The 144,179-nt window shown below is 44.9% G+C and overlaps 1 long non-coding RNA gene across 1 annotated transcript; it reads right to left on the bottom strand.

Annotated features, from left to right (window-relative positions):
• Positions 1-141,338: 141,338 nt before the first annotated feature.
• Positions 141,339-142,788, bottom strand: LOC143793839 (uncharacterized). The gene is made up of 3 exons (XR_013220290.1): positions 142,677-142,788; positions 142,401-142,519; positions 141,339-141,425 (listed from the first exon to the last, which is right to left on the bottom strand). It is a non-coding gene; the product is annotated as an uncharacterized LOC143793839 (long non-coding RNA).
• Between the last annotated feature and the right edge of the window lie 1,391 nt (positions 142,789-144,179).

Below are 144,179 nucleotides of genomic sequence, written 5' to 3'. Positions count from 1 at the left end.
TAAAACTAAGATTGACAGGATAATAACACACTATCTGGATAGACATGTCATAGACAAAAAAACTGCCACATTTCTCGCAAATCCTCATCCCATAACACCTGTATTTTATGTGTTGCCAAAAATACATAAATCACTTGTGAACCCTCCGGGTAGACCCATCGTGGCGTCCACGGATTCTATTTTGTCCCTGCTCTCTGTTTTTCTTGAGAAAATTTTGACACCCCTCATCAAGACGACTAAATCCTTTGTTCTAGATACGGGACACTTCATACGAATCATTAAAGGCCTTAGATGTGTAACCCCTACATGTTGGCTAGTTACGTTTGACGTTAATAGCCTTTATACCTCAATTTCACACACCAGAGGTATGGAGGCCACAGAATCCTTACTAGCTGCATCGAACTTACCTGTAGGTTCCATACAGTTTTGTATGGACCTACTTAAGCTCGTCCTATATGAGAATTTCTTTCTCTATGAGGACAGCTTCTGTATTCAGAAACGGGGGACCGCAATGGGTTCGCACGTAGCGCCTGCATATGCAAACGCATTCATGAATGATTTAGAGACCAAACACATCTTCAAGAATGGTCTATTTCTACAACATGCCAAATGCTATCATCGGTATATCGACGATATATTCTGCATCTGGTCTGGTTCCCTTGATTCACTTATGTCTTTTCACGGTTACCTCAATTCGGTTATACCGGAACTCAGTTTTACCATCCAATATAATATGAAGGAGATACCTTTTTTGGACACACTAGTTGTCAAAGATGACACGGGACACCTTTCTCTTGATCTGTATGGTAAACCCACTGACTGTAACAACCTACTCCATTACTCTAGCTGTCACCCTAGAGCCACAAGGAATAGTCTACCGAGGTCTCAGTTTACCAGAGTATCACGCATAGTCACAGACCCTGCAACACGGGACGTCAGACTAGATGTTATGAGTAACAAATTCAAAGAAAGACAATATCCTACCAGACTACTGGATAAAGAGAGGATACGCGCCACTACTTTACCATCTCCTGCCCCGCCTTCCCGGAAAATAGACAGGATACCGTTTGTTCATACATACCATCCGTGCATGCCTAAAGTCTACTCTATCATCAAAAGGCACTGGTCACTCCTCTCTAAAGCATACCCGAGAATTGAGTCGTTCAGTACACCTGCATTAATTTGCACCCGGAGACCAGCTAACATTAGAGATACAGTAGTGAGGGCCGATGTCGGTAGCGCACGTCCGAGTACCACTCAGAGGTTTCTTGGCACACAACGTATGGGCACATTTCCCTGCCTATGTTGTGCGGCATGTTCCAATGTCACCAAGGCGGAGAACATTACTCACCCCAGAACTGGCAAGAGCTGCCCTATCCGCGGTTATTTTACATGCGATTCAAATTTCGTGATCTATGTAGTGAAGTGTCCGTGTGGTCTCCTATACGTAGGGGAGACAACGCAACATGTTCGCGATCGTATAGCAAGCCACAAGTCTACGATTAGATGTCAGAAAAATTGGCTCCCATTACCAGACCACTTCACTAAATCAAGACACACAGTGGCACAATTACGCTTTCAGGTCATTGAACAGATAGCTCGCCCCAGGAGGGGTGGTGATCACATTAGGCTTTTAAAACAGAGGGAGGCTTATTAGATCTATACGCTGGACACCCTGGAACCCAGGGGCCTAAATAGAGAAATAGAGTGGCATCCGTAATGCTCCCGTCTTTCTAATTATTTGTTCTTTTTCCATCTTTCCAGACACGTTGACCTGGATACCGTGTTGGTGAGTCTATTCTGGTCATTTTTACTATTTTTTCCATTTTTTTCATTTTTTTCAATTTTTTTCATTTTTTCCTTTTTATATTTTTCTCTTTCTATTTTTTCTTTTTTTCTTTTTTTCATTTTTTCAAATTTTTCTTCTCTTTATTCATTATTTTATGATTTTATCCAGGATATATTCTTTATATACTTTTTTCATTATTTCCTTATTCCGTTTTTTATTTGCATTTTTCCAATTTATTTTTCTGCATTTAATTTTATTTTTATTTTTATTTACTTATTTTTTCATTCATTTTACATTTTTCCATCTTATTTTCCTTTCACCATCACATGTTTATTTTCCATATTGTTTTTTTTCATTTATTCAGCTTTTTATTTTTATTATTTGCATTTTCACTTTATTTTTTATTTTCTATTTTTTATTCATTTTTAATTTTTATTATTTCTATTTATTTATATACTTTTTATTTTATATCCATGTTTTCCATATATTAACCTCATTTGGTCCAACATAGGTCTCCAGTATATTACCATCCATACAGACTTATTTAGATCCTGCTCTACTTTTTGTGCTTATATTCCTTTAGGACCTATATATTTTGCGCTGGCTGTGTATTTCACTGGCCAGTTGGATTCAGACTACAGGCCACTATAGGACGCTTTTGCATATAATTCTATCACCTAATGTTGCATATATACCGGTGGACCCCTTTTTTTATCTCAATATTTTGACACACTGCATTAATGATCACATAGAGCAAGCAGCGTTTTACCATCATTACATAGGCGCTGCTCTGCACGTTTACTTTAATACATTACCTGGTCTCCCTGGTTACCCTCACGCACGCGCCGTGATTGGACGGCATTGCGCAACATCACTTCCGGTCCCGCGATGGACCACTTCCGGTTAGCGCTTTTTCCGGGAACGTTTATACCACGGCCGGCAGTTCCTATTGCAAACACAGCTAAGCAGGGCGCAGGAGCGCCGCTCTTCACAGACTTGCCAGCAGGTAATAGGATTCATCGCGCAGTTTTTACCATTAACCGCGGTATTTACACGTCCAGGTTACTTAGCATACGTTCATGTCCACAGGCTTAAAGCGTCCAGTACTATCTGGCCATTAGCTGGATTACTCCTACAAACAGTATAGGTATTCATACTACATCAATATGGCTTATTTACGGGTTCAGCATTTCCTTAATTATCACATTATTCCCCACAGCATAACTGCTCAGTGCTTTTCATCCCGGCTGGGATAGTTTCACTTCAGTCCATTACATATCAGTTTCAGGTAAAACTGATGTCTCTTACCTTAATTCGGTGTTACTCTTTGGTGAATTTTGGTGGTTACTTGGTTATTTTCGGTGATGATTCATCTTTTCCCCTTTTTTTACTGGTTTATGTGTCTATCTTTAGCTGGTTTTTCTCTATGGGACTACCTGTTGGGCTCTATGCCATTTGTGTACTTGGCATTGTTTTCTTATGAATTATGTATTATTTGCTGTAATTTGTGTTTTTGTTTTTCGTTTATTCCACAGCGAAGTATGATTAAGAACCCGGTTGGGTTCGAAACGTCATCTGTATACGCTTTATATCTGTATACGCTTTATATGCTATATGATTCTGATATGTATGTACACAAATAAATTGTCACATGACTTTTTTTGCAATATATTCCATCAGTGAGTGCGGTGTATATTTCTGTTACTGTAATTAGGACTTATTGTCCGTTACACCAGCACCTTCTATATACTAGCTGAGTGCAGACTAATTTTCTACAAATCAAAAAATTCATGAACTTTTAAAATTTTACACATTTGGCAAAAAAGTGTCCTATTTTTATAGATTCTCCTGGAATTTCTAGACGGCTGACAACCCTGGTTTCTAAGTATCATTCACGGCATAACTACTATGCTAGCAAACATTGAAGCGACTATGGGACCAAAACATTACATGATCCTCCCTCACTCCGAGAAACTAGTCTGGAATAATGTTTTAACTAGAGAACATTCAGAAAGTTAACAAAAAAGTCCCAGAAAGACACCCTAATTTTTCAGCCTATAAGACACACCGGAAAAAGATTTTTATTAGATGGGGGTCCATCTTATAGTTTGAATTTAAAGTATCTTACCTGGGGGCCTCCAACCTAAAGGGGTATTCTCATCTTGGTCCAACTTACATCAATGAAGCCATATACATATAAGTCCATATCAGCCATTTCAGTAGCTCAAGCTACTATGCTTGTCCTGTTACACTGGATGATAAATGAATTACCATATTTTTCAGACTAAAAGACACACTTTTTTTCCAGAAAATTTGTAAGGAAAATGGGGGGTGCATCTTGTAGTCTGAAGGCAGACCAAATAAAGGCTTACCCGAGGATTGTGGCAGTGGTAGAGCAAGGTTATTTCCTCAGGAAGCCAGCAGCGGCAGAAGCGTGGTGATACTGCCAAAAAATTAGCAAGTTTTAGATGCCAGTTTTCTAGCGTAAACTCTTAAATTAGCCTTTTCAACTTACAAACATTTTGAGGAATAGTTTTAATAACAATTTTTCTATAGAATATAGTTTTTAGAATTGCACCTTTTTTTAAAGCAATATAATGTCAATGATATGGTGGTATTGAATGAAATGTATTAATCTGTAGATTAAAAATTGTTTTACAGCAATCTGTATCATATGCCCCTATTTGCAGATTATAGACTGGTGAAACAGTAGCGTATAGCTTGAAAGCAAAATGTTAATTAAAAGTATATATTTTATAGCTATCAATCGTAACCTAAACTATATCTATGCAGTTTTTACAGTAAAAGAAAGTTAGACAGATGAAAAGCCATTGCGTGACACTTGTTTATTTAAGACTAAAGGTACCTTCACACGAAGCGACGCTGCAGCGATAGCGACAACGATGCCGATCGCTGCAGCATCGCTGTTTGATCGCTGGAGAGCTGTCACACAGACCGCTCTCCAGCGACCAACGATGCCGAGGTCCCCGGGTAACCAGGGTAAACATCGGGTTGCTAAGCGCAGGGCCGCGCTTAGTAACCCGATGTTTACCCTGGTTACCAGCGTAAAAGTAAAAAAAACAAACAGTACATGCTCACCTGCGCGTCCCCCAGCGTCTGCTTCCTGACACTGACTGAGCTCCGGCCCTAACAGCAGAGCGGTGACGTCACCGCTGTGCTTTCATTTTCACTTTAGGGCCGGCGCTCAGTAAGTGTCAGGAAGCAGACGCTGGAGGACGAGCAGGTGAGCATGTACTGTTTGTTTTTTTTACTTTTACGCTGGTAACCAGGATAAACATCGGGTTACTAAGCGCGGCCCTGCGCTTGGTAACCCGATGTTTACCCTGGTTACCAGTGTAAAACATCGCTGGTATCGTTGCTTTAGCTTTCAAACACAACGATACACGGCGATCGGACGACCAAATAAAGTTCTGGACTTTATTCAGCGACCAGCGACATCACAGCAGGATCCTGATCGCTGCTGCGTGTCAAATGAAACGATATCGCTAGCCAGGACGCTGCAACGTCACGGATCGCTAGCGATGTCGTTTCGTGTGAAGGTACCTTAAGAAGGGACATCACTAAACCGTTGAGCCCCAAGGCATATTTTGGACCTGGGCTACACTCCGATCAGCATGTTGTTCCTGTTTACCTACCTCTGTGCTATGATCCGTAATCCTTTAATGCAAGTCAATTACCAGATTGTTTATTTCTCTATTGTTCCTGCACCTCTGCAAGCACAAATCATTTGCCATTAAATTGCTACCAAACAGCTATTAACCATTTGCCTGCTGCTTGTTCCAGATTATCTTTACATTTCCTGTCCCTGTGTGTATTCTCACCTTTTGCTCTGCTTCCTTAGTTCAGTGAGTAATTCACATGCACCCTTGGTAACTTGGTGCTTATTTGGTATGATCCCCCAACAAGGTCCAAGGAAATAAAAACTCCAAAAATTCCAAAGGCACCAGAAAGTAAATGGGATAAAATGTAGCCTTTATTTCATCCTTAAAATTGCATAGAGAAAATACAAAATGAGGTTACAATGCAACGTTTCAGCCCTTACAGGCCTTCATATATATAGATTCCTCTTTAGCAAACTTTGTTTTCAGAAACACCAATTTATAGACTAGCTACATTTTAGTATACAGAGCTACTTAGTAAATTCAAGTATAGTTTTTCCTAGCTAGTAAGTCATGATTGGTGAAAGCTGTGGAAAGTATGGTATCTTGACTGTGGGCATTTAGCATCTTTTCATAGGGAGCTTTGTAAGACTGAAGTGAGCAGGACTAATGATGTCCAATCAGATTCTGCCTAACCTGCTGGTCTCAGCAAGACAAAATGACTATATAATGTATATTAAGGTCTCCAAAATATCCTCCCATCATCAGGTCTTGACCAGTTTGAATTCAAATTCCCCATTATTTTAATCAAGTACATAATCTCCTGTAGGGGAGTTTGGCCCCTAGCCAAGTGTTCATCATGTGTATGGGGAGGTTGAGAGAGATAGCTGTTGACTGGTAATTATCTAAGTTGTAGGCATTTTTAAAGGAATCAAAAAGTACTTTTTCTTCTATACAGGAAAATATTACACCCTTGGGTATGTTTATAACTCTGTTATACTGAGCAGTGTGCTTCAACTGGCAAGCAACCAGCATTTGCAAATAACATTGAGAAATCTGTCACACTGCAAGTGGCACTTGCATAGCATTAATTAAATAGCCATTGTGTGGCATCATTAAAATGTACACTATGTGGAGCTAGTAATCTGGTCAATATGCCATACTATTTAATAAAATGCAAAAGTAACACTGCAAGGATTTAATTAAGAATAGTTTTGGTGGTGTGATCTAAAGTTTCAGGGGCTTTATTAGAAGAGGCTAAAAGGTTAAATGGAAGCGGTCAGCAGGTTTTTTTTCTATGTAATCTGCGGAAAGCATGAAGTAGGTGTTAAAACATTGATTTCAATGATGTGTCCCATGTCAGGCTGTGTGCTGTTGTTTACTTACAATGAAGGTTTTATCACCTGGTGATCAATGCCTGGACTATAGCAGATCCAGTAGCCCATGGAAGGCATTCCAACTCTACCCCCTCCTCTGCTAAGCAGCTCACTGTCTATAGTCTATCTACACACAAAGCAAGGTGTGTGCCAGGGCCGGCTCCAGGTTTTCGTGGGCCCTGGGTGAAACATTTTCAGTGGGCCCCTTTACCACATACCACAATTCATGATGCACAGATATGGCAGAAAAATATAGGAATGCCAAAGATTTCACTTACTCCTTACATTGCATTAGTGATATCAATAGCTTGGAAACCGGACAGTATAGTCCTCCATACAGTATTAAGGGCACCACATAGTGTTCCATACAGAATAATAAGCCATATATATTGCTCCATACAGTGTTATAAGCACCACATTTTGCTCCGTACAGAATAATGAGCCCCACATATTGCTCTATACAGTATTATGGGCACAACATTTTGCTCCATACAGAATAATGAGCCCCATATATTGCTCCATACATAATAATGGACCCCATATAATGTTCCATACAGTATAATAAGCCCCATATTTTGCTCCATACAGTACTATGAGCACCACATTTTGCTCCATACAGTATAATGAGCCCCATATATTGTTCCATACAGTATTATGAGCACCACATAGTGCTCCATACAGAATAATGAGCCCCATATATTGTTCAATACAGAATAATGAGCCCCATATATTTCTCCATGCAGTATTATAGGCACCACATTTTGCTCCATGCAAAATAAGCCCCATACATTGATCCATACAGTATTATGGCACCACATTTTGCTCCATATAGAATAATGAACCCCATATATTGCTCCATACAGAATAATGCACCCCATATAATGCACCATATAGTATAATGAGCCCCATATATTGCTATATAGAGTATTATGGGAACCCCATTTTGCTCCATACAGAATAATGAACCCCATATATTGCTCCATACAGAATAATAGACCCCACATAATGCTCCATACAGTTTAAATAGCCATATATAATGTTCCATATAGTATGAGCCCCATATATTGCTATATACAGTATTATGGGCACCACATTTTGCTCCATACAGAATAATGAGTCCCATATATTACTCCATACAGAATAATGAACCCCATTTAATGCTCCATAGAGTATAATAAGCCCCATGAATTGCTCCATACAGAATAATGAGCAACATATATTGCTCCATACAGTATTATGGGCTCCATATTTTGCTCCATACAAAATAGGCCCCATACATTGATCCATACAGTATTATGGGCACCACATTTTGCTCCATATAGAATAATGAACCCCATATATTGCTCCACACAGAATAATAGACCCCACATAATGCTTCATACAGTATAATGAGCCACATATAATGTTCCATATAGTATAATGAGCCACATATATTGCTCCATACAGAATAATTGACACCATATAATGCTCCATACAGTATAATTAGCTCCATATATTGCTATATACAGTATTATGGGCACCATATTTTGCTCCGTACAGAATAATGAGCCCCACATATTGCTCTATACAGTATTATGGGCACACATTTTGCAATGTTCCATACAGTATAATAAGCCCCATATTTTGCTCCATACAGTACTATGAGCACCACATTTTGCTCCATACAGAATAATGAGCCCCATATATTGTTCAATACAGAATAATGAGCCCCATATATTTCTCCATGCAGTATTATAGGCACCACATTTTGCTCCATGCAAAATAAGCCCCATACATTGATCCATACAGTATTATGGCACCACATTTTGCTCCATATAGAATAATGAACCCCATATATTGCTCCATACAGAATAATGGACCCCATATAATGCACCATATAGTATAATGAGCCCCATATATTGCTATATAGAGTATTATGGGAACCCCATTTTGCTCCATACAGAATAATGAACCCCATATATTGCTCCATACAGAATAATAGACCCCACATAATGCTTCATACAGTATAATGAGCCACATATAATGTTCCATATAGTATAATGAGCCACATATATTGCTCCATACAGAATAATGGACACCATATAATGCTCCATACAGTATAATTAGCCCCATATATTGCTATATACAGTATTATGGGCACCATATTTTGCTCCATTCAGAATAATGAACCCCATATATTGCTCCATACAGAATAATATACCCCACATAATGCTCCATACAGTATAATGAGCCACATATAATGTTCCATATAGTATAATGAGCCACATATATTGCTCCAAACAGTATTATGGGCACCATATATTGCTCCATACAGAATAATGGGCCCCAAATAATGTTCCATACAGAATAATGAGCTCCATTTAACGCTTTATAAAGAATAATGAGACCCCCATATATTGTTTCATACATAATGGGTCCCATATAATGTTCCATACAGTATATGATGGGCTACATTTAATGCTCCAGTATATGATGGGCCCCATATATTGCTCTCTATATATAGGGCTCCATAAAATGCTTCATACAGTACAGGATGGGCCCCATAGAGTATAATAAACCCCATATATATTATGCCCATATAGTATAATAGGTCCCAAATAATGCTCCGCACAGTATATAATGGGCCCCATTTAATGCTACATATATAATGGGACCCATATACTGGTCCATATATAATGGGCCACATTTGATATGCCATATATAATGGGCCCCATATGATGCTTCATATATAATTAGTCCCATATATATGTATAATAGGCCCCATATGATGCTCCATATATAATCTGCCCAATATGATGCTGCAAGGTGAGCCTCATATAATGCTCCATATATAATGGCCCCCATATATGATGCTCCAGTGTACGATGTGCCCATACATGATGCTCCAGTGTATAATGGGCCCCATGTAAGATGCTCCAGGGTATATTGTCCCCCATATATAATGCTCCATATATGATGGACCCATATATTATGCTCCAGTGTATGATGGTCCCCATATATAATGCTCCAAACGTAAAAAAATTAAATGCTCACCTCAAGTTGTTGGCCAATGCTCTGCTCTGGACTCCTCAGCGTCTTTCAGCTCTCTGCACTATGACGTCATTGCGCTCTCTAAACTAAACGTCACAGTCAGGAGACACGGTGGAGTGGGGAGAGGAAAGTATTACAAGTTCTGGGGCCCTGAGCAAGCGGGTGGGGGTCCACTCATGGGTGCCGACACCGGGCCCCCATAGCGCGCCGCTGTCCCCACCTGCTCAGGGCCCCGGCTCTTGCCCGGTTGTGCCAGATATTGATGCCAGCCATGGTAGGTGGAGTTAGCTTTTTCAGCTCTGCTGCAGTGTTAAATGTAAAATCTTTGATTGTCAGAACTCCTGCACCCAGCAAGCTAAGTGATACATCATTGGATTCCGGGTCTCTGCACCTATATTATGCTGCTCCAAGATGAGGTAGCAAAAACCTGGTGACAGATTCCACTTAAAAATGTACATATTAAAGGTATTCTGTGTGCAGTAGGAATAATTTACCTTATTACTGAAGTACTGTTTACTGAAGGATAACTCTTTCAGCCTAATAAGGAACTTATTGGTAAGAGTTAAATCCTACCCCTGATAACCTTGCATATATGGATATGTTTTGACCTATGCAATTACCTTCTCTTTTAAGAATTTATTTCTTTATTTTCAGAGCAAGAGATACAGGGCTTTTTGGTGCAGAATAGCACATGAAATAACAGCGAAAATAGGTCGCAACCATGCCACAGTAAACAGTTGGATAAAAATTCAATTTGTTTTACTTTGAATGACAATGTACAATGAAATGTAAACTATGAAAGGCATTTTAACACTGTATTTTATTAAAAGGGAGAAAGCAAGAACAGTTCAGAAATTATTCACATGCTGTTTCCCATTAATATTTACTGTGTCATTAAAATTTATAAGCAAATACTTTTTTTTGGTAAATCTCCTATACTGCCTTTCACAATCTTTGTTATTCAAGCTGGCTGCCGTTAGCTCTCATCTTACTAAGTACCCAGAAAGATTTGGCTGGAGTCCAGCTCACTTACGCCTAAATGGACACTCAAGCCCTGACAGGCACCCAACTAAACAGAGGCCAATAATTCAATACAGTGCAACTGTATTTCGGCTGCTAGTAAATCCATCAAGCTGTAAATATCATCTGAAGCCAAGGCAAGCTTTTATCTTTCCAATTTTGTGTACGTCTGTGTGAAGCCGAAGATTTCAACGAATCATGTAATTTATTCTGCAGTGCCTCAGATATCATATTGACTTTTTTTTTCTCATCCCATCTGTCAGGGCCAGTCAGTCTTCTGCTTTAGTGCAAGAGCATCACATTACATTTTTCCCCATAGCATGATTAGGCATGGACACAGTTTCTCACATCAACAAATTCTAAGAAAAGGATTACGACATTATTGAAAAAACAAGATGTACAAGCATTCTAACTAGTCTGCTAAATGAGCAAATGCAGTAAAAGCAAAAAAAGCCTGGAATAGCTCTGTGCAGGTTCCCTGCTGCATTGTTTTATGATGCTGAAAACGTGCATTGTTCTTTCCTCCTCGTTTGCATCTCAGCGGGCATGACAGCATATTGAAATGCAGTGTATCTGGATTACTGAACTTCATGCATATGCATAGATTAAGAGCTTGTTTGTTATAGGCTTCTGCATTGTATGATTTTATGTATTTTTGAAAATTCACAGTAGATCAGCCATTGTGTGAAGCATTATCTAGGTTGTTGCTTTTTTTTTCAGGAAGCAATGTTTAAACCAAACCACACAGTGTATTAAATGGAAAACAAAGCAGAAAAAAGGTAGAATTTGTGATGCTCATGTTAGAACAATGTAACCAAGCCTCTTATATAATCTTGAGATACAGAGCTGCTGTAATCAATTAAAAAAGAATAATGGAATACAGTTTGTGATCTTTTTTTTTTTCAAAATGTCGACGCTACATAAATCGTGCTAATATTCATATACTTACAGGGATATTCCAATCTCAAGCATTTAAGGCAATTCCACAGGATATGCCATAAATGTCCAATAAATGAGGTCTACAAGGACATGAGAGTTGGAGGCACATTCACACATCTGTTGTGAATTCTGTTCTTGGGCTCCCTCCGGTGGTTATAAGTGGTAGCACTGCTGTCTGTCCTTCCCAGCAGTTATCAGGTGTGTCCACTCTGGACTGGGCTATTTAGTCTGGCTTCACCCTTTAGTCAGTGCCAGTTGTCCATTGTATTCTGGAGGATTCACATCCCTTCATGGTTTCTCCTGCTTCCTGGTCTTTTCACCAAGATAAGTTCTGCTTGTCTTGCAGCCCACATGTTGTGGGCCTCATTGTTTAGTGCATTTCATGTTTTTTCTTGTCCAGCTTAATCTGTGTAAGGATTTATGCAGTCAAGCTGGAATCTCTGGAGAGGCAGATATACCCTCCATATCTTTAGTTAGATGTGGAGTTTTTTGTATTTTCTGTGGTGGATATTTCCTAGTATTTTAATACTGACTGCATAGTTCTCTGTCCTATCTTTCCTATTTAGCTAGATTGGCCTCCTTTGCTAAATCCTGTTTTCAGCCTGTGTATGTTTTTTCCTCTCCTCTCACAGTCAATATTTGTGGGGGGCTGCCTATCCTTTGGGAATTTTCTCTGAGGCGAGATAGTTTTCCCTTTTCTATCTATAGGGTTAATTAGTCCTACGGCTGTGTCGAGGTGTCTAGGATCAGTAGGTACATCCCATGGCTACTTCTAGTTGCGGTGTTAAGTTCAGGGTCCGCGGTCAGTATAGATACCACCTTCTCCAGAGTACATCCAATGCTACTCCTGGGGCACCAGATCATAACAGTACAACTGGCCTACAATGAGTTAACTGCATCTCAGAAAAAGGGAAAGAAAGTGCTGAGCCATTTTTTTTTCTGTACTCTGTTTTGTTTTTTTTTCCCTCTTTACCTCTGGGTAGTTCAGGAGTTTGGCGCTGACATGGATGTTCAGGGACTTGCTTCTCGTATGGATCAACTTGCTGCTAGAGTACAGGGTATTTCTGATTATATCATTCAGACTCCAGCTTTGGAGCCTAGAATTCCAACTCCTGATCTGTTTTTTGGGGACAGGTCTAAATTTCTGAGCTTTAAAAATAACTGTAAACTGTTTTTTGCTCTGAAGCCCCGTTCCTCTGGTGATCCTATCCAGCAGGTTAAAATTGTCATATCTCTGTTGCGTGGCGACCCCCAGGATTGGGTGTTGTGAATTCGGTTTGTGGGCTCCCCCGGTGGTCTGTTATGGTAGTGTCTCTTATGTGCCTTCCTCCATCTCTGATTACCTGTCGCCACCCTCTTGGGGAGTTTCCTATTTAAGGCTGCTTGGCTGTTAGTCACATGCCGGCCAACAATGTGCTAGTAGCATTCTGTTGCATTCACCTGCCTCAAGTTCCAGTTCAGCTAAGTTGAATTTTGTTTCTTGTTTTGCTATTTTTGTCCAGCTATCTGCAATGTGACTCTTCAGTGCTGGAAGCTCTTGTGGACAGAAAATTACTACTCCAGTGGCATGAGTTGTCACTGGAGTTTAAAGTAATTTCTGGATGGTGTTTTTGAATAGTGATTTTTAGGTCGACCGTGAAGTAACTCTTTCCTGTCCTTCTGCTATCTAGTAAGCGGACCTCACTGTGCTAAATCTGCTGTTCATCCTACGTATGTCATTTCCTCTGAACTCACCGTCAATATCTGTGGGGGCCTACTATCATCTTTTGGGGTTCCTCACTGGAGGTAAGGCAGGCCTGTATATTCCTCTTATAGGGGTAGTTAGATCTCCGGCTGGCGCGTGGTGTCTAGGGCATCGTAGGTACATCCCCCGGCTACTGTAAGTGTTGGGTCAGGTTCAGGTCACGGTCGACCTTAGTTTCCATCACCCGAGAGCTAGTCCGTTTTGCATTTTTTCCCATGGTCATTGGGGTAACCATAACAGTTTGGCCGGCCTATAAAAAATCTATGTGTTAAAATATGCACTAAAGTAGGAAGGAGAAGAAAAGGTTTTTTTTTTTTTTTTTTTCTGTGTTTGAAAGTGCACCTTAGTTTGATCATTTGTATTCCTTGCTTAAACTGCAGTCTTCAGCCTTTTTTTTTCTCCTCTCCTCTTAACCTCTGAATGCTTGGGTTACACCCATCTGAAACATGGATCCACAGAGTTTAGTTGCGGGTTTGAATAACCTTGCGACAAAAGTACAGAACCTACAAGATTTTGTTATACGTGCTCCAATGTCTGAACCTAAGATTCCTCTGCCTGAATACTTTACCGGAGACAGATCCCGGTTTTTGAGTTTCAGAGAAAATTGCAAATTGTTTTTGTCTCTGAGATCTCACTCTGCTGGTGATCAGACTCAACAAGTTAAAATTGTTATCTCTCTACTGCGCGGCGACCCACAAAGTTGGGCATTTGCATTATCGCCAGGGGATCCTGCGTTGTTAAATGTAGATGCGTTTTTTCAGGCTTTGGGGTTGCTTTATGAAGAACCTAATTTAGAGATTTTGGCTGAGAAAGCCTTGATAGCTCTTTCCCAAGGGCAAGATGAAGCTGAGATATACTGCCAGAAATTCCGTAAATGGTCGGTGCTTACTAAATGGAATGAGTGCGCTTTGGCAGCTAATTTCAGAGAAGGTCTCTCTGATGCCGTGAAGGATGTCATGGTGGGGTTCCCTGTGCCTACAGGTCTGAATGATGCCATGAAATTGGCTATCCAGATTGATCGGCGTTTGCGGGAGCGCAAATCTGTGCACCATATGGCGGGGTCTTCTGAGGAAGAATCTGTGCACCATATGGCGGTATCTTCTGAGCAAAAACCTGTGCACCATATGGCGGTGTCTTCTGAGCAAAGACCTGTGCACCATTTGGCGGTGACCTCTGAAAAGGCATTGGAGCATATGCAATGCGATCGTGTTTTGTCTAGAGGCGAACGTCAAAATTACAGGCGCAAAAATGGATTGTGCTTCTACTGTGGAGATCCAGCTCATGTTATATCAGCATGCTCTAAACGTATAAATAAGGTTGATAAAAAGGTTGATAAATCTTTTTCTACAGGTACCTTGCAGTCAAAATTTCTTTTGTCCGTGACATTGATTTGTACCTTATCATCTGTGACTGTGAATGCTTATGTGGATTCTGGCGCCGCTCTGAGTCTCATGGATTGGTCCTTTGCCAAGCGTTGTGGGTTTGATTTGGAGCCGTTGGAAGTTTCTATTCCCCTGAAGGGTATTGATTCTACACCTTTGGCTAGCAATAAACCACAATATTGGACACAAGTGACTATGCGTCTCACCCCAGACCATCAGGAGATTATTCGTTTCCTTGTATTATATAACCTACATGATGTCTTAGTGCTTGGATTACCATGGTTACAGATTCATAATCCCGTCTTGGACTGGAAATCTATGTCTGTGTTGAGCTGGGGATGTCGGGGTATTCATGGGGATGCACCTTTGGTTTCTATTTCTTCATCTACTCCCTCTGAGATCCCAGCATTTCTGTCAGATTTTTATGATGTCTTTCAAGAGCCTAAAGTTGATTCTCTCCCTCCCCACAGAGAGTGTGACTGCGCTATTGAATTGATCCCCGGTAGTAAGTTTCCTAAGGGTCGCTTGTTTAATTTGTCTGTACCTGAACATACTGCTATGCGGGAGTATATCAGAGAATCCTTGGAAAAGGGTCATATTCGCCCCTCGTTGTCTCCACTAGGGGCAGGATTTTTCTTTGTAGGTAAAAAGGATGGTTCATTGAGACCTTGTATCGACTATCGACTTTTGAATAAGATTACAGTTAAATACCAGTACCCGTTACCTTTACTGACTGATCTGTTTGCTCGTATAAAGGGGGCTAAGTGGTTCACTAAGATCGATCTACGTGGTGCGTATAATTTGGTGCGGATTAAGCAGGGGGATGAGTGGAAGACCGCATTTAATACGCCTGAAGGCCATTTTGAGTATTTGGTAATGCCTTTCGGTCTCGCAAATGCCCCTTCCGTTTTTCAGTCCTTTATGCACGATATTTTCCGTGAATATCTGGATAAGTTTATGATTGTGTATTTGGATGATATTCTTGTTTTTTCGGAGGACTGGGAATCTCACGTTCAACAGGTCAGGAGAGTTTTTCAGGTTTTGCGAGCTAATTCTCTTTTTGTAAAGGGCTCAAAGTGTAGTTTTGGAGTTCAGAGAATTTCCTTTTTGGGATATATTTTTTCCCCTTCATCTATGGAGATGGACCCTGTCAAGGTCCAGGCTATTTGTGATTGGATGCAACCTACTTCTTTGAAGAGTCTGCAAAAGTTCTTGGGTTTTGCTAATTTCTATCGCCGATTTATAGCGGGTTTTTCTGCCATTGCTAAACCTTTGACTGATTTGACCAAAAAGGGTGCTGATGTTGCTAATTGGTCCTCTGCGGCTGTGGAGGCCTTTCAAGAGCTTAAGCGCCGCTTTTCTTCCGCTCCTGTGTTGCGCCAACCTGATGTGTTACTTCCGTTCCAGGTTGAGGTGGATGCTTCGGAGATCGGAGCAGGTGCAGTTTTGTCGCAGAAAGATCCTGACTGCTCAGTAATGAGACCATGTGCGTTTTTCTCCCGAAAGTTTTCGCCCGCTGAGCGAAATTATGATGTGGGAAATCGGGAACTTCTGGCCATGAAGTGGGCGTTTGAGGAGTGGCGTCATTGGCTTGAGGGTGCTAGACACCAGGTGGTGGTCCTCACTGACCACAAGAATCTAATTTATCTTGAGTCGGCCAGGCGTCTGAATCCTAGACAGGCGCGCTGGTCGTTGTTTTTCTCCCGATTTAACTTTGTGGTGTCATATCTGCCTGGGTCCAAGAATGTGAGGGCGGATGCCCTCTCTAGGAGTTTTGAGCCTGACTCGCCTGGTGATTCCGAACCTACCGGCATCCTGAAGGATGGGGTGATATTGTCAGCTGTCTCCCCAGACCTGCGGCGTTCTTTGCAGGAGTTTCAGGTGGATAGGCCTGATCGCTGTCCGCCTGGTAGACTGTTTGTCCCTGATGATTGGACCAGTAGAGTTATCTCGGAGGTTCATTCTTCCGCGTTGACAGGTCATCCTGGAATTTTTGGCACCAGGGATTTGGTGTCTAGGTCCTTCTGGTGGCCTTCTTTGTCTCGAGATGTGCGCATGTTTGTGCAGTCTTGTGATGTTTGTGCTCGGACCAAGCCCTGCTGTTCTAGGGCCAGTGGGTTGTTGTTGCCCTTGCCTATTCCTAAGAGGCCTTGGACGCACATCTCTATGGACTTTATTTCTGACCTTCCGGTTTCTCGTAGGATGTCTGTCATCTGGGTGATTTGTGACCGTTTTTCCAAGATGGTTCATTTGGTACCTTTACCCAAATTGCCCTCCTCCTCTGAGTTGGTTCCTCTATTTTTTCAGAATGTGGTGCGTTTGCATGGTATTCCTGAGAATATAGTGTCTGACAGGGGTACTCAGTTTGTGTCTAGATTTTGGCGGACGTTCTGTGCCAGGATGGGTATCGATTTGTCTTTTTCGTCTGCATTCCATCCTCAGACTAATGGCCAGACTGAGCGTACTAATCAGACCTTGGAGACTTACTTGAGGTGTTTTGTGTCCGCTGATCAGGATGATTGGCTTGACTTTTTGCCATTGGCAGAGTTTGCCCTTAACAATCGGGCTAGTTCTGCCACTTTGGTTTCTCCATTTTTTTGTAATTCAGGGTTTCACCCTCGGTTTTCGTCCGGTCAATTGGAGTCTTCGGATTGTCCTGGAGTGGATGCTGTGGTTGATAGGATGCATCAGATTTGGGGACAGGTTGTGGACAATCTGAAGTTGTCCCAGGAGAAGACTCAACAGTTCACTAATCGTCATCGGCGTAGTGGTCCTCGTCTTTGTGTTGGGGACCTGGTGTGGCTGTCTTCTCGATTTGTTCCTATGAAGGTCTCGTCTCCTAAGTTTAAGCCTCGGTTTATCGGCCCTTATAGGATTCTGGAGGTTCTTAATCCTGTGTCCTTTCGTTTGGACCTCCCAGCATCTTTTAATATCCATAATGTTTTCCATCGGTCATTATTGCGGAGGTATGAGGTACCGGTTGTTCCTTCTGCTGATCCACCTGCTCCTGTGTTGGTTGAGGGTGAATTGGAGTATGTGGTGGAAAAGATCTTGGACTCCCGTGTTTCCAGACGGAAACTTCAGTATCTGGTTAAGTGGAAAGGTTATGGCCAGGAGGATAATTCTTGGGTGACAGCATCCGATGTTCATGCTCCCGATTTGGTTCGTGCATTTCATAGTGCTCATCCAGGTCGCCCTGGTGGTTCTGGTGAGGGTTCGGTGCCCCCTCCTTAAGGGGGGGGTACTGTTGTGAATTCGGTTTGTGGGCTCCCCCGGTGGTCTGTTATGGTAGTGTCTCTTATGTGCCTTCCTCCATCTCTGATTACCTGTCGCCACCCTCTTGGGGAGTTTCCTATTTAAGGCTGCTTGGCTGTTAGTCACATGCCGGCCAACAATGTGCTAGTAGCATTCTGTTGCATTCACCTGCCTCAAGTTCCAGTTCAGCTAAGTTGAATTTTGTTTCTTGTTTTGCTATTTTTGTCCAGCTATCTGCAATGTGACTCTTCAGTGCTGGAAGCTCTTGTGGACAGAAAATTACTACTCCAGTGGCATGAGTTGTCACTGGAGTTTAAAGTAATTTCTGGATGGTGTTTTTGAATAGTGATTTTTAGGTCGACCGTGAAGTAACTCTTTCCTGTCCTTCTGCTATCTAGTAAGCGGACCTCACTGTGCTAAATCTGCTGTTCATCCTACGTATGTCATTTCCTCTGAACTCACCGTCAATATCTGTGGGGGCCTACTATCATCTTTTGGGGTTCCTCACTGGAGGTAAGGCAGGCCTGTATATTCCTCTTATAGGGGTAGTTAGATCTCCGGCTGGCGCGTGGTGTCTAGGGCATCGTAGGTACATCCCCCGGCTACTGTAAGTGTTGGGTCAGGTTCAGGTCACGGTCGACCTTAGTTTCCATCACCCGAGAGCTAGTCCGTTTTGCATTTTTTCCCATGGTCATTGGGGTAACCATAACAATTGGGCATTTGCCCTGGAACCTGGAAATCCGGCGTTGCTTAATGTAGACACCTTTTTTCAGGCGCTTGGGTTATTGTATGATGAACCTAACTCTGTAGAGCATGCTGAGAAAACCTTGTTTGCCCTGTGTCAGGGTCAAGAAGCGGCAGAATCATATTGCCAGAAATTTAGAAAATGGTCTGTGTTGACTAAATGGAATGAGGATGCTTTGGCGGCAATTTTCAGAAAGAGTCTTTCTGAATCCGTTAAAGATGTTATGGTGGGGTTCCCCACACCTGCTGGTTTGAGTGATTCTATGTCTCTGGCCATTCAAATTGATCGGCGCTGGCGTGAGCGCAGAGTTGTGCACACTATGGCGTTGTCTTCCGAGCGGAGTCCTGAGCCTATGCAATGTGATAGGATTGTGTCTAGAGCTGAACGACAAGGATTCAGACGTCAGAATGGGTTGTGTTTTTACTGTGGCGATTCTGCTCATGTTATTTCTGATTGCCCTAAGCGTGTCAAGAGAATCACTAGTTCTGTTACCATCAGTACTGTACAGCCTAAATTTCTGTTATCTGTGACCCTGATCTGCTCATTATCGTCATTTTCTGTCATGGCATTTGTGGATTCAGGCGCCGCTTTAAATTTAATGGACTTAGAATTTGCCAGACGTTGTGGGTTTCCCTTACAGCCTTTGCAGATTCCTATCCCTTTGAGGGGTATTGATGCTACACCATTGGCTAAAAATAAACCTCAGTTTTGGACACAGTTAACCATGTGCATGGCGCCAGCCCATCAGGAAGATTGTCGTTTTCTGGTGTTGCATAATCTGCATGATGTTATTGTTCTGGGTTTCCCATGGTTACAGGTGCATAATCCGGTGTTGGATTGGAAATCTATGTCTGTGACTAGTTGGGGTTGTCAGGGGGTTCATGGTGACGTTCCTTTGATGTCAATTACCTCCTCCCCCTCTTCTGAAATTCCTGAGATTTTGTCAGATTTCCAGGATGTATTCAATGAGCCCAAGTCCAGTTCCCTTCCACCGCACAGGGACTGTGATTGTGCTATTGACTTGATTCCAGGCTGTAAGTTCCCTAAGGGCCGACTTTTCAACCTGTCTGTGCCAGAACATTCCGCCATGCGGAGTTATGTTAAGGAGTCTTTGGAGAAGGGGCATATTCAGCCATCTTCTTCTCCATTGGGAGCAGGTTTCTTTTTTGTTGCCAAGAAGGATGGCTCCTTGAGACCCTGTATTGATTATCGCCTCTTGAATAAGATCACGGTCAAATTCCAATACCCTTTGCCCTTTGCTCTCTGATTTGTTTGCCAAGATTAAGGGTGCTAGTTGGTTTACTAAGATTGACCTTCGAGGGGCATATAATCTTGTTCGTATTAAGCAGGGCGACGAATGGAAAACTGCGTTCAATACGCCCGAGGGCCATTTTGAATATCTTGTGATGCCATTCGGACTCTCTAATGCTCCATCTGTGTTTCAGTCCTTCATGCATGATATATTTCGGAATTATCTTGATAAATTCATGATTGTATATTTGGATGATATTTTGATTTTTTCGGATGATTGGGAGTCTCATGTGAAAAAAGTCAGGATGGTATTTCAGATCCTTCGTGATAATGCCTTGTTTGTGAAGGGGTCTAAGTGCCTCTTTGGAGTACAGAAGGTTTCTTTTTTGGGCTTCATTTTTTCTGCCTCATCTATAGAAATGGATTTGGTTAAGGTTCAGGCCATTCATGATTGGATCCAGCCCACATCCATGAAGAACCTTCAGAAATTTTTGGGCTTTGCTAATTTTTATCGCCATTTCATTGCCAACTTCTCCAGTGTGGTTAAACCCCTGACCGATTTGATGAAGAAAGGCGCTGATGTGACGAATTGGTCCTCTGCGGCCGTTTCTGCCTTTCAGGAGCTTAAACGCCGATTTACTTCTGCCCCTGTGTTGCGTCAGCCGGATGTTTCTCTTCCTTTTCAGGTTGAGGTTGACGCTTCTGAGATTGGGGCAGGGGCCGTTTTGTCTCAGAGGAATTCTGATGGTTCCTTGATGAAACCGTGTGCCTTCTTCTCTCGAAAATTTTCACCTGCGGAACGCAATTATGATGTCGGTAATCGTGAGTTGTTGGCTATGAAGTGGGCATTTGAGGAGTGGCGACATTGGCTTGAGGGGGCTAAACATCGTATTGTGGTCTTGACCGATCATAAGAATCTGATTTACCTCGAGTCTGCCAAATGGCTGAATCCTAGACAGGCCCGATGGTCCCTGTTTTTCTCCCATTTTGATTTTGTTGTCTCGTATCTTCCGGGTTCTAAGAATGTTAAGGCTGATGCCCTCTCTAGGAGTTTTTTCCCTGATTCCCCTGGGGTCCTTGAGCCGGTCGGCATTCTGAAGGAGGGGGTGATTCTTTCTGCCATCTCCCCTGATTTACGACGGGTTCTTCAGGAATTTCAGGCTGATAAACCTGACCGCTGTCCAGTGGGGAAACTGTTTGTTCCTGATAGATGGACTAGCAAAGTGATTTCTGAGGTTCACTGTTCTGTGTTGGCTGGCCATCCTGGGATTTTTGGTTCCAGAGATTTGGTTAGTAGGTAATTTTGGTGGCCTTCTTTGTCACGGGATGTGCGCTCTTTTGTGCAGTCCTGTGAGACTTGTGCGCGGGCCAAACCTTGCTGCTCATGCGCCAGTGGGTTGCTTTTGCCTTTGCCGGTCCCTGAGAGGCCTTGGACGCATATTTCTATGGATTTTATTTCAGATCTTCCGGTTTCCCAGAGGATGTCGGTTATCTGGGTGGTTTGTGACCGGTTTTCTAAGATGGTTCATTTGGTACCTTTGCCTAAATTACCTTCCTCTTCTGAGTTGGTTCCATTGTTTTTTCAGCATGTGGTTCGTTTGCATGGCATTCCGGAGAATATTGTGTCCGATAGAGGTTCCCAGTTTGTTTCCAGGTTTTGGCGGGCCTTTTGTGCTAGGCTGGGCATTGATTTGTCTTTTTCTTCCGCATTTCATCCTCAGACAAATGGCCAAACCGAGCGAACTAACCAGACTTTGGAAACTTATTTGAGATGCTTTGTGTCTGCTGATCAATATGATTGGGTGGCTTTCTTGCCATTGGCCGAGTTTGCCCTTAATAATCAGGCTAGTTCTGCTACCTTGGTTTCACCTTTTTTTTGTATTTCTGGGATTCATCCTCGTTTTTCTTCAGGGCAGGTTGAGCCTTCTGATTGTCCTGGGGTGGACTCTGTGGTTGACAGGTTGCAGAAAATTTGGGCTCATGTTGTGGACAATTTGGTCTTGCCTCAGGAGGAGGCTCAGCGTTTTGCTAACCGTCGGCGGCGTGTGGGTTCCCGGCTTCAGGTTGGGGATTTGGTCTGGTTGTCTTCCCGTCATGTTCCTATGAAGGTTTCTTCCCCTAAGTTCAAGCCTCAGTTTATTGGTCCTTATAGGATTTCTGAGATTATCAATCCAGTGTCTTTTCGTTTGGCTCTTCCAGCCTCTTTTTCCATCCACAATGTTTTTCATAGATCTTTGTTGCAGAAATATGTGGTACCCGTCGTTCCCTCTGTTGATCCTCCTGCCCCGGTGTTGATTGATGGGGAGTTGGAGTATGTTGTTGAGAAGATCTTGGATTCTCGTTTTTCATGGCAGAGGCTTCAGTATCTTGTCAAGTGGAAGGGTTATGGCCAGGAGGATAATTCTTGGGTTGTTGCCTATGATGTTCATGCTGACGATTTGGTTCGTGCCTTCCATTTGGCTCGTCCTGATCGGCCTGGGGGCTCTGGTGAGGGTTCGGTGACCCCTCCTCAAGGGGGGGTACTGTTGTGAATTCTGTTCTTGGGCTCCCTCCAGTGGTTATAAGTGGTAGCACTGCTGTCTGTCCTTCACAGCAGTTATCAGGTGTGTCCACTCTGGACTGGGCTATTTAGTCTGGCCTCACCCTTTAGTCAGTGCCAGTTGTCCATTGTATTCTGGAGGATTCACATCCCTTCATGGTTTCTCCTGCTTCCTGGTCTTTTCACCAAGATAAGTTCTGCTTGTTTTGCAGCCCACATGTTGTGGGCCTCATTGTTCAGTGCATTTCATGTTTTTTCTTGTCCAGCTTAATCTGTGTAAGGATTTATGCAGTCAAGCTGGAATCTCTGGAGAGGCAGATATACCCTCCATATCTTTAGTTAGATGTGGAGTTTTTTGTATTTTCTGTGGTGGATATTTCCTAGTATTTTAATACTGACCGCATAGTTCTCTGTCCTATCTTTCCTATTTAGCTAGATTGGCCTCCTTTGCTAAATCCTGTTTTCAGCCTGTGTATGTTTTTTCCTCTCCTCTCACAGTCAATATTTGTGAGGGGCTGCCTATCCTTTGGGAATTTTCTCTGAGGCGAGATAGTTTTCCCTTTTCTATCTATAGGGTTAATTAGTCCTCCGGCTGTGTCGAGGTGTCTAGGATCAGTACGTACATCCCACGGCTACTTCTAGTTGCGGTGTTAAGTTCAGGGTCCGCGGTCAGTATAGATACCACCTTCTCCAGAGTACGTCCAATGCTACTGCTGGGCCACCAGATCATAACACACATCTCTCCAATGATTTGTGTGGGTGTTACTAAAACTACAGAGCAAGAAAGCTTGACATTTATTGAGATGACCATGCAAATCAAAGAATACTGTGTACAGTTTTGGGCACCACATTTTAAAAAAGACATCAACAAACTGGAGCAAGTTCAGAGAAGTGCGATCAGAAAGAGACCGGTCTGCAAACCATGTCCTATGTGGAACGGTTACAGGATTTGGGAATGTTTAGCTTGCAAAAAAGAAGACTAAGAGGAGACTTAATAGCTGTCTACAAATATCTCAAGGGCTGTCACATTGTAGAAGGATCATCTTTATTCTCATTTGCACAAGTGTTATGACCCCAATGGCGAGGGTCTCAGAGGAACGTGGAAGTCTGCAGAATACAAAAATCCAGCTCATAGGGCAGTGGTAACTGGGTTGACCATATATCTACTCCTAACGCCAACACTAGAAGTAGCCGGGGATCATTCCTACGTTGATTCTAGATGACACGCACCAGCCGGAGAATCTAGCTACCCCTAGTAGAGGAAAACAAAGACCTTTCTTGCCTCCAGAGAAGGGGACCCCAAAGCTGGATAGAAGCCCCCCACAAATAATGACGGTGAGGTAAGAGGAAATGACAAACACAGAAATGAACCAGGTTTAGCACAGAGAGGCCCGCTTACTGATAGCAGAAATAAGAAAGGTAACTTATATGGTCAACAAAAACCCTATCAAAATCCACACTGGAAATTCAAGAACCCCCGAACCGTCTAACGGTCCGGGGGGAGAACACCAGCCCCCCTAGAGCTTCCAGCAAAGGTCAGGATATAGTTTTGGAACAAGCTGGACAAAAATACAAAACCAAAACAAATAGCAAAAAGCAAAAGGCAGACTTAGCTGATATAACTGGAACCAGGATCAGTAGACAAGAGCACAGCAGACTAGCTCTGATAACTACGTTGCCAGGCATTGAACTGAAGGTCCAGGGAGCTTATATAGCAACACCCCTAACTAACGACCCAGGTGCGGATAAAATGAATGACAGAAAAACCAGAGTCAAAAAACTAGTAACCACTAGAGGGAGCAAAAAGCAAATTCACAACAGTACCCCCCCCTTAGTGAGGGGTCACCGAACCCTCACCACGACCACCAGGGCGATCAGGATGAGCGGCATGAAAGGCACGAACTAAATCGGCCGCATGAACATCAGAGGCGACCACCCAGGAATTATCCTCCTGACCATAGCCCTTCCACTTGACCAGGTACTGAAGCCTCCGCCTGGAGAGGCGAGAATCCAAGATCTTCTCCACCACGTACTCCAACTCGCCCTCAACCAACACCGGAGCAGGAGGCTCAGCAGAAGGAACTACAGGCACAATGTACCGCCGCAACAAGGACCTATGAAATACATTGTGAATAGCAAACGACACAGGAAGATCCAGACGAAAAGATACAGGATTAAGGATTTCCAATATCTTGTAAGGCCCAATAAAACGAGGTTTAAATTTGGGAGAGGAGACCTTCATAGGAACAAAGCGGGAAGAAAGCCATACCAAATCCCCAACGCGTAGTCGGGGACCCACACCGCGGCGGCGGTTGGCAAAGCGCTGAGCCTTCTCCTGTGACAACTTCAAGTTGTCCACCACATGATTCCAGATCTGCTGCAACCTATCCACCACAGAATCCACCCCAGGACAGTCAGAAGGCTCCACATGACCCGAAGAAAAGCGAGGATGGAAACCAGAGTTGCAGAAAAAAGGTGAAACCAAGGTGGCGGAACTAGCCCGATTATTAAGGGCAAACTCAGCCAACGGCAAGAATGTCACCCAATCGTCCTGATCAGCAGAGACAAAACACCTCAAATAAGCCTCCAAAGTCTGATTGGTTCGCTCCGTCTGTCCATTAGTCTGAGGATGGAAAGCAGACGAAAACGACAAATCAATGCCCATCCTACTACAAAAGGATCGCCAGAACCTGGAAACGAACTGGGATCCTCTGTCAGACACAATATTCTCAGGGATGCCGTGCAAACGAACCACGTTCTGGAAAAACACAGGAACCAGATCGGAAGAGGAAGGCAGCTTAGGCAAAGGAACCAAATGGACCATCTTGGAGAAGCGATCACATATCACCCAGATAACGGACATGCCCTGAGATAGCGGAAGATCAGAAATGAAATCCATGGAGATATGTGTCCAAGGTCTCTTCGGGACAGGCAAGGGCAAGAGCAAACCGCTGGCACGAGAACAGCAAGGCTTAGCTCGAGCACAAGTCCCACAGGACTGCACAAATGACCGCACATCCCTTGACAAGGAAGGCCACCAAAAGGACCTGGCCACCAGATCTCTGGTGCCAAAAATTCCCGGGTGACCTGCCAACACCGAGGAATGAACCTCGGAAATGACTCTGCTGGTCCACTTATCCGGGACAAACAGTCTGTCAGGTAGACAAGACTCAGGCCTATCAGCCTGAAATCTCTGCAACACACGTCGCAGATCCGGAGAAATAGCTGACAAGATAACTCCATCTTTAAGAATACCAACAGGATCAGCGACTCCAGGAGCATCAGGCACAAAGCTCCTAGAAAGAGCATCGGCCTTCACATTCTTTGAACCAGGTAAATACGAGACAACAAAATCAAAGCGGGAGAAAAACAATGACCAGCGGGCCTGTCTCGGATTAAGGCGTTTAGCAGACTCGAGATACATCAGATTTTTGTGATCAGTCAAGACCACCACACGATGCTTAGCACCCTCGAGCCAATGACGCCACTCCTCAAATGCCCATTTCATGGCCAACAACTCCCGATTGCCCACATCATAATTTCGCTCGGCAGGCGAAAACTTCCTAGAGAAAAAGGCACAAGGTTTCATAACAGAGCAACCAGGGCCTCTCTGTGACAAAACGGCCCCTGCCCCAATCTCTGAAGCATCCACCTCAACCTGAAAGGGAAGTGAGACGTCAGGCTGGCACAAAACAGGCGCCGAAGTAAACCGGCGTTTCAACTCCTGGAAAGCCTCCACGGCAGCAGGAGCCCAGTTAGCTACATCGGAGCCCTTCTTGGTCATATCCGTCAAAGGTTTCACAATGCTAGAAAAATTAGCGATAAAACGACGGTAGAAGTTAGCGAAGCCCAAGAACTTCTGAAGACTCTTAACTGACGAGGGCTGAGTCCAATCAAGAATAGCTCGGACCTTGACTGGGTCCATCTCCACAGCAGAAGGGGAAAAAATGAACCCCAAAAAGGGAACCTTCTGTACACCAAAGAGACACTTTGAGCCCTTGACAAACAAAGAATTTTCACGCAAAATTTTAAAGACCAACCTGACCTGCTCCACATGCGAATCCCAATTATCAGAAAAAACCAAAATATCATCCAGATAAACAATCAAAAATTTATCCAGATATTTCCGGAAAATGTCATGCATAAAGGACTGAAAAACTGAAGGCGCATTGGAGAGACCAAAAGGCATCACCAAGTACTCAAAATGACCTTCGGGCGTATTGAATGCGGTTTTCCATTCATCACCTTGCTTAATGCGCACAAGGTTGTACGCACCACGAAGGTCTATCTTGGTGAACCACTTGGCACCCTTAATCCGGGCAAACAAGTCAGACAACAGCGGTAAAGGATACTGAAATTTGACAGTGATCTTATTTAAAAGCCGATAATCAATACAAGGTCTCAAAGATCCGTCCTTTTTTGCCACAAAAAAGAATCCCGCACCAAGAGGGGAAGAAGACGGACGAATATGTCCTTTCTCCAGAGACTCCTTGATATATGAACGCATAGCGGTATGTTCAGGTACCGACAGATTAAACAGTCTTCCCTTAGGAAATTTACTGCCTGGGATCAAATCTATAGCACAGTCACAGTCCCTATGAGGAGGCAGTGCACTGGACTCAGACTCACTGAAGACGTCCTGATAATCAGACAAATACTCCGGAACTTCCGAAGGCGTAGAAGAAGCAATAGACACAGGCAGGGAATCCCCATGAATACCACGACAGCCCCAACTTGAGACTGACATAGCCTTCCAGTCCAGGACTGGATTATGGGTCTGTAACCATGGCAGCCCTAAAACAACCAAATCATGCATTTTATGTAAAACCAGGAAACGTATCACCTCGCGGTGTTCAGGAGTCATGCACATGGTAACCTGTGTCCAATACTGCGGTTTATTTGCAGCCAATGGTGTAGCATCAATACCCCTAAGAGGAATAGGATTTTCTAATGGTTCAAGAGTAAAACCACAGCGCTTAGCAAATGAGAGATCCATGAGACTCAGGGCAGCACCTGAATCTACAAACGCCATGACAGGATAAGATGACAGTGAGCAAATCAAAGTTACAGACAGAATAAATTTAGGTTGCAAATTACCAATGGTGACAGGACTAACAACCTTAGCTATACGTTTAGAGCATGCTGAGATAACATGTGTAGAATCACCACAGTAGTAGCACAAGCCATTCCGGCGTCTATGAATTTTCCGCTCATTTCTAGTCAGGATTCTATCACATTGCATTAAATCAGGTGTCTGTTCAGACAACACCATGAGGGAATTTGCGGTTTTTCTATCACATTGCACCGAATTAGGTGTCTGTTCAGACAACACCATGAGGGAATTTGCGGTTTTGCGCTCCCGCAACCGCCGGTCAATTTGAATAGCCAGTGCCATAGTATCATTCAGACCTGTGGGAATGGGAAAACCCACCATAACATTCTTAATGGCTTCAGAAAGGCCATTTCTAAAATTAGCGGCCAGTGCACACTCGTTCCAATGTGTCAGCACGGACCATTTCCGAAATTTTTGGCAATACACTTCAGCCTCGTCCTGCCCCTGAGACATAGCCAGCAAGGCCTTTTCTGCCTGAATCTCAAGATTGGGTTCCTCATAAAGTAAACCGAGCGCCAGAAAAAACGCATCAAGATCAGCCAATGCCGGATCTCCTGGCGCCAGCGAAAAAGCCCAATCCTGAGGGTCGCCCCGTAAGAACGAAATAACAATTTTTACTTGCTGAGCAGAATCTCCAGATGAACAGGGTCTCAGGGACAAAAACAATTTACAATTATTCACGAAATTCCTAAACTTAAACCTGTCTCCGGAAAACAGTTCAGGAATCGGTATTTTAGGTTCTGACCTAGGATTTCTGATAACATAGTCTTGTATGCCCTGCACACGAGTAGCCAGCTGGTCCACACTTGTAATCAAGGTCTGGACATTCATGTCTGCAGCAAGCATAGCCACTCTGAGGTAAAGGGGAAGAAGAAAAAAAAAAAAACTCAGAATCTTCTTTCTTATAATCCCTCTTCTGCAATGCATTAAACATTTAATACTGGCCTGGCAAACTATTATGACCCCAATGGCGAGGGTCTCAGAGGAACGTGGAAGTCTGCAGAATACAAAAATCCAGCTCATAGGGCAGTGGTAACTGGGTTGACCATATATCTACTCCTAACGCCAACACTAGAAGTAGCCGGGGATCATTCCTACGTTGATTCTAGATGACACGCGCCAGCCGGAGAATCTAGCTACCCCTAGTAGAGGAAAACAAAGACCTTTCTTGCCTCCAGAGAAGGGGACCCCAAAGCTGGATAGAAGCCCCCCACAAATAATGACGGTGAGGTAAGAGGAAATGACAAACACAGAAATGAACCAGGTTTAGCACAGAGAGGCCCGCTTACTGATAGCAGAAATAAGAAAGGTAACTTATATGGTCAACAAAAACCCTATCAAAATCCACACTGGAAATTCAAGAACCCCCGAACCGTCTAACGGTCTGGGGGGAGAACACCAGCCCCCCTAGAGCTTCCAGCAAAGGTCAGGATATAGTTTTGGAACAAGCTGGACAAAAATACAAAACCAAAACAAATAGCAAAAAGCAAAAGGCAGACTTAGCTGATATAACTGGAACCAGGATCAGTAGACAAGAGCACAGCAGACTAGCTCTGATAACTACGTTGCCAGGCATTGAACTGAAGGTCCAGGGAGCTTATATAGCAACACCCCTAACTAACGACCCAGGTGCGGATAAAAGGAATGACAGAAAAACCAGAGTCAAAAAACTAGTAACCACTAGAGGGAGCAAAAAGCAAATTCACAACACACAAGGAAAGACTAGAAACAATCGGATGAAACTGAATGGGAGGAGATACAGATTAGATATTAGAAAAAACTTTTTGACAGTTAGGGTGATCAATGAGTGGAACAGGCTGCCACAAGAAGTGGTGAGTTCTCCTTCCATGGAAGTCTTAAAATAGAGGCTGGACAGACATCTGTCTGGGATGAATTAGCGAATCCTGCTTTGAGCAGGGGGTTGGACCAGATGACACAGGAGGTCCCTTCCAACTCTACCATTCTATGATTCTATGATTCTTAAGACAGATGCACATGAGCTGCCACCTCTCACACTAATAGTAGTGCACTATGTAGGCACAATCTCAAGATTGATGCATATCTCACATTTATTAGACATCTATGGCATGCCAGAAGTGTACATGATAGAAATAACCTGCAAGGACACTGGCTATCATCACTTTTCATGGACAAGCTGTGAGATAGGGGAGTCAAGAAGTCCAGGGTCAAATACCAAGTGTACATCAAAGGCAGAGAGGCAAGATAAAAGAGTAAACAGGTCTGAAGTCAGTAGTCCAAAACAATGTGGATAGAGGCAACCCTTTAATAATATGATTTTTTTTATGTTTGTATGGATGTATGATTATTTTTTAATAGACAAATATTTAAATTCCCAGAGGAGCTTTGAATAGATTTCTGCAGCCAATAGGTGCCACAACAGTTCTGGGTCTATTCTGCTCTGAAAAGACTATTTGTACATTTAAATTTCCAGAGGAGCATTGCATGACCTGTAAGTCTCTTTATCCCGAGGCACTCTCCACAAGGAGAAACTTTTCTCTATGTTTTTTCATGAAATGTTTCTGAAGAAATTCCATTTATGGTAATGTAGGTTCTTACACTGTATTTCTAAAAATAAAAACATTTAGGACTCATGCATTTGATAGAGGTCAATACATGGAGACAATATGGAGCAACTCAAAGACCACGCACTGTGACAGGCTCCATCAAATATATTCATCTACGGAATTAAGGCTTCTTTAGCATGACACATTTTATCTGTTGGATGCACAAAAAGTTTGACATTAAAAAATTACTTCTGTTTAAAGTTGAAGCATGCGGAAGTACTATTGAGAATTCATATATATCTGTGGGATTCTAACAAACTTTTTACTTTGTCCTAAAGGTATGTACACAGGTCTTGCAAGCAGTCCATACATTTCTGTATTATGTAAATCTTTTACAGGAGAATACAATCATAATAGGGTAAGCATTGGATTATGTCATATATATCCACAGTAATAAGGGCCGATAGATTTCTATTATCGCTAATTTACAGGCTCGTACTATATATATTTATTATATGACCATGGTACTTACTTTTTTTCTACAATTTGTCAAAAAATAACTGAATGGACAGATTGCAACCCAAAATCAAGATGCCAAGGCCAGTAGCGTAGCTACTGGGGGCAGAGGGGGCTGTTGCCCCGGGCACTGTCACTTGAAGAGGCCCACCAGGAGTCACTGCCACTTCTTTGATGAGGCAGAACACAACACAGAAGGAGAGCAGTAAAATGCCTGCTCCCCTGCCTGACGGAGATTCTGCTGCTCCAATGCCTAACGGAGATTCTGCATGCTAGCTAGCACAGTGGCCAGTTGCAGAGTCTCTCTCCTGCAGTGTAAAGTGCAGGCTTTAGTGACCTGAGAAGCTTCTGCCAGGTTGAAGTTTTGTGCATGATTGTATTGGCTCACGCACACTGGGTCCTAGTGCCCACCTTGCATTTCACTCAGACACTTCCTGGTCCGGCTTCTCTGCCTGCAAACTTCAGTAAGTGGGAAGGAATTTATGAGATGATTAAATGAATGCATGTCATGGTCACTAGGGGGTGAATGTGACAAGATGGGGGTATTGTGGGGGCTGATGTAGGGAGGGAAGACAGGGCACTGGAGGATGAATGTGAGAAGATGGGGTTATTGTGGGGGAGGGGAGGCACTGCGCTGATGTGACACGCATCGGCACCGGGTAAGAACCGTTACAGTAAGCGTTGTTCCCCTGCATCGTGTGCTCATCCTTCTCCCCTGCTCTGCCTGCAATCAGCGCGAACAGAGGAGAATGATGAGAGTTATATTTAAGTGATAAAATAGACAGCAGGCGGCGGCTGATGGGGCTATTACTCCCATCAGACTAACCCTGCTGCCGCTAATAACAGTGACAGCAGGAGCAGCTGACGGGGGTATTCATCAGCCGCTGCTTGTGCTATAAATAAATAAATGCTAAAAACGGCATGGGTTCCCCTGTATTTTCTATAACCAGCCAGGCAAAACTCACAGCTGAGGGCTGCAACCCTCAGCTGTCAGCTTCAGCAAGGTTGGTTATCAAGAATAGAGGGGTCCCACCTTGTTTTCCCACACTGTTTTTTTAATTATTTAAATAAATAATAAAAAAAACAATGTGGGGTCCCCACATTTTTGACAACCAGCCTTGCTAAATCTCACAGCTGGGGGCTGGTATTCTCAGGCTGGTAAGGGGCCATGGATATTTACCCCCAGCCTTAAAAGTTAACCCCGCAGCTGCCCAGAAAAGGCACATCTATTAGATGCGCAATTTCTGGCACTTTGCCCTGCTTTTCCCACTTGCCCTGTAGCGGTGGCAAGTAGGGTTCATATTTGTGTGGTTGATGTCACCTTTGTATTGTCAGGTGACATCAAAACCATTGCTTAGTAATGGAGAAGCGTCTATAAGACACTTATCCATTACTCATCTTATAGTTGTATGGTAAACAATGACACAGCCAGAATAAAGTTTATCATTAAAAATAAAACAAAACACACTTTTACATTTTTATTTAAAAATAACAAACACAGTTATAATCACCTAACGCCTATTCCACCGAAGCCCTCGCTCTCCTGTAATAAAACAAAAGCAAAACACAACCATATTCCTCACCTGTCGGTTGTTTTGTCCTGCGTCATAATAAATGTCTGGGGTATTAACAGTTTTCAACCTGGACAGTGTCAAGATGCGACCGTCCAGGATGAGAACCTCTGGTGAATGAGCTGCTGTGAGCGCAGCATCAGTGACCAGTGGTGATGTCATAGAGATTACCTATGGTCACTTATGCTGTGTTTCTAGCCCGGCTGAGCTGCGGTGAGATCTGATGAGATCCCCGCTAGCTCATGGAGCAACACCGCAGTGTTTGATTGCAGCATTTCGGGGGGTTAAAGTGTCGGGGGCAGTCTGTGACCGCTCCTGGCACCTTGTGCCGGGTGTCAGCTGTCAGAATCAGCTTACACTCGGTGGCGATCGCCCTCGCACCCCCCTTTTTTTTATTTCACCCTGGAGTGGTGCCTTAAAATCTAAGACCTCTACTCAATGTGAGTATTTGAGAGCCTCTTTCTGGCCTCATTCTCCCCTTGTTCTCGCCTCTTTCTGTCTTTCCTAGACTTACATTGACTGCTTGTGATGTAGCTTCTAACTTCTGGACAGTCAGAATCTGCGCTCACAAGTTTGAGCCGCCGGACTGGAGCGGTGCAAAGTAACAGTGAATACGCCAGAGTATGAGTATATGACTGGGGGCAGAGGACTTGCACTTAAAGCACCATTCCGGCGGTGAAAAAAGCACTGATGGAGTGGTGCTTTAATAATTTAATAATCAGCAATTTATTATTATAAAATTAAGTACAGTTGGAATAAATGTCTGCAGTCACTTTATGTGACTCCAGACTGCCAAATCATGACAGGGAGCGACTGCTGCATGAGCCCCCAATATCACTGGCATTATCAGGTGGTCTTGGACCCCATGTTTGCTATGTACATGTGTCAACTAGAAAGGTTTGGTTTTTCTCAATAGAAGAGAACTGAGAGAAGCCAAAAGAGTCAACACATGGCCACCTGCTCCAATCTGTGATACTGGGGCCATTGTTACTGTACATGGGGGGACTCAGGGGACATTATTAAATGTTAAGTGGGCACTTAAGCATTATTGTTATAGGGGCACTCAGAGTATTGTGATCATCAATGTTGCATATGGGGTATTATTACTTTTTCGGGACAAAATGTGGAGGGCAATAGCACAAGGCATTAATATTTGTAGTTGGAATTATACTATCTAGACAGCACAAAAGTGGCATTATTGCTATGTAAGGAGCACAGTGGTGACAGTAATATGTGCAGCGGTAAGCAGAGCATGGTTATTGTACTGCACAGTAGGTGCAGTAATAGGGACACATATGGCAGCAGCGGCTCAGTATTGGGGTATCAGCAGGGGGAGGAGTTTGTGCAGGTTGGGGATAAATGGGGACGGTGCTGGAAATGTGAGAAGTCAGATATGTTGTTGTAATCTCTGCAGCGTAGTCCTGGCTGGAAGAAGTTGTTTTGTAGTTTTGGGCCAGATGGAAAAGACCGGGAACGTGAATTACTCTATCAGAAAGAACATAAGCAGTAAGTCACTATCAGTAACTGTACTGTGATCTCGTATATGGTCTGCAGGACTGGTATCTACCACTGTATGGTTTCCATTTAGTAATATCAGTGTTTGTTTTTGCATATAGATTTATTTTGAATCCCAGCTCGGTAATCTGCTGATGTTACCCTATTCTCACTGTTAGTGTGCGCCACGCAGCTGTAGTCAGGATTACCTGGTTTGGGTCCCACTCAGATTTTTCACTCCCTCTAAACTGAAACCCTAGCTATGCCTCTGACTAAGGTATAACTGAGCATTAATCAGAGATAGCCCTACTCCACCCAATGATGATAGAAAGAAATCTCATGGTTTGCATTTTTGCTGTTGGCAAGAAGTACAGAGCTTTAATTATAGTTATAAAAGGCACTCCAGAACCCATACTAACACAGAGGCAATTGCATGTGATTAAATAAAATGCCTTATGAAGAAGGTTAATGATATGTAACATGCCCTTTTCTTCCAGCTCTTTATCCCAATTGGAGCACAAGGCAGAGCTTATATTGACTACCTGCTGTGTTTGAGCTGTCGCTTGTCTGCACAAGATGAATCCAACTTAATCCATGTGAATGTCTTGTGAAATCAGTTTATTGATCCTATCCAGTAATGCTTTAGCTAATAGCTTTAAATTATTTTTAATCAGGGACACTGCCTTATGGTTTTTGCAGATGGAGCAGTTTGTTAATTACAAAAGTAAATGCTGACTCAGGGATCATGTGATTGTATTATGAATTTTCATTGTATTTCTTTGTATGGAGCCACAATAGGACTACTGTACCTTTACATGGACTGGATTGAATATACACTCACTGGCCACTTTATTAGGTACACCTGTCCAACTTCTTGTTAACACTTAATTTCTAATCAGCCAATCACATGGCGGCAACTCAGTGCATTTAGGCATGTAGACATGGTCAAGACAATCTCCTGCAGTTCAAACCGAGCATCAGTATGGGGAAGAAAGGTGATTTGAGTGCCTTTGAACGTGGCATGGTTGTTGGTGCCAGAAGGGCTGGTCTGAGTATTTCAGAAACTGCTGATCTACTGGGATTTTCACGCACAACCATCTCTAGGGTTTACAGAGAATGGCCCGAAAAAGAAAAAAAATCCAGTGAGCGGCAGTTCTGTGGGCGGAAATGCCTTGTTGATGCCAGAGGTCAGAGGAGAATGGGCAGACTGGTTCGAGCTGATAGAAAGGCAACAGTGACTCAAATCGCCACCCGTTACAACCAAGGTAGGCCTAAGAGCATCTCTGAACGCACAGTGCGTCGAACTTTGAGGCAGATGGGCTACAGCAGCAGAAGACCACACCAGGTACCACTCCTTTCAGCTAAGAACAGGAAACTGAGGCTACAATTTGCACAAGCTCATCGAAATTGGACAGTAGAAGATTGGAAAAACGTTGCTTGGTCTGATGAGTCTCGATTTCTGCTGCGACATTCGGATGGTAGGGTCAGAATTTGGCGTAAACAACATGAAAGCATGGATCCATCCTGCCTTGTATGGAGCATCTTTGGGATGTGCAGCCGACAAATCTGCGGCAACTGTGTGATGCCATCATGTCAATATGGACCAAAATCTCTGAGGAATGCTTCCAGCACCTTGTTGAATCTATGCCACGAAGAATTGAGGCAGTTCTGAAGGCAAAAGGGGTCCAACCCGTTACTAGCATGGTGTACCTAATAAAGTGGCCGGTGAGTGTAGTTTGTTCATCATTTGTCTAATGTAGAGGTGTGGGGGATCTTGTGCACAAGCTTTAATGAAGTCTTATGGCAATACACAGAGGCTGCATAGTTGAGTACTAAAGGAGCCATGCAGAGTGCATAAAAAAGGGAAAAAATGAATTACCGTCATGAGTGGAGGTAATGATGGCTGTGAATGAAGTACTCCCAAAGCAAAGTTACCAATTATTATACCTGATTTATATCTAACTCTTTAAAGAAGAACTCTCATTATCATTTGTATACTCTTAATATATTATTATTACTATTATTATTTATTATTATAGCGCCATTTATTCCATGGCACTTTACATGTGAGGAGGGGTATACATAATAAAAACAGGTACAATAATCTTGAACAATACAAATCACAACTGGTACAGGAGGAGAGAGGACCCTGCCCGCGAGGACTCACAATCTACAAGGGATGGGTGAGGATACAGTAGGTGAGGATAGAGCTGGTCGTGCAGTGGGTTGGTGGATCGGTGGTTACTGCAGGTTGTAGTCTTGCCGGAAGAGGTAGGTCTTCAAGTTCTTTTTGAAGGTTTCGATGGTAGGTGAGAGTCTGATATGTTGTGGTAGAGAGTTCCAGAGTAGGGGTGATGCGCGAGAGAAATCTTGTATGCGATTGTGGGAAGAGGAGATAAGAGGGGAGTAGAGAAGGAGATCTTGTGAGGATCGGAGGTTGCGTGCAGGAAAGTACCGGGGGATGAGGTCACAGATGTATGGAGGAGGCAGGTTGTGGATGGCTTTGTATGTCATGGTTAGGCTTTTGTACTGGAGTCTCTGGGTAATGGAGAGCCAGTGAAGGGATTGACAGAGGGGAGAGGCCGGGGAATAGCGGGGGGACAGGTGGATTAGTTGGGCAGCTGAGTTTAGAATAGTTTGGAGGGCTGCGAGAGTGTTAGAGGGGAGGCCACAGAGCAGGAGGTTACAGTAGTCGAGGCGGGAGATGATGAGGGCATGGACTAGGGTTTTTGCAGATTCTTGGTTTAGGAATGTACGGATCCGTGAAATATTTTTGAGTTGAAGGCGGCAGGAAGTGGAAAGGACTTGGATATGCGGTTTGAAGGAGAGATCAGTGTCAAGGATTACCCCGAGAAAGCGAGCTTGTGGGACTGGGGAGAGTGGGCAGCCATTTACTGTAATGGATAGGTTCGTTGGGGGAGTCGCATGAGATGGGGGAAATACAATGAATTCTGTTTTGTCCATGTTAAGTTTTAGAAATCTAGCGGAGAAGAAGGATGAAATAGCGGATAGACAATGAGGGATTCTGGTTAGTAGGGTGGTGATATCTGGTCCAGAGATGTAGATCTGTGTGTCATCAGCATAGAAATGATACTGAAAACCGTGAGATCCTATGAGCTGTCCCAGGCCAAAAGTGTAAATGGAGAAGAGCAGGGGCCCTAGAACTGAACCTTGCGGGACTCCGACAGATAGGGGGCGAGGTGAGGAGGTGGTGTGTGAATGGGAGACTCTGAATGTTCGGTCAGTTAGGTAGCAATCATCACATTTTAAAGCACTGTGTACTAACAATTGCTAATTTTGCTTCACATGATTAAAAAAGGACTAACTTAATCCTTCTGAGCTCTATGTAGAAACAGGAAGTCGTCATCACTGCAAACTGCCTGGCAAAGTGGAGGAGTGGAGCAGCTGGGTCAGGACTTGAAGAAGGGGATGACTTATCCAGGTAAAAAAGACTTTCTGTTTCTTCATAGAGCTTAGAAGGATCCCGATAGTCTGTTCTTTATCACGTAATGTCATAAAGCTAATAAAAACAGAAGGACTAACTGGGTAGAAAGGCAAAAAATGAGCAATTGTAGGTACACAGTGATATGTAATATGATGATTGCAATATATTAAGAGGATAAAATCTTTGATGAGAGTGCTTCTTTAACCGACTAAGGACTAGGGGTATTTCTGTTTTTGTGTCTCCGTTTTTTGGTCCCCTTTCCAGAGCCATAACTTTGTTATGTTTATGTCAATATTGCTATGTGAGGGCTTGCTTTTTGCTGGACAAGTTGTAATTTTGCATGACACAATCAGTTTTACCAAATAATGTACTGGAAAACAGGAAAAAAAATCTAAATGCGGCGAAATTGCAACTAAAAGGGCAATTCTACAATTGTTTTTGTTTTTTACCATGTTTACTAAATGCTAAAACTGACCTGGCACTATGATTCCCCAGGCTATTATGAAATTATTTTGAATGTGGCAAATGTGATGTAAATTTTTTTATATATATATATATATATATATATATATATATATATATATATATATATATATACACAGTATATATTTTTAAAAACATTTGTTTACTTTTTACAAGCTCCATTAGTCTCCATGGTAGACTAGAAGCTGCAATCATCAGATCATCAGAATTGCTCACTTGATCTGAGAGCCGACCATGGGGCACTGCTCATAGCTATCTGGCAATGACAACCACAGGGGTCTGCTGCAGACCCCGGGTTGTCATGCCAACCCATTGGCAAACCACGGTCATGTGACATGGGCGCCAGTGGGTGTGGCTTGCGACAAGCTTCGGATGCATGCATTTTAAATGCCACTGTCAGAGATTTACAGTGGAATTTAACATAACAGCCATGGGTGGATCACAATTTTACCTGTGGCTGCATGTGCTGGAAAAGATGCCGGCTTATCACCATAGCCTGAATCAAAAAGGGGGAGGCACCCTATGACGGACACTGCATGTCAATGGGTGTTAAGTGCCTGAGCGTACAGTTTCACTTTATTGCTGTTCTTATATTCTTCAAGATATACAGGGTGGGCCATGTATATGGATACACCTAAATAAATTGGGAATGGTTGGTGATATCAACTTCCTGTTTGTGGCACCTTAGTTTATGGGATGTGGGAAACTTTTCAAGATGGGTGGGGACCATGGCGGCCATTTTGAAGTTGGCCATTTTTTGATCCAACTTTATTTTTTCCAATGGGAAGAGGGTCATGTGACACATCAAACTTATTGAGAATTTCACAAGAAAACAATGGTGTGCTAGGTTTTAACATAACTTTTTTCTTTCATGAGTTATTTACAAGTTTCTCTTTGTTTACAGTCATTGACATGTCGCAGAGGTTAACACATGAGGAGCGGATAGAAATTGTGTTGCTGACTGGTGAACGCAGTACCCGGGTCATTGCAGCAGATTTCAATGCAAGACACCCTACGCAAGAAAACGGTCACCATTCCCATGTTATTTAGGTGTATCCATATAAATGGGCCACCCAGAAAAGTTTGTAGGTTACCTTCCTGTATCATAATAGCTACAAAAAATTTGTGATACTATCGGTTTTACATCTTTGGGCACATCCATTTTTTTTTGTTTAAAAAAAACCCTAAATAAATTTCACAAAAAACACTCCACTTTACAGTTGTGTAGGCCACATTAGCTCATATTAAAGTCTAGTCCACACGTTATAAAGCCCTTATTACTTTTCTGCCTATCTTTATCAGTCTACCAAGATGAAGAAGGCAGGGAGTAAGGCATGTGGCCGTGGGCGTGGAGTTTCTGCAGGGAGAGGACATGGGGAGTCTGTGCCTGCTGCGGGCACCAGTGACTCCGCATCCCCCAGTTTTACTTTGTAGGAGCTCGCCGTACCCCACTGCTGCGGTAGGAACAAATTGAAGCCGTTGTCGGATGGATGGCAGCTAACGCATCAACTTCAGTTAGTGCCACGTCCTCTCATGTCTAGAGCACTGAAGAGCACTCATCTGTCTCTTCACCACCTGCCAAATTGCCCAGGCAGTCAGAGAGCCCTGGACAGGAGCCATCTCTACTTCTTTTCTCTGAATTTCTTGGCCTGGAAAGAGGGGGCCAGCCAAGCAGCATTCGAGAAATTGAAAAAGAGGCAGTATGCAGTGGTGCACAACTGCTTTGTCTCACTGAATCTGAAGAGGCGGGTGGGCCAGTGCCTATGGTCAGCACACCTCAGTACGCATTCGATGATGAGACACAGGTGCCACTTTCTGGTGCATACTGTGCTGCCGAGACTACCCAGGAGTAGCAGTTGTTTGAAGAGGGTAGTGTAGATGATGAGGTCCTTGACTCATCATGGCGTGAGGTACAGGAAGGTGGTGGGAGCAGCTCTGAAGAAGAGATTCCCCCAAACGGCCAAAAAAGGAATGAGAGGGAGGAGGCTGACTGGGTTGCCTGTAGCCTCCACTTCGACACCCATTAGGAGCATGCCTCTTCCAAAACCCAAACGGGTGCTCCCAAGACTTGCAGTGCCTGGTCCTTTTTTGACACAGTTGCAGATGACATTTGCTTTGTCAAATGCAAGCTGTGTATTCAGAAAGTGAAAAGAGGGAAAAGTGTCAGCAACCTGAATACCACAAATATGTGGAAAGATGTGCGGACCAAGCACGTGGTGGAGTTACAAAGACATACTGAAGACCTAGGCCAACCTACAGCGCCACCTACCACTTCTTCAGCTCGTGTTGTAGCCTCTTCCACAAGCTCACACACAGCTGGTTCGGCTTCATCACAGGATCGCCATGGAAGAACCTCTGGCACTGTTGTACAGAGACACAGTGTAATTCCACCCACAGCACCATGTTCCCTGTCATCCTCACACTCCCAGGCCAGACTACAGCCATCGGTAGCACAGGCATGGGAGAAAAGGCGCCCATACTCGGCAAACCACCCCCGAGCACAGGCTCTGAATTCTGGCATTGCAAAACTACTGTCCCTTGAAATGCTCTCATTCAGGCTGGTGGAGACTGACACCTTCTGTAACTTCATGGCATTGGCAGTCTCAAAATACAACGTGCCCAGCCAATTTTATTTCAGCAGGCAAGCCGTCCCTGCCCTGCAAAAGCATGTGGAGGAAAAAATTAAACATGCACTACTAAACGCCATCAGTAGCAAGGTCCACCTGACCACCGATGCGTGGACCAGTAATGATGGACAGGGACGATACCTTTCCCTCAGTGCCCATTGGGTAAATATTGTGGAGCCGGGTACAGATCTTGAGAGTGGCACTGTACATGATCTGCCAACTCCAAGGATTGCAGGAATCCAGTCTGTACACATTGACACCTCCTCATACTCCAGTTCCTCTGAATCAGCGCTGCAGGAGCCGTCACAGTCTACCTCCACATGGGCCCATGAACGCTTACCTGTTACGACCGATATGAGCACAGCTGTGGCCAAACGTCAACAGGCCATTTTGAAATTAATTTCTTTGGGGAATCGAAGCCACACAGTGCAGGAGCTCTGGAATGCCATCAAGCAGCACAGCAACGTGTGGTTTGTGCCAGCAAATCTCCAGCCAGGCATGGTAGTGTGTGACAATGGCCGAAATCTGGTGGTAGCTCTGGGCCTAGGCAACCTCACTCACATACTATGTCTGGCACATGTGCTCAACTTGGTCGTGCAGAGTTTTTGAGGGACTATCCGGATCTTGATGAACTGCTGCACAAGGTCCTCCTAGAGTGCCCTCACTTGCAGGGTTCCAGCATTGCTAGATCGTGCATTGCAGCTCTGCAGCACCGATTCCACCTTCCTAAACATCACATCATATGTGACCTACCCACCAGGTGGAATTCAATGTTACATATGTTGGAGAGGTTGTGTGAGCAGCAGTAATGGAGTACCAGCTGCATCAGGCGCAAACAAGTCGCACTGCGCGCCATTCACACTTCACCACCACTGAGTGGGCCCCTATGATGGACATCTGCCATGTTTTGCGTGCCTTCGATGATTCCACGCAGATGGCAAGTGCAGATGATGCACTAGTCAGCATGACTATCACCCTTATCTGCCTGCTTGAAAAAACACTGCAAGCACTAAGGGAGGAGGTTGTGGAAGAGGTGGAGGATGAGGAGTCACAAATGCCATCTGCTTCTGGACAGTCTGCGCAATGTGGTTCCTCACAAAGGCCTAGGCAGGGGACACTTTGTGAGGAGGATGAGGTGGAGTCAATGGAGGAGGAAGACATCTGTCCAGAGGAGGAAGGTACACAATGCTCTAGTAGTCAGTATGTAGAGCAAGGGTGGGGTGATGCAGGGCAGGCAGAGATGATGCCTCAAGCAGGGGACAGCGTTTCTTGGCCAGTTGGCAGTCAGCAGAACATGGTTGATTTCATGCTGCAGTGCATGACCGCGCATCGCCCACGTTCTCAACACGGCTGATTATTGGGTGTACACCCTCCTAGATCCTCGCTACCGGGACAACTTACAAAGCCTCATAACACCGTTGAACCGAGAGTGTAAAATTCGGGAGTACCAAGACACACTGGTGCATTCCATCATGTTATCCATTCCAACCGAGAGCAGTGCTGCTAGTGCTTAACAAAGCAGCTTAGTGCATCGAGGCAGTGGAGGAAGCTCTGCACATAGAGGGAGCAGAAGCAGCGCCTCAGCACAAGGCAAGACCAGTATGGCCCAAATGTGGCAAAGTTTTGTGTCCCTGCCACAAATGTCTACACCATCACAGACGGTTCCAGTCAGCAGGAGGCAATGTTTCTGTCAGATGGTGACAGACTGCATGTCTTGCTCTTTCAGTGTTCTCCCACACAGCTCTTCCCCCTTCAAGTTTTGGGTCTCTAAGCTGGAAACATGGCCAGAGCTTAGCCAGAATGCATTGGAGGTGCTGGCTTGCCCTGCTGCTCATGTATTATCGGAATGCGTCTTTAGTACCGCAGGTGGTGCACTAACAGACCGTCGCATGCGACTGTCCTCCGATAACGTTGACCGGCTTACTTTTCTGAAAATGAACAAAGCCTGGATCTTGCAGGAATTTGCCAGTCCTCTTCCAGATTAAATAATTGGTTGGCAACAGTATCCAGGTCTCCTGTAGTGTTCATGTTTCTACCGCCTGAACTTTCATCCCTGGGCTCGAACACCGCCAATTGCTGCTTAGAAGTGCCATCTGCAGTCAACACATGCTCCAGTGTTATTGGGGTTCAGTACCGTCAGCTGATCCGCTGCTGTGTGTCCGGCAATTTCTCCTACTCCGTCCACATTCACACTACAACAGATATTAAACTTGCTCCAATTAGGCCTCTGCCTCCACTCTGTTTCTCCTGTAATCCTTGGGCTCCAACACTGCCATTTGTGTTGTGAATTCTGCTTTTGGGCTCCCTCCGGTGGTTGTAGGTGGTAATGCAGTTGCCCCTGAGTTGCAGTCCTGGTCAGGTGTATCTGCTGATTGCAGTTCTGACTGGGGTATTTAGGCGTGCAGGATTCATTAGTCCTTGCCAGTTGTCAATTGTTGTTGGGAGCTGTTGACCTCTGCTTGGTTCCTCCAGCCTTTCTGCCAAATCAGCAAAGATAAGTGTCTGGGTTTTTTTTTTCCTGTGGCACACATGCTATGTGCTTCACAATTCAGTGCTATTCTTTGTGTTTTCTTGTCCAGCTTAGATTGTGTCAGTATTTTCTCAGTCTTGTTGGATTCTCAGTCATTATTCGTGGGGGGCTGCCTATCCTTTGGGGGTCTGCTCTGAGGCAAGGTAGCATTCCTATTTCCATCTATAGGGGTATTTAGTCCTCTGGCTGTGTCGAGGAGTCTAGGGTATGTTAGGCACACCCCACGGCTACTTCTAGTTGCGGTGTTAGTTAAGGAATTGCGGTCAGTACAGGTTCCACCGACTCCATAGAAAGTTTCATGCGGCTCCAAGGTCACCAGATCATAACAGTACAACTGGCCCATAATGAGTTAAATGCATCTCAGAAGAAGGGAAGAAAGGTGTTGAGCCATTTTTTTTCTGTAGTCTGTTTTCTTTTCTTCCCTCTTTATTTATGGGTGGCTGAGGAGTCTTGTGCCAGCATGGATGTTCAGGAATTAGCTTCTCGTGTAGACCAGCTTGCTGCTAGGGTACAGGGTATTTCTGATTATATTGTTCAGACTCCTGCTTTAGAGCCGAAGATTCCTACTCCTGATTTGTTTTTTGGTGATAGGTCCAAATTTTTGGGTTTTAAAAACAATTGTAAACTGTTTTTTGCTCTGAGACCGCGATCCTCTGGTGATTCCATTCAGCAGGTTAAAATTGTCATCTCCCTGCTGCGTGGCGATCCACAGGATTGGGCATTTTCCCTGGAATCTGGGAATCCGGCCTTGTTTAATGTAGATTCCTTTTTTCAGGCTTTAGGATTATTATATGATGAACCGAATTCTGTGGATCAAGCGGAGAAAACCTTGTTGGCCCTGTCTCAGGGTCAAGAGGCGGCAGAATTGTATTGTCAGAAATTTAGAAAATGGTCTGTGTTGACTAAATGGAATGATGATGCTTTGGCGGCAATTTTCAGAAAGGGTTTTTCTGAATGCGTTAATGATGTTATGGTGGGGTTTCCCACGCCTTCCGGTCTGAGTGATTCTATGTCTCTGGCCATTCAGATTGATCGGCGCTTGCGGGAGCGTCAAACTGCACGCTGTGGCGTCGTCCTTAGAGCAAAGTCATTGTGGCGACGCTTCTCATGTCATTTCAGTCTGCCCTAAGCGGACAAAAAGGATCGTTAGTTCATTTACTATCAGTACTGTACAACCTAAATTTCTGTTATCGGTGTCCTTGATCTGCTCATTGTCATCATTTTCTGTCATGGCATTTGTGGATTCAGGCGCCGCCTTGAACTTAATGGATTTTGAGTTTGCCAGGCGTTGTGGTTTTCCCTTGCAGCCTTTGCAGAACCCTATTCCTTTAAGGGGGATTGATGCTACACCTTTGGCTAAAAATAAGCTCCAGTTTTGGACACAGGTGACCATGCACATGGCGCCAGCCCATCAGGAAGATTGTCGATTTCTGGTGTTGCATAATTTGCATGATGTTATCGTGCTGGGTTTCCCGTGGTTGCAGGTACATAATCCTGTGTTGGATTGGAAATCTATGTCTGTGACTAGTTGGGGTTGTCAGGGGGTTCATAATGATGTTCCTTTGATGTCAATCTCCTCTTCTTCCTCTTCTGAAATTCCAGAGTTTTTGTCTGATTTTCAGGATGTATTCGATGAGCCCAAGTCCAGTTCCCTTCCACCGCATAGGGACTGTGATTGTGCGATTGACTTGATTCCAGGCAGTAAGTTTCCTAAGGGCCGACTTTTCAACCTGTCTGTGCCTGAACATACCGCCATGCGGAGTTATGTTAAGGAGTCTTTGGAGAAAGGGCATATTCGGCCATCTTCTTCACCATTGGGAGCAGGTTTTTTTTTTGTTGCTAAGAAGGATGGCTCCTTGAGACCTTGTATTGATTATCGCCTCTTGAATAAAATCATGGTCAAGTTTCAATACCCTTTACCTTTGCTTTCCGATTTGTTTGCTAGGATTAAGGGGGCTAATTGGTTTACGAAGATTGACCTTCAGGGAGCATATAATCTTGTTCGTATTAAGCAGGGTGATGAATGGAAAACTGCGTTTAATACGCCCGAAGGCCATTTTGAATACCTTGTGATGCCATTCGGGCTCACTAACGCTCCATCTGTTTTTCAATCCTTCATGCATGATATCTTCCGGACTTATATTGATAAATTCTTGATTGTATATTTGGACGATATTTTGATTTTTTCCGATGATTGGAAGTCTCATGTGGAACAGGTCAGGATGGTATTTCAGATCCTTCGTGACAATGCCTTGTTTGTGAAGGGGTCTAAGTGTCTCTTTGGGGTGCAGAAGGTTTCTTTTTTGGGCTTTATTTTTTCTCCCTCATCTATGGAGATGGATCCGGTTAAGGTTCAGGCCATTCATGATTGGATTCAACCCACATCCGTGAAGAGCCTTCAGAAATTTTTGGGTTTTGCAAATTTTTATCGCCGTTTCATTGCTAACTTCTCCAGCGTGGTTAAACCCTTGACTGATTTGACGAAAAAAGGCGCTGATGTGGCGAATTGGTCCTCTGCGGCTGTCTCTGCCTTTCAGGAGCTTAAACGCCGATTTACTTCTGCTTCGGTGTTGCGTCAACCAGATGTTTCTCTTCCGTTTCAGGTTGAGATTGATGCTTCTGAGATTGGGGCAGGGGCCGTTTTGTCTCAGAGGGATTCTGTTGGTTCTTTGATGAAACCGTGTGCCTTCTTCTCCCGCAAGTTTTCGCCTGCTGAACGCAATTATGATGTCTGCAATCGGGAGTTGTTGGCTATGAAGTGGGCGTTTGAGGAGTGGCGACATTGGCTTGAGGGAGCTAAGCACTGTATTGTGGTCCTGACCGATCATAAGAATTTGATTTACCTCGAGTCTGCCAAATGGCTGAGTCCTAGACAGGCTCGATGGTCCTTGTTTTTTTCCCGTTTTGATTTCGTGGTTTCGTATCTTCCGGGTTCTAAGAATATTAAGGCTGATGCCCTTTCTAGGAGTTTTTTGCCTGATTCTCCTGAGGTCCTTGAACCGGTCGGCATTCTGAAAGAAGGGGTGGTCCTTTCTGCCATTTCCCCTGATTTACGGCGGGTTCTTCAGGAATTTGAGGCTGATAGACCTGACCGCTGTCCTGTGGGGAAATTGTTTGTTCCTGACAGATGGACTAGTAGAGTGATTTCTGAGGTTTACTGTTCTGTGTTGGCTGGTCATCCTGGTATTTTTGGTACCAGAGATTTGGTTGGTAGGTCCTTTTGGTGGCCTTCGTTGTCATGTGATGTGCGTTCTTTTGTGCAGTCCTGTGGGACTTGTGCGCGGGCCAAGCCTTGTTGTTCCCGTGCTAGTGGGTTACTTTTGCCATTGCCGGTCCCTGAGAGGCCCTGGACGCATATTTCTATGGATTTTATTTCTGATCTTCCGGTTTCCCAGAGGATGTAGGTTATCTGGGTTGTTTGTGACCGGTTTTCTAAGATGGTTCATTTGGTGCCTTTGCCTAAATTGCCTTCCTCTTCAGAGTTGGTTCCATTGTTTTTTCAGCATGTGGTTTGTTTGCATGGTATTCCAGAGAATATTTTGTCCGACAGAGGTTCCCAGTTTGTTTCTAAGTTTTGGCGGGCCTTTTGTGCTAGGCTGGGCATTGATTTGTCTTTTTCTTCTGCATTTCATCCTCAGACAAATGGCCAGACCGAGCGAACTAATCAGACTTTGGAGACTTATTTGAGATGCTTTGTGTCTGCCGATCAGGATGATTGGGTGGCCTTTTTGCCATTGGCCGAGTTTGCCCTTAATAATCGGGCTAGTTCGGCTACTTTGGTTTCGCCTTTTTTTTTAATTTTGGTTTTCATCCTCGTTTTTCTTCTGGGCAGGTTGAGCCTTCTGACTGTCCTGGTGTGGATTCTGTGGTTGACAGGTTGCAGCAGATTTGGGCTCATGTGGTGGACAATTTGGTGTTGCCTCAGGGGGAGGCTCAACGTTTTGCTAACCGTCGTCGGTGTGTTGGTTCCCGGCTTCGGGTTGGGGATTTGGTTTGGTTGTCTTCCCGTCATGTTCCTATGAAGGCCTCTTCCCCTAAGTTTAAGCCTCGGTTTAATGGTCCTTATGGGATTTCTGAGATTATTAATCCGGTGTCTTTTCGATTGGTGCTTCCGGCCTCTTTTGCTATCCATAATGTCTTCCATAGATCTTTATTGCGGAAATATGTGGTGCCCATTGTTCCCTCTGTTGATCCTCCAGCCCCTGTTTTGGTTGATGGGGAGTTGGAGTATGTGGTTGAGAAGATTTTGGATTCTCGTTTTTCGAGGCGGAGGCTTCAGTACCTTGTCAAATGGAAGGGTTATGGCCAGGAGGATAATTCTTGGGTTTCTGCTTCTAATGTCCATGCTGCTGATTTGGTTCATGCATTTCATCTGGCTCGTCCTGATTGGCCTGGGGGCTCTGGTGAGGGTTCGGTGACCCCTCCTCAGGGGGGGGGTACTGTTGTGAATTCTGCTTTTGGGCTCCCTCCGGTGGTTGTAGGTGGTAATGCAGTTGCCCCTGAGTTGCAGTCCTGGTCAGGTGTATCTGCTGATTGCAGTTCTGACTGGGGTATTTAGGTGTGCAGGATTCATTAGTCCTTGCCAGTTGTCAATTGTTGTTGGGAGCTGTTGGACCTCTGCTTGGTTCCTCCTGCCTTTCTGCCAAATCAGCAAAGAAAAGTGTCTGGTTTTTTTTTCCTGTGGCACACATGCTATGTGCTTCACAATTCAGTGCTATTCTTTGTGTATTCTTGTCCAGCTTAGATTGTGTCAGTATTTTCTCAGTCTTGTTGGATTCTCTGGAGTGGCAGATATACATTCCATGTCTTTAGTTAGAATGTGGAACTTTTTGTATTATCTGCTGTGGATATTTTTGGAAGGGTTTTAATACTGACCGCCTAGTAATCTGTCCTATCCTTTCCTATTTAGCTAGAGTGGCCTCTTTTGCTAAATCCTGTTTTCTACCTGCGTGTGTCTATTCTTCTCCTACTCACAGTCATTATTCGTGGGGGGCTGCCTATCCTTTGGGGGTCTGCTCTGAGGCAAGGTAGCATTCCTATTTCCATCTATAGGGGTATTTAGTCCTCCGGCTGTGTCGAGGTGTCTAGGGTATGTTAGGCACACCTCACGGCTACTTCTAGTTGCAGTGTTAGTTCAGGAATTGCGGTCAGTACAGGTTCCACCGACTCCAGAGAAAGTTTCATGCGGCTCCAAGGTCACCAGATCATAACACATTTGCTGCTCAGAAGTGCCGTCTGCACAGTCAACACTTGCTCCAGTGTTATTGGGGTTCAGTACCATCAGCTGATCCGCTGCTGTGTGTCCGGCAATTTCTCCTGCTCCATCCACATTCACACTACTACAGATATTAAACTTGCTCCAATTAGGCCTCTGCCTCCACTCTGTTTCTAGTATTTACCCTGGGCTCCAACACCGCCAGTTGCTGCTCAGAAGTGCCATCTGCACAGTCAACACATGCTCCAGTGTTATAGGGGATCAGTAACATCAGCTGATCCCCGACTGTGTGTCCTGCAATTTCTCCTGCTCCATCCTCACTCACACTACTACAGATATTAAATTTGCTCCAATAAGGCTTCTGGCTACACTCTGTTTCTAGCATTGACCCTGGGCTCCAGCACTGCCAGTTGCTGTTTAGAAGTGCCATCTGCACAGTCAACACTTGCTCCTGTGTTATTAGGGTTCAGTAATGTCTGCTGATCCCCTGCTCTGTGTCCAGCAATATCTCCTGCTCCATCCACATTCACACTGCTACAGATAATAAACTTGCTCCAATTAGGCCTCTTGCTACACTCTGTTTCTAGCATTGACCCTATGCTCCAATACTGCCAGTTGCTGCTCAGAAGTTCCGTCTGCACAGTCAACACATGCTCCACTGTCATTGGGGTTAAGTAATGTCAGCTGATCCCCTGCTGTGTATCGGGCAATTTCTCCTGCTCCATCCACACTCACACTACTACAGATTTTAAAATTGCTCCAAATAGGCATCTGCCTCCACTCTGTTTCTAGTATTTACCCTGGGCTCCAACACCGCCAGTTGCTGCTCAGAAGTGCCGTCTGCACAGTCAACACATGCTCCAGTGTATTGGGGTTCAGTAACGTCAGCTGATCCCCTGCTGTGTATCCAGCAATTTCTCCTGCTCCATCCACACTCACACTACTACAGAAATTAAACTTGCTCCAATTAGGCCTCTGGCTACACTCTGCTTCTAGCATTGACCCTGGGCTCCAACACTGCCAGTTGCTGCTCAGAAATGCCATCTGCACAGTCAACACTTGCTCCTGTGTTATTGGGGTTCAGTAACATCAGCTGATCCCCTGCTGTGTGTCCAGCAATTTCTCCTGCTCAGTCCACACTCACATTACTACAGATATTAAACTTGCTCCAAGTAGGCCTCTGGCTACACTCTGTTTCTCCTGTAATCCCTTTGCTCCAACACCGCCAGTTTCTGCTCAGAAGTGCCATCTGCACAGTCAACACTTGCTCCTGTGTTATTGGGGTTCACTAACGTCAGCTGATCCCCTGCTGTGTGTCTGGCAATTTTGCCTGCTCTGTCCACATTCACACTACTACACATTTTAAACTTACTCCAATTAGGCTTCTGGCTGCACTCTGTTTCTAGCATTGACCCTGGGCTCCAACACTGCCAGCTGCTGCTCAGAAGTGCTGTCTGCACAGTCAACACTTGCTCCTGTGTTATTGGGGTTCAGTAACGTCAGCTGATCCCCTGCTGTGTGTCCGGCAATTTCTCCTGCTCCGTCCACATTCACACTACTACAGATTTTAAACTTGCTCCAATTAGGCCTCTGCCTCCACTCTGTTTCTAGTATTTACCCTGGGCTCCAACACCGCTAGTTGCTGCTCAGAAGTGTCGTCTGCATAGTCAACACATGCTCCTGTGTTACTGGGGTTCGGTAACGTCAGGTGATCCCCTGCTGTGTTTCCGGCAATTTCTCCTGCTCCGTCCACATTCACACTACTACAGATATTGAACTTACTCCAATTAAGCCTCTGGCTACACTCTGTTTCTAGCATTGACCCTTGGCTCAAACACTGCCAGTTGCTGCTCAGAAGTGCCGTCTGCACAGTCAACACATGCTCCAGTGTTATTGGGGTTCAGTAACGTCAGCTGATCCCCTGCTGTGTATAGGGCAATTTCTCCTGCTCCGGCCACACTCACACTACTACTGATTTTAAACTTCCTCCAATTAGGCCTCTGGCTCCACTCTGTTTTTAGTATTTACCCTGGGTTCCAGCACCACCAGCTGTATCCCAGCAGTGTCTTTGGCACGGGTACTCCCTACTGCCCAGCCTGGTTCCAGCACGCCAGCTGTTTCCGGGTAGTGTCAACATCACTTTGCCTCCATCCAATACGTTGTCCTGCCGGGTTGCGGTCGGGTTAGCCGACTCTATGGTGCCTGCAGTTTAGGTGCTTCCTATGTGGGCTGCGGGATCTGGCAATGAAGGCTGGTTCCATAGTGCCAATAGGACAAGCTCCCCCTGTAGGACTGTGGGTTTCGGTAACTCCGGCAGGCTCGCGGTCTTGCAACTTTTCTTTTCATGTGGACCTTCTGCTGCCTATCTGAGTTCCAGCACCATTAGCTGGTTCTTTGGAAGTCAATCTTGAATAGGACTCCCTGGGTTCCAGTATCATCAGCTGGTTCCAGGCAGAGCCTTTGGCTTAGGTGCCTCCTTCTCAGTATCCGAGTTCCACCAACGTCTGGTGGTCCTTGGTAGTGCTTTCTGGCATGGGTACCTCCTGCTTAGTAACCAGGTTACAGTACCATCAGCTGGTCCTCAGTAGTTCCATTGGCTCTTCTACCTTCTGCTACCCATCCGGGTTCCAGTACCGTCAGCTTGTTCTTGGCAGTGTCTTTGGCTCTTGTACCTTCTGCTACCCATCCGGGTTCCAGTACCGTCAGCTGGTTCTCGGCAGTGTCTTTGGCACAGGTACTCCCTCCTGCCCAGCCTGGTTCCAGCATGCCTGCTGCTTCCAGGTAGTGTCAACGTCACTTTGCCTCCAATATGTTGTCCTGTCGGGTTGCGGTCGGGTTAGCCGACTCTATGGTGCCTGCAGTTTAGGTGCTTCCTATGTGGGCTGCGGTTTAGGTGCCTCCTTCTTGGTATCCGAGTTCCACCAATGTCTGATGGTCCTTGGTAGTGCTTTCTGGCACTGGTACCTCCTGCTTAGTAACCGGGTTCCAGTACCATCAGCTGGTCCTCGGTAGTTTCAATGGCTTTTGTACCTTCTGCTACCCATCTGGGTTCCAGTACCATCAGCTGGTTTTCGGCAGTTCCTCAGCCTTCTTATACCTTCTGCTATATTTCCAAGTTCAAGCTTTTTGAAATGGTTTTTGGTAATCACTCTGGATCTCCCTGACGACAACCCTAAAGATGACGACCCTGAAGACCACCCCGAAGAAGACGACGACCCCGGAGACGACGACCCCGGAGACGACGACCCTGGAGATGATGACCCTGAAGACCACCCCGAAGAAGACGACAACCCGGAGACGACGACCCCAGAGATGACGACCCTGTAGATGATGACCCTGAATACCACCCCGAAGAAGATGACGACCCCGGAGACGATGACCCCGGAGATGACGACCCTGGAGACGACGACCCTGAAGACCACCCCGAAGAAAACGATGACCCCGGAGACGATGACCCTGGAGACGACAACCCTGAAGACCACCCCAAAGAAGACCAAGAAGATGACCCTGAAGAAGATAACCAAAAGGACAAAGAACAAGAAGGAAACCACCAAGATACAGAAGAACAAGAGACAGAAGACCAAGAAGCAGAATAACAAGAAGATGCAGAACAAAAAGCAGAAGAACATTAAGCATAAGACTAAAAATCAGAGCAAAAGATATTATCTAAATTATAAGCAGAAGAAGACTAAGCAGTGTATGGGGGTGAGTCCGTTCCTGCTCGTGCCCCTCGAAAAAACCTGCTGCTGCAGGCAAAACTGAACTCGGACAAATCCTGTCGTAAATCTTTTGTGACAGGCAGAAAGGAAGGTGTAATCTTTAAACTTTTAGAGATAACAACTACAGGAATGCCTGTCACAAATAAGAATATGATGAAGAAGAAGAATACGAAGAAGATGAAGAAGTAGAATATGAAGAAGAATAATAGTTGAATATGAAGAATGTAAAAAAAAATAGAATAATAGGAAGAATGAGAAGAAGAAGAAGAAGATGAATAAGGTGAAGAAGAAGTTGATGAAAAAGATGCTGCTGCTGAGGATGATGAAGGAGAACGTGTGGGAGAAGTAAAAAAGAAGGTGAAGAGCATGGAAGTAGTGAAACATAAATATCTGACAAAATATAAAAAAGCTTAACATAGTCAATATCGTTGTAACTCCGAACGTCTTAAAAAAAAAATTAATTCCTGCTATTCCATTTGATTGGGCTAAACCTCTATGCCTTTAATGTCTCCTCCACCTCCGCCTATACATTCTAAATTATTCTTAGTTGTTTTTCTTAATGTAGAATTAACCTACAAGGAAAGAAAGGGTTTATTTTCATTCTGATATTTGTGTCCCATTGGCTTGCATTGGTTTCCGGTATCAGAATCGTCGATATCCGATATTTTTGGGGTATCGGTCCGATCCAATCCGATCCGATATTTCCCAATATTGGAAGGTATCACTCAACACTACTACTTAGTAATAGCAAGTTTATATCCTGCTTACTGTTATCATTAATTTTTAGGTTTAATATTCCCTTAAAAGTATATAGGACATACCCCAAAATTATCTACATTATTTGATCATAATCCTAATGCTAGGAAAAAAAATTATCAGCAAGCATTAAAACTTCTAGAAATACTTCATACATACAAGTAATTGTTCTAAGCAAAATATATAGTTTTTCTACTAACCCCACGTTGTTTTAAACAGTACATAGCGCAGTATGTTACCATCGGAAATGCTCAAATTAAAAGTGTGCTTGCTCAGGCATTTCTCAGCTCCTGAGAGCAATTAATGTAAGCTGAGATGTGAAACATCATCTATTATTAAAAAATGAATATGTAATGTTGACCTTCTAAAAGAACAATCCACTTTCTACACGTACTGTACCTACATCAGCTTACAGAATTGGTGATTACAATTATCTCTGGCAGTTGGCAGCTTAATTTACAGAGTTGCAGCTGTGTTCAAAAGATAAAATAAAATGATAACAACAAAGTTTTCCCTTTGGAAGAAAACCACTGGATTTCACAAAATAAACTAATAAAAGGTAAGTTATATCTTTTTGTCTGTTTGAGAAATATCAGGCACAAGATAGACAACATTTATTGATTTAAAACGCCTTAAATCTGGCATTTTTCTCTAAAAGCAACATATTTTTTCAGGAACTGATGCAATATGTAACATCAGCAAATCAACAACATTACGGGTATAAAACATGTTGTGTCAGGGATATGACAAAGTGCAGCCCCTATCCAGAGATAATGGAGGAAACAAAGTACCAGCAAGTTGTAAAGCCATATATATACCTGCAATTGTCTAACTGGAGAATTCTGTTCAACAATTATCCCAGACAAAACTTTTTTAAGTGTCCAAAAAAGATTTACAAAAGCAAAACAATATTTATACATTAGTGATCGAATTAATACGTGCAGTAAACCCAAATTTCACATGAATATAAAGGTCCTCAAAACACATTAGACTAATGTGGACAGATACATCTGGCAGTCTAATGTGTGCATAGACATAATCCATAGAACTCAAACAAAAACGATGATCAAGAGGCAGTATTCACAATATAAAACCATAATTTTATTGTATAAACGCATGTAAAAACATATTACCAAACTTTCAGGAGACACGGATACAAACACATGTCTCACACCGTCGTCAGTGTTGACGCGCAGCGCCACATGACACACAGCTGACTCCCATATTGGGTATAAATGGAAGGCAAAGATTTAAGAGGTACAAAACATGCACAGTTATTATCAGCTCACATAGATTATAGGAGGATACCATCATTTTTACAATCACATGAACGTATCACAAGACTGTCATGACCCATTTGGGCCAATGAATAGAAAGGTAAATTTACCCGTACATGTGACATATTTAGAATCCCATAGACCTAACACAAAAAGCTGTCATGACCCATTAGGGCCAGTACACATTTAAACGGTATATTTACCCGTACCAAACTAGCGTCACAGCTGGATTGTCACCCGGCGGCGCGCGTCTGCCCCGACGCGCGTTTCGGACACCTTTTTCAAGGGGCCTACTGTGTGCACGTCCGTCCGCCATTATATAGTACCGAGATGCCGCGTGATTCGCAGCACACCCGGATGTAAAGTGTCCTCCCCCGGAAGTGACGCGCATAGTTGCCCGGTCACTAGCGACGCCGACAGGCGTCGGCGTCACAACAAGGGAGGAGCCAAAGGCATCCACCCCGTCAGAAGACGCCGAAAGCCCGCAGGCGCAGCCAGGAGCGAGCAACCTGCGTGTACAGAGGAGGACATAAGGTGGCAGAGGACATATCTATTATTGCACACATATAAATATATATAAAATATCCGGATATACTACCCTATGTCATACAAATTAAACACCAGGTACCACAATAGTACACATATACAATTATGACATAAAGATACTCAGTCTACAACAATATGAAAAAACACTATTAGTCAAGACACGTATGTAGAATGATCCCATCGATATCATGATAATTGAATATGATGGGATCATTCTACATACGTGTCTTGACTAATAGTGTTTTTTCATATTGTTGTAGACTGAGTATCTTTATGTCATAATTGTATATGTGTACTATTGTGGTACCTGGTGTTTAATTTGTATGACATAGGGTAGTATATCCGGATATTTTATATATATTTATATGTGTGCAATAATAGATATGTCCTCTGCCACCTTATGTCCTCCTCTGTACGCGCAGGTTGCTCGCTCCTGGCTGCGCCTGCGGGCTTTCGGCGTCTTCTGACGGGGTGGATGCCTTTGGCTCCTCCCTTGTTGTGACGCCGACGCCTGTCGGCGTCGCTAGTGACCGGGCAACTATGCGCGTCACTTCCGGGGGAGGACACTTTACATCCGGGTGTGCTGCGAATCACGCGGCATCTCGGTACTATATAATGGCGGACGGACGTGCACACAGTAGGCCCCTTGAAAAAGGTGTCCGAAACGCGCGTCGGGGCAGACGCGCGCCGCCGGGTGACAATCCAGCTGTGACGCTAGTTTGGTACGGGTAAATATACCGTTTAAATGTGTACTGGCCCTAATGGGTCATGACAGCTTTTTGTGTTAGGTCTATGGGATTCTAAATATGTCACATGTACGGGTAAATTTACCTTTCTATTCATTGGCCCAAATGGGTCATGACAGTCTTGTGATACATTCATGTGATTGTAAAAATGATGGTATCCTCCTATAATCTATGTGAGCTGATAATAACTGTGCATGTTTTGTACCTCTTAAATCTTTGCCTTCCATTTATACCCAATATGGGAGTCAGCTGTGTGTCATGTGGCGCTGCGCGTCAACACTGACGACGGTGTGAGACATGTGTTTGTATCCGTGTCTCCTGAAAGTTTGGTAATATGTTTTTACATGCGTTTATACAATAAAATTATGGTTTTATATTGTGAATACTGCCTCTTGATCATCGTTTTTGTTTGAGTTCTATGTAGTAGTTGATGATGGGCGTTATTTATCGCATTTAAACACATGGTTGTTATATATGAAAAAATATAATCCATCACATTACCATGGTTTATAGTCATACATATTTGTGGATAATCTTTGCTGTGTTTTGCACAGGGTGTATATATGACATGGATTTTCAAGCCAGAGAGAGGAACTGGCTGTCGCATATTGACCAAGTTTTTGGGGGTGATGGATTCATGGTCCAGTCGACAGGTGACGAGAGATGGGAAGGTTTGACATCAAGCTTGCAGCAGTTGGTCATAAAAAGGACCAAATTATGGTGGAACCGCATGTTTCTGGATAAATACATGAGTAAAAAAATGATACCACGTGGACTTAGGGTGAGGGTAATTCCCACATTTCCGGTGGAAGACAATAGTTTTATGTCCCGGTGGGAGGACGCGTGCAGCAGCTGCTCACAGACATTGATGCAGCTCTTATGCGAGCATAATAACAATACTATTCTGCAATTAGATGATGATATCAAAAAAGCGGAGGATGAGTTGAAAATTATTGGCTCTGCGGAAAAACTGGAGGTTTTCCATGGTCAGCTCGACAAAACACTTGAGACAGTAGTAAAGAAGATTCAGTCTACACAGTTGAATAAGGTGAATCGGGACCGTCGTGATTATGAGAATAAGACAGTGTATTTCTGGCGTAAACCCAAATCACCAAATCACCAATTGGGACGTGTTCCCTCTGAAATATCAATATCATCTTTGAGTGATGCATCGGAGGTGTCAGGGTCATCTATGACCACTAGATCTGGAATGGAGAGACGAGATCAGAGGCAACATTCGTACCATCCATATAGACGTAGAAACCAGTCACCTATGCCCACTCGACATACCAATAAGGTAATCAATCTAAGCGAACATATGTTTACTGATATTGATTTAGCTATTTTGGAGAAAGGTCTATCATTTTCTCCTGCGGCACCATTTGATGCATTTTTGGCCGTCAAAGATTTGCATTTATTCGCCCGCTTGTTGATTTTCAAAAAACACTTTTTTAATGGCAACCTCTCTGAACTTTTTCCAACAGAAGAAGAACAAGTAGCCCTACGGGTACTAGAGGAGCTATCCATCGAGCAGAGCACTCCAGAAGGAGGTAAAATTCCATCTACAATACGCCCTAAATCTAAAAAATTCCCCCTATTGTCATCTTGTACTAACGTGGATTTATTTGTACAAATTGTTTCCAAAGAATTTAAAGAAATTCCGCGTTATGTATATAAAGATAATTTGACTAGGGAGGAAAGGGGGCGTCTGCGCGTCCTGCAGGAGCTAACTGATGTAGTATATAAACCAGCGGATAAGGGGGGTAATGTGGTTGTCTGGCCAAAAAAATTATATGAAAAAGAGGCGTTTCGCCAACTAAACAATAACATCTGTTATAAAAAACTTACATTCAACCCATTATCCTCCTTTACTACACAGCTCCATCTGATTATCAATCAGGCGGTAGAGATGGGTGTGATAACAAAAGAATTGGCAACAGCTTTGATTGTACCTGAACCCACAATCTCTACCTTCTATTTGTTGCCAAAAATCCATAAGGACGCGCAGACTCCCCCTGGACGTCCTATTATCTCAGGAAGGGGGAATTATTTAGAACATATAAATCGGTGGATAGACTCCAAATTACAGCCGTTGGTTGAGGGGTTGCCATCATTCTTGAAAGATACTGGAGATCTATTGAAGCGGGTGGATGGTTTGCAATTAGAGGAGGACATGATACTCGTGACGGGGGACGTTGAGTCCCTCTACACGAGTATCAGACATGAAGACGGTATCAGAGCAACTAGGATATTTCTCAGTATGTCGAGCTTACCTTTGGACATCCAGGAATTGGTGATTGAACTGCTCAGGTTCACACTTACTCATAATTTTTTTGTCTTCAAGGGGTCTTTCTTCCTGCAGCTCAAGGGAACAGCTATGGGGGCTTCATTTGCCCCTGCGTACGCCAACCTGTTCCTGGGGCTGTGGGAGAGAGACCTCTACCTGCCGGATCAGTCGTCGCCGATGTGCCGCGTCCTTTCTTGGACGCGGTACATCGATGACATTTTACTGATCTGGCAGGGGTCATCTGAAGATTTGGAGTCCTTCATGACGTCCTTGAATCAGAATGATTTAAACATATATATTACGTACAAATACAATCCTGAGACTATTGAATTTCTGGATGTGTTGTTACGTAAGGATGTAAAAGGTGAAGTTCAGACCAATATTTTCCGCAAGCCAACCTCCACTAATATGTTGTTGCACGCGTCATCATCCCACCCGGGACATATGATACAGTCAGTACCCACCGGACAATTTCTGCGTCTTCGCAGACTGTGCTCTACTGACGAAGATTTTGTTAGTCAGGCGGAGGATCTTAAATTACGACTCCGTGAACGTGGTTATAGTAACCGCATGATTAAAAAAGCCTTTAATAGGGCTAAACATGCGTCAAGGGATGTGTTGCTATATGGCCAAAAACAGCTTAAGAAAGATCAAAATATGGTCAGATTTGTGACAAATTACCACTCACATTTTTCCCGTATGAGGAGCATTATGGAGAAGTCGTGGCACATTTTAAAGGCGGATCCGGTGATCACCAAATTTCTACCAGCAAAGGCTGCAATTACAGCCAGGAGATCTAGGAATTTGCGTGATCACCTGGTCTACAGCCACTATGCTGGGGAACCTCTGAAAACATTTCTTGATCATAGGATAAAACGACAGGGATGCTCCTCGTGCGGCCGTTGTGTCGCGTGTGTGAACATAGAGAGGAGTCAAGATTTTAAGAGTCAGGATGGTTCACGTACATTTAAGATCAGGAAGTGGATAACCTGCACAAGCAGGTACGTTATTTACTATGGGATTTGCCCCTGCCACAAGATATACATCGGTATGACTAGTAGGCAGCTTAAAGTACGTGTCAGAGAGCACGTGCTTGGTATAGAGGCAGCGGCAACTGCAAAAGATGAGCAGATGTTAAAAACGATTCCCCGCCATTTTAGGGAATACCACAATTGTGATGGGACTCTTTTTAGAGTCCGCGGCATCGATATGCTTGATGCTGGTGTTCGTGGTGGGGATATGACTAGGAAATTGGCCCAACTTGAGTCCAGGTGGATATGGACCATTGGGTCGCTTTATCCATCTGGACTCAATGAAAATATTAGTTATGTCCCATTTCTCTAGTTCCACCACATCGCCAGTCGACGGTTCCTTGCACGTGTCTCTCCGTGTCTGTGTTTTTATTCATTTGTTTTTATGTTCTTTTCTTCTAGAATTTTGTACATAGGATATATGAGACTCTCAGCAATAATCGCCAGGATTGAATCAATCCAAAATAATTGATGAAAACAAGCAAGATATGGACGATATCATGGTAATTGAATATGATGGGATCATTCTACATACGTGTCTTGACTAATAGTGTTTTTTCATATTGTTGTAGACTGAGTATCTTTATGTCATAATTGTATATGTGTACTATTGTGGTACCTGGTGTTTAATTTGTATGACATAGGGTAGTATATCCGGATATTTTATATATATTTATATGTGTGCAATAATAGATATGTCCTCTGCCACCTTATGTCCTCCTCTGTACGCGCAGGTTGCTCGCTCCTGGCTGCGCCTGCGGGCTTTCGGCGTCTTCTGACGGGGTGGATGCCTTTGGCTCCTCCCTTGTTGTGACGCCGACGCCTGTCGGCGTCGCTAGTGACCGGGCAACTATGCGCGTCACTTCCGGGGGAGGACACTTTACATCCGGGTGTGCTGCGAATCACGCGGCATCTCGGTACTATATAATGGCGGACGGACGTCCACACAGTAGGCCCCTTGAAAAAGGTGTCCGAAACGCGCGTCGGGGCAGACGCGCGCCGCCGGGTGACAATCCAGCTGTGACGCTAGTTTGGTACGGGTAAATATACCGTTTAAATGTGTACTGGCCCTAATGGGTCATGACAGCTTTTTGTGTTAGGTCTATGGGATTCTAAATATGTCACATGTACGGGTAAATTTACCTTTCTATTCATTGGCCCAAATGGGTCATGACAGTCTTGTGATACGTTCATGTGATTGTAAAAATGATGGTATCCTCCTATAATCTATGTGAGCTGATAATAACTGTGCATGTTTTGTACCTCTTAAATCTTTGCCTTCCATTTATACCCAATATGGGAGTCAGCTGTGTGTCATGTGGCGCTGCGCGTCAACACTGACGATGGTGTGAGACATGTGTTTGTATCCGTGTCTCCTGAAAGTTTGGTAATATGTTTTTACATGCGTTTATACAATAAAATTATGGTTTTATATTGTGAATACTGCCTCTTGATCATCGTTTTTGTTTGAGTTCTATGTAGTAGTTGATGATGGGCGTTATTTATCGCATTTAAACACATGGTTGTTATATATGAAAAAATATAATCCATCACATTACCATGGTTTATAGTCATACATATTTGTGGATAGACATAATCCAGACTGATGGTTGCAAAAGATGTTTATCATACATGTCTGATTTTGGACTGTCAATCAGATTCTTCCTGAGCTAAGTCGCTGGCTGATGTGTTTGTGGCTTTCTCGTAGAGAACAAAGGAGTGCTTGGTCAAGCAAGGGCTCCTGTGTATGGGAGTGTCGGCTGAGATGGATGTCAGTCGAACGACTGGCAAAAGTATGCATCACTTGGCCGACAGCCATTTAATGTGTATAGCCAGCTTAACAAACCATCCACATTAGACATTATTCAGTCAACCCTACCATTTAGGTGTGATCAACCAACAGTCAAACAAAGCAATGGGCCACTGATCTCTCATTAAAGCAGATATCAGAATGTTAGTAGAAAGGTAAATCCTTTGTTCTGCTTGGAGATAAGCCATTGCCTGAGATGTCTGGCAGTTACTCACTACCCTATACCTATTGAAATAAACATACATGGCTCAGCCAAGTTTATATGTTTATGGGGTCCTCGAGAGACATGGCTGTTGGACAAAACATGTTCAACAATTTTTTATGTGTATGGATTACTTGTCTTAATCTCTCGGTTGTTTAACATAACAGTTTTCTTTCTTTGAAATATAAATTATGTTCTCCCTTGTTATAATAAAAGGAAGTTCCAACTTTAAGAAGGAAAGATGAGTGGATCTTTTGAATTTAAAATTTGCCCACTTCGTCGAATTTATCCCTAAAATATGATTTGTGGCAGCAAAAATTAGTGCAAATCTCAATTTTGGAAAGCTTGTAATTTCATGGAAAATACATGTATAGGAGGGTTGAAAGAGAGGACCTCACTGACCATAAGAGCTTACACGTTACAACCAAGAGAGAGAGGGGACCTTGCAGACCAATTGAGCTCACACTACAGGCAAGAGAGGGATAGGTGATTCAGCTGACCATAAAACCTTTCTCTCTACATAGGAGAGAGAGGACTCCACTGTCAATAATAGTTTAAACACTCCAGAATAAAACTTACACAGTGAATCTGGAAATGGAGAAATACTCTGCATTCAAACTGTATTGAACCAGGTATGATCTGTAAGACATCATAGCTGCAGTATAGCATAGGTAGGCTTGCAATGCAAAATTACAATCGCCCACTCTCTGATGCTTCAGCAGTGTTTGAAATGGTGCAGGGCAAGTTTTTTTTGCAAACCGGGAAAAAAATAAAATGTCAGAATTTGTGTGAAACCATTAATTTCAGGAAATTCAACTCCAACTTAATCCTCTGTGGATCAAGAAGTTCATTTCTAGCAGTATACCATTATAAGTTTCTATGCTACTCAAACTTATTTACTTTCTTTTGGCCAAAAAGCCACTTTCACTATCTTCCCTTGTTTCTTCATCTTTTTTTTTCTTCCTAAACAAATATTGATTGTGAATGCCTTTATTATCCCAATACACTGATTTTTTTTGCAGCAGAGATATAGAAAAGATAATTTTTAGTAATCTTAACATTCATGTGCCCCAATAAATCAACAATTCTGTAGTCAATTTATGATAGATTAGTAACACAATACATTTTGAAGACTGTCAAGGAAAAATACAAACATTTGTTCAACAGTCCTATTGTCATGAATCCGCCAAACACTGTGTCCTAGGGATGCAGTGAATGACAGCTCAGCTGCCTAATAGACAGCAGGGGCATGCTGGGCTGTCAGTTTTGTTGAAGAGATAGCCCAGCTGCCCAATCAGTGACTGCAGCTTGCTGATTATCCTCATGCTAATTAGGGATAGGCCAGCCACCAATCAGGGGCTGTGGCATGATTGGCTGTCCCCATGCAAATTTAGGATTGCCCAGCAACCCAACCACTGGCTGTACCTGTTGGACTTCATCCAAGTGTCATCTTATTAGAGTGATCACCTGGCTACTTAGTTGACTGGCAATGGTCAGACCATTGCCAGTCATAGCTTTGCTCAGTGGTGTGCATGCCTTGTGCTTATGTGTTCTGCAGTTCTGATCATTTACTGCCTGACCTTGCCTTTGACTATTAATTTGCCTAGCCCCTTTGTCTATATCCACATCATTTTGGAGTGCTGACTTTAGACTGTGACCTGTTACTCTTTTGTCTTGCCCCAATTCCTTTGACGTACACTCTCGGTATTTTGTCGCAGACCTCTTGACTTGTTGACCTCAAGGCTTATTCATGAAAAATGATGATAGCCAGTGTCACAGCTATGCTGCATTTTTAAGAAATCTGCATTTTTTTTAGTCACCCTGATGCAAGCTCAGAATGCATAGCAAAGAATAAGGTGTGAACATAGCCTAAGGTGTTTGAAGTCTGTAGTGAAAGCAAGAAGAATACATTTTATTCACAGAAACATTCCTTTAAAGTACAATTAGTACATACAATTTGCCATTTTATTCTCTCTATTTATTGTTTGTCAGTCACTCATTTAATAAAATTGCATTATTTTCATCCAGAATACCAGTCTATAATAATTCAAATAGTTATCCCTGTAGCTGCAGTAAAATGCATTGTCAATTCCTAATGAATATGTCAACTAGATATAAATTACAACTCTAATGCTTGTGTGATTGTGAATTAATTATTTGGCTACTTCGTTTATGTTGAAGGTGCTTGTTAAAATTCAATAACTATGGTTTTAAAATCAATTGATATTTACTTAACATTTAATATCTGGTTCAATTAATCAAACTTTATAGCTGCCATAGGAATTAGCTATGAGACCTGTCGGGATGTTCATTGCTGATAATTCAATGCCATTAATGGGGAACTGATGTTGAAGAAGCTTCTAGTTTAATCTTCCAAAAGTTGTAATTGTTGAATTATAAATCCATATTTAAGAATATACCTGTATATATGGAATTTTGTGGATCATGATCATAAGACGCACCGGATTTTAAGACGCACCCCAAATTTTGAGGAAAAAATAGGAAAAAAACTTTTTTTACTAAAATGGTGGTGCTCCTTATAATCCATGCGTCTTATTGCTTACCGGAGGTGGCAACTAAGGTGAAGCGGGGTCCCAGGGTTGCCGCTGGAGGAGGCAAGAGGGGAGCATTGCTGCAGGGTGGGATGAGGGGCTGTTCTGATGTGCTGTGAGGCACGCCACTGCAGGTGTTCGGTGCTGCAGGTGTCCGATGCTGAGAGTGTCTGCAGGGGCTCTGCCAACATCTTGTGAAAGCCCAGAGCCCCCAGAGTGGCATAGTTTCCTACACAGCGGACTGAACTCCGGGAAAAAGGCTGCCCGTACTCTTTAGAGAGCGAATGAACATGCAGGCATTGTCTGCCACACACTGTAATAAAACAGCTATGTTGGTTGTGGCAGTGCAGTGATTGGCTGGCAACACAGCATCATCAGGTCTATATCAGACCTGGCACTGCAATGATGATCACAGTCTACTCCGGAATCAGGCAGTGTAAAGAGAGTTGCTGCTGAGCTAGGGAGAGATTTATTTGCATGGTACATAGTGTGGGTATACCATATCTAATACACATATCCATCTCAACTAACAGTCCTTCTGAGGACTAATAAAGCTGCAGAGATATCATTGCTAGGCAGGCAGGCAGTGTATGTGGTAGAATTCAGTGCATATAGCAAGAGGGTCCATTCCAGTTCTCTCTGCTGCTGCTGCTGCCTATTACAGATATTTGTAGACATAGCCCCAGGTATCAGGGGCGAGGATTTTTTTGGGGGGGTTTCTAAATCCTGACTAATTGCTTTAAAAGCAATCCAGAGAACATTGTTTTCATTTTTCAGCTCAATTTGCTTGTTGGCACTGCAGAATACAGCCAGATCCTTTCCATATTACAGCTCTAAAAATCCAGCTATTTTAAACCGTAGTTTGTCCGTCCCACTGATCACATATCAGTGCACTCAAAATTGTGCCATTTTAGGCCTCCATTTAAATTTTCTTGCAGTGTCTTAGCCTAGTTATTGACACCAGTTTGCATTAAAAAAAATAGTTACCTACAGGCCAGATATTTTGAACTGGAGTTTGTCCATCCCATGGATCACATATCAGTGCGCTCAAAATTGTGCCAATTCAGGCCTCCTTTTACATTTTTTTGCAGTGTCTTAGCCTAGTTATTGACACCAGTTTGCATAAAAAAATAGTTACCAACAGGCAAGATATTTGAAACTGGAGTTTGTCCGTCACACAGATCACATATAATTTCGCACCAAATTCAGCCATTTGTAGTGGAAATCATTGTCCTCCATTTAAAATGGGCAAGGCGCATGGCAAGTGATGGGGAACTGGATGTGATGGTGATGATGCATGCTGAGGCTGTGGGCAAGGTGAAATTGTGCAACAACAAACACCCACAACTTCTCACCTGACCTTCCTGTCCCAATTACTAGGGGACCACAGCAGCACACCATTATTGAAACCAGAGCAGTGTCAAAAGGTTGTTGGTTGGATAGCAGATAATGCTTCCAGTCACTTGGAAACCACCACCTGTCTTCAACACGGTCAAGTCTCAATAGCCATGAGTCTGAACCACATATTCCTCACCCTGATCCTCCTTCCTCCCACCATGCCAAGTGCCAGGAGACAACTGATCCCACACTTGGACACTCCGAAGAGCTGTTAACTTTTCCATTTATAGATTTGGGCCTCTTACCCGATCCACTTGAAGTGGGGTAAGAGGAGATCGCATGTAGCGATGCCCAAATATTTGAGCAACCACAGTCAGATGAAGGCGACGGCGGGAAAGTGTCACAAGAGTTGGACGATGATGAGATACAATTGGCAGAAAGTCAGGAGGATGACCAGGGTGCCAAAGTGTAAGATGAGGTGGTGGATTATTATTATTATTTATTGTTATAGCGCCATTTATTCCATGGCGCTTTATAAGTGAGGAGGGGTACACATAATAAAAACAAGTACAATAATCTTGAACAATACAAGTCATAACTGGTACAGTAGGAGAGAGGACCCTGCCCGCGAAGGCTCACAATCTACAAGGGATGGGTGGGAATACAGTAGGTGAGGGTAGAGCTGGTCATGCAGCGGTTTGGTCGATCGGTGGTTACTGCAGGTTGTAGGCTTGTCGGAAGAGGTGGGTCTTCAGATTCTTTTTGAAGGTTTCGAAGGTGGGCAAGAGTCTGATGTGTTGTGGTAGAGGGTTCCAGAGTAGGGGTGATACACGAGAGAAATCTTGTATACGATTGTGGGAAGAGGAGATAAGTGGGGAGTAGAGAAGGAGATCTTGTGAGGATCGGAGGTTGCGTGTAGGAAAGTACCGGGAGATGAGGTCACAGATGTAAGGAGGAGACAGGTTGTGGATGGCTTTGTACGTCATGGTTAGGGTTTTGTACTGGAGTCTCTGGGCAATGGGGAGCCAGTGAAGGGCTTGACAGAGGGGAGAGGCCAGAGAATAGCGGGCAGCAGAGTTTAGAATAGATTGGAGGGGTGCGAGAGTGTTTGAGGGGAGGCCACAGAGCAGGAGGTTGCAGTAGTCAAGGCGAGAGATGATGAGGGCATGGACTAGGGTTTTTGCAGATTCTTGGTTGAGGAATGAACGGATTCGTGCAATATTTTTGAGTTGAAGTCGGCAGGAAGTGGAAAGGGCTTGGATATGTGGTTTGAAGGAGAGATCAGCGTCAAGGATAACCCCGAGGCAGCGAGCTTGTGGGACTGGGGAGAGTGGGCAGCCATTTACTGTAATGGATAGGTTCGTTGGGGGGGTCACGTGAGATGGGGGAAAGATGATGAATTCTGTTTTGTCCATGTTAAGTTTCAGAAATTTAGCAGAGAAGAAGGATGAAATAGTGGACAGACATTGAGGGATTCTGGTTAGTAGGGAGGTGATATCTGGTCCAGAGATGTAGATCTGTGTGTCATCAGCATAGAGGTGATACTGAAAGCCATGAGATTCTATGAGCTGTCCCAGGCCAAAGGTGTAAATGGAGAAGAGCAGGGGCCCAAGAACTGAACCTTGTGGGACTCCGACAGATAGGGGGCGAGGTGAGGAGGTGGTGTGTGAGTGTGAGACGCTGAATGTCCGGTCTGTTAGGTATGATGAGATCCAGGGTAGGGCCAAGTCTGTGATGCCAAGGGATGAGAGGGTCTGTAATAATAGGGAATGGTCCACTGTGTAAAAGGCAGCCGACAGGTCGAGGAGGAGGAGGACAGAGTAGTGTCGCTTGCTCTTGGCGGTTAAGAGGTCATTGGTGACCTTAGTTAGCGCAGTTTCAGTGGAGTGGTGTGACCGGAAGCCAGATTGTAAGCGGTCAAAGAGGGAGCAAGAAGAGAGATGGGAGGACAGTTCAAGGTAGACGTGGTGTTCCAGTAGTTTTGAGGCATAGGGGAGAAGTGATATAGGGCGATAGCTAGATACAGAGGATGGGTCGAGAGAGGGCTTTTTGAGGATAGGTGTGATGGAGGCATGTTTAAAGCTTGAGGGGAAAACACCAGTTGTTAGTGATAGGTTGAAGAGATGGGTTAGGGTTGGGATGAAGATTGTGGTGAGGTTTGTGATGAGATGGGATGGGAGCGGGTCAAGTGCACAGGTGGTGAGATGCGATCTTGAGAGTAGGGTGGCGAGTTGATCTTCTGTAATGGTGGAGTAGTTGGTTTTGGAGGTGGAGGGTAGGGAAGTTGGGAGGAAGGGCTCTGGGGCTTGTTGACCAAAACTGTCTCTGATGTTATCAATCTTCTGCTTGAAGAATGAGGCAAAGTCTTCAGCAGAGATAAGTGAGGAGGGAGGAGGTGCTGGGGGACGGAGGAGAGAATTGAAGGTGTTGAATAACTGTTTAGGGTTGTGAGACAGGGAGGATATGAGAGATGAGAAGTAGGTTTGATATAGTAATGATATATAATGGTTGATGATATAGTAACTGACAACTGACTCAAGCTGGCAGGAGAACTGTTGTGAATTTACCTTTTTGGCTCCCTCTAGTGGTTACTAGTGATTTGACTCTGGGAATGTCTGCCATCCCTTGTATGCTCACCTGGGTCGTTAGGTCAGGGGTGTTGCTATATAAGCTCCCTGGACCTTCAGTTCAATGCCTGGCAACGTTGTAATCAGAGCTAATCTGTTGTGCTCTTGTCTACTGATCCTGGTTCCTGCTAGATTAAGCTAAGTCTGCTTTCTTGCTTTTTGCTATTTGTTTTTGTTTGCATTTCTGTCCAGCTTGTACATAATCTGTATCCTTACCTTGCTGGAAGCTCTAGGGAGGCTGGAGTTCTCCCCCCGGGCCGTTAGACGGTTCGGGGGTTCTTGAATTTCCAGTGTGGATTTTGATAGGGTTTTTGTTGACCATATAAGTTATCTTACTACATTCTGCTATTAGTAAGTGGGCCTCTCTTTGCTAAACCTAGTTCATCTCTGTGTTTGTCATGTCCTCTTACCTCACCGTTATTATTTGTGGGGGGCTTGTATCCAACTTTTGGGGTCTATTCTCTGGAGGCAAGAGAGGTCTTTGTTTTCCTCTTCTAGGGGTAGTTAGTCCTCCGGCTGGCGCGAGACATCTAGCGACCAACGTAGGCATGTTCCCCGGCTACTTCTAGTGTTGGCGTTAGGAGTAGATATATGGTCAACCCAGTTACCACTGCCCTATGAGCTGGATTTTTGTACTTCGCAGACTTACTTGTTCCTCTGAGACCCTCGCCATTGGGGTCATAACAGAGAACATGCAGAGCGAGGACAGCAGCACACAGGGGGAGGGAGGTGTAGCAACCCAACAGGCAGGAAGAAGCAGTGTGGTGGCCACCGACAGAAGGTGGGCAACCGTTCCCCTTAACACCAACACAACGGAAGTTGCCATTCCAACTGTTAGATCTTCCCAAGTCTGACTGTTTTTTAAAGACTCTTCCGATAACCCTAAAAAAGGCCATTTGCATCTTCTGCCATGCCTGCATCAGCAGGGGTAGCAAAACTAACAGCCTGACCACCACCAGCATAATCAGGCACATGGCAGCAAAGCACCCGACTTTGTGGGCCAAACCCCAGGGTCCAGGAACAGTGTCTGTGGGTGACACCACTCCTTCTTCCGTTGTTGTGCATGCAAGCCAATCCCCGGTCCAGAGTGCATGCGAAGATGCCTCTTGCCCTGCACCTGTTGTTGCACACACTCAACTAGCACCATCAGCAAGCATGTCCACATGCTTGTCCCACCGCAGAATTCAGTAGTCCATACCCTAGTCCTTGGAACACAAGCACAAATATGCAACCAACGTCCCACAGACCACTCTACTAAATTAACACATTTTGCAACTTCTTGCTCTTGAAATGTTGCCTTTTAGGTTCGTAGAGACGGAATCTTTCTGCAACCTGATGACGGAGGCCATCCCTTGGTACTCGGTCCCCAGCTGCCACTATTTCTCCCGGTGTGCTGTCCCCACATTACACAAGCACGTGTCACACAACATTAGCTGTGCCCTCAACAATGCAGTTATTGGAAAAGTCCACCTAACCACGAACATGTGGACAAGTGATTGTGGCCAGGGACTGTACATCTCACTGACAGCACACTGGGTTAAGATAGTGGAAGCCGGGACCCAGTCAGACCTTGGGATGAAACATGTCGTCCTGACAACGAGGATTGCGGGCCCTATGTCAATCAGGGTTGCCCCCCCAGTCTTCAGCTCCTGCACCTCATCCACCTCCTCTTCAGCCTCTAGCTCTAAAATGACCACATCAGTCACAAGCACTGCAGCACTACCTCAGCCAAGCGGCAACAGGCTGTGCTGTAGCTAATATGCTTAGGTGACAAACCACACAATGCTGAAGGGGTGTGGACAGCTCTGAAAGAGCAGGCACATCTGTGGCTGACACCGCTGAACCGACAGCCAGGTATGGTCATGTGTAACAATGGCCATAACCTTATGGCGGCTCTGAGGCGAGGCAAGCTCACACATGTACCATGCCTGGCCCATGTGCTTAACCTCATGGTTTAGTGGTTTCTTAAAACCTACCCGGAGCTACCGGACCTGCATGTTAAAGTACGCCGCCTGTGTGGACATTTTAGGAAGTCAGGTACAGTGTTGTGAATTAGACTTTTTTGGCTCCCTCTTGTGGTCACTAGTGATATGACTCTGGGATTGTCTTTCCTCAGTTTGGCACCCACCTGGGTCGTTAGTCCAGGGGTGTTGCTATATAAACTTCCTGGATTCTCAGTCCTGTGCCTGGCATCGTTGTAATCAGTTCCTTTCTGTTTGCTCCTGTCTGCTGGTCCTGGATCTTGCAAAATTAAGCTAAGTCCTGCTTCCTTGTTTTTTGGTTATTTGCATAGCTCTTATTTTTTGTCCAGCTTGTACTAAATGTGATTCCTGATTTTGCTGGAAGCTCTAGGGGGCTGGTGTTCTCCCCCCGGGCCGTTAGACGGTTCGGGGATTCTTGAATATCCAGCGTGGAAATTTTGATAGGGTTTTTGCTGACCGTATAAGTCATCTTACTATATTCTGCTATTAGTCAGTGGGCCTCTCTTTGCTAAATATCTAGTTCATTCTTACGTTTGTCTTTTCTCCTTACCTCACCGTTATTATTTGTTGGGGGCTTGTATCCAACTTTTGGGGTCTTTTCTCTGGAGGCAAAAAAGGTCTATCTTTTCCCTTCTAGGGTTTGTTAGTTCTCCGGCTGGCGCGAGACGTCTAGAACCAACGTAGGCACGTTCCCCGGCTGCTGCTATTTGTGGTGCTAGGATTAGATATATGGTCAGCCCAGTTACCACTGCCCTAAGAGCTGTTTTTTTGTGTTTGCAGACTTGGTATGTACTTTTGAGACCCTCTGCCATTGGGGTCATAACAGTATGCCAGGCCAAGGTTGAATGTTTAATGCATTGCAGAAGTGGGATTACAAGAAAGGAAAGTCTGAGTTTTTTTTTTTTTTTCTTTCCTCTCTTTTTTCCTCCCCTTTACCTCTGAGTGGCTTGTGCTTGCTGCAGACATGAATGTCCAGACTTTGATTACAAGTGTGGATCAGCTTGCTGCTCGTGTGCAGGGCATACAAGATTTTGTTACCAGTAGTCCAATGTCTGAACCTAAAATACCTATTCCTGAACTGTTCTCTGGAGACCGATTTAAGTTTAGGAATTTCAGGAATAATTGTAAATTGTTTCTATCTCTGAGACCCCGTTCATCTGGAGACTCAGCTCAGCAAGTAAAAATTGTTATCTCTTTCTTACAGGGCGACCCTCAGGATTGGGCCTTCTCGCTAGCGCCAGGAGATCCGGCATTGGCAAATATTGATGCGTTTTTTCTGGCGCTCGGATTGCTTTACGAGGAACCCAATCTTGAAATTCAGGCAGAAAAAGCCTTGCTGGCTATTTCTCAGGGTCAGGATGAAGCTGAAGTGTATTGCCAAAAATTTCGCAAATGGTCCGTGCTTACTCAGTGGAATGAGTGTGCTCTGGCCGCAAATTTCAGAAATGGCCTTTCTGAAGCCATTAAGAATGTGATGGTGGGTTTCTCCATTCCTACAGGTCTGAATGATTCCATGGCGCTGGCTATTCAAATTGACCGGCGTTTGCGGGAGCGCAAAGCCGCGAATCCTCTGGTGGTGTTGTCTGAACAAACACCTGATTTAATGCAATGTGGTAGAATTCAGACTAGAAATGAACGGAAAAATCATAGACGTCAGAATGGGTTGTGTTTTTACTGTGGTGATTCTACACATGTTATATCAGCATGCTCTAAACGCCTAACTAGGGTTGTTAGTCCTGTCGCCATTGGTAATTTACAACCTAAATTTATTTTGTCTGTGACTTTAATTTGCTCATTGCCCTCCTACCCTGTTATGGCGTTTGTGGATTCAGGTGCTGCCCTGAGTCTTATGGATCTGTCGTTTGCCAAGCGATGTGGTTTTGTTCTTGAGTCGTTGGTAAATCCTAAAATCCTATCCCTCTTAGAGGTATTGATGCTACGCCATTGGCGGAAAATAAACCGCAGTTTTGGACACAGGTAACCATGTGCATGACTCCTGAACATCGGGAGGTGATTCGTTTTCTTGTTCTGCATAAAATGCACGATTTGGTCGTTTTGGGTCTGCCATGGTTACAGACCCATAATCCAGTCTTGGATTGGAAGGCAATGTCTGTGTCAAGTTGGGGCTGTCAGGGAATTCATGGTGATTCCCCGCCGGTGTCTATTGCTTCCTCTACTCCTTCGGAAGTTCCTGAGTATTTGTCTGATTACCAGGATGTATTCAGCGAGTCCAGGTCCAGTGTTCTTCCTCCTCATAGGGACTGTGACTGCGCTATAGATTTGATTCCAGGTAGTAAATTTCCTAAGGGAAGATTATTTAATCTGTCTGTACCTCAGCATACCGCAATGCGTTCGTATATCAAGGAATCTCTGGAGAAGGGGCATATCCGTCCATCCTCTTCCCCTCTTGGTGCGGGATTCTTTTTTGTGGCCAAGAAGGACGGATCTTTGAGACCTTGTATTGACTATCGGCTTCTGAATAAAATCACTGTTAAATTTCAGTATCCTTTGCCTCTGTTGTCGGACTTGTTTGCCCGGATTAAAGGTGCCAAGTGGTTCACCAAGATAGATCTTCGTGGTGCGTACAACCTTGTGCGCATTAAGCAAGGAGATGAATGGAAAACTGCATTTAATACGCCCGAAGGTCATTTTGAGTACTTGGTGATGCCTTTCGGGCTCTCTAATGCTCCTTCAGTGTTTCAGTCCTTTATGCATGATATTTTCCGGAAGTATCTGGATAAATTTATGATTGTTTATCTGGATGATATTCTGTTTTTTTCTGATGATTGGGACTCGCATGTAGAGCAGGTCAGGATGGTGTTTCAGGTTTTGCGTGAGAATGCTTTGTTTGTTAAGGGCTCAAAGTGTCTCTTTGGAGTACAGAAGGTTCCCTTTTTGGGTTTTATTTTTTCCCCTTCTGCGGTGGAGATGGACCCAGTCAAGGTCCGAGCTATTCATGATTGGACTCAACCCACGTCAGTTAAGAGTCTTCAGAAGTTCTTGGGTTTTGCTAACTTCTACCGTCGTTTTATCGCTAATTTTTCTAGCGTTGTTAAACCTTTGACGGATATGACCAAGAAAGGTTCTGATGTTGCTAACTGGGCTCCTGCAGCCGTGGAAGCTTTTCAAGAGTTGAAGCGCCGGTTTACTTCGGCGCCTGTTTTGTGCCAGCCTGATGTCTCACTTCCCTTTCAGGTTGAAGTGGATGCTTCTGAGATTGGGGCAGGGGCCGTTTTGTCGCAGAGAGGCCCTGGTTGCTCTGTAATGAGACCATGTGCTTTTTTCTCTAGGAAGTTTTCGTCTGCTGAGCGGAATTATGATGTTGGCAATCGGGAGTTGTTAGCCATGAAGTGGGCATTTGAGGAGTGGCGTCATTGGCTCGAGGGTGCTAAGCATCGTGTGGTGGTCTTGACTGATCACAAAAATCTGATGTATCTCGAGTCTGCTAAACGCCTGAATCCTAGACAGGCCCGCTGGTCATTGTTTTTCTCCCGTTTTGACTTTGTGGTCTCGTATTTACCAGGTTCAAAGAATGTGAAGGCTGATGCTCTTTCAAGGAGCTTTGTGCCTGACTCTCCTGGAGTCGCAGAACCAGTTGGTATTCTCAAAGAGGGAGTTATCCTGTCAGCCATTTCTCCGGATTTGCGACGTGTGTTGCAGAGATTTCAGGCTGGTAGACCTGACTCTTGTCCACCTGACAGACTGTTTGTTCCTGATAAGTGGACCAGCAGAGTCATTTCCGAGGTTCATTCCTCGGTGTTGGCCGGGCATCCGGGAATTTTTGGCACCAGAGATCTGGTAGCTAGGTCCTTTTGGTGGCCTTCCTTGTCACGGGATGTGCGGTCATTTGTGCAGTCCTGTGGGACTTGTGCTCGAGCTAAGCCTTGCTGTTCTCGTGCCAGCAGGTTGCTCTTGCCCTTGCCTGTCCCGAAGAGGCCTTGGACACACATTTCCATGGATTTCATTTCAGATCTTCCGGTGTCTCAGGGCATGTCTGTCATCTGGGTGGTATGTGATCGCTTTTCCAAGATGGTCCATTTGGTATCTTTGCCTAAGCTGCCTTCCTCTTCCGATCTGGTTCCTTTGTTCTTTCAGAATGTGGTTCGTTTACACGGCATTCCTGAGAATATTGTGTCTGACAGAGGATCCCAGTTTGTTTCCAGGTTCTGTCGATCCTTTTGTGCTAAGATGGGCATTGATTTGTCATTTTCGTCTGCCTTTCATCCTCAGACTAATGGACAAACGGAGCGAACTAATCAGACTCTGGAGGCTTATTTGAGGTGTTTTGTTTCTGCAGATCAGGATGATTGGGTGACCTTCTTGCCGTTGGCTGAGTTTGCCCTTAATAATCGGGCTAGTTCCGCTACTTTGGTTTCGCCATTTTTTTGCAACTCTGGTTTCCATCCTCGTTTTTCCTCGGGACATGTGGAGCCTTCTGACTGTCCTGGGGTAGATTCCGTGGTGGATAGGTTGCAGCAGATCTGGAATCATGTGGTGGACAACTTAAAGTTGTCACAGGAGAAGGCTCAGCGTTTTGCCAACCGCCGCCGCGGTGTGGGTCCCCGACTTCGTGTTGGGGATTTGGTATGGCTGTCTTCTCGATTTGTTCCTATGAAGGTCTCCTCTCCTAAATTTAAGCCTCGCTTCATCGGTCCTTACAAGATATTGGAAATCCTTAATCCTGTGTCCTTTCGCTTGGATCTTCCGGTGTCGTTTGCCATTCACAACGTGTTCCATAGGTCTTTGTTGCGGCGGTACGTTGTACCTGTGGTTCCTTCTGTTGAGCCTCCTTCTCCGGTGTTGGTTGAGGGCGAGTTGGAGTACGTGGTGGAGAAGATCTTGGATTCTCGTCTCTCCAGGCGGAGGCTTCAGTATCTGGTCAAGTGGAAGGGCTATGGTCAGGAGGATAATTCCTGGGTGGTTGCCTCTGATGTGCATGCGGCCGATTTAGTTCGTGCCTTTCACGCTGCTCATCCTGATCGCCCTGGTGGTCTTGGTGAGGGTTCGGTGACCCCTCCTTAAAGGGGGGGTACTGTTGTGAATTAGACTTTTTTGGCTCCCTCTTGTGGTCACTAGTGATATGACTCTGGGATTGTCTTTCCTCAGTTTGGCACCCACCTGGGTCGTTAGTCCAGGGGTGTTGCTATATAAACTTCCTGGATTCTCAGTCCTGTGCCTGGCATCGTTGTAATCAGTTCCTTTCTGTTTGCTCCTGTCTGCTGGTCCTGGATCTTGCAAAATTAAGCTAAGACCTGCTTCCTTGTTTTTTGGTTATTTGCATAGCTCTTATTTTTTGTCCAGCTTGTACTAAATGTGATTCCTGATTTTGCTGGAAGCTCTAGGGGGCTGGTGTTCTCCCCCCGGGCCGTTAGACGGTTCGGGGGTTCTTGAATATCCAGCGTGGAAATTTTGATAGGGTTTTTGCTGACCGTATAAGTCATCTTACTATATTCTGCTATTAGTCAGTGGGCCTCTCTTTGCTAAATATCTAGTTCATTCTTACGTTTGTCTTTTCTCCTTACCTCACCGTTATTATTTGTTGAGGGCTTGTATCCAACTTTTGGGGTCTTTTCTCTGGAGGCAAGAAAGGTCTATCTTTTCCCTTCTAGGGTTAGTTAGTTCTCCGGCTGGCGCGAGACGTCTCGAACCAACGTAGGCACGTTCCCCGGCTGCTGCTATTTGTGGTGCTAGGATTAGATATATGGTCAGCCCAGTTACCACTGCCCTAAGAGCTGGTTTTTTTGTGTTTGCAGACTTGGTATGTACTTTTGAGACCCTCTGCCATTGGGGTCATAACAGTACAGCTTCCACAGCCCTTGTCGTGCTTCAGCAGCGTTTGCAGCTTCCGGCTCACCGACTGGTGTGTGATGTCCTCACATGTTGGAACTATACCCTGCAGATTTTGGAAAGGATTTGTGAGCAGAAAAGGGCAGTTGTTGACTTCCAGCATCATCATGGCCATTGGTATTCAGATCAGACTCCACAAATAAGACTTCAGGAGTGGACATGGATGTCAGACATATGTACCATCCTCCAAAACTTTGAGGACTGTACTAAGATGGTGACCGGCAATGATGCCATAATTAGCATCACCATCCCGCTTCTCTGTGTTCTGAAATGCTCTCTGCTCACAATCAAAGAGGATGCATTGCAGGCGGAGCACAATGAGATGGAGAAAGGAACCACACAGAGTGATTACACATCCCAGCCTCATCTCATCCCAATGTGGATTGGGTGACAAAGAGGAAGAGGAGGAGGAGGAAGAACATCATCTAGTTTAATGCTCTATAGACGGTACCACCTGTATAACTGTCATACTGTCTGTTCAGAGTGGATGGCCTGAGGACAGGTTGGAGGATTAGGAGAGCATGGTCAGTTGTCCCCTTGGTGAGGACACAGAAGTCTTGCCTGTTAGCAGTCTGGCGCGCATGGCTGAGATTATGTTACGCTGCCTTTCCGGTGACCCTTGCGTTCTCCAAGTTTTGGGTTTCAGTCATTACTGGTTGGTGACATTTCTAGACCCACGCTAAAAGGAACACTTTTTATCTCTCATTCTCAAGGTGGACAGGTCTACTAAAATGGGGCAGTACCAGAGGGCCCTTGTTGCAGAATTGTAAAAAAAATTCCCATTTGAAGCACTGGCGGCAGAGGTCACAGTTCGTTGGACAACCAAGTACAGGCGAGAGAGACGCAACTCCAATTCAGCAGCAGAGGCAGTGGAATACTGGCAAAGTTCTGGGAGAGTTTTTCTCACTCACTCCCATCGCAAAGGCCCTGAGGCACGGGGTACTCTCATAAGGAGTGCAAAGTTATGGAAAATGCTGAGAGAGTACATAATAATAGTAACAATCTTTATGTTTAAATAGCACTAACATATTCCACAGCGATTTACAGTTTGCACATATTATCATCAACATTTTCTATCAGCATGTCTTTGGAAAGTGGGAGGAATCCGGAGTACCCAGAGGAAACCCACGCAAATACGGGGAGAACATACAAGCTCTTTGCAGATGTTGTCCTTGGTGGGATTTGAACCCAGAACCCGAGCGCTGCACGGCTGCAGTGCTAACCACTGAGCCACCGTGCCACCCATACCAATGTCTTATGTGATTCCTAAGTGCCTTATAATTATTGGGTATCCAAGCTGGACATGTGGCATGAACTGGCTCTTGGAGGTCTTGGCCTGCCCTGTTGCTAGCGTTTTGTCAGAGCAGGTTTTTAGTGGTGGAATTATAACTATATAAGCACATCTGCATGTCAACAGAAAATGCTGACATGCTGACTCTTATAAAAATGAACAAGGGCTGGATTGGGCCAGACTTCTCAACACCATCGAATGATAGCAGTGTTTGGGAGGTCTATTCCCATGCACCTCTTCACACCCACACATGGGTATACGCTTCCTGATTTTGGCTATTTGCTGTTGTCCTCCTCCTTCTCCTCATCCTCAACCTCCACCACCATATCACCAGGGTGACTGTGGTCCGTGATGCAACATCCACATCATTTTTTAAAGGGTGTTTATGATGCCCGTACCCAAAAAATGGTTATACAGTATGTTCATGTATACCCCCAGGGGTAAATGTTTGTCAGTCCATACACTTACTGCATTGGCATTACAAGTATAGGAGACCCGCTCCTTTCTAATGGGAACCTTTTTTATGAGGCCCTCCTCTACATCTATTCCAAGGGGCATTGGAGCGGCTCTAAATATTTGGCAGCCCTTGCATTCACTGCATAGGCAAACACTATGGGAGACCCACTTCCTCATAATGGGAACATGTTTTCATGAGGACCTCCTCTACATCTCTTCAAAGGGGCATTGGAGTGGCTCTAAAATAAAATATTTGGCAGCCCTTGCATTCACTGCATAGGCAAACAGTATGGGAGACCCATTTCCTAATAATAGGAACATTGCTTTCAGGAGGCCCTCCTCCAAGTCTCTTCAAAGGGGTATTATGGTGCGTCAAAATTTTTGGCAGCTCTTGCATTTACTGCATAGACACAGTATGGGTGCCCTACCCCCTTTTGGGCCTCTGACCCCTGTTGGGACCCCCAGTATGGAGTGGACTGCTTTCCCACGGAACCTTCCATCCCGCGGTATCTCTCAACAAGTCTGACCAGTTCATTGGCATTCCGGGGATCACCCTGGGCAACTTAAGTCTGTACCGGCCTCAGCAGGGATTGCATACACAGGTCCATCACCACCCATTCTACCATCTGTGCAGACATAGAGGACTCTGGCTGCATCCACTTCTTGACTAGATGCAACAGGTCAAACGTTTGGCAGTGAGGTGGTTTGTCCTGGTGATACGTCCAACGGTGAACCTACTGTGCCCTGAGAGTCATTGTTACCCCCAAGTGTGCAAGAATCTCCATTTTTATCTTTCCATACTCTTTAGCGTCCTGCAAAGGTAAATCATACCCTTTCAAACACCGTGAGGAAAGCCTCAACATTGCAATTCTTCATTGTCGATTATTCAGCCTCAACAATGTAGTTCTCCACTGCATGTTTTTCAGCTTCAACACTGCAATTCTCCACTGCAGGTTTTCCAGCCTCAACACTGCAATTCACTACAGGTTCTTCAGCTTCAATATTGTAATTCTCCCCTGCAGGCTCTTCATCCTCAACACTGCACTTCACTGCATGTTCTTCGGCTTCAATATTGCAATTCTCCACTGCAGGTTCTTCAGCCTCAGCACTGCAATTCACTGCAGGTTCTTCAGCTTCAATATTGCAATTTTCCATTGCAGGTTCTTCAGCCTCAACATCATCACTGGGAGTAATTTTCTGAAAAGCCTTCTCTTATCGCCTTCTAGACAAGGGCATCATCAGCTGGACCCAGAGTTGGGGCGCCCATCCTTCCCTGCATGGCAGTCGCCAAAAGCTGCATCTGCAGCCATTTCTCCTGCTGGCTCTGTTGGATCTGTTGTAACAACAGTCTGTTAGTTTCTTGCTGCTGCTGCGATTGGACCAGGTGTTTCAGCATGTCCTCCATTTTATCTGGCAATGCTTGCTGGCTTGCGACAGACTAGACCCAGGACATGCATGCAGTCCTTCCTGTAGCAGTCTCATGTCTCGGCTGGGAATGCTGCCCGCATTCTCCAACTATTGTAGGGGTTATACTCGCTCAGGTGCGATGGGAGGAAATCAAGAGGCACGTTCCTTTAAAAGTTCATGTGGGTTTATTTCTGCATAAACCCCAGAAGCACAAACAGAAAATAAATAGCCTTTAGCTCAAGCAAAACAAAGTATAAATATTCATAGCAGGACTCTGATGTCCAGTACTTCAGGCTTGGTCTGGAGCCTCACACACAGGAGGCATTCTCCTCCCCAACACACAGACCATGTGCCAAGCAACAGCCTGTACAGGCTGTAGCCACACACAGAGATGAGGTTTGTGTGTAGCCTGACCTGCCCATCTCTCATAGCTACCCACAGCCCAGACCCAAGTGCAGCAAACGAACCTCTTAGTGCTATAATGCACTAGAGAAAAACTCCAGGCTACATGACAGAAAAAAAACATTTCTTTGACACATACCTCCCATCGACTATGCGACCCTTAGCCACATTACAGAACATTGTTTTATGAGGCCCTCCTCCATGTCTCTTCCAAGGGTTTTGGGGTGCATCCCAATTTTTGGTGGCCTTTGCATTCACTTCATAGGCAAACAGTATGGGAGAACCACTTCCTAAAAATGGGAACATTGTTTTCAAGAGGCCCTGTTGTACGTCTCTTCAAAGGGGTATTGGGGTGCATTTAAATTTTGGCCAGGCCTTGCATTCATTGCTTTGGCAAACAGTATTGGAGAACAAATTCCTAATAATGGGAACATTGTTTTCAGGAGGCCCTGCTGTACATCTCTTCAGAGGGTTATTGGGGTGCATCTAAATTTTGGCCAGGCTTTGCATTCACTGCTTTGGCAAACAGTATGGGAGACCCACTTCCTAGTAGTGGGAACATTGTTTTCAGGAGGACCTGCTGTACATCTCTTCAGAGGGGTATTAGGGTGCATCTAAATTTTGTCCAAGCTTTGCATTCACTGCATAAGCAAACAGTTTGGGAGAACAAATTCCTAATAATGGGAATATTGTTTTCAGGAGGCCCTGCTGTATGTCTCTTCAAAGGTGTATTGGAGTGCATCAAAATTTTGGCCAGGCCTTGCAATCACTGCATAGGCAAACAGTATGGGAGAGCCACTTCCTAATAATGGGAACATTGTTTTCTGGAGGCCCTGCTGTACGTCTCTTCCAAGGGTATTGGTGTGCATCTAAATTTTGGAAAGGCCTTGCATTCACTGCCTAGGCAAACAGGATGGCAGAACCAATTCCTAATAATGGGAGCAATGTTTTCAGGAGGCCCTCTTGTATGTCTCTTCAAAGGGGTATTGGGGTGCATCGAAATTTTGGCCTGGCCTTGCATTCACTGCTTTGGCAAACAGTATGGGAGAACCACTTCCTAATAATGGGAACATTGTTTTCAGGAGGCCATCTTGTACGTCTCTTCAATGGAGTATTGGGGTGCATCTAAATTTTGGCCAAGTCTTGCATTCATTACTTTGGCAAATAGTATGTGAGAACTACTTCCTAAAAATTGGAATATTGTTTTCAGGAGGCACTGATGTACTTGTGTTCAAAAGGGTATTGGGTTGTGTCAAAATTTTGGGCAGGCCTTGAATTCACTGTATAGGCAAACAGTATGGAAGAACCACTTCCTAATAATGGGAAAATTGTTTTCAGGAGGCCCTGATGAACATCTCTTCAAAGGACAATTGGGGTGCGTCTAAATTTTGGCCAGGCCTTAAATTCACTGCATAGGCAAACAATATGGGAGAACCAATACCTAATAATGGGAACATTGTTTTCAGGAGGCCCTGATGAACATTTCTTCAAAGGAGTATTGGGGTGCATCTAAATTTTGGCCAGGCCTTGCATTCACTGCATAGGCAAACAATATGGGTGAACCAATTCCTAATAATGGGAACATTGTTTTCAGGAGCCCCTTCTGTACGTCTATTCCAAGGGTATTGGGGTGCATCTAAACTTTGGAAAGGCCTTGCATTTACTGCCAAGGCAAACATTATTGAAGAACCACTTCCTAATAAAGGGAACATTGTTTTCAGGAGGCCCTGATGTACGTCTCTTCAACGGAGTATTGGGGTGCATCGTAATTTTGGAAAGGCCTTGCATTCACTGTCTAGGCAAACAGTATGGAAGAACCAGTTCCTAATAATGGGAACATTGTTTTTAGGAGGCCCTGCTGTACATCTCTTCAAAGGAGTATTGGGGTGCATCGAAATTTTGGCCAGGCCTTGCATTCACTGCTTTGGCAAACAGTATGGGAGAACCACTTCCTAATAATGGGAACATTGTTTTCAGGAGCCCCTGCTGTACGTCTCTTCAAAGGAGTATTGAGGTGCATCTAAATTTTGGCCAGGCCTTGCATTCATTACTTTGGCAAATAGTATGTGAGAACTACTTCCTAATAATGGGAATATTGTTTTCAGGAGGTGCTGATGTACTTGTGTTCAAAAGGGTATTGGGTTGTGTCAAAATTTTGGGCAGGCCTTGAATTCACTGTATAGGCAAAGTGCTGCGGAATATGTTGGCGCTATATAAATAAAAATTATTATTATAGGCAAACGGTATGGAAGAACCCTTTCCTAATAATGGGAACATTGTTTTCCTAAGGCCCCGATGAACATCTCTTCAAAGGAGTATTGGGGCGCGTCTAAATTTTGGCCAGGCCTTGAATTCACTGCATAGGCAAACAATATGGGAGAACCAATTCCTAATAATGGGAACATTGTTTTCAGTAGGCCCTGCTGTACGTCTCTTTAAAGGAGTATTGGGGTACATCAAAATTTTGGCCAGGTCTTGCATTCATTACTTTTGCAAATAGTATGTGAGAACTACTTCATAATAATGGGAACATTGTTTTCAGGAGTCCCTGCTGTACATTTCTTCCAAGGGTATTGGGGTGCATCTAAATTTTGGAAAGGCCTTGCATTCACTGCCTAGGCAAACAGTATGGAAGAACCACTTCCTAATAATGGGAACATTGTTTTCAGGAGGCCCTGCTGTATGTCTCTTCAAAGGAGTATTGGGGTGAATCGAAATTTTGACCAGGCCTTGCATTCACTGCTTTGGCAAAAAGTATGGGAGAACCACTTCCTAATAATGGGAATATTGTTTTCAAGAGGTGCTGATGTACTTCTCTTCAAAAGGATATTGGGTTGTGTCAAAATTTTGGGCAGGCCTTGCATTTACTGCACAGGCAAACAGTATGGAAGAACCACTTCCTAATAATGGGAACATTGTTTTCAGGAGGCCCTGATGAACATCTCTTCAAAGTAGTATTGGGGTGCGTCTCAATTTTGGTCAGGCCTTGAATTCACTGCAAAGGCAAACAATATTGGAGAACCACTTCATAATAATTGGAACAATGTTTTCAGGAGGCCCTCTTGGATATCTCTTCAAAGGGGTATTGGGGTGCGTCCAGATTTTGGGCAGCCCCACACCACTCACTGCATAGGCAAACACTATGGGAGACCGACTTCCTAATAATGGGACCATTTTTTCATGAAGCCCTCCTGTACATCTTGTCAAAGGAATTTTGGGGTGTGTCCTAAGTTTTGGCAGCCCTGCCATTCACTGCATAAGCAATAACAGTATAGGAGACCCACTGTTTAATAATGGGAACAACAAAGCATAGGCGGCTGATGGATCTCCAAGAATAGTAAAGGCAGCCTGATGGCCCTATAAAAATAGGCTTTCTGACTTTCAGAGTCACTCCTTCATAAATGAAACAGGATGTGTCTGATGATTTGTCACACACCACATGGCCTTGTCACACACCACATGGCCAGCTAAAGATTCAAAATGTTAAAATGACATTTCCCAGTGAATGCATTTGCCTGGGTTGAAAGCAATGCTAAAGTTCAAAAATGCATGAAAAATGCTACATGTGATTATAGCCCAAGGTGTGAGAGCATTTTTGGTTATTTATTTTGCCTTTTACACAAGTCATTACCCTGGAAAAGATGTTCCTTTACATATTTCCCAGGTAAATTCATTTTGGTTTTGTTTTTGTATGTTTTATTGTGAGTCTGCAAAAGTGGCGTAAGACTCTGACAACGTTGTTCACAGCAGTGACCTGGGAGTCAGAAATGCTTCCAGGGGTCTTCCCTATAATGTTACCGTGTCATTTGATCACTGTTCCCACCAATTTCTGCAATTTCTAGACCCTCTAAAGACCATCGGGGGGCACCTGAAAAATGCTCGAGTTTCCCATAGACTTACATTGGGCTCGATGCTCGGGCCGAGCACCTGAGCCCTCCAATTTGACCTATCCGACCAAAGAGCACCCAAGCAATTTAGTGCTCGCCATCACTAGTGCTGAGATCTCCATCTGTGCATTTTCCTGCAGCCATTTTTCTGGAGTCCAGTCCACCGCATAGGAAACCTTGTCACTGAGGGGGCTCTGGGCTTTCACAAGATGTCTGAAAAGCCCCCGCAGCTCCAGACACCTGCAACACTGGACACCCGCACCACCAAACACCTGCTTCGGCCTGCCACACCGCACATCCGAACACCCCCACATCCCAGCCTGCGGCCGGTAAAGTATATCCACATTATAAGACCCACCTCCATTTTCCCCCCAAATTTAGGGCAAAAAAGTGCGTCTTATAATGCGAAAAATATGGGTTTATTTTCTCTCTCTCTGTATATATATATTTATATATATATATATATACTGTATATATATATATATATATATATATATATATATATATATATATATATATACACACACTATAATATACACTGCTCAAAAAATAAAGGGAACACTTAAACAACAGAATATAACTCCAAGTAAATCAAACTTCTGTTAAATCAATCTGTCCATTTAGGAAGCAACACTGCTTGACAATCAATTTCACATGCTGTTGTGCAAATGGAATAGACAACAGATGGAAATTATTGGCAATTATCAAGACACACTCAATAAAGGAGTGGTTCTGCAGGTGGGGACCACAGACCACATCTCAGTACCAATGCTTTCTGGCTGATGTTTTCGTCACTTTTGAAAGTAGGTTGTGCTTTTACACTAGTGTTAGCATGAGATGGACTCTACAACCCACACAAGTGGCTCAGTAGTGCAGCTCATCCAGGATGGCATATCAATGTGAGCTGTGGCAAGGTTTGCTGTGTCTGTCAGTGTAGTGATCAGAGGCTGGAGGCACTACCAGGAGACAGGCCAGTACACCAGGAGATGTGGAAGGGACCGTAGGAGGGCAACAACCCAGCAGCAGGAACGCTACCTCTGCATAAGTGCAAGGAGGAACAGGAGGAGCACTGCCAGAGCCCTGCAAAATGACCTCCAGCAGGCCACAAATGTGCATGAGTCTGCACAAATGGTTAGAAACCACCTACATGAGGATGGTCTGAGTGCCAGATGTCCACATATGGGGGTTGTGCTCACAGCCCAAAAATGTTTAGAATGCTTGGCATTTGCCACAGAACACCAGGATTGGCAAATTCACCACTGGCACCCTGTGCTCTTCACAGATGAAAGCAAGTTCACACTGAGCACATGTGACAGACGTGACAGAGTCTGGAGATGCCGTGGAGAGCGATCTGCTGCCTGCAACATCCTTCAGCATGACCGGTTTGGCAGTGGGTCAGTAATGGTGTGGGGTAGCATTTCTTTGGAGGGCCACACAGCCCTCCATGTGCTCAGCAGAGGTAGCTTGACTGCCATTAGGTACCGAGATGAGATCCTCAGACCCCTTGTGAGACCATATGCTGGTGCGGTTGGCCCTGGGTTCCTCCTAATGCAGGACAATGCCAGACCTCATGTGGCTGGAGCGTGTCAGCAGTTCCTGCAAGATAAAATCATTGAAGCTATAGGCTGGCCCGCCCATTCCCAGACCTGAATCCAATTGAACACATCTAGGACATCATGTCTCGCACCATCCACCAATGTCACATTGCATCACAGACTGTCCAGGAGTTGGCAGATGCTTTAGTCCAGGTCTGGGAGGAGATCCCTCAGGGGATCATCCGCCGCCTCATCAGGAGCATGCCCAGGCGTTGTAGGGAGGTCCTACAGGCACATGGAGGGCACACACACTATTGAGCATCATTTCCTTGTCTTGAAGCATTTCCACTGAAGATGGATCAGCCTGTAACTTCATTTTCCATTTTGATTTTGAGCATTATTCCAACTCCAGACCTCCATAGGATATTAGTTGTGATTTACGTTGATAATTTTTAGGTTTTATTGTTCTCAACACATTCCATTATGTAATTAATAAAGATTTGCAACTGGAATATTTCATTCAGTGATATCTAGAATATTGGATCCTAGTGTTCCCTTTATTTTTTTGAGCAGTGTATATACAACCCCTGGCAAAAACCTGAACCTGAAAACCCATCTTTTCAAAGAAGCTTACAACCTGTAATGACCACATAACCACCTCAACACCATCGGAGCTACTGCAACCTCGATCTACTGTCTCCTTCCCCACAATCCTGTAGAATGTAAGCCTGTAAGGGCAGGGTCATCTCCCCTCTGTATCAGTCTGTCATTGTTAGTTTTGTTGACTGCGATATTTGTATTTTGATGTAACCCCGTCTCATGTACAGCACCATGGAATTAATTGTGCTATATAAAAAAATAATAATAATACTCTCTGGTGGTATTTGCAGGAACATAATACTGTTTGAGGGGCGGTGTGGAGAAATCATACTTTGTGGCAAGCTGTGTGGGAACATCATAATCTGTGGGGGGACTGAGGGAGCATCACGTTGTGTCAGGAGCTGCTCATCAACGTACCAGGGCTGATTAACAGGAGTATTATGATTTAAACTTTATAAAGCAAGTAAATTATGTGGTTTTGAATAGCTGCTACTGACAAGAATAAATGCTACAATAAGGCCCTATCATAGCATGTATTAGCAATAGCAGCTAGTCGACAGACCTAATTCTTCTCAATATTAAGTGATGCAAATAAATATGAAATAATATTAGTCATCAGAATTAGGTCTGGCCAGTTCACAGATTGTCATTTGGACCATTCAGGAAATTATTTGCCCACCCCTGCACTACACTGAGGCTCTTGCATTTTATTGTAAAGCAAAGTCGTTTGGGATACCCAGGTCATGACTCTCCAAGCGATTACAGGATGTCCCATTTATTTATGTTAAGATGCAGAAAGCTGATATTGTCCACAGTTCTGGGATTTGTTGTCACTCTTTTTCACATACAAATTATTTGTATTAAAATAATATGCATAGTATTTTAACTACAACCCCTGGCAAAAATTATGGAATCACCGGCCTTGGAGGATGTTCATTCAGTTAATTTTGTAGAAAAAAAGTAGATCACAGACATGGCACAAAACTAAAGTCATTTCAAATGGCAACTTTCTGGATTTAAGAAACACTGAAAAAAATCAAGAACAAAAAATGTGGTAGTCAGTAATGGTTAATTTTTTTAACCAAGCATAGGGAAAAAATTATGGAATCACTCAATTCTGAGGAAAAAATTATGGAATCATGTAAAACAAACAAAACACTCCAAAACATCACTAGTATTTTGTTGCACCACCACTGGCTTTTATAACAGCTTGCAGTCTCTGAGGCATGGACTTAATGAGTGTCAAACAGTACTCTTCATCAAGTATTTAATTTGCAGGCCATGACATTGACCTTATGTGTCTTTTTTCAAGGAATGTTTTCATAGTTTTTGTTCTATGGCAGGATGCATCATCTTGAAAAATGATTTAAACATCCTTTCAACTGATGGGATAAAGAAAGTGTCCAAAATATCAACATAAACTTTTGCATTTATTGAAGATGTAATGACAGCCATCTCCCCAGTGCCTTTACCTGACATGCAGCCCCATAGCATCAATGACTGTGGAAATTTGCATGTTCTCTTCAGGCAGTCATATTTATAAATCTCATTGGACAAAAGTTCCAGCATCATCACCTTGCCCAATGCAGATTTGCGATTCATCACTGAATATGACTTTCATCCAGTCATCCACAGCCCACGATTGCTTTTCCTTAGCCCATTGTAACCTTGCTTTGTTCTGTTTAGGTGTTAATGATGGCTTTTGCTTAGCTTTTCTGTGTGTAAATCCCATTTCCTTTAGGTGGTTTCTTACAGTTTGGTCACAGACGTTGACTCCAGTTTCCACCCATTTGTTCCTCATTTGTTTTGTTGTGCATTTCCTGTTTTGGAGACATATTGCTTTAAGTTTCCGGTCTTGCTGCTTTGATGTCTTCCTTGGTCTACCAGTATGTTTGCCTTTACAACCTTCCCATGTTGTTTGTATTTGGTCCAAATTTTAGACACAGCTGACTGTGAACCACCTACATCTTTTGCAACATTGCATGATGATTTACCTTATTTTAAGAGTTTGATAATCCTCTCCTTTGTTTCAATTGGCATCTCTCGTGTTGGAGCCATGATTCATGTCAGTCCACTTGGTGCAACAGCTCTCCAAGGTATGATCACTCCTTTTTAGATGCAGACTAACGAGCAGATCTAATTTGATGCAGGTGTTATTTTTTGGTATGAAAATTTACAGGGTAATTCCATAATTTTTTCCCCAGAATTGAGTGATTACATAATTTTTACCCTATGCTTGGTTAAAAAAAGTAACCATTACTGACTACCACATTTTTTTGTTCTTGATTTCTTTTAGTGTTACTTAAAGCCAGAAAGTTGCCATTTGAAATGTCTTTAGTTTGGTGCCATGTCTGTGATCTGCTTTTTTTCTACAAAATTAAACAACTGAATGAACATCCTCCAAGGCCGGTGATTCCATAATTTTTGCCAGGGGTTGTAGTATTGTGGCTGCGATGCCACCACCTCAACGCGCAATTAAGCAGAAGTGCCTTTTTCCGGGGGAGTGACATCTCTGGGCCATAGTGAGTATATGCACTAAATAGTAGCCAATCCAAGTCGGTGTCTCCAAATAAGGTGCACATACACTGCTGGGGATTGGCGCATGCCCAGCTGAAGTGTGAGGGTGCAAGCATCACCGCGGGCATCATTGGATGGGACAGCCATGCAACACACAGGACTGCCCACATGTGATCACATGAGCGGACTCGCGGTCACAAGACCGGCCCAGGGCCGAGTAAGGACGCCATTGGTGGCGCATGTGCACAAGCAGGTATCGCAAGGAGTGTTTATATATATATATATATATATATATATATATATATATATATATAGATGATACTGTGCAGGCACTGGCTGCGCCATTGTGCTAGAGCAAAAAAATGTCTCCAGCAAGATGGTGCCAGCGACACCTGCGCAGTAGCATATATCAATTTAATGCACATTATATATGCAATCATGTTGCAGCTCTGGCGCTGCGACTGCCACCTGCTTGCTAAAGGTGATTTTTTTTTTAAATGCATATAAGATGCAGTATTTAAAATAGGGGACAGGTCAATGAGGGATCAGTAACCTGTCATAAGCCATAAGGATGAATATATAAGCAGAGCACCACATAAAGGATCCCTCAGAGGCCCACCCCAAATAAAGATCAACCCCTTAACGACCGCCGATATGCCTTTTAACAGCAGTAGTTAAGGGTACTTAAACCACAGCGCAATTAATTACCGACACTGAGGAAAAAGTGTATAGCGCCCCCCAGAGTCGGATTTTCTCCGGACTCTTGGCTGCCGGGGTAGCCGAGACCTCAGAGAATATGATTCGGGTCAGTTTTTACCGACCCCAGGGTTGTGACCGCCGTTATTAACCGTATAACGGCGGACGCAAAAAAAACACGATTTGCCATTTAATTTCTTTTTCTTTTTGATTGCACATCAGACGACAAAGAAATAGGATCTCCGATCACCCCCCGATACTTACCAGTGTCTCCCAGTGTCCCTGGATCCTCCTGCTTCCCAGCACGGCCCCTGGCGTCTTCTTTCCGTAAGAAAATGGCGGGCGCATGTGCAGTACGCCTGCTGAAACCTGCCAGCCGGCAATGGGAAACAACAGGAAGATTTTTCCTATTGGTTCATTTTGGTCACTGTGATAGACCCAATCACAGTGATCAAAATAAAACAAAGAGTAAAAGAACCCCTGCTTTATCACCCCCTTATTTAGGGAAAAATAATAAAATAAATAAAATGCATTTATTTCCATTTTCCCATTAGGGTTACTGTTGAGCTAAAGTGAGTTGGGCTAAAGTTAGGGTTGGGGCTAAAATTAGGGTTAGGGTATGTTTCCACATTAATGATTCATTCAGGATTTGCTACGGATTGGATGCTGTGTACAGCCGCAGTGGTCAATCCCTGCGTAACCGGACATGCGGTGCATCTTTCCAGACTGCGGCACGTCTTTCCAGACTGCAGCATGTCTATTTATCTTGTGGAAATGCTCTGTCTCCGCAAGATAACACAGTCTATGAATACGATGCTGTGATTCCGCATGTGTTCAATGAACACATGTGGAATCACTGCACGTACAACAGGGGGTGGCACCTTGGGCGGAATGGGGCATCCGCTGCTTCGAAAGTGCAGAGATGACGCCCCGTGGAAACATACCCTAAAGGTTGTGGCTAAAGTTAGGGTTAGGGTTGGGATTAGGGTTAGGGTTGGGATTAGGTTTGGTATTTGGGTTTGGATTAGGGTTAGGGTTGAGATTAGGGTTAGTGTTGGGATTAGTGGGATCAGAATTAGGGTTGTGATTAGGGTTAGGTTTGTGGTTATGGTTATGGTTAGGGTTGGGATTAGGGTTAGCGTTGGGATTAGGGTTAGGGGTGTGCTGGGTTTGGGTTGTGATTAGGGTTATGGTTAGGGTTAGAATTAGGGTTAGGGGTGTGTTGGGGTTAGGGTTATGATAAGGGTTGGAATTAGGGCTAGGGGTGCGTTGAGGTTATGGTTGTGATTAGGGTTATGGTTAGAGTTAGGATTAAGGTTAGGGGTGTGTTAGGGTTGATGTTAGAATTGGGGGGTTCCCACTGTTTAGGTACATCAGGGCGTCTCCAAACGCAACATGGCGCCACCATTGATTCCAGCTAATTTTGCATTCAAAAAGTCAAATGGTGCTCCCTCCCTTCTGAGCTCTGCTGTGCTCCCAAACAGTGGTTTACCCCCACATATTGAGCATCAGTATACTCAGGAGAAAATGGACAACTTTTCGGTTTCAACTTCTCCTGTTACCTTTGTGAAAATAAAAGAATTTTGGGCTAAAAATAATTTTTGTGGAAAAAAAATGATTTTTTATTTTCACGGCTCTGCGTTATAAACTTCTGTGAAGCACTTAGGCTCTCAAAGTGCTCACCACACATCTAGATAAGCTCCATGGGGGGTCTAGTTTCCAAAATGGGGTCAGTTGTGGAGGGTTTTTACTGTTTAGGCACATCAAGGGCTCTGCAAACGCAACATGACTCCCTCATACCATTCCATCAAAGTCTGCATTCCAAAACATCACTTCTTCCCTTCCGAGCCCCGACGTGTGCCCAAACAGTAGCTTTCTCCCACATATGGGGTATCAGTGTACTCAGGACAAATTATACAAGTTTTGGAGACCAATTTCTCCTGTTACCCTTGGGAAAATAAAAAAATGCGGGCTAAAAAAATCATTTTTGTGGAAAAAAAATGATTTTCTATTTTCACGGCTCTGTGTTTTATCAACTTTAGTGAAACATTTGGGGGTTCAAAGTTCACACAACACATCTAGAAAAGTTCCTTGAAGGGTCTAGTTTCCAAAATGGGGTCACTTGTGAGGATTTTCTACAGTTTAGGTACATCAGGGGCTCTGCTAACGCAACATGACGCCCGCAGACCATTCTATCAAAGTCTGCATTCCAAAACGGCTCTCCTTCCCTTCTGAGCTTTGCTATGTGTCCAAACAGTGGTCCCCCCACATATGGGGTATCAGAGTACTCAGGACAAATTGCATAACAACTTTGGTGGTCCAATTTCTCCTGTTACCCTTGTGAAAGTAAAAATTTAGGGGTGAAAAGTTCAATTTTATGGAAAAAATATGATGTTTTATTTTCACGGCTCTGCATTTTAACTTTAGTGAAACACTTGGGAGTTCAAAGTTCACACAACACATCTAGATAAAATCCTTGGGGAGTCTAGTTTCCAAACTGGGATCACTTGTGGGAGGTTTCTACTGTTTAGGCACATCGGGGCTCTGAGAATGCAACATGACCCCTCACAGACCATTCTATCAAAGTCTGCATTTCAAAATGGCGCTCCTTCCCTTCCGAGCTCTGCCATGCTCCCAAACAGTGGTCCTCCCCACATATGGGGTATCGGCATACTCAGGACAAACTGGACAACAACTTTTGGGGTCAAATTTCTCCTGTTACCCTTGTGAAAATAAAAAATTTCAGGCTAAAAAAATAATTTTGGAGGAAAAAAATGTTTTTTTATTTTCCCGGCTCTGAGTTATAAACTTCTGTGAAGCACTTGGGGGTTGAAAGTGCTCACCACACATCTAGATAAGTTGCTAAAAGGATCTTGGTTTCAAAATGGTGTCACTTGTGGGGGGTTTCCACTGTTTAGGCACATCAGGGGCTTTAGAAACGCGACATGGAATCCGATCTCAATTACAGCCAATTCTGCATTGAAAATGTCAAACGGCACTCCTTCTCTTCCAAGCTCTACCATGCACCTAAAAAGTGGTTTACCCCACATATTGGGTATCGTATCGACGTATTCAGGAGAGATTGCACAACAAATTTTGTGGTCCATTTTCTCTTTTTATACTTGTGAAAATAAAAAAAATTGGTTCTGAAGTAAAATGTTTGTAAAAAAAGTTAAATGTTATTTTTTTCCTTCCACATTGATTCAGCTTCTGTGAAGCATATAAAGGGTTAATAAACTTTTTGAATGTGGTTTTTAGAATGGTGTCTCTTTTGGGTATTTTTTGTCATGTACACCCCTCAAAGTGACTTTAAATGTGATATGGTCCCTGAAAAAATGGTTTTGTGAATTTCTTTGTAAAAATGAGAAATCGCTGGTCAACTTTTAACCCTTATAACTTCTTAACTAAAAAAAATTTTGTTTCCAAAATTGTGCTGATGTAATGTAGACATGTGGGAAATATTATTTATTAACTATTTTGTGTGACATACAGTATCTCTCTGATTTAAGGGCATAAAGATTAAAAATTTGAAAATTGCAAAATTTGAATTTTTTTTGCCATATTTCCATTTTTTTCAGAAATAAACGCAAGTAATATCGAATAAATTTTACCACTATCATGAAGTACAATATGTCACGAAAAAACTGTCTCAGAGTCAGCAGAATCTGTTAAAGCATTCCAGAGTTATAACCTCATAAAGTGACAGTGGTCAGAATTGTAAAAATTGGCCCAGTCATTAACCCCTTCATGACCTTGGGATTTTCCATTTTTCCGTGTTCGTTTTTCACTCCCCTCCTTCCCAGAGCCATAACTTTTTTATTTTTCCATTAATATGGCCATGTGAGGGCTTATTTTTTGCGGGACGAGTTGTACTTTTGAACGACGTTATTGGTTTTACCATGTCATGTATTAGAAAACAGGAAAAAAATTCCAAGTGCGGTGAAATTGCAAAAAAAGTGCAGTCCCACACTTGTTTTTTGTTTGGCTTTTTTGCTAGGTTCACTAAATACTAAAACTGACCTGCCATTATGATTATCCAGGTCAGTATGAGTTCATAGACACCTAACATGACTAGGCTATTTTTTATCTAAGTGGTGAAAAAAAATTCCAAACTTTGCTAAAAAAAAAAAATTGCGGCATTTTCCGATACTCGTAGCGTCTCCATTTTTCATGATCTGGGGTCGGTTGATGGCTTATTTTTTGCGTGCTGAGCTGGCATTTTTAATTATATCATTTCGGTGCAGATACGTTCTTTTGATCGCCCGTTATTGCATTTTAATGCAATGTCGCGCGACCAAAAAAAGTAATTCTGGCATTTCGAATTTTTTTCTCGCTACGCTATTTAGCGATCAGGTTAATGCTTTCTTTTATTGATAGATCAGGCGATTCTGAATGCAGTGATACCAAATATGTGTAGGTTTGATTTTTTTTATTGATTTATTTTGATTTGGGCGAAAGGGGGTGATTTAAACTTTTATATATTTTTTTTTTCACTTTTTTTCACTTTTTTTTTAACTTTTGCCATGCTTCAATAGCCTTTATGGGAGGCTAGAAGCTGGCACAACTTAATCGCCTCTGCTACATAGCAGCGCATCAGATCGCTGCTATGCAGCAGAAATGCAGGTGTGCTATGAGCGCCGACCACAGGGTGGCGCTCACAGCTACCGGCGATCAGTAACCATAGCGGTATCAAGGACCTCTATGGTTACTCTGCAGAAGCATCGCTGACCCCCGATCATGTGACGGGGTCGGCGATGCTCTCATTTCTGGCCGCCCGGCCGGAAGCGCCGGTTAAATGCCGCTGTCTGCGTTTGACAGCGGCATTTAACTAGTTAATAGCGGCGGGTGAATCGTGATTTCACCCGCCGCTATTGCGGGCACATGTCAGCTGTTCAAAACAGCTGACATGTCCCGGCTTTGATGCGGGCTCACCGCCGGAGCCCTGCATCAAAGAGGGGATCTGACCTCAGATGTACTATCCCGTCCGAAGTCAGAAAGGGGTTAACCTGCAAATTGACTCCGTCACTAAGGGATTAAACAACAACCACAAGTCGGATTTCATCAACTAAGGTATCATTTTAATCAAAATAACGGTGCCAAGCTGACACTGTCTGTAGGTTGTTGTGCACCATTTTGCTGATAGGTTCCATTTAAATACTGCTGTCACTTGGTTCTGATGATCACTGGGATGTCAGTGATTGGCTCACCATTAATCTTACATACACAGTATATTGTCTTCAACAATCCACTTTCTAATATTAAGCAATGACGTTTATTATAACAGCCACTTTATATTCAATCTAACAGAGACTAGAAAGTGAAAAGCTGCTTTTATGGTGGTAGTGTAATTAGGTGGTGGGGAGCCTCGTGTACCTTCTCTCTCCTTAATGCTGTTCACCTGTGTCACATGCGTTACCCTGATGTTTTATTAATGTTTTGCTATTGTGTGCTCTGTAATGTATTTGTCAAGTACTGTAATGTGATGTATTGTGCTTTAGCTTAGGGATAGATTAGTAAGTAGTGCAGGACCAGTAGTAGAGAGAACAAAGGACTAAAGCTGTGGGGATAGTGGGGAAAGAATCGGGCCTATGTATTGCAGTTTGTAACTCCTGTTTCTGATATGCTGAAAATGAAAGTATCCCATGATCCATTTCAAAGCTCTTTACAATGAAGGATCATGGAATTCTTTTTTTAGACTATTAACATAACTTTATAGATACTTTGATTTTAATTTAAATTTATTTTATTTTATTTGGTGATGTGCTCCCTTTACATTTCACCAATATCAGAAAAGGGTTGCAACTCTATCTTTATTTTAAGATTTGGAAAATTCATTAATGTGCTCTAGAAAAGAAAAATGTGCTGCAGGAAAAAAAAACTAAGGGCATGTCTCATATTTCCACAAAAAGAATAAAAGAAAGAAAATAGAGTTTTAACAGTTTTTCCTACTTTGCTGATAAAAAGAGACAGTCCAAAAAAAAGATTGAATGAGATGGGAAATGTAATTTGACACAAACTGGATAACATTTTAACCACCTAGATTAATCGGTTTGCAGAACAGTTTTTTGGCTTAAGATTCTTATACAGTTTAATATACTTTCAGGAGTAAAATGCATGTCATAACAACATTTCAGAATCTCAGATCTTTGGATTGTTTTATTATACTCAGATGTCTGTTTAAAACACTTTCCAAAAGAATCAAAATTACAAGGAAGCTTTGAAAGTACTTAATATAAGGAAAGAAAAAAGTTATTGAAGGAAAGTGATATTAAATGTGTGAAAATGTATATAGTCATCAGTGACTAAGACATGTAGGTCTAGATGAAGATTAAAATAGCATAATTTTTCTATCTTACTTTGACTAACCACTGACTAATATCATATAGATAGATTAAGATTTCTGATGCTAATACAGTTGAAACCAGAAGTTTACATACACTATGTAAAAAGACACATATTCATGTTTTTTTCTATATCTGAAATTAATTCAGAATAAACCTTTCCCATTTTAGGTAAATTAAGATTACCATAATTATTAATATTTGCCAAAAGCCAGAATAATTAGAGAGAGAGAATGTTTTAAGACATTTTTATTACTTACTGCAAAGTCAAACGTTTACATACGGTAAGATATGCCTTTAAGCAATTCTGGACTTCCCATATGATGATGTCATGTGTTTGGAAGCTTCTGAAAGTTTTTTTGGCAACATGTGAGTTAATTAGAGACACACCTGTAGATGTATTTTATTGCACACCTAAAACACACTGCTTCTTTGTGTAGCATCATGGGAAAGTCTAAAGAAATCAGTCAAGATATCAGGAAGAGAATTGTGGACTTGCACAAGTCTGGCTCATCCTTGGGTACAATTTTAAGACACCTGAAAGTGCATCTGTACAAACAATTACACGCAAGTACAAACAGGATGGGAATGTCCAGCCATCATACCGCTCAGGAAGGAGATGGGTTCTGTGTCCCAGAGATGAACATGCTTTGGTCTGGCTGTATATCAACTGTATATCTGTATTTATAAAATGACCTGTAAAATGATCTGCAACAAACACAATGAGATCATGAGTAATGCCGTGATGCACTACTATGCCATAGATCAAGCTCCATGTGGCACGTGGATTTTACCACTTCACTATGGCAGGGTCAAAAATAAAAGAAAATGAAATTCGTCACACCAGGGTGCACTTACGTAACCTCTATTTCTTGGTAGTGTAATATAAAGTGCAGCACTCCAAATAGTCCAGAAAACACAGAAATCAGAGGGGCTATTGATAAACTTTACTTGTTGCATGAATACACAGGTACAGTACATCCAGAAAAACAATGGTTTAACAGATTCAATTGCAATGCAGCAAATACAGTTACTTTCCAGTGTGGTAATGCAGGTATAACAATGGTGCAGTGATTCCTGAATCTCATCTTCTGCTTATATGCACAGTCTATATCTCACAGCTGTCTGAAGCTGATGCTGTGGTTTCTCTTTCACAGGAGTTCTGCTTGTTTCTTACCTCTTCCTTCAGTTTTCTCTGAGCAACACACTGGTACACAACTGCACACAAAATGTCTCCTCTAACAGTGCTAAACCAGGACCTAGTCATGTGGTCTAACCATTTGACCTCATGGCTTATAAATTGGAAGCAGGGCTGCTTTGTTAACTTTTAACAACCTCCTGATAGCAGAACATAATAAGTACATCACTTTGTGCTTATGTAAACCACTTATATGTACTGAATTCTAAGGTACATAATCTGCAAAGGGAAATGTGAACATTGGGTAAACCTACTGAGGTAGCTGCTAGCTCTACTACATCTTAAATGCACATACAATACAACTTTGCGGTATTACATATTCATCCACTTTATAAATATGCATGTCCCTATGCATCTGGAACTTCTTACTGCGTTCTAGGAGAACCTTTAATGAGAAACACACATAAAATTCAAACAGTGAAATATCATGAGTCCATGAGTGTCTGTATAAATGCTATAACCTGGAACAAATATAACATAATTCAAAAGTCTTTGAAGGCACATAGCTTGAACGTTGCATACAAAATGTGGAAAATGAAGAATATGGGGCTGTTGTATCACAGTCTTTTGCAGTGGGCTATTTTCTCTTTCAGTAGTCCCAAGTAAATTACATAAAGGATTAACTCAGTAATTCAAGGTATCTTTCTGGCATAGGGCCTTTGGTCTCTCTCTCTCTCTCTCAATGAGTCACTTGTGATATCTGACGGGGGGGGGAGCTCATTCTCAAGGCATTATTCATAGTCAATACGTTCAGTGAGGGGTGGCTGAGGGTACCGTCACACAGTGGCATTTTTATCGCTACGACGGCACGATTCGTGACGTTGTAGCGATATCGTTACGATCTCGCAGTGTCTGACACGCTACTGCGATCAGGCACCCTGCTGAGAATCATACGTCGTAGCACATCGTTTCAAACTTTCTTTCGTCGCTTGATCACCCGCTGACATCGCTGGATCGTTGTGTGTGACAGCGATCCAGCGATGTGTTCGCTGGTAACCAGGGTAAACATCGGGTAACTAAGCGCAGGGCCGTGCTTAGTAACCCGATGTTTACCGTGGTTACCAGCGTAAAAGTAAAAAAAAAAAAACCGTACATACTCACCATCTGATGCCCGTCAGGTCCCTTGCCGTCTGCTTCCTGCTCTGACTGAATCCGGCCGTACAGTGAGAGCAGATCACAGCGGCGACGTCACCACTGTGATCTGCTCTCACTTTCCGGCCGGCAGACAGTCAGAGAGGAAAGCAGACGGCAAGGGACCTGACGGGCATCAGATAGTGAGTATGTACGGTTTGTTTTTTTTAACTTTTACGCTGGTAACCACGGTAAACATCGGGTTACTAAGCGCGGCCCTGCGCTTAGTTACCCGATGTTTACCCTGGTTACCCGGGGACTTCGGCATCGCTCCAGCGCCGTGATTGCACAGTGTGACCGCAGTCTACGACGCTGGAGCGATAATCATACAATCGCTGCGACGTCACGGATCGTGCCGTCGTAGCGATGTAAATGGTACTGTGTGACGGTACCCGAGTCAACAAGTTCGCACTCTGGGTAAACAGGTTGTGGGATGCACCACTGCAAACAAGGACAAATCCACCAGCCATCCAACAGGAAACCTATTACATTGTCATTCTTCAGCTGTCTCTGACCTCTCATCAGGGGGTACCTCATATGGAATAGCACTCTCTGCAAGATCATTCCTGGAATCAGCTCTGAAGTCATCTGGTGAATGACTGACTATGTCATCTCCACTGTCATGGAGGGATCTTGGACTTCATCTGTCAGGCAAAGCTTCAGATGGCTACGTGTCATGTTCTCAATGGCAAGAGAACATAGCATCAGCATATATAGGAACTAGCTCTTGGAAGATGGGAACTGAGCTGACCATGAACTAAACCTAACGCACAACTAGCAGTGGCCGGGTAGCATGCCTACGTTGATTCTAGATGCCCAGCACCAGCCGGAGGACTAAATAATGCTAGCAGAGGAAAATATTAGTCCTAGCTCACCTCTAGAGAAATACCCCGAAAGGAGACAGAGGCCCCCCACATGTATTGGCGGTGAATTAAGATGAAATAACAAACGTAGTATGAAAATAGGTTTAGCAAATTTGAGGTCCACTTACTACATAGCAGAAGACAGAAAGGACACTTTCATGGTCAGCTGAAAACCCTATCAAAACACCATCCAGAAATTACTTTAAAACTCTGGCATTAACTCATAACACCAGAGTGGCAATTCCTGTTCACAAGAGCTTTCCAGACACAGTAACGAAACTACAGCTGTGAACTGGAACAAAAATGCAAAAACAAACATGGACAAGAGTCCAACTTATCTAGTAGTTGTCTAGGAGCAGGAACAAGCACAGAGAGGCTTCTGATAACATTGTTGACCGGCAAGCAACTAACAGAGCAGCAAGGTTATATAGCGACTCCCACATCTTGATGGGAACAGGTGAACAGAGAAGATGAAAACACCAGTTCAATTCCACCAGTAGCCACCGGGGGAGCCCAGAATCCAAATTCACAACAGTACCCCCCCCTCAAGGAGGGGGCACCGAACCCTCACCAGAACCACCAGGGCGATCAGGATGAGCCCTATGAAAGGCACGAACCAGATCAGAGGCATGAACATCAGATGCATTCACCCAAGAATTATCCTCCTGGCCGTATCCCTTCCACTTGACCAGATACTGGAGTCTCCGTCTGGAAACACGAGAGTCTAAGATTTTCTCCACAACGTACTCCAACTCACCCTCAACCAACACCGGAGCAGGAGGCTCAACGGAAGGCACAACCAGTACCTCATACCTGCGCAATAATGACCGATGAAAAACGTTATGAATAGAAAAGGATGCAGGGAGGTCCAAACGGAAGGAAACAGGGTTAAGAATCTCCAATATCTTATACGGGCCAATGAACCGAGGCTTAAACTTAGGAGAAGAGACCCTCATAGGGACAAAACGAGAAGACAACCACACCAAATCCCCAACACAAAGCCGAGGACCAACACGACGGTGGCGGTTGGCAAAAAGCTGAGTCTTCTCCTGGGACAACCTCAAATTGTCCACCACCTGCCCCCAGATCTGATGCAATCTCTCCACCACAGCATCCACTCCAGGACAATCCGAAGATTCCACCTGACCAGAGGAAAATCGAGGATGAAACCCCGAATTACAGAAAAACGGGGACACCAAAGTGGCAGAGCTGGCCCGATTATTGAGAGCGAACTCTGCCAATGGCAAAAAAGCAACCCAATCATCCTGGTCAGCAGACACAAAACACCTCAGATATGTCTCCAGGGTCTGATTAGTCCGCTCGGTCTGGCCATTCGTCTGAGGATGGAAAGCGGACGAAAAAGATAAATCTATGCCCATCCTAGCACAGAATGCCCGCCAAAATCTAGACACGAATTGGGTCCCTCTGTCAGAAATGATATTCTCAGGAATACCATGCAAACGAACAACATTTTGAAAAAACAGAGGAACCAACTCGGAAGAAGAAGGCAACTTGGGCAGAGGAACCAAATGGACCATCTTAGAGAAACGGTCACACACCACCCAGATGACAGACATCTTCTGAGAAACAGGCAGATCTGAAATAAAATCCATCGAAATGTGCGTCCAAGGCCTCTTAGGAATAGGCAAGGGCAACAATAATCCACTAGCCCGAGAGCAACAAGGCTTGGCCCGAGCACAAACGTCACAAGACTGCACAAAGCCTCGCACATCTCGTGACAGGGAAGGCCACCAGAAGGACCTTGCCACCAAATCCCTGGTACCAAAAATGCCAGGATGACCTGCCAACGCAGAAGAATGAACCTCAGAGATGACTCTACTGGTCCAATCATCAGGAACAAACAGTTTATCAGGTGGGCAACGATCCGGTCTATCCGCCTGAAACTCCTGCAAGGCCCGCCGCAGGTCTGGAGAAACGGCTGACAATACCACTCCATCCTCAAGGATACCTGTGGGCTCAGAGTTACCAGGCGAGTCAGGCTCAAAACTCCTAGAAAGGGCATCCGCCTTAACATTCTTAGAACCCGGTAGGTATGACACCACAAAATTAAACCGAGAGAAAAATAATGACCAGCGCGCCTGTCTAGGATTCAGGCGCCTGGCGGTCTCAAGATAAATCAAATTTTTGTGGTCAGTCAATACCACCACCTGATGTCTGGCCCCCTCAAGCCAATGGCGCCACTCCTCAAAAGCCCACTTCATGGCCAAAAGCTCCCGATTCCCAACATCATAATTCCGCTCAGCGGGCGAAAATTTACGGGAAAAGAAGGCACAAGGCCTCATCACGGAGCAGTCAGAACTTTTCTGCGACAACACTGCCCCAGCTCCGATCTCAGAAGCGTCGACCTCAACCTGAAAAGGTAGAGCAACATCAGGCTGACGCAACACAGGGGCAGAGGAAAAACGGCGCTTAAGCTCCCGAAAGGCCTCCACAGCGTCAGGGGACCAATCAGCAACATCAGCACCCTTCTTAGTCAAATCGGTCAATGGCTTAGCAATATCCGAAAAACCAGCAATAAATCGACGATAAAAGTTAGCAAAGCCCAAAAATTTCTGAAGACTCTTAAGAGAAGAGGGCTGCGTCCAATCACAAATAGCTTGAACCTTGACAGGATCCATTTCAATGGAAGAGGGAGAAAAAATATATCCCAAAAAGGAAATCCTCTGTACCCCAAAAACACACTTAGAACCCTTCACACACAAAGAATTAGACCGCAAAACCTGGAAAACCCTCCTGACTTGCTGGACATGAGAGTCCCAGTCATCCGAAAAAATCAGAATATCATCCAGATACACAATCATAAATTTATCCAAATAATCGCGAAAAATATCATGCATAAAGGACTGGAAAACTGACGGAGCATTAGAAAGACCAAGAGGCATCACTAAATACTCAAAGTGGCCCTCGGGCGTATTAAATGCGGTTTTCCACTCATCCCCCTGCCTGATTCGCACCAAATTATACGCCCCACGAAGGTCAATCTTAGAGAACCACTTGGCCCCCTTTATGCGAGCAAACAAATCAGTCAGCAACGGCAATGGGTATTGATATTTTACAGTGATTTTATTCAAAAGCCGATAATCGATACATGGTCTCAAAGAGCCGTCTTTTTTTGACACAAAGAAAAAACCGGCTCCTAAGGGAGATGACGATGGACGAATATGTCCCTTTTCCAAGGACTCCTTTATATATTCTCGCATAGCAGCATGTTCAGGCACAGACAGATTAAATAAACGACCCTTTGGGTATTTACTACCCGGGATTAAATCTATGGCACAATCGCACTCTCGGTGCGGAGGTAACGAACCAAGCTTGGATTCTTCAAAGACGTCACGATAGTCAGACAGGAACTCAGGAATTTCAGAGGGAATAGATGATGAAATGGAAACCACAGGTACATCCCCATGAGCCCCCTTACATCCCCAGCTCAACACAGACATAGCTCTCCAGTCGAGGACTGGGTTGTGAGATTGCAGCCAAGGCAATCCTAGCACCAAATCATCATGTAGATTATACAGCACCAGAAAGCGAATAATCTCCTGGTGATCCGGATTAATACGCATAGTTACTTGTGTCCAGTATTGTGGTTTATTATTAGCCAATGGGGTGGAGTCAATCCCCTTCAGAGGAATAAGAGTCTCCAAAGGCTCTAAATCATACCCACAGCGTTTGGCAAAGGACCAATCCATAAGACTCAAAGCGGCGCCAGAGTCGACATAGGCGTCCGTGGTAATAGATGACAAAGAGCAAATCAGGGTCACAGATAGAATAAACTTAGACGGTAAGGTGCAAATGGAAACAGATTTATCAAGCTTTTTAGTGCGCTTAGAGCATGCTGATATAACATGAGTAGAATCACCACAATAGAAACACAACCCATTTTTCCGTCTAAAATTCTGCCGCTCGCTTCGGGACAGAATTCTATCACACTGCATACTCTCTGGCGACTTCTCAGTGGACACCGCCAGATGGTGCACTGGTTTGCGCTCCCGCAAACGCCTATCGATCTGAATAGCCATTGTCATGGACTCATTCAGACCCGCAGGCACAGGGAACCCCACCATAACATCCTTAATGGCATCAGAGAGACCCTCTCTGAAAGTCGCCGCCAGGGCGCACTCATTCCACTGAGTAAGCACAGACCATTTACGGAATCTTTGACAGTAAATTTCCGCTTCATCTTGCCCCTGAGATAGGGACATCAAAGTTTTTTCTGCCTGAAGCTCCAAATGAGGTTCGTCATAAAGCAACCCCAAGGCCAGAAAAAACGCATCCACATTGAGCAACGCAGGATCCCCTGGTGTCAATGAAAAAGCCCAGTCTTGAGGGTCGCCCCGGAGCAAGGAAATCACAATCCTGACCTGCTGTGCAGGGTCTCCGGCAGAGCGAAATTTCAGGGACAAAAATAATTTGCAATTATTTCGAAAATTCTGAAACCCAGATCTATTCCCCGAGAAAAATTCCGGCAAAGGAATTCTCGGCTCAGATACAGGTGCATGACAAACAAAGTCTTGCAAATTTTGTACCTTCGTGGCGAGATTATTCAAACCTGCAGTTACACTCTGAAGATCCATTACAAACAGGTGGACACAGAGCCATTCAAAGATTAGAAGGAGAAAAAAAAAAAAAAAAAATTCTCAGCAGACTTCTTATTTCTCTCCTTTCTCAGCCAAGGATTTTAACCCTTTAGTGGGCCGGTCAAACTGTCATGTTCTCAATGGCAAGAGAACATAGCATCAGCATATATAGGAACTAGCTCTTGGAAGATGGGAACTGAGCTGACCATGAACTAAACCTAACGCACAACTAGCAGTGGCCGGGTAGCATGCCTACGTTGATTCTAGATGCCCAGCACCAGCCGGAGGACTAAATAATGCTAGCAGAGGAAAATATTAGTCCTAGCTCACCTCTAGAGAAATACCCCGAAAGGAGACAGAGGCCCCCCACATGTATTGGCGGTGAATTAAGATGAAATAACAAACGTAGTATGAAAATAGGTTTAGCAAATTTGAGGTCCACTTACTACATAGCAGAAGACAGAAAGGACACTTTCATGGTCAGCTGAAAACCCTATCAAAACACCATCCAGAAATTACTTTAAAACTCTGGCATTAACTCATAACACCAGAGTGGCAATTCCTGTTCACAAGAGCTTTCCAGACACAGTAACGAAACTACAGCTGTGAACTGGAACAAAAATGCAAAAACAAACATGGACAAGAGTCCAACTTATCTAGTAGTTGTCTAGGAGCAGGAACAAGCACAGAGAGGCTTCTGATAACATTGTTGACCGGCAAGCAACTAACAGAGCAGCAAGGTTATATAGCGACTCCCACATCTTGATGGGAACAGGTGAACAGAGAAGATGAAAACACCAGTTCAATTCCACCAGTAGCCACCGGGGGAGCCCAGAATCCAAATTCACAACAGCTACGGTGTACCAACTTGGTTGTCTCTTCATTCATTTTAAAGATATTGTAGAGTTCTACTCAAGACAGAGGGATAGATTGAGCAATGTATGGGCAAGTCTCCCATTTCTCATCTAGTTTGCTGGTGCAATGATTCTTCTTAGGCCAAACTTGATCTCCAACTGTCAGAGGTTTTGCTTTAACATTCAAGTTTTGGTTCTCTTTTTGTCTCTGATGAATGACTTTCATTCTCTCTTCTACAATGACATTAGCTTCCTCTAGTTTTCACTGATGCTCTGTGAACCAATCAGTGTGTGGTAAGGAGTTGACTATCTCTGGAACTCACACTTCTAATGCAACATCTGCTGGTAGTATTCTTTCTTTACCAAACATCAGGTAATAAGTTGTATACCCGGTGGAGAAATATACATTGTTATTGTAGAATTAGACCAATTCTGGCAGTAGATTTGGCCAATCAGTTTTCTGTTGAGCAGGTAAAGCACATGGAATGTCAATTAGAGTCTGATTCATCCCCTCACACAGACAATTACACTGTGGATCATATGCAGTTGTTCTCGCTTTCTTACAGCCATAGAGGGTACACAGTTCTTGGAACAGTTCAGATTCAAATACAGCACCTCTATCAGTTAGGATCTTTTTTTATATATCCATAAGGTTGTACAAAAGTCTTCCAGAAGATTTTGGCTGTCTTTTTTGCTGTAAGCTCTTTCAGTGGCACTGCCACAGCAAATTTTGTATAGTTGTTGATGATCGGGGTGTAGCAGACTACAGTTGCATTAGGCTGGAGTTTCACATGATACAATGCAACCAACTTCAATGGCTTGTGAGTGACTATTGGATGAGGTGGTGCTCTGTGGTCAGAGCTTTCTCCATGTCTCCAAGTACAAGTGGTACATTCACTGCACCATTTTTGTATGTAATTTCTCATCCCAATCCAATAGAATATCTTTTGGATGTTGGCCTCAGTCTTGCGCCAATCAAAATGTTCAGATTGGCTATGATAGGCTCCAAAGACAAGGTTGGCATCTTGCCTTGGTAGAGCGATCTGAATTACTCACTCATGTATAGTTGGGTCAATGGTTCTTTGAACCAGCAGTCCTCTTTCAAAGAATAGCCATTTCCACTGTCTCAATAATCTACTCAACTCAATGTTCCTGTAGCTGCCTTGGTCTCTATGGAGTCCGTTCTTCGTAGTGAGGGTGATCCTTAAAGGGAACCTGTCACCCCCAAAATCCATGGTGAGGTAAGCTCACTGTCATCAGGGGCTTATCTATAGCATTCTGTAATGCTGTAGATAAGCCCCCGATGTTACCTGAAAGAGGAGAAAAAGACGTTAGATTATACTCACCAAGGGGCGGGCCCACTGCAGTCCGGTCCGATGGGTGTCTCAGGTCCGGTCCGATGGGTGTCTCAGGTCCGGTCCGGAACCTCCCATCTTCATTCCATGACGTCCTCTTCTGGTCTTCACGCCGCGGCTGCGGCGCAGGCGTACTTTGTCTGCCCTGTTGAGGGCAGAGCAAAGTACTGCAGTGTGCAGGTGCCGGTAAAGGTCAGAGAGGCCCAATTTTGGGGGTGACAGGTTCCCTTTATAGTATTCAGCACTCTGCTCTCTTGCTGAATTTAGGACTCTGTCAGTTTGCAACTGTTGCTCCTGCAGGTCAGACATAGGCTGAAGATGTCACCTCATCACATGTGCTCCTTGCTTTACAGACAATTGGTGGAAATCTGGCATTTCTAATTCTTCCCATTCTTCACCTTCAGGCTCTTTACTAGTAAGAAGTCATAACAGTGCATCAGCATTGGTGTTAGATTTTCCTTCTCTGTATTCGATAGTGAATTGGTAATTGGCCAGTCATGATGCCCATCTCTTTTCTAGGGCTCGCAGTTGGGCCATGTTCAGGTGCAACAATGAGTTGTTGTCTGTGAAAGCTATAAAAGGAGTTGCCGCCAAGTGGTCTCTGAACTTCTCTGTCACTGCCCATACCAATACGAGGAACTCAGGCTTGAGGGAACAGTAATTCTCTGGATTTCTCTCTGTCTGAGGGAATGACTTGCATAGGAAATTACCTTCTCCTTAGCTTTTTGAGCTTGTGCAAGGACAGCACCCAATCCTTTCTTGCTAGCATCAGTATAAAGGTGAAAAGGACAGTTGTAGTCAGGGTATGCCTGGATAGGAGTCTCTGTCAACATTTTCTTCAGTTGATTGAAGGAAACATCTTGTTCCTTAGTCCAGGTAATCAAATGACTCTGACCTGTATAATGACCTCTGAACAGATCTTGTACGGGTGCAGCAATCTGGGTGAGATTTTTGGTGAAGAAGCGGTAGTATCCTGCAAATCCCAATAAACTTCTGACTTCTCGGACAGTGGTAGGGACAGGCCACTTCTTGAGAACGGTGATCTTTTCAGGATCTGGAACCACTCCTTCAACACTCACTATATGACCTAGAAACTGCACTCTCAATGGCACTTGAGGGGCTTGACTTTCAGGCCATAGCTCGTGAGAGTCTTGAAGACATCTAACAGGTGCTCAAGGTGTTCTTCATATTTCCTGAAAAACATGATCACATCATACAGATAAATCAGGACTGTCTCAAAGTTCTTATGTCCTAGGCAGTATTCCATTAGCCTCTGAAAAGTTCCTTGGGCCTTGCACAGTCCAAATGGCATAAAATTGAATTCAAACAGGCCTGTAGGTATTGTGAAGGCAGCATTCTCTCAGTCTTCTGATAGGCAGGTTACAGGTACTTGGCAAAACTCACTAGTCAGGTCCAATGTTGAGAAGAAGGTGGCTGATTTTAAGGCTGTGAAGGATTCCTTAATGGGGGCATAGGATAAGCATCTTTGTGGGTGACACTATTCAGTTTTCTAAGGTACACACAGAAGTGGATGTTCAGGTCTTTCTTCCTCACAAGGACAAGTGGTTCTGCTCAGGGACTGTGAATGTCTCTAATGACATCTGTGCTTTTCATGTCTTGGATTAACTTTTTCACACTTTACCTTGCTGCATAGGTGGGTGTAAACCTGTGGGAATGGTGTGCTGAATGACTGCCACTTTACCAAAGTCCATGGAATTCTTCCTGAAGGCTTGATGCTGTCCTTTCACAAGCTTCAGAACTCCACTCTTCAACTCGTCTGGGATGTTCTGATCTCCCACATGAATCTATTTGCACCATGGGTTTTCATGAGTTTTCATGGGACTAACCTCTGTATAGGCATCTTATTGGCAGATCAGGGCCTCTTGAGTTAGGATATCCTGCATGGACACTCTAGACAACTTGGTGACAATGCCGTACTTTCTTAACTTCACCTGTTGATCACTGAGATTCAGAAAACAAATAAGAACTCATCCTGGTAACAATAGGAAAATGTTCCTACTGGTTCCTTTTGAACACTGTGTACTCACGGTAACATCAGTCAGGTCATAGAAGTTCACCGCAAGACACTTTTAATGACACTGACTGTGTCACTAGCACAGCCTAGGGGGCGCTATCAGAGGGCATGGGAACGAGCACAGGGAGTGGAGGAACAAGGCATGCAGTGCGCAACAACCTGAGACTAAGCAGTGAGCACAGGACCTGTAACATGGCAGTCACGTGATAACGGGGGGCGGAGTCACTGTGCATGCAGCCAAGGAAGCAAGCTGGGAGTGCAGAGTGCAGGGCACAGAACATAAACGTAGTCAAAGGAGAGCCAAGGGTCAAAACCAGATGAGAGCGTGGTACCTAGGGATTAGACAGAGTAAATTGAGACGAGCTAAGGGGTCAGATAACAGGAAGGACAGGGCAGTACAATGCAGGATATAGAGGCAAAAGTCAGGGGACAAACCAGGTCATACACAGCAAAAACTCACATGCACAGAGGAACAATGATTACGGACGGGTAACCTGGGTCAGCAACCACAAACCGAGTATAAGGAATTATCACCAACACCAAAACCAGGAACTACCAACATCAAATAGCCGCCCCAGAACTAAAGAAAGGCGGAATAGAATTAACCCTGACCTGACCAGGATGGAGGTGGAACCATCCTGTCAGAGTCATTACAGTACCCCCTTGTTGTGAATTTGCTTTTTGCTCCCTCTAGTGGTTACTAGTTTTTTGACTCTGGTTTTTCTGTCATTCCTTTTATCCGCACCTGGGTCGTTAGTTAGGGGTGTTGCTATATAAGCTCCCTGGACCTTCAGTTCAATGCCTGGCAACATAGTTATCAGAGCTAGTCTGCTGTGCTCTTGTCTACTGATCCTGGTTCCAGTTATATCAGCTAAGTCTGCCTTTTGCTTTTTGCTATTTGTTTTGGTTTTGTATTTTTGTCCAGCTTGTTCCAAATCTATATCCTGACCTTTGCTGGAAGCTCTAGGGGGGCTGGTGTTCTCCCCCCGGACCGTTAGACGGTTCGGGGGTTCTTGAATTTCCAGTGTGGATTTTGATAGGGTTTTTGTTGACCATATAAGTTACCTTTCTTTATTCTGCTATCAGTAAGCGGGCCTCTCTGTGCTAAACCTGGTTCATTTCTGTGTTTGTCATTTCCTCTTACCTCACCGTCATTATTTGTGGGGGGCTTCTATCCAGCTTTGGGGTCCCCTTCTCTGGAGGCAAGAAAGGTCTTTGTTTTCCTCTACTAGGGGTAGCTAGATTCTCCGGCTGGCGCGTGTCATCTAGAATCAACGTAGGAATGATCCCCGGCTACTTCTAGTGTTGGCGTTAGGAGTAGATATATGGTCAACCCAGTTACCACTGCCCTATGAGCTGGATTTTTGTATTCTGCAGACTTCCACGTTCCTCTGAGACCCTCGCCATTGGGGTCATAACAGTTTGCCAGGCCAGTATTAAATGTTTAATGCATTGCAGAAGAGGGATTATAAGAAAGAAGATTCTGAGTTTTTTTTTCTCCTTCCCTTTTACCTCAGAGTGGCTATGCTTGCTGCAGACATGAATGTCCAGACCTTGATTACAAGTGTGGACCAGCTGGCTACTCGTGTGCAGGGCATACAAGACTATGTTATCAGAAATCCTAGGTCAGAACCTAAAATACCGATTCCTGAACTGTTTTCCGGAGACAGGTTTAAGTTTAGGAATTTCGTGAATAATTGTAAATTGTTTTTGTCCCTGAGACCCTGTTCATCAGGAGATTCTGCTCAGCAAGTAAAAATTGTTATTTCGTTCTTACGGGGCGACCCTCAGGATTGGGCTTTTTCGCTGGCGCCAGGAGATCCGGCATTGGCTGATCTTGATGCGTTTTTTCCGGCGCTCGGTTTACTTTATGAGGAACCCAATCTTGAGATTCAGGCAGAAAAGGCCTTGCTGTCTATGTCTCAGGGGCAGGACGAGGCTGAAGTGTATTGCCAAAAATTTCGGAAATGGTCCGTGCTGACACATTGGAACGAGTGTGCACTGGCCGCTAATTTTAGAAATGGTCTTTCTGAAGCCATTAAGAATGTTATGGTGGGTTTTCCCATTCCCACAGGTCTGAATGATACTATGGCACTGGCTATTCAAATTGACCGGCGGTTGCGGGAGCGCAAAACCGCAAATTCCCTCATGGTGTTGTCTGAACAGACACCTAATTCGGTGCAATGTGATAGAAAAACCGCAAATTCCCTCATGGTGTTGTCTGAACAGACACCTGATTTAATGCAATGTGATAGAATCCTGACTAGAAATGAGCGGAAAATTCATAGACGCCGGAATGGCTTGTGCTACTACTGTGGTGATTCTACACATGTTATCTCAGCATGCTCTAAACGTATAGCTAAGGTTGTTAGTCCTGTCACCGTTGGTAATTTGCAACCTAAATTTATTCTGTCTGTAACTTTGATTTGCTCACTGTCATCTTATCCTGTCATGGCGTTTGTAGATTCAGGTGCTGCCCTGAGTCTCATGGATCTCTCATTTGCTAAGCGCTGTGGATTTACTCTTGAACCATTAGAAAATCCTATTCCTCTTAGGGGTATTGATGCTACACCATTGGCAGCAAATAAACCGCAGTATTGGACTCAGGTTACCATGTGCATGACTCCTGAACACCGCGAGGTGATACGTTTCCTGGTTTTACATAAAATGCATGATTTGGTCGTTTTGGGGCTGCCATGGTTACAGACCCATAATCCAGTCCTGGACTGGAAGGCTATGTCAGTCTCAAGTTGGGGCTGTCGTGGTATTCATGAGGATTCCCTGCCTGTGTCTATTGCTTCTTCTACGCCTTCGGAAGTTCCGGAGTATTTGTCTGATTATCAGGATGTCTTCAGTGAGTCTGAGTCCAGTGCACTGCCTCCTCATAGGGACTGTGACTGTGCTATAGATTTGATCCCAGGCAGTAAATTTCCTAAGGGAAGACTGTTTAATCTGTCGGTACCTGAACATACCGCTATGCGTTCATATATCAAGGAGTCTCTGGAAAAAGGACATATTCGTCCGTCTTCTTCCCCTCTTGGTGCGGGATTCTTTTTTGTGGCAAAAAAGGACGGATCTTTGAGACCTTGTATTGATTATCGGCTTTTAAATAAGATCACTGTCAAATTTCAGTATCCTTTACCGCTGTTGTCTGACTTGTTTGCCCGGATTAAGGGTGCCAAGTGGTTCACCAAGATAGACCTTCGTGGTGCGTACAACCTTGTGCGCATTAAGCAAGGTGATGAATGGAAAACCGCATTCAATACGCCTGAAGGTCATTTTGAGTACTTGGTGATGCCTTTTGGGCTCTCCAATGCGCCTTCAGTTTTTCAGTCCTTTATGCATGACATTTTCCGGAAGTATCTGGATAAATTTTTGATTGTTTATCTGGATGATATTTTGGTTTTTTCTGATAATTGGGATTCGCATGTGGAGCAGGTCAGGTTGGTCTTTAAAATTTTGCGTGAAAATTCTTTGTTTGTCAAGGGCTCAAAGTGTCTCTTTGGTGTACAGAAGGTTCCCTTTTTGGGGTTCATTTTTTCCCCTTCTGCTGTGGAGATGGACCCAGTCAAGGTCCGAGCTATTCTTGATTGGACTCAGCCCTCGTCAGTTAAGAGTCTTCAGAAGTTCTTGGGCTTCGCTAACTTCTACCGTCGTTTTATCGCTAATTTTTCTAGCATTGTGAAACCTTTGACGGATATGACCAAGAAGGGCTCCGATGTAGCTAACTGGGCTCCTGCTGCCGTGGAGGCTTTCCAGGAGTTGAAACGCCGGTTAACTTCGGCGCCTGTTTTGTGCCAGCCTGACATCTCACTTCCCTTTCAGGTTGAGGTGGATGCTTCGGAGATTGGGGCAGGGGCCGTTTTGTCGCAGAGAGGCCCTGGTTGCTCTGTTATGAAACCTTGTGCCTTTTTCTCTAGGAAGTTTTCGCCTGCCGAGCGAAATTATGATGTGGGCAATCGGGAGTTGTTGGCCATGAAATGGGCATTTGAGGAGTGGCGTCATTGGCTCGAGGGTGCTAAGCATCGTGTGGTGGTCTTGACTGATCACAAAAATCTGATGTATCTCGAGTCTGCTAAACGCCTTAATCCGAGACAGGCCCGCTGGTCATTGTTTTTCTCCCGCTTTGATTTTGTTGTCTCGTATTTACCAGGTTCAAAGAATGTGAAGGCCGATGCTCTTTCTAGGAGCTTTGTGCCTGATGCTCCTGGAGTCGCTGATCCTGTTGGTATTCTTAAAGATGGAGTTATCTTGTCAGCTATTTCTCCGGATCTGCGACGTGTGTTGCAGAGATTTCAGGCTGATAGGCCTGAGTCTTGTCCACCTGACAGACTGTTTGTCCCGGATAAGTGGACCAGCAGAGTCATTTCCGAGGTTCATTCCTCGGTGTTGGCAGGTCACCCGGGAATTTTTGGCACCAGAGATCTGGTGGCCAGGTCCTTTTGGTGGCCTTCCTTGTCAAGGGATGTGCGGTCATTTGTGCAGTCCTGTGGGACTTGTGCTCGAGCTAAGCCTTGCTGTTCTCGTGCCAGCGGTTTGCTCTTGCCCTTGCCTGTCCCGAAGAGACCTTGGACACATATCTCCATGGATTTCATTTCTGATCTTCCGCTATCTCAGGGCATGTCCGTTATCTGGGTGATATGTGATCGCTTCTCCAAGATGGTCCATTTGGTTCCGTTGCCTAAGCTGCCTTCCTCTTCCGATCTGGTTCCTGTGTTTTTCCAGAACGTGGTTCGTTTGCACGGCATCCCTGAGAATATTGTGTCAGACAGAGGATCCCAGTTCGTTTCCAGGTTCTGGCGATCCTTTTGTAGTAGGATGGGCATTGATTTGTCGTTTTCGTCTGCTTTCCATCCTCAGACTAATGGACAGACGGAGCGAACCAATCAGACTTTGGAGGCTTATTTGAGGTGTTTTGTCTCTGCTGATCAGGACGATTGGGTGACATTCTTGCCATTGGCTGAGTTTGCCCTTAATAATCGGGCTAGTTCCGCCACCTTGGTTTCGCCTTTTTTCTGCAACTCTGGTTTCCATCCTCGCTTTTCTTCGGGTCATGTGGAGCCTTCTGACTGTCCTGGGGTGGATTCTGTGGTGGATAGGTTGCAGCAGATCTGGAATCATGTGGTGGACAACTTGAAGTTGTCACAGGAGAAGGCTCAGCGCTTTGCCAACCGCCGCCGCGGTGTGGGTCCCCGACTACGCGTTGGGGATTTGGTGTGGCTTTCTTCCCGCTTTGTTCCTATGAAGGTCTCCTCTCCCAAATTTAAACCTCGTTTTATTGGGCCTTACAAGATATTGGAAATCCTTAATCCTGTATCTTTTCGTCTGGATCTTCCTGTGTCGTTTGCTATTCACAATGTATTTCATAGGTCCTTGTTGCGGCGGTACATTGTGCCTGTAGTTCCTTCTGCTGAGCCTCCTGCTCCGGTGTTGGTTGAGGGCGAGTTGGAGTACGTGGTGGAGAAGATCTTGGATTCTCGCCTCTCCAGGCGGAGGCTTCAGTACCTGGTCAAGTGGAAGGGCTATGGTCAGGAGGATAATTCCTGGGTGGTCGCCTCTGATGTTCATGCGGCCGATTTAGTTCGTGCCTTTCATGCCGCTCATCCTGATCGCCCTGGTGGTCGTGGTGAGGGTTCGGTGACCCCTCACTAAGGGGGGGGTACTGTTGTGAATTTGCTTTTTGCTCCCTCTAGTGGTTACTAGTTTTTTGACTCTGGTTTTTCTGTCATTCCTTTTATCCGCACCTGGGTCGTTAGTTAGGGGTGTTGCTATATAAGCTCCCTGGACCTTCAGTTCAATGCCTGGCAACGTAGTTATCAGAGCTAGTCTGCTGTGCTCTTGTCTACTGATCCTGGTTCCAGTTATATCAGCTAAGTCTGCCTTTTGCTTTTTGCTATTTGTTTTGGTTTTGTATTTTTGTCCAGCTTGTTCCAAATCTATATCCTGACCTTTGCTGGAAGCTCTAGGGGGGCTGGTGTTCTCCCCCCGGACCGTTAGACGGTTCGGGGGTTCTTGAATTTCCAGTGTGGATTTTGATAGGGTTTTTGTTGACCATATAAGTTACCTTTCTTTATTCTGCTATCAGTAAGCGGGCCTCTCTGTGCTAAACCTGGTTCATTTCTGTGTTTGTCATTTCCTCTTACCTCACCGTCATTATTTGTGGGGGGCTTCTATCCAGCTTTGGGGTCCCCTTCTCTGGAGGCAAGAAAGGTCTTTGTTTTCCTCTACTAGGGGTAGCTAGATTCTCCGGCTGGCGCGTGTCATCTAGAATCAACGTAGGAATGATCCCCGGCTACTTCTAGTGTTGGCGTTAGGAGTAGATATATGGTCAACCCAGTTACCACTGCCCTATGAGCTGGATTTTTGTATTCTGCAGACTTCCACGTTCCTCTGAGACCCTCGCCATTGGGGTCATAACACCCCCTCTCAACCGGGGGCCACCGGACCCCCAGGCTTCCAAGAAACCAGATCATAAATTCCAAACCAACAATTTACACCCACATCAATATGTTATAGGGGTGCCAGGATAAATGGTGGTTCAGTGCATATAATCATGAGAAAAGCCAAAGAGAACAATGAAGCACCAAGAGAACCAAATAATCATAGAAAATCTTTATTATTAAAAAAGAAGTAACGGGTAATTATAAAACCAGAGAATGACAGGAACACATCACAGAAAGGGTGGCAGGGTGGACACCATTAGATAAACACATGTAAGTGAGTAGATGTTAATAAACATGAACAGGCATACACATGTAATCATGGGCAAATCAAGACTAAAGTGTATATCAATAAATCATTACACCGTGTACCAAGTCAGATATGCCCACAAATCATAGGCACAAAATGCCAATTAGTAAACAGAGTGCGCAGCCATGACAAACAAAAAAGTATCACAGTTTACCTGTAGTGCCACGATGCCACCCACCCCAACGCGCGTTTCGGCGCTGTGCCTTCTTCCGGGGGTATTTGTGGGCATATCTGACTTGGTACACGGTGTAATGATTTATTGATATACACTTTAGTCTTGATTTGCCCATGATTACATGTGTATGCCTGTTCATGTTTATTAACATCTACTCACTTACATGTGTTTATCTAATGGTGTCCACCCTGCCACCCTTTCTGTGATGTGTTCCTGTCATTCTCTGGTTTTATAATTACCCGTTACTTCTTTTTTAATAATAAAGATTTTCTATGATTATTTGGTTCTCTTGGTGCTTCATTGTTCTCTTTGGCTTTCCAAGAAACCAGGCATGAAAGGAGTGTACCAGATGATTGGCATAAATCGATTGGGCAGGAACCCAGGACCGGTCCTCAGGCCCATACCCCTTCCAGTGCACAAGATACTGGATGGAATGGCAGACCAACTGGGATTCCATGATGCGCTCCACCTCGAATATCTCCGGACAATCCACCGATACAGGTGGCGAGGGACCCAATGATGCTTTTTCCACAGTCCCAATGGTTTCAGCAGGGCCCTATGGAATACATTGGGAATTTTAAAAGACATTGGGAGGAGCAACCGAAACGCCACTAGGTTAACCACCTCCATGATGTCATAAGGAACAATAAATTTAGGCCCCAATTTCGCCAAAGGAACCATAAGCTGAATGTCCCTAGCAGACAGCCAAACTTAATCCCTAACCCAAAGGGTGGGTTCCACCTTCCATCTCCTGTCCACAGAAATCTTAAACTTCCTCTGAGCCTCCCCAATATTCTTCTGGACCTCTCGCCATAAATTCCCCAACTGCTGTACAGCTAAATCAGCCCCCGGTCAACCAGAGTCCAGATGAGAAAACTCCCCACAGTGTGGATTAAACCCATAATTGCAGAAGAAAGGGGAGGTACCGGTAGAGTGGTTAACATGGTTATTGAACTCAAAATTTGCCAATGGCAAGTCATTGGACCAATCATCTTGAATGGAAGTGGAAAGACACTGCAACATTTGCTCTAACGACTGATTGGTCTGTTCGGTCTGACCATTGGACTCCGGATGATATGCAGATGAAAAGGACAACTTAATACCCAACCTTTTACAAAAACCTCAAAATCTGGACACAAACTGCACACCAAGGTCAGACACCACATTCAAGGGTACACCGTGCAAATGAACCACATGTTGAATAACCTAGACAAAGTTTAGACAACCTAGATAAGCTAGATAACCTAGACAAAGGGCAGTGCCACTAAGGGTACAAAGTGTGCTTGCTTAGTAAACCTGTCCACCACCACCCAGATGACAGTATTACTCATGGAAGGAGGAAGATTGGTGATAAAATCCATGGACAAAAATGTCTATGGCTTATCAGGAATTGGCAAAGGCAGCAATTCCCCGGCAGGCCAGTTATGAGAGCTCTTAGCACAGGCACACATCTTACAGGCAGACACAAAGTTCTTCACATCAGATGTAAACGATGTCCACCAAAAAACTCTTGCAATGGCCTCATGAGTAGCTGAAATCCCAAGATGTCCACTCAGCGCCGAATCATGGAACTCCTGGAAGACTCCTGGAACAGGAATTGAACAGGAACAAACAATTTTTCCACCAGCTTGGACGGGGGAACCTGAGACTGGGCTTCTTGAATCTCCCGTTCCAAACCTGCTGACACATCAGCCACCAGCACCCCGGGTTGAAGAATGGAGGATGGATTCTTGGGGGGGAAACTGGATCCTGACTCCAAGACAAGGCATCAGCCTTCACATTCTTGGATCCCGGACGAAAAGTGATCGAGAGCTGAAACCAGGAAAAAAAGTGACCATCTAGCTTGCCTAAGGGTCAACCTTTTAGCAGACTCAATATACGCCGACTCAATATACGCCAGGTTCTTGTGATCAGTAACCACAGTAATGGAATGAACCATCCACTCCAAAAAATGCCTCCATTCTTCAATGGCCAACTTAACCGCAAGAAATTCCCATTTACCCACGTCATAATTTCTCTCCATCTGGGAGAACTTCTTGGAGAAGAAGGCGCATGGTCCAAGATTGGTCAAAGTGTTGGGCCCCTGGGACAACACCGCCCCCACCCCCACCTCTGAGGCATCAACCTCCACCACAAAGGGTTCAGATGGATCTGGTTGAACCAGCACTGGGGCAGTCATGAAGCATTTTTTCAGGGTCAGAAATGCCACTACTGCTGAGGCAGACCAGATCTTAACATCAGCCCCCTTCTACGTCAAGTCGGTGAGGGGCTTGACCACCTGAGAGAACCCTTTAATAAATCTCTGGTAATAATTGGCAAATCCCAAGAAATACTGAAGGCCTTTCAGGTCCCGGGGCTGCATCCAATCAACAATGGCCTGCACCTTTTTGGATCTAGAGATAAAGAACCCCAAGACAGGCAGTTCCTGGACAAAAAAACAAGCATTTCTCTAGCCTATGGAAAAATTGGTTCTCCTTGAGTCTTTGAAGAACCGCCCGAAGGTGACCAATATGTGTCTGCTTATCAAATGACCAATATGTGTCTGCTTATCAAATGAATAAACCAGAATGAGCATTGGTCAAACCAAATGGCATAACTAAATTTTTGAACAGTCCTTCTGAGGTGAGAAACGCAGATTTCCACTCATCACCCCTCCCGCACCTGGATAAGTTGATATACCCCCCGCAAGTCTAGTTTTGAAAACCATTTGGCCCCGGGCAATTGATTACACAAATCGGGAATGAGTGGGAGGGGATATATGTTTCTTATAGTAATCTTGTTAAGTTCCCGAAAGTCAAGGCATGAGCGGAGACCATCATCTTTTTTTTTACAAAAAAGAAACCTGCAGCAACAGGAGACATGGAAGGGTGAATATGCCCCTTACAGAGACTCTAAGATATGTACTCCTTCATGGCGGCCCACTCGGGACCAAAAAGGTTAAAAAATTGGACCTTAGGCAACTTAAAACCAGGAATCAGGTCGATGTCACAATCAAATGGGCAATGCGGTGGTAACCCCTCAGCCTGACTTTCAGAGAAAGCGTCCTCAAAGTCCTTCACATACTCCGGAATACCCTCCAGGCCGATGGACGACACAGTCACAAAATTCAGACACTTGTTTTCACAGTTGGATCGCCATTTAACAATCTCCCGGGCCTCCCAGTCAATGACCGGTTATGACATTGTAGCCAAGGAAACCTCAAAGCCAAACCTGCAGGGAGATTGTTCAGAACGAAACAGGCTATATGTTCCAGATGAACAGACCCCACCTTAAGGACGATTTCTTTGGTAACGGAATGGATTCTGTCCTTGGTGAAAGGGGTCGAGAGTTGGACACACTCTCATGTGTTTGTCCAACCTGACTGTCTCTATCTCACAATGGGCCTGCGACCTCAAGTGAATCAAGTTTACTGAAGACCCGCAATTGACAAAAGCAGAAGAGGAAAAAAAATTCTACACCAACTTCCACTTTTGACAGTAGTTTGAAGACTGAGGAAAAAAGTATCTGTGGGTATGGGTAACCTCCTCGACAGTTACCCAGACCTAGTCATTTCCCGAGACCTTGGAACCCAGGGCAGGAGGGACAGTCCTTTATCCAATGACCTAGGGCTCCACAATAGAAGTAGAATTTTTTCACTCTGCGATGTCTCATCTCCTTTTCTCCATGGAAACAACCTCCACCTCCATGGGCTCAACCGATGACAAAAGCTCCGGTTTCGTAGACAACAGAGGAGCTTCCCCATTGTATACCCCTCCTCACATGTAAAGCGCCATGGAATAAATGGCGCTATAATAATAAATAATATTAATAATAATAATTGCACAACTCCTCTCTCTCAACTTGAGGTCCATTCAAATAGCCTGGGCCATGGCTTCCTCCAGAGATTTGGGAGGTGGATGCAGGGCCAAAGCGTCCTTTAAAAGCTCAGAAAGACCCCTTCGGAATAGCCCACTGAGTGACGAGTCTTTCAAGGATACTTCTGGTGCCCATTGCCTGTACTCAGAACAGTACCACTCAGCAGAGAGCTTTACTTGGGTAAGACTCATAATCGTGTCCTGTACCAATCTCACTCGATCAGGTTCATTGTAAATTAGACCCAAGGCCTCGAAAACCAATCAACAGGCATTCTCTCAGGGGAGGTAAGGGATAGAGAGAAAGCCCAGGATTGAAGCCCCTCACATAACAGGGAAATAACTATTCCCATCCTTGGACTCTCATCACCCGGGGAGCGAGGATGCAGGGAAAAAAGTAATTTATAGCTCTCTCTCTAAACCCCCTGGAATTTTCTCTTATCCTCAAAAAAAGTATCTGGATGTTTGACAGAGGGTTCAGGAGAGGATAGGGAAACATCAGATACGGTACCATCCACATTGCCAGACAAAGAAGAGGCACCCCGAATAATATTAGCTGTATTTGCCAACTCCCTCTGTACCTGTTGGTGAGAAGCCACAAACGCTCTTTGCTCTACCGACAGGTTCTGCATGATCTTGTTCAGGTTAGATACCTGAACCGACAGAGCACGCAGCGGGTCCATAAAACCAAAACACACAAAATCCCCTGAAAAAATGTAAAAGGTTTGTGATAATGTAATGACACTGACGGTGTCACTAGCGCAGCCTTGGTGGCACAATCAGAGGGCATGGAAACGAGCTCAGGGAGTCCAGGAACAAGGCATGCAGTGCGCAAGGACCTGAGACTAAGGCTTCTTTCACACTTCCGTCTTCCAAATCTGCACAGGATCCGTCAAGACGTTGAAATGCAGATTGTGGAAAACGTGTGCACTGGGCCCGTCTTTCTGACGAACCCGTCAAGCCTATGTGCACCTGTTGTGTATGCGTCTTTGCAGTGGTTTTCCGCTGCGAAAATGCATACACAACACAAACCAGGTTAAAAAAAATTAAAAATCGCAATATTCTCACCTACCGGCGCTCCCGCGCAGCGTCACCGATGTTCCCGGCAGCTAGCATTACTTGCTAGTAATACATTGCGAAATCTCACGAGAATGTTTATTATTTTTAACATTATATCATGTTACTATGGATGCTGTATAGGCAGCATCAATAGTAAAAAGAGAAAGAGAGCGAGAGAGAGAGAATTTCCCTAAAGGAAAATTCTTCTACGCATGCTCTCTTTGAAAAGGCGGGACCCGTCGCTGGATTCCTACTTTTCACAGGCAGCGATGCATCCTGCACCCATAGGCTACTATTGTAGCCAGTGACGGGCAGCGCAGGATGCGTCGCTGACCGATTTTCCGACATGCAGAAAAAACGTTCCTCTGAACGTTTTCTCTGCCCGACGGACCGTTTTTTTATGCAGGATCCAGTGAAAGACGGATGAAACGGATGGCCATCCGTCACAATCCATCGCTAATACAAGTCTATGAGAAAATGCAGGATCCTGCAAATTATTTTGCAGGATCCTGCATTCTCAAAAAATGACTGGATTGTGACTGGAGCTGAAAGACAGAAGTGTGAAAGAGGCCTAAGCATTGAGCACAGGACCTCGAACAAAGCAGTCACGTGATAACAGGAGGCGGAGTCACCGCACGTGCAGCCAAGGAAGGCATCTGCGAGCGCAGAGTACAGGGCACAGAATGTAATCATAGCCAAAGGAGAGCCGATGATAAAAACCAGATGAGAGTGTGGTACCTAGGGATTAGAAAGAGAGTAAACCGAGCTGAGCCAAGGCAAAGTATACAGCTGTGAGCTGATATTAATAGCCTGGGAACCTTTATGAATATTGCCTCTTTCCCAGAATATTAACATCAGTCCCCAGCAGGCTCGGACTGGCCCACCTGGGAATCGGTGGATCCCCCGGTGGGCCCCTGACTCCGATAGTCTCTCTCTTCTCAGCATCCTTGCATGTTGGATTTAAGCTCAGCGTCTCCCCGCCCATCAGAAGAGGAGATAAAAGCTGAGCTCCTGCATTGCTTGGTATAATGTAGGGTGGGGATCATTGGCTCAGACTGCAGCATTAGAGAGCAGAGTGCGGGCTGGATCTCTTCCATCCCTCTCTCTCCCTCCTCGGAGTCTCTGGCTAGGATGGGGGGAGGGAGGCTCAGCACAGACATTTCCCTGACCTGCACTCTGCTCCTAGAGCCTGACATCAGTAAGCCCCGACCACCAGCACAGACGGGTCAGGCTTCTGCAGCATGTGGCCAGGAGAGCTGTGCAGTCAATGCTTAAGATACTGCTAGCAGCGAAGAAATTGCTAATGGCAGTGAAGGTGTGTCCTATAGCTCCTGCACTACTCCAAACAAATCTATAAGGCCGGTTTCACATTTGCAGTTGTGTCTGCAGCGTTTCATCTGCAATAATCCGCATGCGTTGTGTATTCCTATATTTAACATTAGGAACGCAAGTGTCTGCGTTTGATTGCGTTTTGCCGCATTTTACGACGCATGCGTGGTTTCGTCGTCTGCTGTTTGGCGCAGTAAATGCTACATGTAGTAATTTTAGAGGCGTCAATTTGCCACATAGAAACATATGCGGTTGTTAGCGGTAAAAATGCGCCAAAAAACGCATTGCTGTCTATGTGAACGCATGCGGCCGCAAGCACATGCGTTTGCATGCGTTCGTGAACACATGCGTTGCACCAGATAAAAACGTGTAGACACTGATTAGCCACCCCCACATACAGGGTGATAAAGGGAGGGTGTGGACAGTTGCAGGTCACTATGCAGCAGAGAAGCTTTCCAGATGCAGCAGAGCAGACACAAGAAGGAATCTAAACTCAGAACAATGTGAGTATATCCTAGCCAATGCCATTATTTTCTATTTTCTGTCTCAACATGTCATAATTTCTTGCAATTCTTTCTGCATGCATGCATCAGAATGTCTTCTTCTTCTTCTGATGAGGAGCAATGTCCTGGGCCTTCTGAAGTAGAACATGTCAGTGAAGTGAGTACTCACCTCCTCAGATTGGTAAGTATTCACTGTCACATCTACACATATGACAATTTTTGTTTTTCCTTTTTTTAGAGCACTTCTTCTACTGCGGCAGAGACTGGGCAGGAGCATCGGCGTCATGGTCGGGTGGCAAGGCGGCAGCATGTACGTATACAAGGCTGACTGTTTACTGTATCCTCACTGTAGTATTCTTGAATCTTTCTTTCTTTACATTCCTATTTCTTTACATTTTTCTCCTGGAATCCTTTTGTATCTTGATTTTCCTTATTCATGCCATTTCTCAGCCTCCGTTTTCTTTCTTTTCCTTATGTTAATGTATCCAACATTAATGTCTTTATTTAATTTTTAGGTTCCAGAATGTGATGAAGACCTCATAGAAAATAACCTCCTCATCTCCCTGGTCCAGGAGTGAGTCCCGTTGTGGGACACCCGGGTTCCACAGCACTTGGACAATGTGACGATCCGGCGCCTATGGAATGAGGTGGCCAAAGCGATGTGGGATGGCTGGGACAATGCCCCGACTCGGGTCCGAACTGCATTTGGTAAGTATTGCAATGCAGTGTGAAGCAGCAGAGACTTTGGCCGTGCTCACACAACTGTGTGTGATGAGAGAAAGTCTCAGGAGTTTCTCTCATCGCACACAGTTGTGTGAGCATGGCCAAAAGTCCATTATCTAACCATTATGGGGTTTTTTTTCAACAGTGGGCAGAGTCAAAACACGTTGGCGTTCAAATAAGAACCTGTCTCAAAAGAACCGTGTTCCCAGTGGTTCTGGAGCAAGGATCCAAAAGTACAATTACCATCGCATTCTGGCATTTTTAAAACCGGTCCTTGCCCAGAGAACGTAAGTATTTCTCCTGTGCATTAGGTTGTGTTGTATTGCCAAAATCTGTATGTTTCTATATCACAGGAGTTGGCATCTGGTTAATTTTTGGTATTAATTTTTTTTCCCTTTTTTCACAGCACATGGAGCAGCACTGTTGGCCGAGGTTCTGGAGCGGTCCTTCATCAGACAGCCAGAGACCCGCCCCAGCCATCCAGCAGCGCTGCAGCAAGTGGGCCTGCCACACAAACTGGAGACCAGGAAGCTGGTCCATAAGGCCTTCCCCTTTCCCAGTCCTCTGCCTCTGCCCCTTTTTTTGGGGGCTCCTCCCGGCAGCGGCAGAGGGCATCGGACAGGTCCCTTATGCCCAAGTTTTTGCACTTGAGCTTGGTTTTTCACAAAGAACTCAAGGATTTGGGTGACCGAATGGATATTTCCCTTAGCCACATGAATACAGTATCCAGGAGGTCACCAAAAGCTTTGACCAAGTAAAAGCCGACCTCCAGAGGCCAGCACATCATTTTTTTTAACCAAATTGAGCAGGGCATGTTGGAACACCTTACTTCTGATCTCCAGCTAAGTGTCATGCAGGCCTGCAACGCTGCTTACGAGCAGGCTATGCAGCAGAGTCGGTATTTTCAGCAGACTGTGGCGGCATATCCACCTGTGCCTTCACTGTCATGATTAACCTCAATGACGACCTCGGCTGCATACCACTGCACGGCTACCTCTATTCCTAGCACTGCCGCACACCACTACAGCACCACCACCATGCCGAGTGCTGTAGGACAGCCCACCGCCACCACCATGACAACCGCTGCTCCTGCTTGGACCTCCTCCACTGACACCATGATGCAGCAGCAGGACCCTGACATGGCCTTCCGTACCGCCACCACCATGATGCAGCAGGACCCAGGCATGGCCTTCCGCTCTACAAGCGCTATGGACTCTGGCATGACTGCACGCTCTACGAGCACTATGGACTCTGGCATGGCTGCATGATCTATGAGCACTATGGACTCTGGCATGGCCTTCCGATCTATGAGCACTATGGACTCTGGCATGGCTGCACACTCTACAAGCACTATGGACTCTGGCATGGCTGCACAATCTACGAGCACTATGGACTCTGGCACAGTGCAGCCGGACCCTGACAGGTCATCAACCACGACCATGCCACGACATATGAGCCCACCGAGGCTTCCCAGAACCCGGCGATCCCAGAAAGGGAAAAAAACTAAAAAACAGAGTACTCTTAGTATTCCTCCCCCCTGACCTCCCAGTGTGTCTGTAATGTCAGGTTTGTCTCACCCTTCCAGTGCGTCTCAGGCCTCTCATGTGTCAAGCCCTATCCCCGAACTACCAGACCCCACAAGTTTCATTGCCCCTTCTCCTGCCACCCCTGCGTCATCCACAGTTATAAAGCATACAAGACCAAACCATACATGCACCATCTACCAAAATAGACGATGGAGCACAGATGTATATAGACGGTTCAGTGCAATGAATTATATACACAAAAACCAAAAAAGAAGAAAAGCACCAAAGGAACCAAATAAAATAATATAGAACTTTATTAAATGACACTATAGGAAAACAATAATAACAATAAGGGACATGACAAGGTAAGTTAATGATCACCAAAAAAATGGCAGAGTGGGTCTGACAGGTAAGTATAAGTAATACAAGTAAGTTTACACCCAATAAAACTAGTGTGCTACTAGTTCAGTAAGCACACTTAAAAGAGCAGCCACTGAGAGTGCAAAGGTATATAAATAGTTAAAGTGCATTAGTGCAAAAATATATAACACCTACGCATGTAACACAGGACCGAAACAGTGAAGAAAAAGGGGTAAAGAAATCACTAAATCATACTACCTGAGAAAAGACCCACACTGCCAGGAGCCCCAACGCGCGTTTCGGCGCGATGCCTTCTTCCGGGGGTGTCACCCCCGGAAGAAGGCATCGCGCCGAAACGCGCGTTGGGGCTCCTGGCAGTGTGGGTCTTTTCTCAGGTAGTATGATTTAGTGATTTCTTTACCCCTTTTTCTTCACTGTTTCGGTCCTGTGTTACATGCGTAGGTGTTATATATTTTTGCACTAATGCACTTTAACTATTTATATACCTTTGCACTCTCAGTGGCTGCTCTTTTAAGTGTGCTTACTGAACTAGTAGCACACTAGTTTTATTGGGTGTAAACTTACTTGTATTACTTATACTTACCTGTCAGACCCACTCTGCCATTTTTTTGGTGATCATTAACTTACCTTGTCATGTCCCTTATTGTTATTATTGTTTTCCTATAGTGTCATTTAATAAAGTTCTATATTATTTTATTTGGTTCCTTTGGTGCTTTTCTTCTTTTTTGGTTTTTGTGTCATCCACAGTTAGCCAGGCCTCATAGCTTCACACCCCCCGTTTCCATCACTCTACCCCAAGCAGGCACAGTTAAATAAAAAGTTTGTGTATAACAAAATAAATAATATTGTTTCTTTCCCCCAATTATGTGTGGTTTAATTGTGTATTTCGCCGCTGTTAACACACACCGTGCGCCGAACAGTTAATTTTTTGGCCACATCATAGCTCCAGTATTTAGCAAGTAAAAGACTGCAGCTTTTTGTGTCTTTAGTATAGAGATATGAGGTGGGCCAAAAAATTAATACTTGCATTATCTCCATAATCTCTTCCTTCTGCTTAGTCTGTGACTAGTGTTGCAGACTGAAGAGAAAATGGCAGAAATACAATGCAGATCTATACTCAACAGGTCAGGTGTCCAAACACTCATTATTTAGGACACCTGACCTTGTAAGTAGAGAACTGCCTTGTATAACCTCCATTTTCTCTTGACACATGATACAGGAGCAAAATCTGATGATTTCAGTTGTTCAAGGGTCTATATACACGGTGTCTGGTTATCTAGATTTTTCTCCTGTAAAATTTGTCACCATGCGCACCAAAAACGCAAACGCAGGAAAAAACGCATAGAAAAGCGTGCAAACACTGCGTTTTTTTTAACCGCATGCGTTCCCGCATGCGACTAAAAACGCCGCATTTGTACGTGTTTATATGCATTTTTTCCTGCACTTGCGGATGCGGATTAAACACTGCAGATTCTAACGCAAATGTGAAACTAGCCCAAGCTCTGTTGTCGGCAGGATCAGGAGGGGGAGGGAAGGCTCCAGAGGAATACAGTGCTACCATGAAGTGAGTACTGGAGCTTCCAGTTTATGTCTCTGTCCTGACTCTCTCCTGCATGCCACCCCAACAAAAGCTGCTTTCTTGCTTGCCCCACACATCTGCACTCTCCCTGCACTCTCTACCCTTTCTGCCTTCTAGTTGTTTATATCACTTTACCTTCCCCCACTGCTCCCCCTGTGATGGTGACAGGGGGTCCCCATCTGCTTCATGGCACTTGCTGCCCGAAATCCTATCTTATTTCTGTGTGTACACAGTATGTATGTCTGCAATGCATTTATGTGAATAATTAAATGTGTGTATCACATGTGACAATTTTAGTTATAGTCAGACATATAATCTAACCTGTTTTTCTTACCTTTCATGTTACATTGGGGGCTTATCTACAGCATTCCAGAATGCTGTAGATGAGCCCCTGATGCCGGTGGCCTTAGCTCATATACGATTTTTGGGGCGACAGATTCCCTTTAAAAAGCGCCACAACAAAATGTCAAAACACATGTACCTTTTAAAAAGATACCTGCCATTTTTATATGCAGAATGAACTAATATATTTATGTTATTTATAGCAAAAATATAATAGTAAAAAAAATGGCACCTCTCCAGTTTGCATTGGGTGCTCTATAACAGTGATATAAAGGAAACAATAGGAATAATTTCCTATTGTTGCCGAATACTAGCTGGCAGATCTCGGCGAGCGATAACGGCAATCACATGATCGGACAGCTGAAGATCCGGCTGTGATCATGGTCTCCGGGGTCTCAGCTACCCCCGGTAGCTGAGACCCTGGAGATTTTCCGACTCTGGGGGGTGATACAGCCTTATTCTTGATTGCCGTGTTAAAATGGCGATGAGGAATTAAGTACACTTAGCTTAATGAGTATCGGCGGTTGTAAGGGTTTAAACTAAGGCTACGATCACACAGCCAGTATTTGGTCAGTATTTTACCTCAGTATTTGTAAGCCAAAACCAGGAGTGAAACAGTCAGAAGGTTAAATTCACACTGGGCGTTTTTGCTGTGTTTTTAATGCGTTTTTTATTCTAAGTTTCAGCTGCTTTTAAGGGTATGTGCACACGCTGTGGATTTTGCTGCGGATCCACAGCGGATTTGGTGCAGCAGTTTTCCCAAAGTTTACAGTACCATGTAAACCTATGGGAAAAAAAAAACGCTGTGCACATGCTGCGGAAAAATCCGCGCGGAAACGCAGCGGATTATTTTCCGCAGCATGTCAATTCTTTCTGCGGATTCCGCAGCGGTTTTCAACATGCACCAATAGGAAAGTGCAGTTGAAAACCCACAGAGGAATCCGCAGAAGAAACCGCGATAAAATCCGCAGTGAAAACCGCAGTGGTTTTGCACTGCGGATTTTCCAAATCCACTGCAGAAAAATCCGCAGCAGAATCCGCAACGTGTGCACATACCCTTACAGTACCAGCAAAGCCTATGAGATTTCAGAAATCTCATGCACACACATTGATTTATTTTTTATCAGTATTTTGTGCTTTGCATGGGTTTTTGGACGTAGAGCATGTCCCTTCTTTAAGCTTTTTTTAGCTTTTTTCACCCATTTAATTGAATGGAAGGCGATGGACAGAACCAATTAAATACAGTAATCAGGTCTAGCTTATGGATGTAACCAGCGCCAGACCTCACATGGGTAAGCAGATCACAAGGTGGTCTTCATGATTTAACATAATGGGCATGGTGCAATATACGGGGGATATGTGGTAGGGCTCTATTTGGTCCCACTTTGGAACAGATATTGTGACACTTGCTTTAAAGTTTCATTGTACCCTTTCCCTTTATCTTGTGTACAAATACATGTCAGTATGTTGTTTTGCCATGCCTAAATATATTTATACTTGCATGCCATTGATTGGTCTGCACCCTGACATATATTTATAATGTGGGGTTTCTGATGCTAGGTTCATCCATTTGGTCATTCACCAATTCCTGTCTTTTACAGTTTGTTCATTGATTCCTTTTTAAATTTGTATGTGGTTACTAATAAAAGTTTACTATTTTTGACTATATATGACGTCTAGTGTTGAGCGATACCGTCCGATACTTGAAAGTATCGGTATCGGAAAGTATCGGCCGATACCGTCACAGTATCGGAATCCAATCCGATACCGATACCCGATACCAATACAAGTCAATGGGACTCAAGTATCGGACGGTATCCCTGATGGTTCCCAGGGTCTGAAGGAGAGGAAACTCTCCTTCAGGCCCTGGGAACCATATAAATGTGTAAAAGAAAGAATTAAAATAAAAAATATCGCTATACTCACCTGTCCGACGCAGCCGGGACTTCAGCGAGGGAACCGGCAGCGTTGTTTGTTTAAAAATCGCGCTATTACTTGGTTACGTGAATTCCCGGCTTGTGATTGGTCAGGTCGGCCATGTTGCCGGGACGCGGACCAATCACAGCAAGCCGTGACGAAATTACGTCACGGCTTGCTGTGATTGGTCCGCGTCCCGGCAATATGGCCGCCCTGACCAATCACAAGCCGGGACGTCACGGGAGGCTGGACACGCGCTCATTTTAAAATGGGCGCGTGTCCAGCCTCCCGTGACGTCACGGCTTGTGATTGGTTGCGCCGCGATCAACCAATCACAAGCCGGGAGGCTGGACGCGCTCAATTTGAAATGGGCGCGTGTCCAGCCTCCCGTGACGTCACGGCTTGTGATTGGTTGCGCCGCGATCAACCAATCACAAGCCGGGAGGCTGGACGCGCTCATTTTGAAATGGGCGCGTGTCCAGCCTCCCGGCTTGTGATTGGTTGACCGCGACGCAACCAATCACAAGCCGTGACGTCACGGGAGGCTGGACACGCGCCCTTTTTAAAATGAGCGCGTTTCCAGCCTCCCGTGACGTCACGGCTTGTGATTGGTTAATGGCGGCCATGTTGCCGGGACGCGGACCAATCACAGCAAGCCGTGACGTATTTTCGTCACGGCTTGCTGTGATTGGTCCGCGGCCCGGCAACATGGCCGCCCTGACCAATCACAAGCCGGGACTTCGCGTAACCATGTAAAAGCGGGAATTTTAAACAAACAACGCTGCCGGTTCCTGCGCTGAGGTCCCGGCTGCGTCGGACAGGTGAGTATAGCGATATTTTTTATTTTAATTCTCTATTTTACACATTTTAACATTAATGTTGTTCCGATACCCGATACCCGATACCACAAGAGTATCGGAATCCCGGTATCGGAATTCCGATACAGCAAGTATCGGCCGATACCCGATACTTGCAGCATCGGAATGCTCAACACTAATGACGTCATGTCTTCTCATGGGGCAATATGCTCTTGATTAGTTGATAGGTGTATACCATATTCTGGGAGTTTTGCCACCCTTTGTTCTCCTGTGCAAAGTGCTATGGGCACTTTTGATATTTGAGAGCAACATATGTGTGTATGTATCCGCAAGGTTGGTTTTTGTTCTGCAGTAATCAGGACTTTGTTGATTCCATTAGAGACTGAGTATCCATCTTTTTGCAGAAAAAAATGTGCAGCATATTGTACCTGTTCTAGTGAATATGATGAAACTTACTACTGAGCCTCCTAACAAATACTACAACACAAAGGTGTACCTAGCATGGGTATTGAAATTTAAAGTGGGCCGCTGGAGTCGGTTCCACTGGTGGGCCTTAGGCACCCCAGTCCGACACTGGTCCCCAGCCATCAGCTTTCCCTCTGCTGATTATGAAAATTACGGGGGACCCCCACAAGTTTTTCTCAATTACTTTTTAAATTGTCAACAAGTCACAGTCAAGGTCACCTGAGTTCATGGCATCTGTTTTTCATGCTTTGCAAGTGCCAGAACCAGACTGACAAATGTCCATGAGTCCGGCACTCGGCACTCTGGCTCTAACAGTCAGACATTGAAGCTACCATGAGACCCAGTGGCTTGAGTTCAGAGCCACCCGGTCACCCAATAGCTGCAAGACCCGGAAACCTCATATGAAACGTTGATGGACATTTTAAAGTAACTGAAGCTTACATAGTAACATAGTTATTAAGGTTGAAGGAAGACTTTAAGTCCATCTAGTTCAACCCATAGCCTAACTTAACATGCCCTAACATGTTGATGCAGAGGAAGGCAAAAAAACCCATGTGGCAAAGAGTAACTCCACCATGGGGAAAAAAATTGCTTCCTGACTAGTGTTGAGCGATACCTTCCGATATCGGAAAGTATCGGTATCGGAAAGTATCGGCCGATACCGTCAAAGTATCGGATCTAATCCAATACCGATACCCGATCCCAATGCAAGTCAATGGGACAAAAATATCGGAATTAAAATAAACCCTTTCTTTCCTTGTAGGTTCATTCTACATGAAGGAAAACAACTAAGAATAATGTAGGATGTATTGGGGGAGGTGGCGGAGACATTAAAGGCACAGAGGTTTAGCCCAATCAAATAGAATAGCAGGATTTTGGGGTTTTTTTATGACGTTCGGCGTTAGAAAGATTTTGACTATGTTATTTTTTTTTTTATTTTGTCAGATATTGATGTTTCACTACTTCCACGCCCTTCACCTTCTTTTTACTTCTCCCACACTTTCTTCTTCATTATCCTCATCATGAGCTTCTTTGACATCAACTTCTTCACCTTATTCATCTTCTTCTTCATCTTCTACCTATAATTTTTTTTTTTTTACATTGTTCATATTCTTTTTATTTAACTATTATCTTCTTCATATTCAACTTCTTCATCATATTCTTATTTGTGACAGGCATTCCCGTAGTTGTTATCTATAAAAGTTTGAAGATTACACCTTCCGTTCTGCCTGTCACAAAAGAGTTACATTTGTCCGCGTTCAGTTTGGCCTGCAGCATCAGGCTTTATCCAGGGGCACCACGTGGAGGAACAGACTCACCCCCATACACTGCTTAGTCTTCTTCTGCTTATAATTTAGATAATATCTTTTGCTCTGATATTTAGTGTTATGCTTAATGTTCTTCTGCTCTTTGTTCTGCAGCCTCTTGTTCTTCTGCTTCTCGGTCTCCCATGTCGTCGTCTCCAGAGTCGTCGTCTCCGGGGTCGTCGTCATCGGGGTGGTCTTCAGGGTCATCGTCTCCAGGGTCGTCGTCATCTCAGTGGTTGTCGTCTCTGGTGTCGTCGTCATCTTAGGGGTGGTCTTCCGGGTCGTCGTCTTTAGGGTCTTGAACTTGGAAATGTAGCAGAAGGTACAAGAAGGCTGAGAAAATGCTGAGAAACAGCTGATAGAACTGGAACACGGATGGCTACCTGAAGGTACAAGAGCCAATGGAACTACCGAGGACCAGCTGACGTTACTGGAACCCGGTTACTAAGCAGGAGGTACCCGTGCCTGAAAGCACTACCAAGGACCACCTGGCCTGACGTTGGTGGAACTCGGATACCCAGAGGGAGGCACCTAAGCCAAAGGCTCTGCCTGGAACCAGCTGACGGTACTGGAACCAGGATGGGGAGCAGAAGGTACAAGAGCAAAAGACACTGCCGAGAACCAGCTGACGGTACTGGAACCCGGATGGGTAGCCGAAGGTCCAAAAGCCAATGGAACTACCGAGGACCAGCTGACGTTACTGGAACCCGGTTACTAAGCAGGAGGTACCCGTGCCTGAAAGCACTACCAAGGACCACCTGACGTTGGTGGAACTCGGATACCCAGAAGGAGGCACCTAAGCCAAAGGCTCTGCCCGGAACCAGCTGACAGTGCTGGAACCAGGATGGGGACCTATTCAAGCTTGAATTCCTAGAGCCCCAACTAGCGGTGTTGGAGCAAAGGGTCAGCAGGGGGAGCAGAGTGTAGGCCGAAGCCTGCACTGGAGGCATTTGTAGGTCTGTTGTATCTGCGTGGCGTTTGCAGGACACGTTGCCGGCTACACAGCAGGGGAACAGCTGGCGGTGCTGAACCCCACTGACAGAGTGGCGGGTGTTTTGCTCTGTGCAGCCAGCACTTCCGGGCACCAACTGGCGGTGTTAGAGCCCAGGCTCTGCGGGAGGAGCAGAGTGTAGGCCGAAGCCTAATTGAACCAATTTTAAAGGTAACCTTTAACCCCCCCTCAGGTGTTACAAACTAGAAGAGCCACACCTTGGGCAGCAGTAATGCTGCCCAAGTCAAAGGTTGGTCTTTTAATTTTGTTCCTTGCACACGCTGAGTGAAACACGTACCACATTTAGGCTCTTATACAGTCAAAACTGTCTTGGAGGAGGGAGTTCCCTTCTTAATGAGACGCAGCACAGCTGGCAAAAATACCACCTTGGTGCTTGGCGCGGCCTCCTGAGCATCGCATTTTGCTTTACAGGAGTCTGCGCTGTTGCGTTATCCCTTGGCCATGCGCTGCCCGTCTTCTGACATCATTTCATGTCGGCTGGTGCGGTTCGCGATGCCCATGAATCCCAGCCCAGCAGTGCCTTTACAGTGTTTCACACTGCGGGGCTGGGATTCATGGCCTTGCGCAGTACATATGTTCGCCTCTCGCTCGGGTCCTTACACCTGCTTCAGACTGTGCGGCGCCAGCTGATCCCTTATCGCATGCCATGAAGCCGTACAGTCTGAAGAAGGCGGAAGGAGATGAGTGACAACAGGCGAAGATATGCACTGCTCATGCCCGTCAATCACACCCTCGCAGTCAAAATAAATAAGACACCGAGGGGCGTTGTGTCGGGCAGGGCGGCCGCAGAGGCGCAGCCAGCCAAAGAATGATGTGAGAAGACGGGCAGCACTACCAACGGGGTTGCTGCGTGTCATTACAAAGGAAAGTCACACCTGAGGGACGTTTTAATGGTCTCAGGGGACTCATTGTAGACGTGTTCCGTTCCACGTGTGCAAGGAGAATAAGTTTATGAGCCACCTTGCACACATGCAGCATTACTGCTGTACAAGGTGGCTGTAAAACACACAAACACCTGGGGGAGAGGGGACAGGTTCCCTTCAATTTCAGTTCTTGTGTCTGCGTGGCTTTTGCAGGACACAATGCCGGCTACACAGCAGGGGAACAGCTGGCGGTGCTGAACCCCACTGACACATTGGCTGGTGTTTTTCTCTGTGCAGCTAGCAGTACCTGGCACCAACTGGCGGTGTTAGAGCCCAGGGTCAGCAGGAGGAGAGGGAGCAGAGTGTAGGCCGAAGCCTGCACTGGCGGCAGCTTTGTGTCTGCGTGGCTGTTGCAGGACACGTTGCCGGCTACACAGCAGGGGAACAGCTGGCGGTGCTGAACCCCACTGACACATTGGCGAGGTGTTTTTCTCTGTGCAGCCAGCACTTCGGGGCACCAACTGGCGGTGTTAGAGCCCAGGCTCTGCAGGGGGAGCAGAGTGTAGGCCGAAGCCTAATTGAAATAATTTTAAAGGTAACCTTTAACCCCCCTTCAGGTGTTACACACTAGAAGAGCCACGCCTTATGCAGCAGTAGTGCTGCACAAGTGAAAGGTTGCTCTTTTAATTTTGTTCCTTGCACAAGCTGAATGAAACACGTACAACATTTTGGCCCTTATACAGTCAATCTGTCTTGGAGGCGGGAGTTCCCTTCGTTATGAGACGCAGCACAGCTGGCAAAAATACCACCTTGGTGCTTGGCACGGCCTCCTGAGCATCGCATTTTGCTGTACAGGAGTCTGCGCTGTTGCGTTATCCCTTGGCCATGCGCTGCCCATCTTCTGACATCATTTCATGTCGGCCGGTGCGGTTCGCGATGCCCATGAATCCCAGCCCAGCAGTGCCTTTACAGTATTTCACACTGCAGGGCTGGGATTCATGCCCTTGCGCAGTACATATGTTCGCCTCTCGCTCGGGTCCTTACACCTGCTACAGACTGTGCGGCGTCAGCTGATCCCTTACCGCATGCCACGGCCATGAAGCCGCACAGTCTGAAGAAGGCGGAAGGAGCTGAGTGACAGCCTGGCGAAGATATGCACTGCTCATGCCCGTCAATCACACCCTCGCAGTCAAAATAAATAAGACACCGAGGGGCGTTGTGTCGGGCAGGGCGGCCGCAGAGGCGCAGCCAGCCAAACAATGATGTCAGAAGAAGGGCTGTGCTACCAAGGGGGTCGTTGCGTGTCATTACAAAGGAAAGTCACACCTCAGGGACGTTTTAATTGTCTCAGGGGACACATTGTAGACGTGTTCTGTTCCACGTGTGCAAGGAGAATAAGTTTATGAGCCACCTTGCACACATGCAGCATTACTGCTGTACAAGGTGGCTGTAGAACACACAAACACCTGGGGGAGGGGGGACAGGTTCCCTTCAATTTCAGTTCTTGTGTCTGCGTGGCTTTTGCAGGACACGATGCCGGCTACACAGCAGGGGAACAGCTGGCGGTGCTGAACCCCACTGACACATTGGCTGGTGTTTTTCTCTGTGCAGCTAGCAGTACCGGGCACCAACTGGCGGTGTTAGAGCCCAGGGTCAGCAGGAGGAGAGGGAGCAGAGTGTAGGCCGAAGCCTGCACTGGCGGCAGCTTTGTGTCTGCGTGGCTGTTGCAGGACACGTTGCCGGCTACACAGCAGGGGAACAGCTGGCGGTGCTGAACCCCACTGACACATTGGCGAGGTGTTTTTCTCTGTGCAGCCAGCACTTCGGGGCACCAACTGGCGGTGTTAGAGCCAAGGCTCTGCAGGGGGAGCAGAGTGTAGGCCGAAGCCTAATTGAACCAATTTTAAAGGTAACCTTTAACCCCCCTCAGGTGTTACACACTAGAAGAGCCACGCCTTATGCAGCAGTAGTGCTGCACAAGTGAAAGGTTGCTCTTTTAAGTTTGTTCCTTGCACAAGCTGAATGAAACACGTACAACATTTTGGCCCTTATACAGTCAATCTGTCTTGGAGGCGGGAGTTCCCTTCGTAATGAGACGCAGCACAGCTGGCAAAAATACCACCTTGGTGCTTGGTGCGGCCTCCTGAGCATCGCATTTTGCTGTACAGGCGTCGGCGCTGTTGCGTTATCCCTTGGCCATGCGCTGCCCGTCTTCTGACATCATTTTATGTCGGCCGGTGCGGTTCGCGATGCCCATGAATCCCAGCCCAGCAGTGCCTTTACAGTGTTTCACACTGCGGGGCTGGGATTCATGGCCTTGCGCAGTACATATGTTCGCCTCTCGCTCGGGTCCTTACACCTGCTACAGACTGTGCGGCGTCAGCTGATCCCTTACCGCATGCCACGGCCATGAAGCCGCACAGTCTGAAGAAGGCAGAAGGAGCTGAGTGACAGCCTGGCAAAGATATGCACTGCTCATGCCCGTCAATCACACCCTCGCAGTCAAAATAAATAAGACACCGAGGGGCGTTGTGTCGGGCAGGGCGGCCGCAGAGGCGCAGCCAGCCAAACAATGATGTCAGAAGAAGGGCTGTGCTACCAAGGGGGTCGTTGCGTGTCATTACAAAGGAAAGTCACACCTCAGGGACGTTTTAATGGTCTCAGGGGACACATTGTAGACGTGTTCTGTTCCACGTGTGCAAGGAGAATAAGTTTATGAGCCACCTTGCACACATGCAGCATTACTGCTGTACAAGGTGGCTGTAAAACACACAAACACCTGGGGGAGGGGGGACAGGTTCCCTTCAATTTCAGTTCTTGTGTCTGCGTGGCTTTTGCAGGACACGATGCCAGCTACACAGCAGGGGAACAGCTGGCGGTGCTGAACCCCACTGACACATTGGCTGGTGTTTTTCTCTGTGCAGCTAGCAGTACCGGGCATCAACTGGCGGTGTTAGAGCCCAGGGTCAGCAGGAGGAGAGGGAGCAGAGTGTAGGCCGAAGCCTGCACTGGCGGCAGCTTTGTGTCTGCGTGGCTGTTGCAGGACACGTTGCCGGCTACACAGCAGGGGAACAGCTGGCGGTGCTGAACCCCACTGACACATTGGCGAGGTGTTTTTCTCTGTGCAGCCAGCACTTCGGGGCACCAACTGGCGGTGTTAGAGCCAAGGCTCTGCAGGGGGAGCAGAGTGTAGGCCGAAGCCTAATTGAACCAATTTTAAAGGTAACCTTTAACCCCCCTCAGGTGTTACACACTAGAAGAGCCACGCCTTATGCAGCAGTAGTGCTGCACAAGTGAAAGGTTGCTCTTTTAATTTTGTTCCTTGCACAAGCTGAATGAAACACGTACAACATTTTGGCCCTTATACAGTCAATCTGTCTTGGAGGCGGGAGTTCCCTTCGTAATGAGACGCAGCACAGCTGGCAAAAATACCACCTTGGTGCTTGGCGCGGCCTCCTGAGCATCGCATTTTGCTGTACAGGAGTCTGCGCTGTTGCGTTATCCCTTGGCCATGCGCTGCCCATCTTCTGACATCATTTCATGTCGGCCGGTGCGGTTCGCGATGCCCATGAATCCCAGCCCAGCAGTGCCTTTACAGTGTTTCACACTGCAGGGCTGGGATTCATGCCCTTGCGCAGTACATATGTTCGCCTCTCGCTCGGGTCCTTACACCTGCTACAGACTGTGCGGCGTCAGCTGATCCCTTACCGCATGCCACGGCCATGAAGCCGCACAGTCTGAAGAAGGCGGAAGGAGCTGAGTGACAGCCTGGCGAAGATATGCACTGCTCATGCCCGTCAATCACACCCTCGCAGTCAAAATAAATAAGACACCGAGGGGCGTTGTGTCGGGCAGGGCGGCCGCAGAGGCGCAGCCAGCCAAACAATGATGTCAGAAGAAGGGCTGTGCTACCAAGGGGGTCGTTGCGTGTCATTACAAAGGAAAGTCACACCTCAGGGACGTTTTAATTGTCTCAGGGGACACATTGTAGACGTGTTCTGTTCCACGTGTGCAAGGAGAATAAGTTTATGAACCACCTTGAACACATGCAGCATTACTGCTGTACAAGGTGGCTGTAGAACACACAAACACCTGGGGGAGGGGGGACAGGTTCCCTTCAATTTCAGTTCTTGTGTCTGCGTGGCTTTTGCAGGACACGATGCCGGCGACACAGCAGGGGAACAGCTGGCGGTGCTGAACCCCACTGACACATTGGCTGGTGTTTTTCTCTGTGCAGCTAGCAGTACCGGGCACCAACTGGCGGTGTTAGAGCCCAGGGTCAGCAGGAGGAGAGGGAGCAGAGTGTAGGCCGAAGCCTGCACTGGCGGCAGCTTTGTGTCTGCGTGGCTGTTGCAGGACACGTTGCCGGCTACACAGCAGGGGAACAGCTGGCGGTGCTGAACCCCACTGACACATTGGCGAGGTGTTTTTCTCTGTGCAGCCAGCACTTCGGGGCACCAACTGGCGGTGTTAGAGCCAAGGCTCTGCAGGGGGAGCAGAGTGTAGGCCGAAGCCTAATTGAACCAATTTTAAAGGTAACCTTTAACCCCCCCTCAGGTGTTACACACTAGAAGAGCCACGCCTTATGCAGCAGTAGTGCTGCACAAGTGAAAGGTTGCTCTTTTAATTTTGTTCCTTGCACAAGCTGAATGAAACACGTACAACATTTTGGCCCTTATACAGTCAATCTGTCTTGGAGGCGGGAGTTCCCTTCGTAATGAGACGCAGCACAGCTGGCAAAAATACCACCTTGGTGCTTGGTGCGGCCTCCTGAGCATCGCATTTTGCTGTACAGGCGTCGGTGCTGTTGCGTTATCCCTTGGCCATGTGCTGCCCGTCTTCTGACATCATTTTATGTCGGCCGGTGCGGTTCGCGATGCCCATGAATCCCAGCCCAGCAGTGCCTTTACAGTGTTTCACACTGCGGGGCTGGGATTCATGCCCTTGCGCAGTACATATGTTCGCCTCTCGCTCGGGTCCTTACACCTGCTACAGACTGTGCGGCGTCAGCTGATCCCTTACCGCATGCCACGGCCATGAAGCCGCACAGTCTGAAGAAGGCAGAAGGAGCTGAGTGACAGCCTGGCGAAGATATGCACTGCTCATGCCCGTCAATCACACCCTCGCAGTCAAAATAAATAAGACACCGAGGGGCGTTGTGTCGGGCAGGGCGGCCGCAGAGGCGCAGCCAGCCAAACAATGATGTCAGAAGAAGGGCTGTGCTACCAAGGGGGTCGTTGCGTGTCATTACAAAGGAAAGTCACACCTCAGGGACGTTTTAATGGTCTCAGAGGACACATTGTAGACGTGTTCTGTTCCACGTGTGCAAGGAGAATAAGTTTATGAGCCACCTTGCACACATGCAGCATTACTGCTGTACAAGGTGGCTGTAAAACACACAAACACCTGGGGGAGGGGGGACAGGTTCCCTTCAATTTCAGTTCTTGTGTCTGCGTGGCTTTTGCAGGACACGATGCCGGCTGCACAGCAGGGGAACAGCTGGCGGTGCTGAACCCCACTGACACATTGGCTGGTGTTTTTCTCTGTGCAGCTAGCAGTACCGGGCACCAACTGGCAGTGTTAGAGCCCAGGGTCAGCAGCAGGAGAAGGAGCAGAGTGTAGGCCGAAGCCTGCACTGGCGGCAGCTTTGTGTCTGCGTGGCTGTTGCAGGACACGTTGCCAGCTACACAGCACGGGAACAGCTGGCGGTGCTGAACCCCACTGACACATTGGCGAGGTGTTTTTCTCTGTGCAGCCAGCACTTCGGGGCACCAACTGGCGGTGTTAGAGCCCAGGCTCTGCAGGGGGAGCAGAGTGTAGGCCGAAGCCTAATTGAACCAATTTTAAAGGTAACCTTTAATTCCCCCTCAGGTGTTACAAACTAGAAGAGCCACACCTTGGGCAGCAGTAATGCTGCCCAAGTCAAAGGTTGGTCTTTTAATTTTGTTCCTTGCACACGCTGTGTGAAACACGTACAACATTTAGGCTCTTATACAGTTAAAACTGTCTTGGAGGAGGGAGTTCCCTTCTTAATGAGACGCAGCACAGCTGGCAAAAATACCACCTTGGTGCTTGGTGCGGCCTCCTGAGCATCGCATTTTGCTGTACAGGAGTCTGCGCTGTTGCGTTATCCCTTGGCCATGCGCTGCCTGTCTTCTGACATCATTTCATGTCGGCCGGTGCGGTTCGCGATGCCCATGAATCCCAGCCCAGCAGTGCCTTTACAGTGTTTCACACTGCGGGGCTGGGATTCATGCCCTTGCGCAGTACATATGTTCGCCTCTTGCTCGGGTCCTTACACCTGCTTCAGACTGTGCGGTGCCAGCTGATCCCTTATGGCATGCCACGGCCATGAGGCTGCACAGTGTGAAGAAGGCGGAAGGAGATGAGTGACAACAGGCGAAGATATGCACTGCTCATGCCCGTCAATCACACCCTCGCAGTCAAAATAAATAAGACACCGAGGGGCGTTGTGTCGGGCAGGGCGGCCGCAGAGGCGCAGCCAGCCAAACAATGATGTCAGAAGAAGGGCTGTGCTACCAAGGGGGTCGTTGCGTGTCATTACAAAGGAAAGTCACACCTCAGGAACGGTTTAATGGTCACAGAGGACACATTTTAGACGTGTTCAGTTCCACATGTGCAAGGAGAATAAGTTTCTGAGCCACCTTGCACACATGCAGCATTACTGCTGTACAAGGTGGCTGTAAAACACACAAACACCTGGGGGAGGGGGGACAGGTTCCCTTCAATTTCATTTCTTGTGTCTGCGTGGCTTTTGCAGGACACGATGCCGGCTACACAGCAGGGGAACAGCTGGCGGTGCTGAACCCCACTGACACATTGGCTGGTGTTTTTCTCTGTGCAGCTAGCAGTCCCGGGCGCCAACTGGCGGTGTTAGAGCCCAGGGTCAGCAGGAGGAGAGGGAGCAGAGTGTAGGCCGAAGCCTGCACTGGCGGCAGCTTTGTGTCTGTGTGGCTGTTTCAGGACACGTTGCCGGCTACACAGCAGGGGAACAGCTGGCGTTGCTGAACCCCACTGACACATTGGCGAGGTGTTTGGCTCTGTGCAGCCAGCACTTCCGGACAGCAACTAGCGGTGTTGGAGCCCGGGGTCAGCAGGAGGAGGAGAGGGAGCAGAGTGTAGGCCGAAGCCTGCACTGGAGTAAGTTTAAAGGGAACCTTTAACCCCCCCCAGGCGTTTGTAGCTGAAAGAGCCATATTGTACAGCACTAATGCTGGAAAAGGTAAACTTAGCTCTTTTAATTATGGTCCTTGCAAACGCTGAACCTAACACTTATGAAATATGTCCCCTCACACCGTTAAACCGTCCGGTCGGTGGAACTTTCCTTTGTCATGTGACGCAGCACAGCTGTCACTCTTACCCCCTAGGCGCCGTGCGCCGCCTCCTCCGTGTTGTTTGAATCTGTCCCGGAGCCTGCGCTGTTAGGTTAGCCCTTGAAAAAACAAAGAAAAAGAACCACTGAAAAATGCTGCACACCACAATGTATAACAATGATATAAAAGGCAAACTTTATTGACACAATAAAACCATTAAAAACACATAACACACAACAAATCCCCACAATGATCCATGATTATTGCAGTGGCCAACTGAGGGCAGATGTCCTATAACACATATGTGTATATATGAAGCAAGGTGTCATATATCTGAGCAGTGTTCATATCAAACAATAAGAAAAGCACATGAATATGATGATCATGAACTAAAAGTGGCCCAAGTATGGCAGAATAATACCACCTGCAACCGGCCATATACCTCTCTACCTCCTACCTGAATGTAACAAGGCCCAGAGTAGAAAAAATACATGTGTGCCAATTCATCAGATGGAATATGGACCTTGTCATCAGATGTCGATGACCGTGGAAGAATGTAATAAATACCTGATTGTCAGCACAAAATCGGCACACAATCTAAATAATCCTGTAGAGTTTATGCCCGATAACAATAAAGCAACAAAACTGAAGAAGAGAAGGTGGATGCGTGCGGTGCTCAAATATATAAAGCTATAATAGCCACATACCCACAATCTGAGAGAGAATCTCACAGGTCCAGCCGAGCAGGCACAAAATCAATGAGCAATGCCAGGGGCACAACGTGCAAGGAGGCAAGTGACCAGGATCATAACGGGGAAGGACCCCACGCGTATCGCCGTTACTAGGACGGCTTCGTCAGGGGAAGGGTGCCAAACGATCGTCAAAATTAGTTTAAATACCTTATGATAAAGAGAAAAAGTAAGTGAGGACGCCGAGGACCGGAACCGGAAATGACGCATGGAGAGGGCGGAAGTGTATGAGCGGCAGACGTCTTTGCCCATAGTCACAGTGCGCATGCGCCGAAAATGAACGGCGCAGCGCATTGTGTGTAAAGTACAGAGGTTAGCAGGGATGCGCCCCAAGTAAAACATATGGGAGATATCAGAAGGATAAGTGCCCCAATAACAGCCACCCGCAAGGAGCCTAATGTTGTATAAACGAACAATAAACAGACAAAGACAAACATAGAAGGACACAATAGGATGACATAACAAGGGACACACATATTGGAGTGGAAATGTACAAGGAAATAATGCTATCCAAAGAATAAATCAATTATAAGTGAAAAGACATGACCTTCGTATTCACTGAATAATATATTTAATGGAAGTAGCAGGACCAGAAAAATTAGGCAGCCAAAAAGGTATAAAACTTTACCAAGAGTAGTAGGGCCATGTATCATGTACAATGAGGAAAAGCAAATAATGCTGATAGATCAAAACTGTGGGTAAAGTCAACCCCCGTGACGGGAATACCCCACTAGGAAGAGAAAATCATAATCTCGGGACAGTCTGATGACTGAAAGCCATGAACTGTCAAAAAGTGTATCCTAAATGTAGCTACGGCCAACACGATGGCAATGTCAAAATCGGAAGGAACATTGCATGAGAAAAATATGTATATATACATGAAATAAGAGATGCACCAAGAGTGTAATTCCTGAATACTAATCCCCATATTACACATACATGCATAGATTAATTTAAGCCTCCCTGTACAAAATTGAGGTCCGAATGCTTAGTCCATATTTGGAAAAAACTCCTCATCTACGCTATTCCAAAATGACAAAGAGGTAGGTAAGGGATAATATATGGAGACCACGTACTGAAATAATGCGTGGTCCAGTTGGTATATAATTAACAACATAATAATGTCCTTCCAATATTCGGACAATCTTCATCATCAAAAGTCTTCTGCCAGCGTTGGCGGAGATAGATGTTAAAACATATGTTGAAAACTAGGTCATATTTGGATCCCAGTTTTATTGCCGTGGATTGTCCATACAGAGGGTCCACATGATGGTAATTCGTGGTCCCGTTCAACCATCATATAAAGTATGTTGTCATAACGGTGTTGTTCGGGAATTGGACATTTCTGCATCACAAACAGTATTCATCCAACGCCAGCAGACATGAGTGTTGGACCATATAAAGAGAACTGGATCCTGCTACAGTCCCAATATTTCAAACTGCCGAAGATTGTCAGAAGGCATACAGATGACCAAATAGTATTAGATCAACCTAAAAAGGGACATTAAAAGGGACATTATGTTATATGTGTAATGACAAAGTGGTTCAACCTAAAAAACCCGAGAAAAGGAGATCCTCATTTATGCCTTGAGGTGCAGTAGAATGTAATGAAAAGATCCAGCGGGCCTCAACTTGTAGAAGTTTACGTTCAAGGGATTCCCCTCTGCCTGAACTCTTCATATGCTCAAGACCTACAAACCTAATGCCCGTATATCTACCTGTATGATGTGACAAAAAATGAGAAGCCACTGAAGTAAGAGGCTTCTCCCTACGGGCATCAGCAATCGCAGTACTGATAGTAGAAAGATGTTTTTGCATGCGACGGCGCAGTTCTTGGGATGTTTGTCCCACATAAATGAGTGGGCATGGGCAGATGATAGCATATATCACATTGGTAGTTTTGCAGTTGATATACGACTTGAGCCCATGTTTAATGCCGTCAATGGATTGCAAAACCAATCCCTGACTGGGTGCATGTACTGGCAGATGTTACAGTCTCCGCATGGGAAAGAGCCCCTCAATGTAATACCACGATTCAATCTGACAGTGGGCCTGGTGTAATGACTCCTCGTGAGAATGTCTCTCAAATTTGGTGCCCTTCTTGCCGTGATTAGTGGTCGTCCACTGACGACTTGCGAGGTCGCTAAGTCTGTAGTGAGAATGCCCCAGTGTTTCTGTAGGATGTCTCTTACCTTGGACCAATGTGTGTTGTATCCAGTAATGAAACGGACAAATTTATCCGGTGGTTTAGTCCTTGGCTCCAACAGGGAAACCTGTGACTGGCCTCTAGCTCTCTGGTACGCTTGAGATACACATTTTTTAGGATAAGTTCTTCTCATGAATCTCCTAGTTAGATCCTGTGCTTCCTTCTGGAAATCCTCATCGAGTGTACAATTTCTCCTGGACCTCAGGAATTGCCCGATAGGAATACCCTTCTTTGTGTGGAATGGATGAAAACTGCGACATTCCAACAGATTATTAGTGGCTGTGGGTTTGCGATAAAGGCATGTTGTTAAATTGCCATTGCGACACATGATGTTGAGGTCTAGGAAACTCACCGAGGAGGAAGAAAATGAAAATGTCAAGAAAATGTTGGATAGGTTGTCATTCAATAAATCAATAAAGATCCGAAGTTCCTCCTGGGTGCCTGACCAGATAAAAAACACGTCGTCAATAAATCTGTACCAACAACGCACCTTAGATTTGAACCACGTGGAAATGTAGACACTCGTTAACTCCCACCACCCTAGAAAAAGGTTAGCTAGAGCCTGGGCACAACGGGCCCCCATTGCCACACCAGAGACTTGAAGGTAAAAACTCCTATCAAATAAAAAGAAATTGTGTTTAAGAATGAAGCCAAGTAAATCCACAATAAAGGAGTCATGTAACCTGTCTGAATGTTGTTGTTGGTCCAAAAAGAACAAAACAGCTTGTAAGCCGTGATCATGGTCAATATTTGAGTAGAGAGACTCAACATCACATGTGACCATGATCTCGTCATGGGCCATGGTAAAACCCTGTAGCGATGTAATAAAATGTGACGTGTCCCTAATGTAAAAGGGGAGCTCCAGAACAAAAGGCTGTAAAAAGAAATCAATATAGATACAGGCCTTTTCACACAAGCTCCCTATACTGGAGACAATGGGATGCCCGGGCGGTCTGCTGATGTTCTTATGCAGTTTGGGCAACATGTAAAATGTTGAGGTGGTAGGATGTTTAACCCAAATGAAGTCACGTTCACCTTTGTTGATAATACCCAAATCCAGGGCTCTATCCAGTAACGATCTTAATTTCACTGAGCATATACCTGTAGGATCTGATGGAAGTTTGTGGTAGTATTTGGTATTATCTAGTTGTCTGCGCGCTTCTTCCACATACAGGTTGTGGGGCCAGAGGACAATGTTGCCCCCCTTGTCAGCCTCACGAATCAAAAACTCATTGTTGGATTTAAGGTCTGATAGAGCGCGCTTCTCAGATGATGTCAAATTTTCAGTAGCAGGGATTTTAATGGGTAGTGCCTCAATGTCTCTTTTGGCCATTTCAAAAAAGATCCTTACCGCAGGAACAATGGAAAATGGTGGCGAAACCAAAGACTTGTTCCTATGTGGAAATTTCGACCTACCTGCAGAGTCCTGTCCTTCATTAAGTAAGTCCATCAGATCCTGAAATACATTCTGCTCAGTCTGGTCCAAAAATGGGGTGGCTTGTGGTTTATTATGCAGGACTTGCAAAATAATTTTCCTGCAGAACAAAAATAAATCCTTGATTAACATAAATTTATCCACCTGTTGAACTGGCGAAAATGTTAAACCCCTGGATAGGACCAATGACTCATGTGTGGTAAGTATATGGCTTGAAAGATTAACAATCTGAAGGGAATCCTCATGGTCATACTCACGAGTCTCTCCCACACCGGATGGAATTATTTGCGAGGTTGCCTCCGTGGGGGATTGCGGCGCGGTGGTCTGTGGTTGTAATTCCTGATGGTCTGAGCGAATCCGCTTCCTGCGTCCCCGCCTGGTCCTGGGTCGATATCGCTTTCGGCTGAGGATAAAAAATCGCTCGAAGTATATATTTCTGCCGATGATGTTGGTCTCTCGGCGTTGGTGGTTCTCTCTCTACGATTCAAGCCTCGGCGTCTATTACCCTGGTGTGTCCAGGAAAATGCAGTTTTGTCCTCAAAGTCCCTTTTGTCTCTTATGAATTTAGAGCGTTTCTTTGCCATAATCTCTTTATCATATTTGTCCAATATGTCCTTTAGTGTCACTCTAAAGGGCTGTACTTGTGATGACTCATCAAATCTGCTCAACTTGGACTCCAAATTTTTGATATCAGTTTTGACAGTGGTTAGTAAATCTCTGTCATGTGTGATCAACAAATTGATTAAGATGCTTGAACAACGTATCAGACCCTGCTCCCATGCTGTACGAAAAGTGGAAGATGGTTCCCAGGCGGGAAATATAGACACTCTAAGTCCCCTGGGTACAATATTTAATTTCAAATACTCCTCTAGGCATCGGATATTCCAGAGTAGCCTGATGCCATGTTTTTGTGAGGCAATTAATTCTGTGGTCAGACCCGAAAAATCTGAATCAGCATTGGAAGTCATGTTTGTCTCCGCGAAGGCCTGAGAAGAAGTGGCCCTCCATGCCGTCTCACATGCGTCCCAATCCATGGGCCCAGGCGTACCTCACGTGATACCTGGAATAGTAATACTATCCAATAAGAAAGCTATAATAAGCTGTGTGCTGCTAGTTTGAGAAAGAGGCACCAAAAAGAATGCCTGAAACACAAAACTGACAAGATATATAACACTAGCGCACTACCTGTACTAAATGATAAACAGAGAGGGGTGCAGCAAAGTGGAAATGGGATAACTGAGAAAACAAAGAAAAAGAACCACTGAAAAATGCTGCACACCACAATGTATAACAATGATATAAAAGGCAAACTTTATTGACACAATAAAACCATTAAAAACACATAACACACCACAAATCCCCACAATGATCCATGATTATTGCAGTGGCCAACTGAGGGCAGATGTCCTATAACACATATGTGTATATATGAAGCAAGGTGTCATATATCTGAGCAGTGTTCATATCAAACAATAAGAAAAGCACATGAATATGATGATCATGAACTAAAAGTGGCCCAAGTATGGCAGAATAATACCACCTGCAACTGGCCATATACCTCTCTACCTCCTACCTGAATGTAACAAGGCCCAGAGTAGAAAAAATACATGTGTGCCAATTCATCAGATGGAATATGGACCTTGTCATCAGATGTCGATGACCGTGGAAGAATGTAATAAATACCTGATTGTCAGCACAAAATCGGCACACAATCTAAATAATCCTGTAGAGTTTATGCCCGATAACAATAAAGCAACAAA

Source organism: Ranitomeya variabilis, chromosome 1 (assembly GCF_051348905.1).
Source record: "Ranitomeya variabilis isolate aRanVar5 chromosome 1, aRanVar5.hap1, whole genome shotgun sequence".
NCBI lineage: Eukaryota > Metazoa > Chordata > Amphibia > Anura > Dendrobatidae > Ranitomeya > Ranitomeya variabilis.
Note: the sequence above shows the minus strand (reverse complement) of the source record. Positions and strands in the feature narration are given on the sequence as shown.